Source organism: Zophobas morio, unplaced genomic scaffold (genome assembly GCF_036711695.1).
Source record: "Zophobas morio isolate AGI-343-1 ecotype UQ-CSIRO unplaced genomic scaffold, CSIRO_AGI_Zmor_V1 ptg000031l, whole genome shotgun sequence".
NCBI lineage: Eukaryota > Metazoa > Arthropoda > Insecta > Coleoptera > Tenebrionidae > Zophobas > Zophobas morio.
In genome coordinates, this window is record NW_026972136.1 from 2,760,712 (window position 1) to 2,902,081 (window position 141,370).

Below are 141,370 nucleotides of genomic sequence, written 5' to 3' on the forward strand. Positions count from 1 at the left end.
ACAGTTCGATTACAATTTTTGTGTTGTCTAATTTTTCGATTCGATTCGTTTTTTGTTCTTTCTAATTTTCCGATTCATCAATTTTTTCCGATATTTAAGTTTCTCAATTTTTATTTTTCGATTTTTCAATTTTCATTTATTCAATTTTTCACGTTCTTAATTTCCAATTTTTAGATTTTTCAAAGTTTTCATTTTTCACATACTTTTTCGTCATTTCATTTTTGATTTTTTAATTCGAAAAGGTAAAAATCAAAAAATTGAAAACTCGAATAAAAAATTGGAAAACTAAAAAATCGGAAATATTCAAAAATCAAAAAACTAAAAAATGAGAAATTGCAAAATCGAAAAACTGGAAAATCGAAGAACTAAAGAAGCGAAAAACTGGCATTGAAAAACCAAAAATCGAGAAACTTAAAAATAGAAAAAAATTAATGAATTGAAAATTGGAAAGAAGAAAAGACGAATTGAATCGAAAAATTGATACACTAAACATCGAGAAATTGAAAAATTAAAAATCGATAAATTGAATAATTGAATAAATGAAAAAGTTTTGACAAAATATAACTGAAAAAAATTTAAAATTTGGAAAACCAAAACAATTGAAAACCGAAAAAGTCCAAAAATTATTGAACCTTTTCACATTGAAAAAAAGAAAAACTGAAAAAGTGAAAATTGAAAACTCGTAAAACTGCAAATCCAAAAATTGCAAAACAAAACATGCAAAATTTGGAAAATTGAAAACTGAAAAATTTTAAAATGACAACTCGTAACACTGAAGGCAAAAAATGAAAAACTGTAAAACTGCAAAATCGAAAAATTGCAAAAATAAACAAAAATTTTCAAATCGAAAATTTGAAAAAATGAAAAATTACAGAATCGAAAAATTGAAGAATTAACACTGTTAACTTGTGAAATTTTAAATAGAAAAATTTTAAAATCAAAAATTGAAAAGTTCAAAAGTTGGAAAATTTAAAATTTTGAAAATCGAAAAATTGCAAGTCAAAAACGCCAGAGCAGTGTTATTTTCACCACTGGTTTTAACTTGGAAGAGTCTACCAAAAAACGAAAGTCGCAAAAAATGTTTTGTTGTTTCATTCCTCTTATCACAGTCGTCTTTTTTTCTCACATTCTTTGTGACTTTGTGATTGAGATTTTGTGTCTATTTTGCTGCATTTTTTGTCACTTTTTTAATCTTATTTTTTTGAGTTTTTTCTTAAACTTGTAAAATTATCACGAAAATAATGCACAATATTTTTCTTTATTTTGGCAAATAGTGATACTTTTTAATTTTAATCAATTATTAACTTATATGACAGATTTATATGAAATACATAAAAGAAAACCAACCAAAAAAAATAAATCAACACCTCTACATTATTATTTTGCATTTAACTATAAAAACAAATATTGTGGAACCAATTCTTCGAGTACAAAATTGTATTTTCTCTACGAAAAAACTATAATGAGTGACTCATCACATGCTTTAGTACCTAGTAATCGCCGATAATGCAAACAACAATTAAATTCAGAGGAAAACATAATCCAAATCAACCCATATCGGAGTCACATGTACTGTTATCTCCGATCGTCGCTTGGCATCTAGATGTCATTAACTAAATGCCTACAATAAAGTCTGAAAATTTAATTTTAGACGAACGTTTAAGATACCGATAGAGTGTGTCATAATTACACTGCAGCAAAATTTTCTGAATATCCGTAAATGTATATTCAAAGCATGAGGAAATTTTGACAAGCAAAATAGTCTAGAATTTTGATGAATGTTATCCGGTTGTTATCACTTATATCATATCATACAAAATAGTAATAGTTCACGTAAGTACTTAGTCTGTGTAGGTACTTCTAATTCTTTTATCTTAACTAACGCACTCCACACGAGTCATGGCCAGATTCCTGCGACAAAAACAGTAAAAAAATTCCAAAAATCACGCAAAACAGAGATAGTATAGAGAATTTGATGGTACCTCAAAGTACCACCCATGCTGCGTACCTTTGCTGGTAATTGTAACACAATACATCACATAACAACAGATTTGACGTTTCTAAATAATCTATCGCATGATTAAAAAACTATTATCCTTGAGACATCATCGCAAAAAAATCATACAAGCTATTGTAAAATGGTATCAAGAAAAATTTATTAAATACAATTGTAAAATATGTTATTTTTTAAACCTAACAATGTTCTTGCTGTGTTATGTTTATTTAAAACAAAAAAGACGGAAGTTCTGGTAAATGCGTAAATTTGTCTTTGATCAATTTACATGGCAACAAAGTTGCAAACAACGCTGATCATATTTTTTTTAAAACCTGTGGCAAATATCACGTGACTGAAAATGAAACATTGTTAACTAAAAAGGAAAACCCTATGACTTCAAGTGAAACGTGCTTAATAGTTTATGAGCATATTATTACAAATGTGCACGTAATTATACAGTTGGTCGATTAGTCAACGTAGATAAAAATGAAAACTTAAAATAAAATCGGTATATTTTTCTAGCAATGAAAGAAAATTACAATAATTACTAACGTCACTAGCTAGTATCCAGGTACGTCAGAGTGATGAACGTGAGCTACATGAAAGTGAGTCATGCAATGGCTTCTTTATTCTACTTTTTAGTCGTGGATTCACAAAAAAAGATCAAAATGAAAATGAATAAATCAATGACAAGCTAAAAATATCAACCTTTGTTTTCATTATGATAAACCCAGTCGCATGTGTTTTAATATACACAAAAAACAGACAAATGACAACCAAATCCTTGTCACAAAAATAAAAATACTAAAACTTTTGACTGACCATTATTTTTGATAATAAATAAAATTCAAATCGCTGCTGACTCAAGTCGGTTACCCAGAAATCGCATTTCTACACGTAAATAACTCAAAACAAAAAATAATGTTGAAAGATCTTAAATACTCACGTACTATTTTTTAGTCAAAACAGAACAAATATTGAATCAGTCGTGGACGTCTGTAGTGCTTAATTTTCGTCGGAATCCAGTTATTCAATTAGGTGAGTAAGAGAGTCGAAAATTTACGTAATAACTCTATCTTATCAACGAGACGCATTGTTATATATAGGTATCGAGTACTGGAGAATAAAGCATTAATTCGCCAGTCTCTAAAAGTGTGACTGGAAGTGTGGTCACGAATGGTGATTAACACAAACAAAAGGCACTACCAGAATTTTTAACGTGGCTGTTTATTTGTGAAAAATTTGGCACTGTATTTTGGTAAGTAGTATACAAAATTAGTTAGTTTAGACGAACTATGTTGGCGATTAATTGTCAAGTTCAATCGATTTTTTTATCACCAGATGAGCAGATTTTATCAACATATATACCAGTAATACATGTAACAGTAAATTTTGGATGGTGTTAATATCTGCTACTAAAGTAAGTTAATCACCACAAGCGAAAATTTTAATAGCTAGTGCTTGCACTAATATTCAGCGTAGTTGTATATTTTTTTGACAAACTTTTCAAAGTTTACGTAAATTTAGAAACATAATATTGATTTGTATCTCTTGTTACTTGACACAAATTTACAGAGACATTTTTCCGTTAATCGTTGCATTTTTCAGCAGACACTTCCAAGTAGCGTTTAAAACAACTGATAATTCCCTTATCTCAGTCGTCATAACTGAAATATTTTTGTACTAGATCTACTACTTTATTTCAGAAAAATGGGCAAACAAATGAACAAGTTTCTACTTTTGATGTGGAAGAACTGGACTCTGCTTAAAAGACGTCCGATTCACACCGCCTTCGAGATCATTTATCCTGTAATAATATGCATGATCCTGGTTTCTGTAAGGATCATGATCACAGTGACGGAAAAGGGGCCGAAATTTTATGACCCGTTCAGTGTAGTTAACACCACCCAAGAGTACCAAACCTTTTGCTCCAAGTTGCCTTCTACGGTACTTACTGCTGCCTATTCCCCCAGCAGCCCATTACTCAAAAAGGTTCTACAATCGGTTCTTACCAAAGGGTGCCCTAACTCTCCCAATGTAGTACAAGAATACGAATCGGCAGCTGATCTAAACGGTGCTATAGACGCTGACACAGAATACGCTAACAACCTCACTGTGGTGGTACTTTTCAATGATCAACTAAAAGGGATATCCAGCAGAGACGCCCTTTCCGATGTCGAAGTCACCATAAGGTAAACCCTGTCCCTAACGTCAATCTACGTTTCTTACCTGAACCTTCCAGACTACCCACTGTACAAGGCGACGACAAGAAGGAATGGTTCACGAATTTAATATTCCCGTTGTTCCAAACACCCGGACCCAGAGAGCCAGACACCTCGTTTGACATCGAACCAAGTACGACTTCTACCCACTTTTAACTATTTTTACACACTAAACCCTCTTCCTCTAGAGTATTTGAGCCGAGGATTTTTGTACTTTCAACAAGAAATTACTTTTGCTCTTTTGAATAATGGTGACCCTGGAAACCCAGAAATCGAGTTACAAATGAACAGATTCCCTTATCCGGAATGGTTAGACGATTTGTTCTACGCCAACCAGATGGAAACTATGGTAACCTTGATGATAATGATAAGCTTCATGTACAACTACGTTAACACCATCCGAGCCATAACAATAGAAAAAGAGAAGCAGCTAAAGGAGTCCATGAAAATTATGGGTCTGCCTGGGTGGCTCCACTGGGTCGCCTGGTTCCTACGCAGCTTCATCATCCTCCTTCTGGCGATCATCCTCATAATTATTGTTCTAACGGTTAAAATAGGAAACGCACCGGTTTTCACAAACACTGATCCAAGTGTCTTACTTATTTTCTTCCTTCTGTTTTCTGCTAGTACCATCACGTTTACTTTTTTCATTAGCGTATGGTTCTCTAAAGGTAAGATTAGATGGTAGTACCAATGTAGTACTAATGGAGATTTGTAGCCAACACGGCAACTGCAGTAGGCAGTCTTGTGTTCTTCCTAACCTATCTGCCGTACTCTCTCCAAACCCAGTCCAACTCGGTGTCTCTGAGGGCAGCTTTAGCCTCAAGCTTATTGGCCAACTCGGGACTCTCCTTTGGAATTTCCGCGATGCTTAAATTCGAAGCCGTCGGAGAAGGTAACTATCAAAGTCGTACCGAATTGTCTCCAAGTGGGTGTTGCAGGGTCGCAGTGGAGCAACATGTGGAGTACCACCTCTCCCGACGACCATTTGACTCTAGGTTCCATTTTCTTGATGCTCCTGCTCGACATTTTTCTATATTTGGGTTTGGCGCTCTATATTGAAGCGATTTTCCCGGGAGAATTCGGGGTACCACAACCTTGGTACTTTCCGTTTAAACGTTCCTACTGGTGCACCAAGTCCGTCCCTGTTGGTAACGAAGTCTTTTCGAAAAACAAGGGTGAATATTTTGAAGAGTTCACCGAGAATTTACCAATCGGGATACAGCTGCAGAATTTGTCGAAAACCTTCGGGGCTAATAAAGCTGTCAAGAAACTCAATCTGGATATGTATGAAGGCCACATTACGGTACTACTAGGGCACAACGGTGCTGGTAAAACCACCACGATGTCGATGATCACCGGAATGTTTCCACCGACGGGTGGTACCGCTATGGTCAGCGGGTACGACGTTCGTACCAACATACAAAGCGTGCGAGATAGTATGGGGTTGTGTCTACAACACAATGTTCTCTTCGACAACTTAACCGTCTACGAGCACTTGTACTTCTTCGGGAAACTGAAAGGGCTGCAGAACAACGAAATCCAGCAAGAGATTAACAACTACATTAAGCTTCTGGAGCTCGAAGACAAGCGACATGCCCGTTCGAGTACTTTGTCTGGTGGAATGAAGAGGAAATTGAGCATCGGTATGGCGATGTGTGGCAAATCCAAAGTGGTGATGCTAGACGAACCCACAGCTGGTATGGACCCTTCAGCAAGACGGGCTATTTGGAACTTGCTCCAGAAACAGAAAGAGGGACGAACGGTACTTCTAACCACCCACTTTATGGACGAAGCCGATTTGCTTGGCGACAGAATCGCGATCATGACCGGAGGGCAAATGCAATGTTGTGGTTCTAGTTTCTTTTTAAAACGGAAGTACGGTGCTGGGTACTACTTGATCATGGATATCACGCAGAACTGTCGACCTGACAATATTACTCAGTTGTTGAGGAAGTACATACCTGATGTGGAAGTGTTTTCACATGTAGGGTCTGAGCTGACGTACCAGTTGTCCGAACACGAATCAGGGAAGTTTGAAGAGATGTTGCACGATTTGGAAAACAATACTACTTCTTTAGGGGTTTTGAGTTACGGGGTGTCACTTACGACTCTAGAGGAAGTGTTTATGAAGTAAGTGGGTGTAGAGGTGTTTGATTGGAAGTAACGAGTGTTTGCAGGGTTGGAGCTGACCACGACAATAAGAGTTCGAAGAAGTACAACAAAAACCAGAACGGAAACGATACCTCGAGTGAGTTAATCTACGGTTTTACAAACCTTTCTTCAGTTTGATGTTACAGTTACGGTTGACGCTTTCAACTTCAATAACTTAGCAGCGTCTTATTTGAGTGGGTGGCCTTTAATGAAGAACCAGTTTGTAGCCATGTTTTTGAAACGGATTTTGTCGATACTTCGGTCGTGGTATTTGTTGATAATCCAGATTATTTTGCCTGTGGCCCTTTTGGTAATCACGGTTCTAAACGCTAGGAGTTTTGTTCCCTTGAGTACGTTCCCTTCGTTGGCGCTATCCTTGGACTCGTACGACGAACCGGTTACCCTTCTTCAAGGATCGTCTGGAGATAGTTACTATGACACCTACAAAGACATGCTTAAGGGATACACGGTGATGCCAACCGACAACCTCAACACGACCATTTATGACCAGACTGTGGATTCTCCGGCTAATGTTAAAATGCACTACCTCGTGGGAGCATCCTTTAACGACACGGTTGCAACGGCTTGGTTCAACGGAGATCCCTACCATTCGATTTCTCTGTCACTGGGTCTTGTCTTGAACACGTTCTACAAGAAGAGTTTAGGGGCAGACAAGTCCATCCGTTTCTACAACCATCCACTGCCTCTCAATATCGACGCTCAGGTTGGTACTCAAACATACTCCACCTGGTACTAACACAGCTATTGCAGCTCGACGATTTACAATTCAACATCATGGGATTCCAAATTGCCGTAGAAATTGGATATGGATTGGCTTTTGTGGCCAGTTTCTACATCCTATTTTACATTCGAGAGCGCGTCAGCAAATCTAAACACTTACAATTTGTGTCAGGAGTCAACGTGTTCATATTCTGGGGCACTTCCTTCATCTGTGACCTAATCACCTACTTGATAACCATGTGTGCCATTCTCATCACGTTCGCGGCACTCCAAGAAGACGGTTTCAAAACAGCAGACGAAATAGGTCGAATGACCCTCGTCTTGGTCTATTTTGGCTTCTTCGTCCTTCCTTTCGTCTATCTAACGTCATATTTGTTCAATATTCCATCCAGCGGCTTCTCTCGAATGATGCTACTAGGCGCCGTGGCAGGAATGATCGGAATCAGTGCCATGCAAGTATTGGAAATGGAGCCTCTAGGTTTGCTGGATGTAGCCCATGGACTAAACTGGGTCTTGCTATTCGTACCTTTCTACACGGTCGCTAAAGGTACCGCCGACCTTGGATCGATCTATCAGTTGCGAACTGTTTGTCTAAAACGAGCCCCCACCCTTGAAATCGCCTGTCAAGCTACCAGCCAGTGTTGCGGTAATTAATCAACAATTACACCTAACCCTATAACTCAACCCACTTTTTAGGTCTCGACGACTACTACGCCATGACCACCCCCGGAATAGGCCGCAACATCATCATCTCCTTCCTCATGTGCATCTTCCTCTTTGCCATCCTCCTCTTCAACGAGTACGGCTTCTTCAGTTTCCTCGTGAACAAACTAATCAACTACAACAAACCACCCTCGCGTGGGGTGCAACTCGAGGAAGACGTCCAAGAAGAAAACACCAAGATACAAAGCACCGACGAGATGGTACTCAACAACAACTACGCCCTAGTGCTGCGGGACGTCACCAAGTACTACAAGAACTTCCTCGCGGTGAACGGTTTGTGTCTTGGGGTGAAACCCTACGAGTGCTTTGGACTCCTAGGGGTGAACGGCGCCGGCAAAACCACCACGTTCAAAATGATGACCGGAGATGAGCAAATCTCCTACGGGGAGGCCTGGGTTAAAGGCCACGATATCAAAACCCAGCAAAAAAAGGTGCAGAAATTGATCGGGTACTGCCCGCAGTTCGACGCGCTTCTGGACGACCTCACGGCTAGGGAAACCTTCAAGATCTTCGCGCTGATTCGAGGAGTACCGATGGAGAATTGTCAACAATTGGGTGAACACTTGGCGCACGAGTTTGACTTCTTCAAGCACTTGGATAAGAAGGTCAAGGAGCTGAGTGGCGGGAATAAGAGGAAGTTGAGTACCGCGCTAGCACTGATTGGTGATCCTCCTGTGATTTATTTGGACGAACCGACGACTGGGATGGATCCTGCTACGAAGAGGTTTTTGTGGACGGCTCTGGGTAAATTGAGGGACAGCGGGAAGTGCATTATTTTGACGTCGCATAGCATGGAGGAGTGTGAAGCTCTGTGCACCAGAATCGCGATCATGGTCAACGGGAACTTCCAGTGTCTTGGGTCCACCCAAAGACTGAAAAACAAGTTCGCACAAGGGTTTGCCTTAACGATCAAAATGAAGAAGCTTGCTGACCATTTGGACCTGGAACGAGAAGTGACAGCTATTGATAATTTCATTCAAAGCAGTTTCCCTGGGGCGGTACTAAAGGAAAAGTACCAGGAACTCTTGTCGTATCAGTTGGTCAACAACGCGATTCCGTGGTCCAAGATGTTTGGGATTTTGGAACGAAGCAAGAACCAGCTGAACATTGAAGATTATTCGCTGGGGCAGTGTAGTTTGGAACAGGTATTTAACTAATTTCTTGTCGTTATTCAGTTTGTACTTACTTTCTTTGTTATAGGTGTTCCTAAGCTTTACGAAGTACCAAAACTAGTTTGTGCTCGACAAACCAATCTCTTCGTGTACTTTTTCCCCCGATGGAATGGAGTGTCAGTTATTTATTGCGCATGGACGAATTTTTTAATTAACTTATTTTAACTTAAAATTGTAAGGTTCATCGTCTGTGGTGATTTAAGTAAAAGTGTTTTCCACTTTCTGTAACAATAATAATAATAATAATAATAATAATAGTAAGTGCGGTATCATGACACCAACTCTGCGTGAACTTTTAATGGACACGTTTTTTGCCTAAAATTGTGTCCGGAAGTGGAAAAATGATATATACAAGTCGGGATGTGGTGTTGACCAGTCTCGGGCTGTTTTGCCAGGTTTTGTCATCGTTCTCGACTGGTAATGATCACCTCTCCCTTTTAACACAAATAACTTATTTGTTCTAGTCAATAACGCTTAATTTTTAATTGCACATAAGTTTCTGTAAGATGTATTTTGTGTTGCCTGCATTACAAATATATTAACATAGACTGTAACAATGATAATTATTTTTTTATGGAGCCGATGTGAATAAAATGGATTTATGGACAAAGTTGAGGCTATTGCTGGAAGTTTATTTACCTGTAGACGGATGTTCGGGTTTTTGTGGCATTGGGAATAATACGACTACAAAACATACGATATAAATAATAAAAAAATTCACTTAGCGTTTCCCCACATGGATTTATAAATTATTATTAAAGTTGTTTTCAACTTCGGTATTTTTCACAAAATTTAAATCAGAAATATTTTGTCAAATTATTCTCCCCATCTTTACTTGCCAATATCAGATATGAAATACTGTATACTCAGTCGACATGTACCTAGCTACTTAAAAACATATTTCAGATGGTAATTTCTTGTAGAGAAATATCGATTTTGCAATTAAACTCCCCCCCCATTGAGATGGCGGCCGGTGGACAGGGCTTAAATCTTGCCTTCATTTCTGAAAACACGTAATCTTCTTTTCCTGAAAAAATATATTTAAAACATGTTTAAAATAGTAAAGTTTTGTCGGGAAACATCGATTTTACAATTAAGCTCCGCCCCTCGGTCAGACAACGAATAAAAAGTTCATCACAATTGAGACTGGGACGGGTGGGTGGGGCTTATTTTTTGACTATTTTTTTCGTAACGTATGTGATTTTCTTTCAACAACATGATACTTAAAAACATGTTTCACATGGTAGGGAAATAGGCATTTTGCAATTAGGCTCCGCCCTTCGAGTCACAACCAATAAAAAAGTTATCACAACTGAGATGAGGGTGGGTGGGCGGTATTTGTAATTTTTTTTTGTTAGTGTATGTATGTAATTTTCTTTTCACGATAAGAAACTGAAACATGTTTAAAAGAGTAAATTGGTAGAGGAATGTAGGGGATAAAACTTACCACTTTAAACATGTTTTCAGTTTCTTGTTATGAAGGGATGACTATGTACATTAAGAAAAAAAAAGCCCCGCCTATCTCAGTCGTAACGATTTTTCTTTGTTCGTCGTGAGCCAAGAAGGGCGGAGCTTAATTACAGCATCCGTATTTTTCTACAAGAATTGCCATGTGAAACTTGTTTTTCGGTGATCTTCTTGTTCAAAGAAAACTGTATGTATTATCGTGACGAATTTTCTATTCGTTGTCAGACCGAGAGGCGGAGCGTAATTGCAAAATCCATATTTCCTCTTTTAAACATGTTTTAAGTTTCTTATTGTGAAAAGAAGACTAGGTATATTAAGAAAAAGTAAAACAGAAGCCCCGCCCACCCACCCCCGTCTCAATTATTCGCTGTGATCCCGGAGGCGGAGCTTAGTTGTAAAATCTTTTCTTTCTTTACAATAAATTACCACATGTGAAACATCTTTTATTGCTGTTGACATAATAGGGGAGAGAAGTTACAGTCACCTTCGTCTCAGAATGGTCCATTTTGAACAACATGATAATACTTAAAACACCATTATAAATTGACCTTAGACCAAAATCTCAGCTCGATGTGAGAATTTTGATTTTTTTCTCATTTTTTCTGCTGTCGGATTTTTTTTTCATATTTTGTCGGATTCTTTCGAATTCCGCGGATTTTTCCGGGTGCCCTCTTACTCTATCGAATTCTTCCGGTTTCTCTCGTGTTCTGTCGAATTATTTCGGAGTGTTTTCCGAATTTTTTGGAATTCTTTCAGTTTCCATCGGACCTCGAATGTTTCGGATATCTACTTTCGGATTGTTTCGGATTCATTCGGATCATTTCGGATTCTCCCGGATTCCTTCGGATCCTATCGGATTTTTTTTAATTGTCTCGAATTCTTTCGGATACAAATTTGTACATTCGGATTCTATCGGATTCTCCAGAATTCTATCGAATTTTCTTCACATTGTCTCGTATTTTTTGGATTCTTTCGAATTCTCCGGACTGGATCTCTCTTATTTTATAGCACTTTTTTCGATTTCTTTCGGATTCTTTTGGATCTCGAATTTTTCAGACTCTTTCGGATTCTCTTGAATTATTTTGAGATTCTCGCTCTTCCATCGGATTTTTTCGGATTCTCTTCGATCTTGGATTTTTCGAATTCTATCAGATTCTCTCTGTTTTCGAATTTTTTTATATTCTTTCGGATTCTACTCAGAATTTGTTCGGATTCTCTCGGAATGGTTCGAATTTACTAGAAATGTCTCAAATTCTTGCGGATTAGTTCAGATTCTATCGGATTTTCACGAATTACTTTTGAATTATCTCGGATCCTCTTGGATTCTTTTGGATTCTATCGGAAAAATATGAGAGACTATGAAAAAATCCGTGAGAGTATGAACAAATGTGAGATAATCAAGAGAATCCAAAATAATACAAGAGGATCCAAAAATTAGACAATTCAAAAATTTCCACAAAATCCGAAAGACTCCGCAAGAATCCAAGAGAATTCGAAAGAGTAAGGAAAATGTCCTAGAGAACCCGAAAGAATTTGAAAGAATCCGATAGGATCCAGGAATATACAAAACAATGAATTTCTGAGAGCTTCGGAACAATTCCAGAAGAATCTGAAAGAATCCGATCAAATTCTGAAAAGACCTGAGAGAATCCGTGAGAAGCTAAAAAAAATAATTGAAATAATCCAAAAGACTCCGGAAAAATATAAGAGTATACGAAAATCCGAGAGAATATGAAAAAATTTGATGGAATCTAACAGAAAATCATACAAGAGAATCCGAAGAAAATTCGAAAGGATCCAGGATAATCCGATCAAATTTCGAGAGAATTCGACTAAATTCTGAGGTGATATTCCGGAGAAATCCTAAAGAATATGAAAAAAACTGACAGAATCTAAGAGAATTCAAGGAAATGTTGGAAAATACGACAGAATACAAGATTATTCGACAAATATCCGAGAGGATCGAAAATAATCTGGAAGAATTCAAGGGAACACCAGAGAATTCGAGAAGATCCGCGATAACTCTGAAAAATTAGAAAATAAATCGAAGGAAACCGATAGAATTCGAAAGAATCCGAAGAATACGAAATAATAATCCAAAAATATTCCGAAAGGATTCGAACGCGAAATCTTAAGATTTTGAGAATTTTCTCAAAATGCACTGATCTTCTTGAAATTTGCTCTACTCAGTAATTCGAACATCCTGAACAAGAATCGGGCTCCAGATTTGTTCTCTGAGGCCGAAATAATTTTTTACGAGCTGACTTTGGCCAACTTTAAGAAAAATAACATAGTCTGATAAATTCATTTCTTACCACTAAAGGACAAGCCATCCTACTGCCAATTTTTTTTCTGATTCAAAAAAGTCTAATAAATTGAACAGTTTCTATTTCAGCTGCGTATCGTCAATGGTTCTCGAGTTCTGAATTTTCAAACTGAAAAAAAATTTTTGAGCATACGAAGAATGTGAAAGGAAGGTGGATTCTTCTTGAACCCTTAGAAATTTCCAACAACCAATTGTAAAAATCAATTTAGCAATATCGAGTTGTCCTTAGACCAAAATCTCAGCTCGATGAGAGAATTTTGATTTTTTTCTCATTTCGCGAAATCATCAGATTTTGAGAATTTTCGCAAAATGCACCGGTCTTCTTGAAATTTGCTCTACTTAGTAATTCGAACCTCCCGAACAAGAATCGGCCTTCAGATCGGGCTTCAGATTTGCTCTCTGAGGCCACAATAATTTTTTACGAGCTGATCTAGGCTAACTTTAATAAAAATTACATAGTCCGATAAATTCGTTTCTTGCCACTAAACGACTTGAGCCATCCTACTAGCAATTTTTTGTCTGATTCACAAAAGCCTGAGAAATGGAACAGTTTTTATTTCAGCTGCGTATCGTCAATGGTTCTCGAGTTCTAAATTTTCAAACTGAAAAAAATTTTTTGAGAATCCGAAAAATATGCAAGGAGGGTGGATTCTTCTTCAACCGTTAAAAATTCCCAACAACTGATTGCCAAAATCAATTTAGCAATATCGAGTTGTCCTTAGACCAAAATCTCAGCTCGATGAGAGAATTTTGATTTTTTTCTCATTTCGCGAAATCGTCAGATTTTGAGAATTTTCTCAAAATGCACCGGTCTTCTTGAAATTTGCTCTACTTGGTAATTCCAACCTCCCGAACAAGAATCGGCCTTCAGATCGGGCTTCAGATTTGCTCTCTGAGGCCGCAATAATTTTTTACGAGCTGATCTAAGCCAACTTTAATAAAACTTAAATAGTCCGATAAAATCATTTCTTGCCTCTAAACGACTTATGTCATCCTACTTGCAATTTTTTTTCTGAGCCAGAAAAGTCTGGAAAATCGAACAGTTTTTATTTCAGCTACGTGTCGTCAATGGTTCTCGAGTTCTGAATTTTCAAACTGAAAAAAAATTTTTGAGCATACGAAAAATATGAAAGAAGGTGGATTCTTCTTGAACCGTTAGAAATTTCCAACAACTAATTGTCAAAATCAATTTAGCAATATCGAGTTGTCCTTAGACCAACATCTCAGCTCGAAGTGAGAATTTTGATTTTTTTCTCATTTCGCGAAATCATCAGATTTTGAGAATTTTGTCAAAATGCACCGATCTTCTTGAAATTTGCTCTACTTAGTTATTCGAACCTCCCGAACAAGAATCGGCCTTCAGATCGGGCTTCAGATTTGCTCTCTGAGGCCACAATAATTTTTTACGAGCTGATCTAGGCTAACTTTAATAAAAATTACATAGTCCATTAAATTCGATTCTTACCACTAAACGACTTATGTCCTCCTACTTGTATTTTTTTTTCTGAGTCAAAGAAGTCTAGTAAATCGAACAATTTTTATTTAAGCTGCGTATCGTCAATGGTTCTCGAGTTCTGAATTTTCAAACTGAAAAAAACTTTTTGAGCCTACGAAAAATATGAAAGAAGATGGATTCTTCTTGAACCGTTAGAAATTTCCAACAACTAATTGCCAAAACCAATTTGGCAATATCGAGTTGTCCTTAGACCAAAATCTCAGCTCGAAGTGAGAATTTTGATTTTTTTCTCATTTCGCGAAATCATCAGATTTTGAGAATCTTCTCAAAATGCACCGATCTTCTTGAAATTTGCCCTACTTAGTAATTCGAACCTCCCGAACAAGAATCGTCCTTCAGATCGGGCTTCAGATTTGCTCTCTGAGGCCGCAATAATTTTTACGAGCTGATCTAGGCTTACTTTAATAAAAACTACATAGTCCGATAAATTCGTTTCTTGCCACTAAACCACTTAAGTTGTTCTACTGAAATTTTTTTTTCTGATTCACAAAAGTCTGAGGAATCGAACAGATTTGATTTCAACTGCCTAGCGTCAGTAGGTTTCGAGTTACAAATTTTTAAAGTGAAAAAAAAAATTGAGCATATGAAATATATGATATGAAGGCGGATTCTGTTTGAACCGTTAGAAATTCCCCACAACTGATTGCCAAAATGAAATCAGTGGCGTCGAATTGACCTTAGACCGAAATCTCAGTTCGATGTGAGAATTTTGATTTTTTTTTCTCATTTCGCGAAATCGTCAGAATTTGAGAATTTTTTCAAAACGCACCGATCTTCTTGAAATTTGTTCTACTCAGTAAGTCGAACCTCCTAAACAAGATTCAGGCTTCAGATTTGCTCTCTGAGGCCGCATTAATTTTTTGCGAGCTGACTTATGCCAACTTTAAGAAAAATTACGTCGTCCGATAAATTCGTTTCTTGCCACTAAACCACTTAAGTTGTTCTGCTGAAATTTTTTTTTCTGATTCACAAAAGTCTGAGGAATCGAACAGATTTCATTTCAACTGCTTAGCGTTAGTAGGTTTCGAGTTACAAATTTTTAAAATGAAAAAAAAAAATTTGGGCATATGAAACATATGATATGAAGGCGGATTCTGTTTGAACCGTTAGAAATTCCCAACAACTGATTGCTAAAATGAAATCAGTGGCGTCGAATTGACCTTAGATCGAAGTCTCAGTTCGATGTGAGAATTTTGATTTTTTTTCTCATTTCGCGAATCGTCAGATTTTGAGAATTTTTTCAAAACGCACCGATCTTCTTGAAATTTGCTCTACTCAGTAATTCGAACCTCCTGAACAAGACTCAGGTTTCAGATTTGCTCTCTGAGGCCACATTAATTTTTTGCGAGCTGACTTATGCCAACTTTAAGAAAAATTACATCGTCTGATAAATTCGTTTCTTGCCACTAAACCACTTAAGTCGTCCTGCTGAAGATTTTTTTTCTGATTCACAAAAGTCTGGGGAATCGAACAGATTTTATTTCAACTGCTTAGCGTCAGTGGGTTTCGAGTTACGAATTTTTAAAATGAAACAAAATTATTTGAGCATATGAAAAATATGATATGAAGGCGGATTTTGCGTGAACCGTTAGAAATTCCCAACAACTGATTGCCAAAATGAAATCAGTGGCGTCGAATTGACCTTAGACCGAAATCTCAGTTCGATGTGAGAATATTGATTTTCTTTCTCATTTCGCGAATCGTCAAATTTTGAGATTTTTTTCAAAACGCACCGATCTTCTTGAAATTTGCTCTACTCAGTAATTCGAACCTCCTGAATAAGACTCAGGCTTCATATTTGCTCTCTGAGGCCGCAATATTTTTTTGCGAGCGGACTTATGCCAACTTTAAGAAAAATTACATCGTCCGATAAATTCGTTTCTTATCACTAAATCACTTAAGTTGTCCTGCTGAAGATTTTTTTTCTGATTCACAAAAGTCTGGGGAATCGAACAGGTTCTATTTCAACTACTTAGCGTCAGTGGGTTTCGAGTTACGAATTTTTAAAATGAAAAAAAAATATTTGAGCATATGAAAAATATGATATGAAGGCGGATTCTGCTTGAACCGTTAGAAATTCCCAACAACTGATTGCCAAAATGAAATCAGTGGCGTCGAATTGACCTTAGACCGAAATTTCAGTTCGATGTGAGAATATTGATTTTCTTTCTCATTTCGCGAATCGTCAAATTTTGAGATTTTTTTCAAAACGCACCGATCTTCTTGAAATTTGCTCTACTCAGTAATTCGAACCTCCTGAATAAGACTCAGGCTTCATATTTGCTCTCTGAGGCCGCAATATTTTTTTGCGAGCGGACTTATGCCAACTTTAAGAAAAATTACATCGTCCGATAAATTCGTTTCTTATCACTAAATCACTTAAGTTGTCCTGCTGAAGATTTTTTTTCTGATTCACAAAAGTCTGGGGAATCGAACAGGTTCTATTTCAACTACTTAGCGTCAGTGGGTTTCGAGTTACGAATTTTTAAAATGAAAAAAAAATATTTGAGCATATGAAAAATATGATATGAAGGCGGATTCTGCTTGAACCGTTAGAAATTCCCAACAACTGATTGCCAAAATGAAATCAGTGGCGTCGAATTGGCCTTAGACCGAAATCTCAGTTCGATGTGAGAATTTTTATTTTTTTTCTCATTTCGCGAATCGTCAGATTTTAAGAATTTTTTCAAAACGCATCGATCTTCTTGAAATTTGCTCTACTCAGTAATTCGAACCTCCTGAACAAGACTCAGGTTTCAGATTTGCTCTCTGAGGCCACATTAATTTTTTGCGAGCTGACTTATGCCAACTTTAAGAAAAATTACATCGTCTGATAAATTCGTTTCTTGCCACTAAACCACTTAAGTCGTCCTGCTGAAGATTTTTTTTCTGATTCACAAAAGTCTGGGGAATCGAACAGATTTTATTTCAACTGCTTAGCGTCAGTGGGTTTCGAGTTACGAATTTTTAAAATGAAACAAAATTATTTGAGCATATGAAAAATATGATATGAAGGCGGATTTTGCGTGAACCGTTAGAAATTCCCAACAACTGATTGCCAAAATGAAATCAGTGGCGTCGAATTGACCTTAGACCGAAATCTCAGTTCGATGTGAGAATATTGATTTTCTTTCTCATTTCGCGAATCGTCAAATTTTGAGATTTTTTTCAAAACGCACCGATCTTCTTGAAATTTGCTCTACTCAGTAATTCGAACCTCCTGAATAAGACTCAGGCTTCATATTTGCTCTCTGAGGCCGCAATATTTTTTTGCGAGCGGACTTATGCCAACTTTAAGAAAAATTACATCGTCCGATAAATTCGTTTCTTATCACTAAATCACTTAAGTTGTCCTGCTGAAGATTTTTTTTCTGATTCACAAAAGTCTGGGGAATCGAACAGGTTCTATTTCAACTACTTAGCGTCAGTGGGTTTCGAGTTACGAATTTTTAAAATGAAAAAAAAATATTTGAGCATATGAAAAATATGATATGAAGGCGGATTCTGCTTGAACCGTTAGAAATTCCCAACAACTGATTGCCAAAATGAAATCAGTGGCGTCGAATTGACCTTAGACCGAAATCTCAGTTCGATGTGAGAATATTGATTTTCTTTCTCATTTCGCGAATCGTCAAATTTTGAGATTTTTTTCAAAACGCACCGATCTTCTTGAAATTTGCTCTACTCAGTAATTCGAACCTCCTGAATAAGACTCAGGCTTCATATTTGCTCTCTGAGGCCGCAATATTTTTTTGCGAGCGGACTTATGCCAACTTTAAGAAAAATTACATCATCCGACAAATTCGTTTCTTGCCACTAAATCACTTAAGTTGTCCTGCTGAAGTTTTTTTTTCTGATTCACCAAAGTCTGAGGAATCGAACAGATTTTATTTCAAGTACTTAGCGTCAGCGGGTTTCGAGTTACGAATTTTTAAAATGAAAAAAAAATATTTGAGCATTGAAAAATATGAAATGAAGGCGGATTCTGCTTGAACCGTTACAAATTCCCAACAACTGATTGCCAAAATGAAATCAGTAGCGTCGAATTGTCCTTAGACCAAAATCTCAGTTCGATGTAAGAATTTTGATTTGTTTCTCATTTCGCGAATCGCCAGATTTTGAGAATTTTTTCAGGATACACCGAACTTCTTGAAATTTACTCTACTCAGTAACTCGAACCTCCTGAACCAAAATCGGGCTTCAGATTTGTTCTTTGAGACCACAATGATTTTTTATGAGCTGACCTAGGCCAACAATAAGAAAAATTACATAGTCCGATAAATTCCTTTCTTGGGAGTAGATCACTTAGGCCGTCCTACTGGCGATTTTTTTTCTGGTTTAGAAAAGTCTGAGCAATCGCACAGATTTTATTTCAGCTACGTAGCGTCAGTAGTTCCTGAGTTATGAATTTTCAAAGTGGAAAACAAATTTTGAGAATACGAAAAATATGAAACGAAGGTGGATTTTTCTTGAACCGTTAGAAATTCTCAACAACTGATTGCCAAATTTAATTCAGCAGCATCGAGTTGACCTTAGACCAAAATCTCAGCTCGATGTGAGAATTTTAATTTTTGCACTAATTTTCTTGAAATTTTTTACTTGGTAATTCCTAGTCCAACTTTAAAAAAATGGCATCGTCTAAATTTGCTTTGACAATGTTCAAAAAAAGTTGTGATCTTTCATAGATGTAAGAAAAACATAAAAAAAATTTGGTCTATAAAACACTCACTATATTAAACTATTAATCTGTTTAGTAACTCACAAGGCGAACCAATTCTTAGAGTTGGTCACTGCCTAATTTCAGGTGATAACAAAGAATTATAAATAAAGGATTTGCACGAAAGATATATGATGACGACATTTTTAACAAATTGAAGCATCGTATCATCATTAGAGAGCGGATTTCTGTCGGGCTAGACAAGGCCAAACTCGGTACGGCTCGTACGGGATGGGAATTTATTGCAGTTACCGGCTGCACTTCGTTTATTTGAGATTAGAATAACGCTGCTTCGTTGCACTCTGCTGTTAATTCCAGTTCTCATTTACTTAGCCGTTTGATTAATAAATCGTTATTTGTATTTATGGAATCAAGTGAGAATTAAATTCAGTGATTACCTATCACCCGCTACTGAGTCCCGGCGATGCAGCGCGTCCCCACCTATATCGTGACGTAGCCCGACAGAAATCCGCTGTCTAATCATCATATAGAAATTAGAAGTACTTTCTGCGTATTTAAAAATAAAAATTACCACAATTCTAAATTTAAATAAATTACAAAACAGATCTTAAATAAACAGGAAAATGCTCAAGTGAAAAAGTGACTAATTAATTAGAGAAAACAATAAATCGTCCACCATAAATTCGGATAACATTTCTAAATACTGTCATGCACCTGTGTGAGAACGCGTATTTAAACTTCCCTATTTATCTCAAATGCACTATAAAACTGTACAAACCATCACAATTTATGATTCACGGAGTGTTAACTATGAGATCATAAATACTAAGAGGAGTTGCAAAATAAGATAAGCTAAAAGGTAAAACCTTAAATAAAAAGAGCGAATTCGTTTGTTTCAGTAGCTGTCACATTAGTATCGCAGCGGGTGCCTGTTCTTCATTTTTTTTATTAGTCGCAGTTTCGACCCCAAATTTTTTCCTGGTTTATTTTGTCGTAGAACATGGTTACCAAATTCGATAAATTCGCTCTATTAATGTGGAAAAACTGGATTCAGCTGAAACGACGTCCGTTCCACACAACGTTCGAAATCGTCTGTCCAGTGTTGATATGTTTGATACTAGTTGGTGTAAGAAATGTCATCGACACTGAGAAAATGGACCGTTCACACTTTCCACGATTTGTTACGGGCGATCACAACACCACTCTTTGTAAATCGTAAGTAATTTTCGTATTAATTTCCAAAATGATTTAGTTCGAGTAATTTAAATTTCCTGCTTGTTAATTTTTTCACGTGTTATATAATGTGCAGATTTTGTATGCTTATAGACTTAACCATGTTGTCTTATCTAACGTCAATTCCTTTTGTGATTTGGGGGTCACATTCGACAAACACTAGACCAACAATTTGATGAAATGCGACTTAAATTAAATAAAATAACACACTCCTGTAGCTGTGGTTTATGAATCCGCTTTGATTGTTTACCCGTGGCATCCCCATTTTCGCAATTTTTTTTTCATAATCCACCAACCAGTGGCTAATCTCCCACGTTGGAACTTGGCCCACCTGTTTATAATACAGCGTAAATATTTGTGCATTACCTAACAAACATCCATTTGAGGATTACACTACAATTTTTTTAATTTGTTTAAAGATTATAAAGTTATTATGCTTTGTTACTTGAATGTTTTCATCTCGTTAGCTTTATCTCGATTTTTTTTTTTCGTAGAAAAAAGTATGACCACAACGATAACACATTTTTCAACTTTATTATGTCCTTTGTATTTTCCTTATTTACAGAGACATGAATGTAGCATTTTCTCCCACTGACCCATTTCTGAAGACAATTGTCAATACGGTTGTCACTAACATGTGCAACACTTCTCCAAAGTTACTAGAATTTAAAAACAAAGCCCAACTCAACACCGAAATTGATACGAACCAATTCGTCAATTACACACTCGTGGTACAGTTCAACGACGATTTCACACAACAGCGCTTATCAAACATTGATATCACGTTTAGGTAAATTACACATTGATAACATTATAGAACACACTTGACACCATTGTGTAGATTACCTTCGGTCGAACGACACGAAAAAAGACAATGGTTTACGAATGTGCTATACCCGGTTTACCCTCGTGCGGGACCAAGACTCGACTCGAACGCCATCTATGGTGGAGAGCCAGGTAAATCTAGTTTTGGTTTTGAAGTCACTAATGAATTATTGTCACCTATCAAACAGCGTATCTCCAACGTGGATTTCTATACTTACAAGAACAAATCACTCTTGAACTGTTAAAAAATGCAGTTGAACATTCGGAGCTGCAGATTTTTTTGCTACGATTTCCTCACCCAGAATGGACTGAAGATCTGTTTTTTGCCGGCGAAATGGAGATTATGGTGGCGGTTATAACCATGTGCACTTTCATCTATAGCTACATCACGACGATTCGAAGCATAACGCTTGAAAAAGAAAAACAGCTAAAGGTACTACGAGTGTTTGGTGGGAAAGCGTAAACATTTTAGTGTTTCAGGAATGCATGAAAATCATGGGTTTGCCTGGGTGGTTGCACTGGGTGGCTTGGTTCCTCCGCAACTTCACGATTTTGCTAATATCAACTCTCCTAATGGTTTTTCTGTTGACAGTAAACGTACACAAAGTACCAGTGTTTACCCACACTGACAAGAGTGTCTTACTTTGTTTGTTTATTCTTTTCGCGTGTAGTACAATTACGTTTGCTTTCTTCCTTAGTGTTTTTTTCACTAAAGGTGAGATCATTTTTATTGTTATGACTATTACAAGAGATGATTGTTTTTAGCAAATACTGCTGCTGCTGCCGGAGGTCTTATTTTTTGTTTTTCGTTTCTACCATATATACTGCTAGAACAGTACCAGGAGAGTTCTTTTGTGGCTGCAATGACGTCAAGTTTGTTTACTAATTCTGCGGTGTGTTTTGGAGTATCGATGATTTTCAAGTTTGAAGCCATTGGAGGCGGTAAGAAAATTTCTGTCAGTTCTTTGATGATAAAGTTAAATGGTGTTAATGAAAATGCATAGGGCTTAAAAAAATATGGATGCTATAATTTTTTTTTCAACATTTTTAAATTTCAGCTGCTCTCTGTACATAGTTGAAAGAGTTTAAGGACAAATCTGAAAAGCTTCGGAGGCTTTTGGTGTTTAGTTTTTGGAAGAATAAAAAAAAATTTTGGGAATGCATTGAAAACGTTTGAAAAAATTTCTGAGACTTGTATCTGTTTTATTCTTTTTCTTTAATTTGCGAGAATCTGGAGTCTCTATGCGTACGAATTCAATTGAAAGAATCTGGGAAACCCCTACTGTTTCTTTTATAAACTTCAAAGATCCTGAGATCCTGGGGCCTATTCTGATCTTGGAAGAATTTGAAAGAATTTTGGAGGTTCCTGGTGTTTTGGTATAGAATGTATAGGAATCTAGCAGTGTTTTGTTTTAGGATGAAGCTACAAAAATTTTGGGAATGCCTGGTATTTTATTGTGGAAATTGTTTAAAATAATCTTGGGGTCCGACGTGATTTTTTCTTTTTTTGAAAGAATTTGAAAGATTTATGGGGCCAAATTTATTGTTTTAAATATCACACAGCTCAATTCAAAAGAGCCTGTTTTTTCGTCCTTTTCGTCCTTTTCTTCCTTCGTCCTTTTCGTCCTTCGTCCTTTTCGTCCTTCGTATTTTTTGTCCTTTTCGTCCTTCGTCCTTTTCTTCCTTCGTCCTTCGTTCTTTTTGTCCTTCGTCCTTTTCTTCCTTCGTCCTTTTTCTCCTTCGTTCTTTTCGTCCATTTCGTTTTTCGTCCTTTTCGTGCTTCGTCCATATCGTCCTTTTCGCCTTTTCATCCTTATCGTCCTTTTCGACCTTCGTCCTTCCCATCCTTCGTCCTTTTCGTCCTTCGTCCTTTTCGTTCTTCGTCATTTTCGTCTGTGTCTTCTTTAGTACTTTTCGTCCTTCGTCCTTTTCGTCCTTCGCCCTTTTTGTCCTTCGTCCTTTCCGTCCTTTTCATCCTTCGTCCTTTTCGTACTTTTCCTCCTTAACCTACTTTTCGTCCTTCGTCCTTTTTGTCCTTCGTCCTATTCGTCCTTCGTTCTCTTCGTCCTTTTCTTCCTTCGTCCTTTTCGTCCTTAGTCCTTTTCGTCTTTCGTCCTTTCCGTCCTTTTCGTCCTTCGTATTTTTTGTCCTTTTCGTCCTTCGTATTTTTTGTCCTTTTCGTCCTTCGTCCTTTTCTTCCTTCGTCTTTCGTTCTTTTTGTCCTTCGGCCCTTTCCTCCTTCGTCCCTTTTCTCCTTCGTTCTTTTCGTCCATTTCGTCCTTCGTCCTTTTCGTTCTTAGTCATTTTAGTCTGTGTCTTCCTTAGTACATTTCGTCGTTCGTCCTTTTCATCCTTCGCCTTTTTCGTCCTTCGCCCTTTTCGTCCTTCGTCCTTTCCGTCCTTTTCGTCCTTTCCGTCCTTTTCGTCCCTTTCATCCTTAACGTCCTTCTCGTCTTTCGTCCTTTTCGTCCTTTGTCCTTTTCATCCTTCGTCCTTTTCGTACTTTTCCTTCTTAACGTCCTTTTCGTCCTTCGTTCTCTTCGTCCTTCGTCCTTTTTGTCCTTTTCGTCCATCGTCCTTTTCTTCCTTCGTCCTTTTCGTCCTTTTCGTCTTTTTCGTTTGTCGTCCTTTTCGTGCTTCGTCCTTTTCGTCCTTCGTACTTTTCGTCCTTCGTCCTTTTCGTCCTTCATCCTTTTCGTCCTTCGTCTTTTTCGTTCATCATCCTCTTCTTCCTTCGTCCTTTGTCTTTTTCGTCTTTTCGTCCATTTCGTCCTTCGTCCTTTTCGTCCTTCGTCCTTCGTCCTTTTCGTCCTTCGTCCTTTTCGTCCTTCGTCCTTTTCGTCCCTCATCATTTTCGTCCTTTTCTTCCTTCGTCCTTCCTGGTATTTTATTCCTAAAAGATTTAAAAAAAAACTCTGGGTACATATTTTGGAAATTTTTTTTAAAATGTTAGGGGTCTCGGTCTTTTATTTTTTCAAAGAATCTTGAGACCTTTTGGGAACTTCTGGTATTTTCCTTAAATAATTTGAAAGAATCTCAAGGGTTTCAGGTGTATTTTTTTTTTTTGAAGAATTTGAAAAAATATTACAATTCTTGGTGCTGTATTTTTGAAAGAAATTTTTCTATTTTTAAAGGATCACATAGCTGTTCCATAACACTCAAGAGATTGCTTGTTTTTTTTAATTTGTCCTTTTCGTCCTTCGTCTTTTTCGTCTTTCGTCATTTTCGTCCTTTTCGTTCTTCGTCCTTTTCGTCCATTTCGTCTTTCGTCTTTTTCGCCCCTCGTCCTTTTCGTCCTTCGTCCTTTTCTTCCTTTGTCCTTTTCGTCCTTCGTACTTTTTGTCTTTCGTCATTTTCGTCATTTTCGTCTTTCGTCCTTTTCGTGCTTCTTCCTTTTCGCCCTTTTCTTCCTTCTCGTCCTTTTGGTCCTTCTTTTTGGTCCTTTTCCTCCTTCATCTTTGGTCCCTTTCGCCTTTCGTCTTTTGCGTCCTTTTCGTCCTTCGTCTTTTTCGTCCTTTGCCCTATTCGTTGTTTGGTCTTTTCGTAATTTTCTTCCTTCTTCCTTCTCCTCCTTCGTCCTTTTCGTCCTTCGTCCTTTTCGTCTTTCGTCATTTTCGTCCTTTTCGTCCTTCGTCATTTTCTTCCTTCGTCCTTTTCGTCCTTTTCTTGCTTCATCCTTTCGTCCTTCGTCCTTTTCCTCCATTTCGTCCTTCGTTCTTTTCGTCCTTCGTCCTTTTTATCCTTTTCTTCCTTCGTCCTTCGTCGTTTTCGCCTTTCGTCCTTTGCGTCCTTTTCGTCCTTTGTCATTTTCGTTCTTCGTCATTTTCGTCTGTGTCTTCCTTGGTACTTTTCGTCGTTCGTCCTTTTCATCCTTCGTCCTTTTCGTCCTTCGTCCTTTCCGTCCTCTTCGTCCTTCATCCTTTTCTTCCTTCGTCCTTTTCGTCCTTTTCTTCCTTCATCCTCTCGTCCTTCGTCCTTTTCGTCCATTTCGTCCTTCGTCCTTTTCGTCCTTCGTCCTTCGTCCTTTTCGTCCTTCGTCATTTTCTTCCTTCGTCCTTTTCGTCCTTTTCTTGCTTCATCCTTTCGTCCTTCGTCCTTTTCCTCCATTTCGTCCTTCGTTCTTTTCGTCCTTCGTCCTTTTTATCCTTTTCTTCCTTCGTCCTTCGTCGTTTTCGCCTTTCGTCCTTTGCGTCCTTTTCGTCCTTTGTCATTTTCGTTCTTCGTCATTTTCGTCTGTGTCTTCCTTGGTACTTTTCGTCGTTCGTCCTTTTCATCCTTCGTCCTTTTCGTCCTTCGTCCTTTCCGTCCTCTTCGTCCTTCATCCTTTTCGTCCTTCATCCTTTTCTTCCTTCGTCCTTTTCGTCCTTTTCTTCCTTCATCCTCTCGTCCTTCGTCCTTTTCGTCCATTTCGTCCTTCGTCCTTTTCGTCCTTCGTCCTTCGTCCTTTTCGTCCTTCGTCCTTTTCGTCCTTCATCCTTTTCGTCCTTTTCTTCCTTCTTCCTTCCTGGTATTTTATTCCTAAAAAATTTCAAAAAAACTCTGGGTACATATTTTGGAAAAATTTTTCTAAATGTTAGGGGTCTCGGTCTTTTATTTTTTTAAAGAATCTTGAGACCTTTTGGGAACTTCTGATATTTTCCTTAAATAATAATTTGAAAGAATCTCAAGGGTTTCAGGTGTTTTTTTTTTTGAAGAATTTGAAAAAATATTACAATTCTTGGTGCTGTATTTTTTAAAGAAATGTTTCTATTTTTAAAGGATCACATAGCTGTTTTTTTTTTAATTTGAAAGGTTCTTGGGGGCTATTGTTTTGTTTTTGAAAGGATTTGAAAAAATCTTGGAGATTCCTGCTATTTTGAATATGACAGAATTAAAAAAAAAAATTGAAGAATTCTGGTGTTCCATTTTTGAAAAATTGCAAAAAGTCGGAGGTGTCTGGTGTTTTTTTACGTGTGAAAAGCTCGGAGATTCCTGGTGTTTATTTTTTGTAAAGAATTTGAAAAATCTTCTTGTTCCGTATGGTTTGATTTTCCAAGAATTTAAAAGAATCTAGGGGCCTTTTTTATGGATGTGAAAGTATCTTGGGGACTCCTGATATTTTGGTTTTGAAAAAATTTGAAACAATCTCGGACGTTTCTGTTGTTTTGTTTTTGAAAGAATTTAGAAGAATTTTGGGAACTTCTCGTATTTCATTTCTGGTATTTTATCTTTGAAAAAATGTGAAAGAATCTCAGAGATCTCATTTTTCTATTGGAGCATTTGAAAGAAATTTAAAGGTTTTTGATATTTTATTTTTGAAAGACAATTAACTTTGCTTTTAAAAGAATCTCGAGAAATTAATAATTTGTAATTTTATTAATGCAAGATGATATAGTTCAATTTACTGGTTGAAAGAATCTCTAAGGCCCCTGAACTTTTGTTTTTGGAAACCTCCTAAAAAAATTGGGGAACCCTTGGAGTTTTTTGGAAAAATTTGAAAAAAATTTGAAAAACTGCTGGTATTTTATTTTTTAAATAATTTGAAAGAATCTCAAGGGTTTCGGGTGTTTTCTTTAAGAATTTGAAAGAATATTAGAATCTATTGTTGAAAAAAATTTTAAAAATCTGTGAGATAAGATTTTTCTATTTTTTAAAGATCATATAGCTCGTTCAAAAAAATAATCAAGAGATCCCCTGTTTTTTTTTTTTAATTTGAAAGGATCTTGGGGGCCTTCGGTATTGTTTTTGTTTTGGTTCCTTTGGGTTTTATTTTGCAAGAATTTCAAAAATCTGGGAACCCTCGGTGTCGGTTTTTGGGGGCTCTTGTTACCCAAGTTTTGAAATTTTTTTTAATAAGGGACCTTTAATGTTTTACTTTTGAAAGAATCTCTGCGGTCAACTTACAGTTCAATTTACTGGCTGAAAGAATCTAGTGTTTTTTTAGATCTTGGGTCCCCTATTTTTGGTTTTAAAAGATATGGAAGTACCTTCTTCTGAATTTAAAAGAACCTGTGGAAGCAATTTGTGTCCCGATTTAAAAGGCTAAAGGAATTTAGAAGGCTTCTGGTTCTTTTTTCAATATAAATTTAATATTTTTGAAAAAAAATGTAGAATCTCGAGAGACTTTAATGTTTTATTTTGGAGATTCTGGTAATTTCGTTTTGAATGATTTTTTTAAAGAATTTCGGAAACTTGTTTGTATTTTGTTTTTTGGGCCGCAAAAAACATATTCTAAGAAAATCTATGCATAATTTTTGATTTTTGACTACACAAAGCCCGCTTTTTAGAAATTACAAAATTTTCAATGGACACCACTATGTAAATTTTCTACAAATCTGGTTTTAATACTAGGCATTCATTGGAACACCCTTTGGTCTGCCATATCCCCAGACAACGACTTAACCCTCGGTGCCATCTTCATGATGCTCCTCTTCGACACATTCTTCTACCTAATCCTCGCCCTATACATCGAAGCAATATGTCCCGGAGACTTCGGAGTTCCAGAACACTGGTACTTCCCACTTACTTACTCCTACTGGTACAACAAAACCCTAGACACAAGTAAGCCACAACGAGACCACTTTATAACCTCCTTAGTACTTCTTTGAACTTCAGCCAACCAACCACCCACCAAAACCGAAGGCGACTACTTCGAAGAATTCACCGACAAGCTACCAATAGGAATCCAACTCCGAAACCTCTCAAAAACCTACGGTAGCACCGAAGCCGTCAAAAACCTAAACCTGGACATGTACGAAGGCCACATCACCATACTACTGGGCCACAACGGAGCCGGCAAAACCACCACGATGTCCATGATCACCGGTATGTTTCCACCCAGCAGCGGCACGGTTCTGGTAAACGGGTTCGACGTACGCACGAACACGGAGAACGTTCGTGATAGTATGGGTTTGTGTCTACAACACAACGTTCTCTTCGACAATTTAACAGTTTACGAACACTTGTTTTTCTTTGGGAAACTAAAAGGTCTGCCGTGTGACGAAATCAACCAAGAAATCGACGACTACATTAGGTTGCTGGAACTAGAAGAGAAAGTACTGAGTTTTATTGTTAGCTAGAATAACATGGTACTGATGTTGTAATTTTCAGCGACATTCGTGCGCCAGTTCGTTGTCTGGTGGCATGAAACGAAAATTGAATGTTGGAATTGCCATGTGTGGCAAATCTAAAGTGGTCATTCTAGACGAACCTACATCTGGTATGGATGTGACAGCAAGGAGGGCTGTTTGGAACCTTCTCCAGAAGCAAAAAAAGGGACGAACGGTACTTCTAACCACCCACTTTATGGACGAAGCCGATTTGCTGGGAGACAGAGTCGCTATCATGGTTGATGGTAAATTGCAGTGTTGTGGTTCCAGTTTTTTTCTAAAACGGAAGTACGACACTGGGTACTACTTGACCATGGAAGTTAATTCTTGGTGTCGAGTAGGAGACGTCACAGAAGTGTTGCGAAAGCACATACCACAATCAGAAGTGTGTTCCTATGTGGGTTCTGAGCTCAGTTATCAATTATCAGAAAGCGAAACTTGTAGGTTTGAAAATATGCTGAATGATTTAGACACGAAAACTAAACAACTGGGAATTGAAAGCTATGGCATCTCACTGGCCACTTTAGAGGAAGTTTTCATGAAGTAAGTCGCTCGAATTGTTAAAAGTTAATAAATTATCATTTGTAGAGCTGGTGACAAGTTTTCCAACATGAATAAATTGAAAGACAGCGAAAAGAGTAAAGGATTTTTTAAACTCTAGTGTATAAAATTTATTGATAAGATAATTCCAGTTACGATTCAGCCGTATCCGGCGAAAACTCTGGACTATTTGACCGGATTTTCGCTTCTGAAGAATCAGTTTCAGGCGATGTTGTACAAAAAAGCGCTTGTGATTTCACGGTCATGGCACTTGTTACTAATGCAAGTAACTTTACCCGCTATACTGATAATAATTACAGTTTTAGTAGGGCGGAGGAATGTCCCTCTTAGCAAATTTCCTTCCCTAAAACTGTCCCTAGATTCTTATGATAAACCGACAGTTCTGATAGAAGCTCCTGACGAAAATAAATATTATCAAATATATCAGGATATGTTACGAGGATATCAATTAACAAAAGTGCCGAACATAGAAGATACGGTTTATAATCTAGTAAGTAGAACGATTATATTTTCCAAAATATTGTTTTTTTTTTCATAGACAATAAAGTCACCACCTACTGTCAGACTAAAATATATCACGGCGGCTTCTTTCAAAGACAATACGGTTACGGCTTGGTTTAATGGTGACCCTTATCATTCAGCACCATTAACACTAACCCTGATTCTAAACACCCTCTACAAGAAACATCTAGGCCAAAACGCGACAATAAATTTCTTCAACCATCCTCTTCCACTCAATATTGAAGCACAGGTTTAAGCTCCACTAACCAGAAATCAGCTCACCAAAAGTACAATTTTAGATTGATAATTTACTCTTCAATATAATGGGTTTCCAAATTGCCATAGTACTCGGAAATGGAATGGCTTTGGTGGCCAGTTTCTACATACTTTTTTACATCAAAGAGCGCGTGACCAAAATAAAACATTTGCAATTTATGGCTGGCATGAACCGATTCGTATTTTGGCTCACTTGCTTCCTCTGCGATTTGGTTACGTACTCCATTACGGTTTGCGCTGTGTTGGTGACGTTTCTGGCGCTTCAGGAAGACGGATATAAAGAGGAAGACGAAATAGGTATAAATGTTGTTGTTGTCCAGTGAGCCAGAACCCCCATCACATATGATGGGGGTTCTGGTTCACTTTGACCTCACTTGACCTCGCCTAGAACCAGCACCAACTTTCTCGATGGTTACGTGCTCGCTCAAGGCCACTTTGACCTCAGCGATCTAGTAGTATACCCATTCTAACCCACTTTGATCTCAGCTGATCTGGCCTAGAATCGGTCTAATCTAGGGAAAGAGTGATCCCGATTCTAGATCAGGTTAAGTGAGTTTAGAGTGACCAAAACCTCCATCAGATAGCTACAATACCATCTGTACTCGTTTACTGCGAAATTCTGCGAAATTACACATATGATGGGGGTTCTAGCTCACTTTGACCTCACTTGACCTCGCCTAGAACCAGAACCACATTTTTCGATGGTTACGTGCTCGTTCAAGGCCACTTTGACCTCAGTGATCGAGTAGTATGCCGATTCTAACCAATTTTGGTCTCAGCTGATCTGGCCTAGAATTGGTCTAATCTAGGGAACAAGTGATGCCGATTCTAGATCAAGCCAACTTAGTTTGGAGTGACCAAAACCTCCATCAGATAGTTACAATACCATCTGTACCCGTTTACTGGGAAATTACACATATGGTGGGGGTGCTAGCTCACTTTGACCTCACTTGACCTCGCCTAGAACTAGCACCACATTTCTCCATAGTTAGGTGCTCGCTCAAGGCCACTTTGACCTCAGTGATCTGGTAGTAGTTACATGATGCCCATTCTAACCCTCTTTGATCTCAGCTAATCTGGCCTAGAATCGGTCTAATCGAGGGAAAAAGTGATGCCGATTCTAGATCAAGCCAACTGAGTTTAGAGTGACCAAAACCTCCATCAGATAGCTACAACACCATCTGTACTCGTTTACTGCGAAATTACACATATGATGGGGGTTCTGGATCACTTTGACCTCACTGGACCTCGCCTAGAACCAGCACCACATTTCTCGATGGTTAGGCGCTCGCTCAAGGCCACTTTGACCCCAGTAATCTGGTAGTAGTTAAATGATGCCCATTCTAACCCACTTTGATCTCAGCTGATCTGGCCTAGAATTGGTCTAATCTGAAAAAGTGATGCCGTTTCTAGACCAGGCCAACTGAGTTTAGAGTGACCAAAACCTCCACCAGATAGCTACAATACCATCTGTACCCGTTTACTGGGAAATTACACATATGATGGGGGTTCTGGCTCACTTTGACCTCACTTGACCTCGCCTAGAACCAGCACCACATTTCTCGATGGTTAGGCGCTCGCTCAAGGCCACTTTGACCTCAGTGATCTGGTAGTAGTTAAATGATGCCCATTCTAACCCACTTTGATCTCAGCTGATCTGGCCTAGAATTGGTCTAATCTAGGGAAAAAGTGATGCCGATTCTAGACCAGGCCAACTGAGTTTAGAGTGACCAAAACCTGAATCAGATGACTACAATACCATATGGGAAATTACACATTCTAGGTCGTATAGCGGTGTTATTGGTTTATTTCGGCTTCAGCATCCTACCTTTTACGTATTTAGCGTCCCATTGGTTCACCGCTCCTTCCACTGGATTCTCTATGACCATGGTTTTAGGAGCAGTTGCAGGTACGACCCCCTATAGACAAATTCTATGTATTCTATCTACATTCACACAGCGGTTGTCGGACTGACCACCATGCAGGTGCTAGAAATAGACCCTCTAGGTCTATCAGAAATCGCAGAAAGTGTCAACTGGATCCTACTCTTCGTCCCGTTCTACTCCATAGCGAAAGGCGCCTACGACGTCGGACTAATCTACTACCTCAAAGAACTGTGCACAGCAAGCGACGACTTCTGCGCCCGACACCCCAAATGTTGCAGTATGACACTCGAACAGATCTAGATTTATAACCGACGATTGTTTGTAGATGACAACGACTACTACTCTATGACAACGCCTGGAATCGGCCGCAACATAATCATATCATTTTCGATCTACATCGTCCTTTGTGTCATACTTCTATGTACCGAATTCTACAACTTCAGCTGGACTAAACACCAAGCACCAAACCGAGAAGTCCATGTAGACAGCGACGTCCAAGAAGAAATCAACAAAATCAGAAACACCCCGAACGCCATTTTGAATAACAACTACACTCTATTTCTGCGGGATGTCACCAAGTACTATCAGAATTTTCTAGCGGTGAATGGGGTTTGCTTGGGGGTAAAACCATACGAGTGTTTTGGTTTATTAGGGGTCAACGGTGCTGGGAAAACCACCACGTTTAAGATGATGGTTGGAGACGAAAGTATCTCATGGGGGGATGTATGGATCAACGGGTTGAATATCCAAACGCAACAGAAGAAAACTCAGAGGTTGATTGGGTATTGTCCTCAGTTTGACGCTCTTCTAGGGAATTTAACCGCTCGAGAAACCCTACAGATGTTTGCGTTGATTCGTGGAGTGCCAGCGGGGAGTTGTAACTCTTTGGGGGAACATCTAGCCGAAGAACTCGACTTTCTGAAGTACTTAGACAAGAAAATTAAAGAGCTTAGTGGTGGTAATAAAAGAAAACTTAGTACCGCTGTTGCTTTGGTTGGTGATCCGCCTATTCTGTTTCTGGATGAACCCACCACTGGAATGGATCCTGCTACGAAGCGCTTGGTCTGGAATGTTCTTTCTAGATTGAGAAATAGCGGAAAGTGTATTGTTTTGACTTCGCATAGCATGGAAGAGTGTGAAGCTTTGTGTACTAGATTGGCTATCATGGTCAACGGAAATTTCAAGTGTGTTGGGTCGCCTCAACGACTTAAAAATAAATTCGCTCAAGGGTTTGCGCTAACTATTAAAATGAAAAAGGGTGACTTGAAGAATGACCTTACTGATATTGATAGTTTTATCAGGCTGAATTTTCCTGGGGCGGAATTGAAAGAGAGGTATCAAGAATTGTTGTCTTATCATCTGGTGAACAATTTTATGTCATGGTCACAAATGTTCGGAATTTTGGAAAGGAGTAAGAAAGACTTGAATATTGAAGACTATTCTTTGGGACAATGCAGTCTGGAGCAGGTACATCTAAATATAATTGTTGTTTTAAATACAGAGGGTTTGATTTTCAGGTGTTCTTGAGCTTCACGAAACATCAAAAGTAAAATTTGCCAGGTTTAGACGTTTTCTTTTTACATTAATAAGACAAATAAATTTGTTGCAATGAATTTTATTATTTAGACAGAACTTCCCTCGCCTATCGCGAAACAAAATATTCTAAGCAATACAAAACTATGCACATTGATATTTAAATAATTAAAACTGCAAAACTGTTAACCCAGAAACATATCTGAATTAAATTTGCTAATTATGCAAAATTATTCACTCTTCCGCAATTCTTTCACAAAAGGCGGTCTTTACAGATAATTCGGCGCATTTACTGGAACAATGTGCGATAAATTTATTTTATTATCTATCAATAAATATCGTCTAATCTTGATAGCTTAATCGCAACTAAAAGTCAGTAAGTACCTGAATAAATGATAAGTCATCATTACGCGCTAGCTGATATCGAGTAGAGCAACCAACCCACAAAAAATTAACTACAATTGTAGATAAATTAATGAGGTAGACCTGAACAGTTGGAAATAGAGTATCCACTTCAGTTATTGACGAACTTCAAGCACGAGCTTTTCTGCTGTGCGGTCGTTAACGCCTGCGTTTCAGTCTGAACTATTTTCAGAATATAACCTAGAAATTGATTCGATGTTTCAGCGATAGTGCAATTTTTGTGCGAATCGGTGAAGTGGCCTTAGTTGTTAATGACTCCTGGGTAAGCTAACTCGGTGTTGGATTGACGTGTTTGTGGCCATCTGGTGCAGTGTGGCCTTGCCCTTGCACTATTTATCGTCACACATCAATATACACTTCCTACACACGCTCTGTTGACAAATTTGATTAAAATTTTACCGAAAAAATTATCAGCACGTTTTAGTGATCAATATTCACTGAATATTAACAAGAAGTTTCTAAGAAGCGGTAGAACAGCTCAGCGTTTTCGCGGAAAGTGGACGATCAATTCTGATCATTTCTTAGATCGATCGATGAAGGTGCGAGAAATTAATTGGTGTCATTGAAATATTTTTTTTTTTTCGTAAATTATTATTAACCCAATAAAAATATTTCGTTGTATGGTTTTCACACACGTACATAACTATAATGAGAGCAATTTTTTCATTATAGACACTAAAAAAACGTCCTTAAAAATGATTCTCCACAGCTTACTAAAATTCACAAAATTGTCGCTGGAAAGGTCACTTTATCAGTTTGAACAATGAGTTGTTGGTACCTGCGTACATGGCATGTCCCAACAAAATTTAAATTGAGCGTAAAACGTGCTTTACATTGCAAATAAGTTCTCTGTACTCGTAATGACTTCCATATTTCTAATTATAATCGGTTACTAAATTATGTATTATTAAAAGTGTTTGTGACAGTTGTCTAGATAAGAATGTTCGTGACAACAGGTGAGTTCGATCCAGTTAAGGATAATCGATTTCGAGATTTTTTTTATTATAAATATAGTACCTATAATTAAAATAAAAATCAGCACAATCGAGCGGATTATTCGATGCACAAACAATATTATCACATGTTCCAGTTGTGACTTATCAATTAAATCCGATTTAAATATAAGTACTTCATTGCTAAATTTAGAACACGAGGCTTGATCATCTGAATTAATTATCGTGCGAGTACGAAGATAACGAAGTTGGGTTCCTGTGTCCTTTTAAAACTGAAATCAAAATTCTCGAGTGTCAAAACATTGTGCAAAATATTTTCGCTGACTAAGTGACTATAAATGTTTATCTTTTTGGATATAAATTTTATCAGAAATTGCGTTCGTCGGCTTTTGTTGTAATAACATAACTTAGTTAATTTTTGCAATAATGAAAAAAAAAAAACTAATAAAGTAGTTATTACCGGTCTTATCGGTGAAACATCGCTGACAAAAGCTTTTAATTTTTTTTTAAATATGTTTACTTTCAAGCTATTCTAAATATTTTATGTGAAATTACATGTAAATGACACAATAAACGTCCTTTTGACGGAAGATTAAATTTCAGTGCAAGACAAAAACACTTATAATAGGTTATAATCGTTATCACGAGATAAGACACTAAGAATATTTGGGTTTAGTTTACAATGATTATCACTTTTTCTGTATCATAGTTTAGATAATCAGTGGTGCTATTGTGACTATCATCTATTACGGTGCGGAATTCTAGCCGAGCGCAATTATATAGGCGAATGTTAATAAATAAGTAAGTAAAGTTTTTCGTTTTCTTTTACCCCCGTTCACTTGATCGAATTCTGCAAAAAAATTTTTTTAAGTTTCGTTTTCTCATAAATTTTCTTCGTAAAATTTGATTGAGGTTATATCTCTTTTCATAAAATACTCGGTTTGTCTTACGTCATGAAAGTTTAACTAGGTCTATGTCGACTAAGTATACAGTAGTTCCTGATGTTTGTTTCGATTTCTCGATGTCTCAGTTTTTGAATTTTTCTAGGTTTCAATTTTTCGGTTTTTCCATTTTTCGACTTTTCGGCGTTCTGATTTTCCAATTTTTCTATGTTCCGATTCTCCAATTTTTCATCATTTAAGTTTTGGAATTTTTCAGTTTCTCGGTTTTTCTCTTTTTAGATTCTTTTCCGGTTTCTCAATTTTTATTTTTTTTTAAATTTGGATTTTCAATTTTTTCATGTTTCAATTTTACGATTTATCAATTTTTAAAGTTTCTTTTGAGTTTTTAAATTTTTCAATTTTTCAGTTTTTCGATTGTCAATTACTCGATTTTTCGATTTACCTTTTTTTAATTTTATTTTTGAATTTTTCAATGATTCGATCTTTCGATGTATCGATTTCTCGATTTTTAATTTTTCCATTCTACAGTTTTTCGATATTTCTAAATTTTAGATTTTTCGATTTCTCAATTTTTGGAAATTTCTATTTCTCGGTTTTTCAATTTTGGATTTCTCAATTTTTCGATATTTCAATTTTGGATTTTTTTCAGTTTTTGTTCTTTAGTTTTTCCATTTTCCATATTCTCGATCTTCTCGATTCTTCAAATTTCCAATTTCCCAATTTTTCATTTGGATTCTTCAATTATTATTATCCGCTGTTCAATTTTATGATTTTCCAATTTTTCGATATTTCAATTTCTTACGATCCTACGATTTTCCAACTTCTCGCTTTTGGATTTCAATTTTTCAATATTTTAATTTTGCAGTTTCTTAAATTTTAGATTTTTCGATTTCTCAATTTTTGGAATTTTTGTTTTTTCGATATTTTTAATTGGATTTTTCGATTTACGTTTTCTGTTGTTCGATTCTCCAATTTTCCGATGATTCACTTTTACGATTTTTCAATTTTTCGGTGTTTCAAATTGTTGATTTTTCAATTTCTCGAAATTTTGATTTTTCACTTTTTAAAATTGTAGATTTCTCATTTTTCGAGTTCTTAAATTTTCGATTTTGCGATCTTTCAATTTCATTTTGGGTTTTTATGTTTTTCAATTTTTGATTTTTCGATTTACTTTTTTTTAATTTAAAATTTTTGAATTTTTCATTTTATCGATTTCTCGATATTTCTCCTTTGATGTTTCAATTTCTCGATGTTCAATTTTTTTAATTGTTCGATATTCCGATTTTCCCATTTTCCAATTTTTCGATGGCTCAATTTTTTGATTTTTCAATTTTTCGAAATTTTGATTTTTCACTTTATAAAATTTTAGATCTCTCAATTTTCGAGTTTTTAAATTTGCGATTTTTCGGTCTTTTGAAGTTTCGATTTCTCGATCTCCCGATTTTTCGACTTCTCGCTTTTAGATTTTTCAGTTTTTCAATTTTTCGATTTTTAAAGTTTCATTTTGGGTTTTTAAATTTTTCAATGTTTCAGTTTTCCCATTGTTCAATTTCTCGATTTTTCGATTTACTTTTTTTTAATTTTAAATTTTTGAATTTTTCAATTTATCGATTTCTGAATGATTCTCTTTTGATGTTTCGAATTCTTTGTTTCATTTTTGAATTTTTCGATTTGATTTTACAATTTTTCAATTTTTCGGTTTCCTAGTTTTTCATAATTTCAATTTTGGGAATTTTCTGTTTTTCGATTCTTCGATTTTCCGATGTTTCAATTTTAGGATTTTTCAATTTTTCGATGTTTCAAATTCTTGTTTTTTCAATTTTTCAAAATTTTGATTTTTTATTTATCAACATTTTAGTTTTCGAATTTTGAGAGTTTTTAAATTTTCGATATTTCGATTTTAAAGTTTGGTTATGGGTTTTTGAATTTTTCAATTTTTCAGTTTTTCGTTTGTTCAATTTCTCGATTTTTCGATATATTTTAAAATTTTTTAATTTTTTAGTTTATCGATTTCTCGATGTTTAATTTTTTCAATTTTTCGATTTTCCAATTTTTCAATTTTTCGGTTTTCAAGTTTTTCGTCATTTCAATTTTAGGATTTTTCTGTTTTCGATTCTTTAATTTTCCGATGTTTTCATTTTACGATTTTTCAATTTTTCGATGTTTCAATTTCTTGATTTTTCAATTTTTCGAAATTTTGAATTTTCACTTATCAAAATTTTAGATTTCTCATTTTTCGAGTTTTTCAATTTTCGATTTTTCAGTCTTTCGAAGTTTCGATTGCTTGATCTCCCGATTTTCCGATTTTTTTTGGCTTTTAGATCTTTCCGTTTTTCAATTTCTCGATTTTTCGATTTACTTTTTTTTCTATTTTAAATTTTTCAGTTTTTCAATTTATCGATTTCTCGATGTTTCTCCTTTGATGTTTCGATTTCTCGATGTTTAATTTTTTAATGTTTCAATTTTCCAATTTTTCAATTTTTCGGTTTTCCAGGTTTTCGTCATTTCAGTTTTGGGATTTTTCTGTTTTTCGATTCTTCAGTTTTCCAATGATTCAATTTTACGATTTTTCAATTTTTCAGTGTTTCAATTTCTTGATTTTTCAATGAAATTTAAAATTTAAAATTTTAGATTTCTCATTTTTCTAGTTTTTCAATTTTCGATTTTTCGATATTTACAGTTTCATTTTGGGTTATTAAATTTTTCAATTTTTCAGTTTTCCTATTGTTCAATTTTCCTATTTTTCGATTAATTTTTTTTTTTATTATAATTTTTGAATTTTTCTGTTTATCGATTTCTCAATGTTTCATTTTTTCGATTTTCGAATTTTCAATTTTTCGGTTTCTCAGTTTTCCGTCATTTCAGTTTTTGGATTTTTCTGTTTTTCGATTCTTCACTTTTCCAATTCTTTAAATGTTGGATTTTCGATTCCTCGGATTCCTCGGTTTTTCGATTTTTCGATTTTTCAATTTTAGATTGCTGAATTTTTGTCTTCGGTTTTCTATTATTCAATTTTTCGAAATTTTGATTTTTCACTTCTTAAAAATTTAGATTTTCCAATTTTCGAGTTTTTAAATTTTTGATTTTCCGACATTTCGCTTTTACATTTTTCGATCTTTCAATTCCTCGATTTTTCAATGAAATTTAAAATTTAAAATTTTAGATTTTTCATTTTTCGATTTTTACAGTTTCATTTTGGGTTTTTAAATGTTTCAGTTTTTCAGTTTTCTCGATTTTTCGATTTACTTTTTTTTAATTTTAAATTCTTAAATTTTTCAGTTCATCGATTTCTCGATGTTTCCCTTTTTATGCTCGATTTCCCGATGTTTAATTTTTTGATATTCCAATTTTTACATTTTTCAATTTTTCGGTTTCCCAGTTTTTCGTCATTTCAGTTTTGGAATTTTTCTGTTTTTCGCTTCTTCAATTTTCTAATGATTCAATTTTACGATTTTTCAATTTTTCGATGTTTCAATTTCTCGATTATTCAATTTTTCGAAATTTTGATTTTTCACTTTAGAAAATTTTAGTTTTCGCATTTTTCGAGTTTTTAAATTTTCGATTTTTCGATTTTTAAAGTTTGGTTTTGGGTTTTTAGATTTTTCAATTTTTCAGTTTTCGATGTTTCACTTTTTGAATTTTTCGATTTCCAATTTTGCAATTTTTCGGTTTCCCAATTTTTCGTCATTTCAGTTTTAGGACTTTTCTGTTTTTCGATTCTTCAATTTCCCGATTCTTTAAATGTTGGATTTTTCGATTTCTCCGATTTCTCGAAATTTTGATTTTTCAATTTTTAAAATTTTAGGTTTCCCAATTATCGAGTTTTTAAATTTTCGTTTTCTCGATCTTCCGATTTTCCGACATTTCGCTTTTAGATTTTTCGATGTTTCAATTTCTTGATTTTTCAATGAAAGTTAAAATTTAAAATTGTAGATTTCTCATTTTTCGAGTTTTTCAATTTTCGATTTTTCGATTTTAACAGTTTCATTTTGGGTTTTTAAATGTTTCAATTTTTCAGTTTTCCGATTATTCAATTTCCCTGTTTGTCGATTTTTTTATTATAATTTTTGAATTTTTTAGTTTATCGATTTCTCGATGTTTCAATTTTTGAATTTTTCGATTTTTCAATTCTTCAATTTTCCAATTTTTTAAATGTTGGAGTTCCGATTTCTCCGATTTCTCGGTTTTTCTATTTTGCAACTTTTCGATTTTTAAATTTTAGATTTCTGAATATTTTTCTTCGGTTTTTCCATTATTCAATATTTCGAAATTTTGGTTTTTCAATTTTTAAAATTTTAGATTTCTCAATTTTCGGGTTTTAAGCGAGAAGTTTCGATTTCTCGATCTTCCGACTTCTCGCTTTTAGACTTTTCGGTTTTTTAATTTTTCGATTTACCTTTTTTCAGTTTTAAATTTTTCAATTTATCAATTTCTCGATGTTTCTCTTTTGATGTTTCGATTCCTCTATGTTTCATTTTTTGAATTTTTCGTTTTTTCGATTTTCCAATTTCTCGTTTTCGCAGTTTTTCCTTACTTCAGTTTAGGGATTTTTCTGTGTTTCAATCTTCAATTTTCCGAGTTTTTTTTCGATTTTTAAATTTTAGATTTCTGAATTTTTTTCTTCGCTTTTTCCATTATTCAATATTTCGAAATTTTGGTTTTTCAATTTTTAAAATTTTAGATTTCTCAATTTTCGGGTTTTTAAGTTTGCGATTTTCACGGTTTTGAAATTTCGATTTCTCGATCTTCCGACTTCTCGCTTTTAGATTTTTCGGTTTTTTAATTTTCCGATTTAACTTTTTTTTAATTTCAAATTTTTCAATTTATCGATTTCTCGATGTTTCTCTTTTGATGTTTCGATTCCTCTATGTTTCATTTTTTGAATTTTTCGTTTTTTCGATTTTCCAATTTCTCGTTTTCGCAGTTTTTCCTTATTTCAGTTTAGGGATTTTTCTGTGTTTCGATCTTTAATTTTCCGAGTTTTTTTTCGATTTTTAAATTTTAGATTTCTGAATTTTTTTCTTCGGTTTTTCCATTATTCAATATTTCGAAATTTTGGTTTTTCAATTTTTAAAATTTTAGATTTCTCAATTTTCGGGTTTTTAAGTTTGCGATTTTCACGGTTTTGAAATTTGGATTTCTCGATCTTCCGACTTCTCGCTTTTAGATTTTTCGGTTTTTTAATTTTCCGATTTAACTTTTTTTTAATTTCAAATTTTTCAATTTATCGATTTCTCGATGTTTCTCTTTTGATGTTTCGATTCCTCTATGTTTCATTTTTTGAATTTTTCGTCTTTTCGATTTTCCAATTTCTCGTTTTCGCAGTTTTTCCTTATTTCAGTTTAGGGATTTTTCTGTGTTTCAATCTTCAATTTTCCGAGTTTTTTTTCGATTTTTAAATTTTAGATTTCTGAATTTTTTTCTTCGGTTTTTCCATTATTCAATATTTCGAAATTTTGGTTTTTCAATTTTTAAAATTTTAGATTTCTCAATTTTCGGGTTTTTAAGTTTGCGATTTTCACGGTTTTGAAATTTCGATTTCTCGATCTTCCGACTTCTCGCTTTTAGATTTTTTTTTTTAATTTTCCGATTTAACTTTTTTATAATTTCAAATTTTTCAATTTATCGATTTCTCGATGTTTCTCTTTTGATGTTTCGATTCCTCTATGTTTCATTTTTTGAATTTTTCGTTTTTCGATTTTCCAATTTCTCGTTTTCGCAGTTTTTCCTTATTTCAGTTTAAGGATTTTTCTGTGTTTCGATCTTCAATTTCCCGAGTTTTTTTTCGATTTTTAAATTTTAGATTTCTGAATTTTTTTCTTCGGTTTTTCCATTATTCAATATTTCGAAATTTTGGTTTTTCAATTTTTAAAATTTTAGATTTCTCAATTTCCGGTTTTTTAAGTTTGCGATTTTCACGGTTTTGAAATTTCGGTTTCTCGATCTTCCGACTTCTCGCTTTTAGATTTTTTTTTAATTTTCCGATTTAACTTTCTTTTAATTTCAAATTTTTCAATTTATCGATTTCTCGATGTTTCTCTTTTGATGTTTCGATTCCTCTATGTTTCATTTTTTGAATTTTTCGTTTTTCGATTTTCCAATTTCTCGTTTTCGCAGTTTTTCCTCATTTCAGTTTAAGGATTTTTCTGTGTTTCGATCTTCAATTTCCCGAGTTTTTTTTCGATTTTAAATATTTTAGATTTCTGAATTTTTTTCTTTGGTTTTTCCATTATTCAATATTTCGAAATTTTAATTTTTCAATTTTTAAAATTTTATAATTCTCAATTTTCGGGTTGTTAAGTTTGCGATTTTTCACTCTTTTGAAGTTTCGATTTCTCGATCTTCCGACTTCTCGCTTTTAGATTTTTCGGTTTTTTAATTTTTCGATTTACCTTTTTTCGGTTTTGAATTTTTCAATTTATCGATTTCGCGATGTTTTTCTTTTGATGTTCCGATTCCTCGATGTTTCACTTTTTGAATTTTTCGATTTTTCGATTTTCCAATTTCTCGTTTTCGCAGTTTTTCCTTATTTCAATTTAGGGATTTTTCTGTGTTTCGATCTTCAATTTTCCGAGTTTTTTTCGATTTTTAAATTTCAGATTTTTGAATTTTTTTCTTCGGTTTTTCCATTATTCAATATTCCCAAATTTTGATTTTTCAATTTTTAAAATTTTAGAATTCTCAATTTTCGAGTTTTTAAGTTTGCGATTTTTCACTCTTTTGAAGTTTCGATTTCTCGATCTTCCGACTTCTCGCTTTTAGATTTTTCGGTTTTTTAATTTTTCGATTTACCTTTTTTTAATTTTAAATTTTTCAATTTATCGATTTTCCAATTTCTCGTTTTCGCAGTTTTTCCTTATTTCAGTTTAGGGATTTTTCTGTGTTTCGATCTTCAATTTTCCGAGTTTTTTTTCGATTTTTAAATTTTAGATTTTTGAATTTTTTCTTCGGTTTTTCCATTATTCAATATTTCCAAATTTTGATTTTTCAATTTTTAAAATTTTAGATTTCTCAATTTTCGGGTTTTTAAGTTTGCGATTTTTCACTCTTTTGAAGTTTCGATTTCTCGATCTTCCGATTTTCCGACTTCTCGCTTTTAGATTTTTCGGTTTTTTAATTTTTCGATTTACCTTTTTTTTAATTTAAAATTTTTCAGTTTGTCGATTTCTCGATGTTTCATTTTTTGAATTTTTCGATTTTCCAATTTCTCGTTTTCGCAGTTTTTCCTTATTTCAGTTTAGGGATTTTTCTGTTTTTCGATCTTCAATTTTCCGAGTTTTTTTCGATTTTTAAATTTTACACTTTATTTTTTTTTTTTTGGTTTTTGGATATTTCGATTTCTCGATTTTTACATTATTCAATTATTTTTCAAAGAAAAATGAACAGCCAGTATTTAATTGAGATTTATGTAAAGGGATAATTAGTGCCAATATTCCCCTTAAAAAAAAGCGAAAAAGTACGTAAACACACTTGTTTATATTTGGTCTGGAGTCCGTTTGTCTCAAGGAAACGACAAACCGATTAATAATTCCTTAAAAAATATGAAGGCAATGATAAAGGGCAAAGTTATGCCTATACTTCTATCAAGTTTTCCCATTTGGAAAATGTTCCGATCAACATTATTTCAGCAAGGACACTTATGTCAATTTGGACAGGTGCAATGTACTGCTAATAATAAAACATTATAATATATGTAGCTGTTTATAAATCTGACACGGTGATTTAATATTAATCCATCAACAAAATAAATTTTTATGATAAATAATAACAATAGTAATCATTATTATTGTGTGTAGTTCTCTCATATGCAACACTTTATTAACATACTTACTTATTTTAATGCGTTATATTGGTTATCTATGCTTTATCTTATCTTAAGAAACGCCCGGAAGCATACAACAAATCGGAAATACCCATACCAATATTCCCATCATAATTACAGCAAGCCTACATTAACCAAGTAATAATTCGCAGTACCGACAGCTCACGTCTACCACTCGCTTTTTAACCTTAAGTAAGCTGAGTTACATAAAACGTAACAGTGTAGTGTAGACCCCGATAGTGAAACAACTATGACGCATACAACTTAGTTTCCACTCTCTTGTACACGATACAAACGACATCATAATGCAAAAGCCGTCGACATCAAGAGAACATTGTTTGTACTCGCTAATCGGACATGAGAGAATCGACACTGCGGACAACAATGGCCCTTACGCAAATTTTCGCGGTAAGTTTGTGGCTTAGGACCGCAAGTTACAGTGTTATGAGTTATAAACTACGTATAATAATGCCGACAGCAAGGTCAGCGTCCGTTTACACGATCCATAATAAAAGACGCGCATGAGTAGGTTCGAATTATAGAAGAATGAAAATTTAGATAATTAAGATAAGGCTGCTATTAATTTAAAGTCATTGGGTAACCCGGGTTTTGAGACTGCCGCCGATTTATATCAGTGGTCGTAACAAGTAACCTTTTTAAGGCTGAAATTATAATACATATCAAATTAACTTGTATGCTATGAAAATTTGACGAGTTGAGGACGTTTTTCGTTGGTAAATCGACGTTAAAATTACAAATGTAAACATGCGGTGATAAACGTTAGAAAAACGTCACTCGTTCCGGTTGACGAATTTGTGAATAATGCGAATAGTACATAGTTGGATTCTCTCAATAATTTCGTAAAACACGAATTGTTCTTTGTATTATTTCGTAAGATCGTCGAGAACTTTGGACAGATTGTTTTATAAGATTTATTGTTTTGCAATATTAACTGATTCATTCCAAATTACATATTTTTAAGTTGACAATACTTGTCAGTGTCACCGATAACGTGAACAAACTTGTCTCCAAAATGATTTTTTTGACACAACTAAACCCAACTGTAACCAGACGTCATTTCTGTTGCCACTTTATTGAACCATGATTATCAACCCATTTTTTTCGTCTAGCAACCATGGGAAACCATATGGAGAAGTTCCTTCTCCTCATGTGGAAAAACTGGCTCCTCCAATACCGCAAACCGATCCAAACCGTAGTCGAAATCATAGCCCCGGTTCTCTTTTCCATACTCCTGGTCATTATACGAGGCCTCGTTGACCCTGAGAAAAACCCAGACAAAACCTACGAACCCTTTTGTCTGCTGCCCTTCTACTGTCCCATCAGTAGCAACGGATCCTCACCCGACCCAAATTTCAACATGACTGGTCTACAAAACATCTCTTTGGTGTATTCGCCGGCTACCAACACCGCTTTGAGGCGCTCCATGGGTATATTACAAGAGGTCTTCGGGAACATAATCGGGTACAACAACTCCGAGCAACTGGAAGCCCATTTCGTCACCACCAACGCCACTCTGACGTTCGCGGGTATCCAATTTGCCGACTCGCTCGCAAACAAGCAGGTGCTTCCTGACAACCTGGAGGTGTCCATTAGGTAACCCATTGGGTAATCACAAACCAAAATTCAGTGACGGGTTTCAGGTTTCCCAGCGAGCTGAGGAGCTTCACCGATCTCTTTGGTCAGAATAACTGGCACACTAATATTTTGTACCCGGTGTACCAAGTACCCGGACCTCGGGCGCCCGAAAACAACACCGGAGCCATGCCAGGTAGGTTTGTGTCTTAGAGAGTGTTTGTCCTTCGTACGAAATTTTAATAATGCCACCACTAGCTTGGAAGCTACGTAATGTATTTGTAAGAAAAACATGGAAAACAAATGTATTGTATCCGATTTATCAGACTCCGGGACCTAGATCTGCGAGATCTAAAACCGGTGGTATGCCAGGTAGGCTTGCGTAGAACTCGTGAAAACTAACAGACTAACGACTTGTTTAAACCCATAACATGCATGTTGCTGTTGTGTTTTTGTGTGATGACCCGACTACAGAAAGTGACTCTTGTAGGGTATTTTAGCGAAGGATTTTTAACGCTGCAGTTGGTTATGACTTACGTGCTGGCGATCAGTGGGTACTCGGAAGACGTGACTAATTTGGACGCAGTCAGAGACAAATTATTGAGTGTGCTCCCACCGATGATCCAGATGAAACGATTTCCGTATGCCAGTTGGATCGAGGACCCGTTACTACAAGCCCTGGAGAGCTTTGTAGGGATCCTGATCATGTTGAGCTTCGTCTATACTTGCATCAACACAGTTAAAGTGATTACAGCCGAAAAAGAAAAACAACTGAAGGTGAGTCCACTGGTTGTTAAACCTAACCCAACAATCCGATTTCAGGAAGCTATGAAAATCATGGGTTTACCAAACTGGTTGCACTGGACGGCGTGGTTCATCAAGACTTTCGTTTTTCTTCTAATTTCGATCGTTTTGATTATCTTGTTGCTGAAGATTTCGTGGAACCCGAATACGGATTATAGCGTTTTTACCTATTCCGACCCCACGGTTATGTTGGTGTTCATGATTTTGTACATGTGTGCTACGATTACGTTCTGTTTCGCCATTAGTGTGTTCTTTTCGAAAGCCAACACCGCTGCTACTGTTGCCGGTTTGCTATGGTTTCTGTCGTACGCTCCGTACCTCTTCCTGCAGCAACAGTACGACAGGTTGACTCTTTCAACCAAACTTTTAGCAAGTGTCGGGTCGAACACGGCCATGGCGTATGGGTTTCAGTTGATGTTGATGTATGAAGGCACCAGTGAAGGTAACAACTCAATTTAAGTACGTCGTGTGTGTTGAAGTACTTTTTCAGGCATCCAGTGGTCGAACATCGCACGACCCATCACCCCCGATGACAGTTTAACTCTTGGTCACATAATGATGATGATGATCATCGACACCTTCATCTACCTCATTATCGCGTTGTACGTAGAAGCCATTTTACCAGGCGACTATGGAGTTCCGCAACCTTGGTACTTCCCTTTCACTACCTCGTACTGGTGTGGACGCCCTCGCTACATCGGAGTCGAAGACTTTGCCAGTATCCCTACCAACGAAGGTGAATTTTTCGAAAAGGACCCATCCAACCTCTCCCCTGGTATTCAAATCCGAAACCTACGAAAAACGTTTGGTACTAAAGCGGCTGTGCGCAACCTCTCTCTAAACATGTACAACGACCAGATCACCGTCTTGTTGGGTCACAATGGTGCCGGGAAAACCACCACCATGTCTATGCTCACTGGGATGTTTCCTCCGACGAGTGGTACCGCGGTCATCAGCGGTCACGACATCACCACAGACATGGACGGAGTGAGAGCCAGTTTAGGTCTGTGTCCACAACACAACATCATCTTCGACGAGCTCACCGTCAAAGAGCACTTGTACTTCTTCAGTAAACTGAAAGGACTGAAAAAGGAAGCCATCAAGGAAGAAATTGACAAGTACGTGGAGCTGTTGGAACTACAACCAAAGGCGAACGCCAAATCGTCGACGTTGTCTGGGGGGATGAAGCGGAAGTTGTGTGTGGGGATGGCGTTGTGTGGGAATTCGAAGGTCGTGATGCTGGACGAACCCACAGCTGGGATGGACCCATCAGCTAGGAGAGCCCTGTGGGATTTGTTACAGAAGCAGAAACAAGGGAGGACGATGTTGTTGACGACGCACTTTATGGACGAAGCTGATCTTTTGGGTGACAGGATTGCCATAATGGCCGGTGGGGAGTTGCAATGTTGTGGGTCGAGTTTCTTCCTGAAGAAGAAGTACGGCGCTGGGTACCATCTCATCATGGATAAGTCTCCAGCGTGTCAGGCTGACAAGGTTACGCAAGTTTTGCAGAAACACATTCCTAACATACACGTACGTAGATCTAGATTGTCGTGGTCACTAATAACAATTCTGATCGTAGATCCATGGTAATGTGGGTTCCGAACTCACGTATTTACTGGCTGAAAACCAGTCGTCCGTTTTTGAGGAAATGTTGCAGGATTTGGAGCAACAAAGCGACAAGTTGGGTATTCGCAGCTACGGCATTTCATTGACAACGTTAGAAGAGGTCTTCATGAAGTAAGTTGTTTATCACCCGAGATTGTTACACTGACGCACTAAATTTTAGAGTAGGGGCAGATTTAGGTCAAGAAGAAAACTACAACGGAACTCATTCGGAGGATGAACCTTGCGAAAAACGGTTCTGGCAGAGGATTAAATCCAAGTTCAAATTGTTTGAAAATGTCGAAGCCAGCTCGGAGAATCAAGAAACTAAGTGTAATAACTCCACCCAATCCATGCTGAATTCTAATCTTGGAAATTTCAGTGACCATAGAAAACATCGTACTTCTAACAGGCTCCCAACTAATCAAAAACCAGTTTTTGGCAATGTTAATGAAAAAAACTTTGTCTGTGATTCGTACCTATGTTCTACAGTTCATTCAAATACTAATGCCAGTGGCTTTCCTCGTGGTGGCCATCATCGTCAGCAGAAATTCTAACCGACCAGGGGACTTACCAAGTCTTCCTATAACCTTAGATTCGTACGACAAACCCGTTACTCTAGTCGAAGAATTGGTAAGCAGCAAGTACTCGCAAATGTACTTAAACACACTGAAGGGATATGAGGTTCAAAAAGTCGACAATATCACCTCAACGATGCTACGCTTGGTACGTCAAAAGGACCCCAAAGGTCAAAATTGACTCTTTTTTTCAGACGGAAACAATCCCTGCAACGGTTAGAATGAGGTACATAGTTGGGGCTACGTTCGATTCTGCGTACGCAGGGTTCATTACAGTGATTACAGCATGGTTCAACAATAATCCATACCATTCCCCACCTTTGGCTCTAGGTCTTGTCCTAAACTTAATTTTTAAAGAAGTAGTAGGAAATCAGGGTAGCATCAGCTTTGTGAATAATCCCCTACCATACACAGCTGAATCAAAAGTACCTGGTTCACACTGAAGAAAAACAAATTCACGTTGTTGATATTTTAGGTACAACAGTTACTCCAAGGTAACAGTATGGGTTTCCAATTAGCGTTCAATATCGGGTTCAGCATGGCTTTCGTTTCTTCCTTCTATGTACTATTCTACGTAAAAGAACGTGTTTGCAAGTCAAAACATCTACAATTTGTATCCGGTGTCAAAGTTTACATTTTTTGGATAATGTCATTCTTGTGTGACCTCGTCACGTTCATTGTCACCATAATAGCAGTAATCATCACCCTAGTCTGTTTCCAAGAAGACGGCTTCAGATCTGCAAACGATTTAGGTACTTAGTCACTCTCCCAAAATTTTTCTAACTAAATAGTAACGTTTTAGCACGAATCTTCCTTCTTCTGTTTTATTTTGGCTGCTCGATGCTCCCTATGATGTACGTGTCATCCTACTTCTTCAACGTCCCTTCGACCGGCTACACCAGAATGACCCTCTTTAGTGTCTTCACAGGTACTTTGACCCAATTAAAGAGTCACCAATTAAAACGATTCTTTCAGGCGTTGCGGCTTTCCTAGTGGTGCAAGTTTTATCAACACCTGGGTTAGATTTGGAGTACGTTGCAGACACCCTCCATTGGATTTTCCTGGTGGTACCTCACTACTCCCTCGCTACAGGAATCCGGGACACTTTCACTACCTTCGCAACTAACAAAATGTGCAAATTCGTGGTACAAACCTGTGTCGAAAACATGCCTGGGATGACCGAAAATGCGTGTTGGAGCATGGCGTGCCACAATAACCAGACTGAAGCCCTCAAAGACTATTGTTGTGGTAAGAAAGTACTTTCACAAGATTAGCTTCCGGTACTAACGACATTTTCAGTACGCCAACCCGACTACTTCAAATGGGAAACCCCCGGAATAGGTCGCAACCTCACCTACTCGTTCCTCTTCGGTTTAATTCTCTTTGTGGCCATCATTCTCACCGACTATAAGCTCTTCTCGAAAATCACCGACAAAATCGTGGAAACGTACGACAACAAGGGTCCGGAAGAAGTACCAAACGAAGACACTGACGTCAAAGAAGAAAAACACATGATTCAAAGTACTTCGGAAAGGCAGCTGCAAAAAGACTACATTCTGGTCTTGAAGGACTTGACCAAGTACTACAACAAACTTTTGGCTGTGAATGGGCTGTGTTTAGGGGTGAAGCAGTTCGAATGCTTCGGGTTACTAGGGGTCAACGGTGCTGGGAAAACCACAACTTTCAAAATGATGACTGGGGATGTTAAAATCACGTACGGGGAGGCTTGGGTTAAAGGTTACAGTATCAAATCGCGGATTAAAGACGTGCAGAAACTGATAGGGTACTGCCCGCAGTTCGATGCTCTTCTTGACGATTTGACGGCGAAGGAGTCGTTGACGATGTTTGCGTTACTAAGAGGGGTACCAATGGACGATTGCAAGTACCTTGCTGATAAGTTGGCCCGAGATTTTGATTTTCAGCGACACTTGAATAAGAAAGTGAAGGAGTTGAGTGGTGGGAATAAGCGGAAGTTGAGTACTTCGATTTCGCTGATTGGCGATCCGCCTGTGATTTATTTGGACGAACCGACGACTGGGATGGATCCTGCGACGAAGCGGTACTTGTGGGATGCGCTCTGTAAAGTCCGGGATAACGGGAAGTGTGTGGTACTCACCTCGCATAGCATGGAAGAGTGTGAGGCTTTATGTACAAGACTAGCCATCATGGTGAATGGCAACTTTAAATGTTTAGGGTCGACGCAGCATTTAAAGAATAAATTCGCTGAAGGGTATACGTTAACTATTAAAATAAAGAAGTCTCCAGATAGTGTCGAACCTCACGCAGACACTACACAAATAGAAGATTTTGTAGCGCGGAATTTCCCGAAAGCGAAGCAGAGGGAGAAGCATCAGGAACTACTAACGTACTATATAGTAGATACGAGCATCCCGTGGTCTAGGATGTTTGGAATTTTAGAAAAAGGCAAAAAACAGTTAAATATAGAAGATTACTCTCTAGGACAATCAAGTTTAGAACAGGTACGTTTCAGAGGTGTTTGCTGGCAGGTGTAAAGTTGTGTGTTTCAGGTTTTCCTTACTTTCACGAAACTGCAACGTTGAAGTTAGCACTCGACAAATGACGTCTGAAGCAAAATAGGTTCAATGATTTTAGTTGTTTGTGCGTGCCTTTTCATGTCAACTAATAATTGTGATACGTATTTTCATCGTTGAAGTGTATACACAAATCAGTATTTATTTTAATCTTAAGTTATTACTAAAACACTCTGAATAAATTTTATTTTAATATACCGCCTTTGTGATTTCCTCAAAAGTGAAAAGTAGGAATAATATTGTTAACTCCCTATATCTGACATAAAAATCTGTGCCCCAAAAACACTTGGGAAATCAAAAATTACGAAGTTGACAATACCTGTCAGTGTCACGACAGTTTAAAACCTAAGATCGTCAACCCCATGGGAGTCTTGTTATCACTTTATTAAACCAAGCAATCACCCATGCTGACATTCCTTTGCGTCCAGCAACCAGAGGAAACAACATGGACAAGTTCCTTCTCCTCATGTGGAAAAACTGGCGCCTTCAGTACCGCAAACCCGTCCAAACCGTAGTCGAAATCATAGCCCCGGTTCTCTTCTCCATACTCTTAGTCCTGCTACGAGGCGTCCTGGACCCTAAGGAATACCCCGACACAACATTCGAACCTTTTTGCGTGCTGCCGTTCCACTGTCCCATAGGCAACAATGGATCAGTACCCGACCCAAATTTCACCTTGACGGGGTTAGAAAAGATCGAGTTGGTGTATTCGCCGGCTACCAACACCGCTCTGAAGCGCTCCATGGTCGTACTAAAAGGGATCTTTGGGGACGTAATCGGGTACGACAACTCCCAACAACTGGAAGCCCATTTTGTTGTCACCAACGCCACGATGACGTTGGCGGGCATCCAGTTTGCCGATTCGCTGGCAAATCAGGACGTGCTTCCTGATAACTTGGAGGTGTCGATTAGGTAACCCACTGAGTAAACACAAAGGAAAAATTCAAGGATGGGTTTTAGATTCCCCAGCGAGCTGAGGAGCTCCAGTCAGAATAGTTGGCGTACTAATACTTTGTACCCAGTTTATCAACCTCCCGAGGAACCAAACAACCACACCGGAGCTATACCACGTAGGTTTGTTTCTTAGAGAGAGTTAATTTGCGTCCGATTTATCAAACCAACGAACTACTTGTCCCTTTGTATGAAAATTTGTAGGGTATTTTGACGAAGGATTTTTAATGCTGCAGATGGTTTTGACTTACGTGCTGGCAATAAGTGGATACTCAGAAGTAGCTACTTTCGAAGAACTGAGCGGCAAATTATTGAGTCTGCTCCTACCGATGATCCAGATGAAACGTTTTCCATATGCCAGCTGGATCAACGACGTTTTACTAAAAACCCTGGAATACTTTGTAGGGATGATCATCCTGTTGAGCTTCGTCTACACTTGCATCAACACTGTTCAAGTCATTACAACCGAAAAAGAAAAACAACTCAAAGTGCGTCCACTGGTTGTTACACCTAACGCTAAAGTCCAATTTCAGGAAGCTATGAAAATCATGGGTTTGCCAAACTGGTTGCACTGGACGGCGTGGTTCGTCAAATCTTTTGTTTTTCTTCTAATTTCGGTAGTCTTGATTGTCATGGTGCTGAAGATACCGTGGAACCCGGATACGGATTATAGCGTTTTTACCTACTCCGACCCCACGGTTATCTTGGTGTTCATGATGTTATACATGTGTGCTACGATTACTTTCTGTTTCGCCGTCAGTGTGTTCTTTTCGAAAGCAAACACGGCTGCTGCGGTTGCTGGTTTAATATGGTTTGTTTCGTACAGTCCGTATCTTTACGTAGCGCCATGGTACGACACGTTGACGATTTCCACCAAATTGTTGTTAAGTTTTGCATCCAACACAGCTATGGCGCTTGGATTCCAATTGATGGTGATGTATGAAGGCACCAATGAAGGTAAACGCTCCATTTTAGCACTATTCGTGTGTCAAAGGACCGTTTTAGGCATCCAGTGGTCAAACATTGCATCACCTATCACCTCTGACGACAGTTTAACCCTTCAACACATAATGATGATGTTGATCGTCGATACCTTCCTCTACCTCATTATCGCATTGTACGTAGAAGGCGTTTTCCCTGGCGAATACGGAGTTCCTCTACCTTGGAACTTCCCTTTTACTGCGTCGTATTGGCGTGGACGGTCCCGGTACAACCGTAACGAAAATTTTTCCACCACTTCTACCAACGAAGGTGAATTCTTCGAAAAGGACCCATCAAACCTCGCCCCTGGTATCCAAATCAAAAATCTACGAAAAGTGTTCGGTACTAAAGCGGCCGTCCGCAACCTCTCTCTAAACATGTACAACGATGAAATCACCGTTCTGCTGGGTCCCAATGGTGCTGGGAAAACCACAACCATGTCTATGCTCACTGGGATGTTACCTCCGACGAGTGGTACCGCGATTATCAACGGTCACGACATCACCACAGACATGAACGCAGTAAGAGCTAGTTTGGGTCTATGTCCACAACGCAACATCCTCTTCGACGACCTCACCGTCACAGAGCACTTGTACTTCTTCAGCAGACTGAAAGGACTGAAAAAGCAAGCTATTAATAAAGAAATTGACAAGTACGTGGAGTTGCTGGAACTACAACCAAAGGCGAACACCAAATCGTCGACGCTGTCCGGGGGCATGAAGAGGAAGTTGTGTGTGGGGATGGCGTTGTGTGGGAAGTCGAAGGTGGTGATGCTGGACGAACCCACAGCCGGGATGGACCCATCGGCTAGGAGAGCACTGTGGGATTTGTTACAGAAGCAAAAGCACGGGAGGACTATATTGTTAATGACGCACTTTATGGACGAAGCTGATCTTTTGGCTGACAGAATTGCTATAATGGCTGCTGGGGAGTTGCAATGTTGTGGGTCGAGTTTCTTCCTGAAGAAGAAATACGGCGCTGGGTACCACCTTATCTTGGACAAGTCTCCTTCGTGTCAGGTTGAAGAGGTTACGCGACTTTTGCAAAAACACATTCCCAATATACACGTACGTAGATCGATTGTGGTGTACACTAATAGCGATTCTGATTGTAGATCCATGGTAATGTAGGTTCCGAGCTCACGTATTTGCTGGCTGAAAACCAGTCGTCCGTTTTCGAAAAAATGTTGCAGGATTTGGAGCAACAAAGCGACAAGTTGGGTATTCGCAGCTATGGTATTTCACTGACAACGTTAGAAGAGGTCTTCATGAAGTAAGTCGTTGGTAACCACAAACCTGTTAGCCTGACGTACTAAATCTCTAGAGTAGGAGCAGATTTAGGTCAAGAAGAAAACTACAACTTAAGTCACCCGGAGGATGTACCTGACGCGAAACGGTTTTGGCACAGGATTAAATACAAACTCAAATCGTTCAAAAACGTGAAAATCCACTCAGAGAGTCAAGAAACTGCAAGTGATAACTTCAATCACGCTGTGTTGAATTCTAAATCTGAAACTATACTTTCAGTAACCATGGAAAATATCGTGCTTCTAACAGGCCTCCAACTAATCAAAAACCAGTTTCTGGCAATGTTAATGAAAAAAACCACGTGTGTTATTCGGACCTACGTTCTACAGTTCGTCCAAATACTAATACCTGTGGTTTTCCTCGTGATGACCATTACAGTTGTCAGAAATTCCAATAGGTTAGGGGACTTACCAAGTCTTCCTATTACGTTAGATACGTACGACAATCCCGTTACTCTAGTGGAAGAACTGGCGAGCAGTAACTACTCCCAAATGTACTTAGCCACACTACAGGGACATGAGGTTCAAATAGTCGACAATATCACCTCAACAATGCTAAAATTGGTACGTCAAAGGACCCAAAAGGTCAAAATTGACTCTTTGTTTCAGACGGAAACAATTCCTGCAACGGTTGGAAGGAGGTACATAGTTGGGGCTACGTTTGATGCTACGCATGAAGGCTTGATTACAGTTATTACAGCATGGTTCAACAATAATCCATTCCATTCTCCACCTTTGGCTCTAGGTCTTGTGCTCAACCTCATTTTTAAAGAAATAGTAGGTGACCAGAGTAGCATCAGCTTTGTGAATCATCCCCTACCATATACAACCGAATCAAAAGTAACTACTTCACACTCAACGAGAACAAATCCCAGTTGTTGATATTTTAGATTCAACGGTTACAGGGCGGTAGTGGTATGGGTTTACAGGTAGCGGTCAATATGGGATTCAGCATGGCATTCGTTTCTTCCTTCTATGTCTTATTCTACGTAAAAGAACGTGTTTGCAAATCAAAACATCTACAATTTGTGTCCGGCGTCAAAATTTTTATTTTTTGGATGGTGTCGTTTTTGTGTGACCTCGTTACATTCATAGTGACCATAATAGCAATCATCATCATCCTAATCTGTTTCCAGGAAGAGGGCTTCAGATCAGCAGACGAATTAGGCACTTGGTACTTTCTTCCATCTTTTTAAACTAAGTAGTCATGTTTTAGGACGATTGTTTCTTATTCTGTTTTATTTCGGCTGTTGTATGCTCCCTGTGATGTACCTGTCATCCTATTTCTTCGATTTTCCGTCGACCGGCTACACGAGAATGACCCTCTTCAATGTCTTCACAGGTACCTTCACTCACCAAAGATTCACCAAGTCATACGAATCTTACAGGTGTTGGGGCTTTTTTTGTGATTAATATTTTATTATTACCTGTGTTCAACCTGGAGTACATTGGGAACAACCTCCACTGGATTTTGCTGGCGTTTCCCCACTACTCCCTCGTTAGAGGAATCCGAGACTCTTTCATAACCTTCGCTACTAACAAAATGTGCAAATTCCTTGTCAAAACTTGCATAGAGCACACGCCTGGTATGACCGAAAATGCATGTTGGGATAGGGCATGTCACCAAAACCAAATAGAAGCCATCAAGGATAATTGCTGTGGTTAGTAGTTTCAAAAAATTTATTTCCAGTACTAACGCGTTTTCAGTACGCGAACCGGACTACTTCAAATGGGAAACCCCCGGAATAGGTCGCAACTTCACTTACTCGTTCCTCGTCGGTTTGCTTCTTTTTGTGACCCTCATTCTCATAGACTACAAGCCCTTTTCGAAAATCATCAACCAACCCGTGAAAACTTACCACAAAAAAGGTCCTGAAAAAGTACCCAATGAAGACCATGACGTCAAGGCAGAAAAAGACATGATTCACAACACACCAGATGCGCAGCTCCAAAAAGACTACGTTCTGGTCTTGAAGGACTTGACCAAGTACTACAAGAGACTTTTGGCTGTGAATGGGCTGTGTTTAGGGGTGAAACAGTTCGAGTGCTTCGGGTTACTAGGGCTCAACGGTGCTGGGAAAACCACAACTTTCAAAATGATAACTGGAGATGTTAAAACATCGTTCGGGGAGGCTTGGGTTAAAGGTTACAGCATCAAAACACAGGTCAAAGAAGTGCAGAAATTGATAGGGTACTGCCCACAGTTTGATGCTCTTCTTGACGATTTGACGGCGAAGGAGACGTTGACGATGTTTGCTTTACTGAGAGGGGTTCCATTGAAAGATTGCAAGTACCTTGCTGATAAGTTGGCCCGGGATTTTGATTTTCACCAACACTTGGATAAGAAAGTGAAGGAGTTGAGTGGTGGGAACAAGAGGAAGTTGAGTACTTTGATTGCGCTGGTTGGTGATCCTGCCGTGATTTATTTAGACGAACCGACGGCTGGGGTGGACCCTGCGACGAAACGGTACTTGTGGGATGCGCTCTGTAAAGTGAGGGATGAAGGGAAATGTGTGGTACTCACGTCGCATAGCATGGAAGAGTGCGAAGCTTTGTGTACCCGAATAGCCATAATGGTGAACGGCAATTTTAAATGTTTAGGGTCCACGCAGCATTTAAAGAATATGTTTGCGGAAGGGTGTACGTTAACTATTAAAATAAAGAAGTATCCTCGTGGTTTTGAAGATGACGCAGACACCACAGAAATAGAAGATTTTGTAGCGCGGAATTTCCCGAAAGCGAAGCAGAGGGAAAAACATCAGGAACTACTGACGTACTATATAGTAGATACAAGCATCCCGTGGTCCAGGATGTTTGGAATTTTAGAAGAAGGTAAAAAACAGTTAAATATAGAAGATTACTCGTTAGGACAATCAAGTTTAGAACAGGTACGTTTAAGAAGTGTTCACTGGCAGATGAACAGGTTATGTCTGTTTCAGATTTTCCTTACTTTCACGAAACTACAGCGGTGAAGTACTTACATAAACCAGTATTTAGTTTAATCTTAGGTTAAATAAATTTTATTTTAATACACCGTTTTTGTAACTTCTTCGATATTCCGTTTCCATGGCTCGAAATATCAGTGACACAAACATCTTAATATTGACAACGTCACTTGAAACTCCTTCCCAAAACACACCATGGGCCCCAAAATGAACAAGTTTCTCCTCCTCATGTGGAAAAACTGGAAGCTCCAGTATCGCAAGCCGCTTCAAACGACAGTAGAAATAGCCGCCCCCGTTCTTTTTTCAGTCTTACTGGTTGTGCTAAGGAGTTTAGTAGACCCTCTGGAGACGCCAGCACAAGAATACGAACCTTTCAGCCCCATACCTTCACTTTTTTTCCCGGAACAAAAAAAGAACACCACGGAAGCGGAAGGTACCGAGACCTACATGCTTGTGTATTCGCCTACGTCTAACAGAGTTCTGGATCAAGCCATGCGTGTGCTCAAAGGGGTCTTCGCGAATATTAAAGGCTACCCGAATTCCAAGCAACTGGAACACCACTTTCTTACAGAAAGCTCGAGGTACACGTTGGCTGGAATCCAGTTCGATGATGATTTGTTCAATAAGAACGAGCTCCCGAAGAAGGTGGAGGTTTCGTTGAGGTAAAATATTGACTTAAATTGTCAGTTTTCTAAGTGAATAGTAGATTCCCCAGCGAACTGCGAAGTCCAGGTGGTCAGGTTATGAAAACTAGAAACCGAGGAGACTTTCGTGACAGGAATATAACCAATGGTGACACTGTTGTAGGTAAGATAATCAAATTTAAAACGGGAAGGTACTTTAAAACCCGCGGTACTTCCAGAGAAGCTGAATAAACTATTCGATATTCGGGACTGGAGAACCAACTTACTCTACCCGATTTTCGAGTCTCCGGGTCCCAGACTGTGGGACCGAAACACCGGGGCCACACCTGGTAAACCACCACAACAAACCCACCATTGTATAAACCTTGCCTTGTAGACTACTACTGGGAAGGGTTTTTAGCGCTACAAATAGTAGTAACGCAGCTTCTACTATTCATTCAAATGGATAATATCCAGATGAAGTTTCCACCAGAACCAAAAATTTTGATGCCGGTATTGCGCATGCAACGATTTCCATTTGCCAGCTGGAAAGAGGATCCTCTACTTCCAGCTTTGATAAGCTTCGTTGGAATGCTCGTAATGCTGAGTTTCGTCTACACGTGCATCAACACCGTCAAGATCATCACGTCAGAGAAAGAAAAGCAGCTGAAGGTACCACCATAACTTCATGATCTTCTAATACGAGTTACGCTTTCAGGAAGCTATGAAAATCATGGGTTTGCCCAATTGGCTTCACTGGATGGCTTGGTTTTTCAAGTGTTTGTCGTTCCTTCTCATCACTATAACGTGTATATCGGTTTTGTTGACAATGTCGTGGTACCCTCACACTTCATATAGCGTTTTCACTTACGCCAACCCTTTGATACTGTTTTTGTTCCTATTCTTGTACATCTGTGCCACTATCACGTTCTGCTTTTCCGTAACCGTGTTTTTCTCCAAAGCGAACACAGCTGCCACTGTTGCCGGCTTGTTGTGGTTCCTCTCCTACGCCCCTTTTTTATTCCTACAACGAAAATACGACGAGCTGAATTTGTTCACGAAATTGATTGTTAGTTTGGGGTCGAACACCGCAATGGCGTACGGTCTTCAAGTTTTTCTAATGTATGAAAGTACCAGTGAAGGTAAACCTCATGGTCGTATTTTCCCCAACTAATAGTCAGTTTAGGGATTCAGTGGGACAACATATGGAAACCCGTCACTTCCGACGACACCCTCACCCTCGGGCTCATCATGGTCATGCTAGTCATCGACGCAATCATCTACCTGTTCATAGCTCTTTACGTCGAAGCTGTGTATCCCGGAGAGTTCGGAACACCACAACCTTGGTACTTCCCGTGCACCTACTCCTACTGGTGCGGCCGCCCCAAGCAAGTCTTCATCATGGAAAACGTGGGCAATCCACCCCCCAAACGCAACGAATTTTCCGAAAACGACCCATCGGACTTAAACCTCGGAATCCAAATCCAGCGGTTGCGCAAAGTCTTCGACAAAAAAGTGGCCGTTGACAATCTCTCGTTGAACATCTACGAAAACCAAATCACCGCTTTGTTGGGACACAACGGTGCCGGCAAAACCACAACCATGTCCATCCTGACCGGAATCATCCCGCCGACCCAAGGTACCGCGTTAATCCAAGGTTTCGACATACGCACCAACATGAAGCACGTGCGGGCCAATCTGGGTCTGTGTCCCCAGAACAACATCCTCTTCGACGACCTCACAGTCAAAGAACATTTGTATTTCTTTAGTAAATTGAAGGGTCTGCACACAAGCCAAATCAAAAAGGAGATCGAGAAATACGCAGAGTTGTTGGAGCTTGAGGCCAAAATTGACAAGAAGTCGAATACTTTGTCGGGCGGAATGAAGCGCAAGTTGTGCGTCGGAATAGCGCTATGTGGGGGCTCCAAAGTTGTTTTGCTTGACGAACCTACAGCCGGAATGGACCCTTCGTCTAGACGGACCTTATGGGATTTACTCCAGACGCAGAAAATCGGGCGATGTATTTTGATGACGACGCACTACATGGACGAGGCGGATATTCTAGGTGACAGGATTGCGATAATGGCCAATGGGGCTGTCAAGTGTTGCGGGTCGAGCTTCTTCCTCAAGAAAAAATTCGGGACGGGGTACCACTTAATTTTGGATACTTTGTCAAGTTGCGACTCGAATTGCGTCACGCAGCTGCTACAAAAGTACATTCCTGACATAAAAGTAACTTGATGTTGTTTTCAAATTCCAGTTGGGTGATTCCCGTGTTTTAGGTTTTTAGAAATATAGGGTCCGAGCTTGTTTACTTGTTGGGCGAAGACCAAGTGGCAGTTTTCGAAAGCATGCTCGACGACTTGGAGAAAAACACCGGAAGTTTGGGGATTCGCAGCTACGGCATCTCACTAGCGACCCTAGAAGATGTCTTCATGAAGTAATTAGTTGCCAAAAACTCACACGTGCTAATATCGCAAAGTTTTTAGAGTTGGTAGTGACCTCGAATCAGCGAACGTGGAGTCGGTGAAGGAAACTAAATCTAGAACGAAATCTACAAACCTGGCTTTCCAAAGAAGTCGTAAGTAGCTGATTCGGTGGAACAATTTGATTGTGTTTCATTTTCAAGTATTGTCCAAAAAAGTGCGACCTCTGACTGGATTGGCATTGATCAAAAACCAATTTCTGGCAATGTTCATGAAAAAATGTTTATCGGTTGCACGCACGCGGTTGCTGCAGTTGATCCAGGTCCTGATTCCGGTTACTTTTCTCATCGTCGCACTAGTTGTTAGTAGGAATATGGATAAGAACAAAACGAGCGACTTACCGAAATTGCCGCTTACGTTAGAATCGTACAACGATCCGGTGGTACTAATCCAAAGCAACTTCAACGATTTTTATAGTAGGTCGTACCTTGAGAGTGTGAAAGGTCACCAAGTGAAAAACGTCACGAGTATTACCCAAACCATGCTAGATTTGGTACGTTCTTGACCCTTGCGAGCTAAACTGATTGTTGTGTTACAGTCAAGCGCTATTCCATCGACTGTCAAAAGGCGGTACCTCGTTGGTGCCTCTTTCACCCAAAACGAAAGAAACGAGACCATTTTGACAGCATGGTTCAACAACAACCCCTACCATACACCTCCTCTAGCTCTGGGGCTCATGTTAGACTGTGTTTACAAAGGGGTACTAGGAAAAAACCACAGTCTCAGTTTTGCCAACTACCCGCTGCCTTTTACGACGGACACAAAGGTAAAAATTTTCCCTAAGACCACACTACAAAGCACGATTTTAGCTGCAGCGACTCTTGAAAGGAAGCGGAATGGGTTTCCAGTTAGCTTTCAATATTGCCTTCAGTATGGCATTTGTGTCTTCGTTCTATATTTTATTCAGCGTCCGCGAAAGAGTCTGTAAGTCCAAACACCTGCAGTTTGCCTCGGGTGTGGAGAGCTACATCTTCTGGACGACTTCGTTTCTTTGTGACTTGGTGACTTTCATTGTAACGATTTTGATACTTCTGCTGACACTGTTGTTGTTCCAAGAGGATGGTTATACGGGGACTAGAGAACTGGGTACGTCGCTTCTGCCAGCGATTTGAAACAAATTTAACTACGTTTTATAGGAAGAATGTTCATCCTATTGTTGTGCTTTGGCGTCGCGATGCTCCCGTTCATGTATATTGCGTCATATTTGTTCGACATTCCTTCAACGGGGTACACTCGGATGACGCTATTTAGCGTTTTTAGCGGTAAGTGGAAGCCGAGTTGGTACTACCGCTAACGATTTTGTAGGGGTTACTGCCTTCCTGGTGATACAAATCCTCTTCGCTCCGAGCCTGTTTCTAAAGTACCTGGCAGAAGCTCTTCACTGGGGGTTTCTTATAATGCCGCACTACTCCCTCGCTACCAGTATAAGAGACCTCTACGTCACCTACGCCACCACTAAAATGTGCAACTTCTTCGTCACTAATTGTTTAGAGAACGAAGAAGGTGCCACCTTAGATGATTGTTGGTACTCGGCTTGCGTTAACAACGTTTCCGAAGCACTGACGCAGTTTTGTTGCGGTAAGTACCCTCGAGTGGAGTCAAAAATTTTGACCGGATTTCAGAACGCGAGCAGAGCTACTTCAAATGGGTGAGTCCCGGAGTTGGTAAAAACGTCCTATATTCACTATCACTAGGAGTACTACTTTTGCTTTCCCTCATTGCGTCCGAGTACAAAATCTGGGCGAACTTGAAGTACCACGTTTTTCGCAACTACGGGAAAGAACCTCCCGACAAGGAAATCTACGAAGACGACGACGTAGCAGAAGAGAAGAAAAAAATACGCGGTACTACTGAAGCTCAATTGTTGAAAGAGTACAATCTGGTCTTGAAAGACATGACCAAGTACTACCGGAAGTTCCTAGCGGTGAACGCGATATGTCTTGGTGTGGGCCAGTACGAGTGTTTTGGTCTTTTGGGGGTCAACGGAGCTGGGAAAACCTCCACTTTCAAGATGATCACGGGTGATACTAGCATGACGTACGGAAATGCGTGGGTGCACCATTTCAATGTGAAGACCCAACTGACCAAAGTCCAGAGAGTCATTGGTTATTGTCCACAGTTTGACGCTCTTCTCACTGACCTCACAGCCAAAGAAACCGTGATTATGTTCGCTCTTTTGCGGGGGATTCCCCTCAGTGAGTGCAAGTACGTCGCAGAGAAACTAGCACAAGAGTTTGACTTCGTCCAACACTTGAACAAGAGAATCAGGAAACTGAGTGGGGGGAACAAAAGGAAGATTAGTACTGCTATATCGTTAGTAGGAGATCCTCCGGTTATTTGTCTTGATGAACCATCAGCAGGTACTACAATTTCTATGCACTTCTATCTATGTATTATAAAAAATTATATATGTGTTTCAGGGATGGACCCTGTGACAAAACGAAATCTCTGGAACGCCATCTGCGGGATTCGGGACAGCGGCAAGTGCATTCTTTTCACTTCACATAGCATGGAAGAGTGTGAGGCTCTGTGTACAAGACTGGCCATAATGGTGAACGGGGACTTCAAGTGTATCGGGTCTTTGCAGCACCTGAAGAACAAATTCGCGGCTGGTTATACCCTCACTGTTAAAGTCAAAAGGGGAAGCGAAGCTGGTGAGACGTTACAGGGTTTCGAAGACGTGGAAAAATTTATAGCGGAGCATTTCCCGGCTGCCAAGCAACAAGAGAAGCATCAGGAACTAATCACTTATTATATTAGTGATAAGAATATTAGTTTGTCGAAAATGTTCGGGGTTTTGGAAAATGCTAAAAGCAGACTGAACATTGAGGATTATGCGTTGGGGCAAGCGACTCTGGAACAGGTGGGTTGCGAATGTTTTGCGCTACATTACGTTGTATTGTGTTTTTTTTAGATATTTTTAACTTTGACTAAGCTTCAGCGTTGATGGTCCATCCTATGAACTATGATATGAAAATTTTGCTTAGTTAATAAATATGTGTAAGTTGTTGTTGTATTTCTCCCTTTTTTGATGAACTACAGCAAAAATAAAGGAAGATTCGTGATCCTGACAAAAGTTGGGTCCAGATAGATTGTTTTCTGGAGGATCTGAGTATCTTTTAAATTTTAGGTAAAAATGGTGGAGGCGCCAGAATAAAAATTCGTTTTTTGCATACTTGACGACGTTTAAGAAAAATAAAGGCAGATTCGTAGAACCCGAGAAAATTTCGGTCCAGACAGATCGTCGCCTGAGAACTTGTTTGATCTGCAGACCAGAGAGCGCTCAGGCCAATATCGACTCTAAGCGATTTATCAATAAGCCTTTCGTTAGATTTTTCAACTGTAGATGTGTCAATTTTTGTCCACTTCAATTTTACGATTTTTAAATATTTCGAATCTTTAATTTTTCCCAATTTTGACGTTTCTAAATTTTCAGTTTTCAGGTTTGTGAACTCATCTTTTTTTTATATTCGCATTTCTCGACTTCCCAAAGTTTCGATTTTTCAATTCTTTAATTTTTCGATTTTTCGGGTTTTTCGATTTTTCAGTTTTCAATTTTGACGTTGCCAAATATTCAGTTTTCCCATTTCGCAATTAATCTGTTTTTATTTTCCCATTTCTCGACTTGCCGAAGTTTCGATTTTTCAGTTCTCCAATTCTTCGATTTTTCGACTTTGCTTTTTAATTTTTCGATTTTTCTCTTTTCGATTTTTGGACTCCTGGGTTTTCTGATTTCTAGGTTTTTTACTTTTTGGGTTTTCAATTTTTCGTTAAACCTTAGATTTTTCGATTTTTCGACTGTTTTATACTTCGAATTTTTCAACTTGACGATTTTTCCAATTTTTCTTTTTTAAAATTTTTCGATTTGACTTTTACGATTTCTCGATTTATCACTTTTTCAATTTTCAACTTTTCTTCGCGGCTTTCCACTCCTCGATTTTTCGATCCTCTGATTTTTCGATTTTTCTGTCCAGTTTTTTTAACTTTTGGATGTTTCGATGTTTGAATTCCTCGGTTTTTCGATTTTTTTACTTTTGAGCTTTTCAATTTTTCGATGTTTAGATTTTTCAGTTATCCGATTTTTCAATTTTTTAAATTCGGGAGTTTCGATTTTTCGATTTGTCGATGTTTCATTTTTTCGATTTTTAAATTTTAAATTTTAGAATTTTTATTTTTTGATTCATTGATGTTTGGAAAAATTTGGATCCATTTTTCAATTTTACGATATTTTAATTGTTCAATGTTTAAAATTATGGATTTTTCAGTTCTTCAGTATTTCTATTTTTCAGTTTTTCAAATTTTACGTTGCTAAATATTCAGTTTTCCGATGTCTCAATTAATCTATTTTTGATTTTCCAATTTCTTGATTTCTCGAAGTCTCGATTTTTCAGTTCTTCAATTTTTCGATTTTTCGATTTCACAATTTTCCATTTTTTTAATTTCTCAATATGTATTTGGATATTTTTTTCAGTTTTGGAATTTTCCAATATTTTGATTGTCCGACCTTTCGATGTTTCGACTTCTGGAATTTTCGATTTTCGATTTTTTATTTTTTGGATTTTCAGTTTTTCGTTTTTTAAATTTTCTCGAGTTTTCAGTTCTTCTACATTTTAATTTTTCAATTTTTGGAATTTTTCAATTTTCGATTTTTCAATTTTTTTAGACCTGGATTTATCGAAATTCATATGTTTCAATGTTTTGAATGTTCAATCTATCACTTTTAAAAATTTTAACTTTTCGATTTTTTTATTTCGGCCTATTTCGGTTTCTCAATTTTTCGATTTTTTGACTTCTCGAATTTTTAATTTTTCGAATTGTCGGTTCTTAGATTTTTTACTTTCGGGCTTTTCGATTTTTAAATTAATTATCCGATTTTTCAATTTCTCAATTTTTTTAATTTTCGATTTTTAAATTTTAGATTTTGGAATTTTTATTTTTTTGATTTTTTGATCTTTGGATTTCACCATTTTTCAATTTTACGATATTTTAATTTTTAAATGTTTTAAATTTTAGATTTTTAGATTTTTCGGTTTTTCAGTTCTTCAATAATTTTTAATTTTTCAAATTTTGACGTTTTTCCCATTTCTCGACTTTCCGAAGTTTCGATTTTTAATGCAGTTCGTCAATTCTTCGATTTTTTGACTTTGTTTTTTAATTTTTCGATTTTATACTTTTCCAATTTTTTAAATTTTCAATGTTTTAGATATTTCTTTCAGTTTTGGGATTTTTCAATATTTCGATTGTTGCACTCCTGGGTTTTTTGATTTCTAGATTTTTTACTTTTTTTATTTTCAATTTTTGGACTCTTTTATACTTCGAATTTTTCAAATTTTCGATATTTTAACTTTTTTAGGTCTTTCGATTTCTTCGAGTTTTCAGTTTTTCAATTTTCAATTTTTACAATTTTTCTTTTTTAAAATTTTTCGATTTGACATTTTTTGCTTTCTAAATTTTTTACTTTTTGATTTTCAATTTTTCGACTCTTTTACACTTCGAATTTTTCAACTTTTCGATATTTTAACTTTTCTAGGTTTTTCGATTTCTCAAGTTTTCAGTTTTTCAATTTTTCTTTTTTAAAATTTTTGGATTTGACTATTTTGATTTCTCGATTTATCGAATTTTGATATCTTGATTGTTCAATTTCTCGATTTATCAGCTTTCCACTCCTCGATTTCTCGATCCTCTGATTTTTCGATTTTTCTCTCTCAGTTTTTTGAATTTTTGGATGTTTCGATTTTTGGATTTCTTGGTTTTTCGATTTTTTTACTTTTGGGCTTTTAAATTCCTCGATTTTCCAATTCTTCGATGTTTCGATTTTTCAGTTAACCGATTTTTCAATTTTTCAATATTTTAAATTCTGGAGTTTCGATTTCTCGATTTTTCACTTTTTCGATTTTTACATTTTAAATTTTAAAATTTTTATTTGTTGATTTTTTGATGTTCGGAAAAATTTGGATCCATTTTTCAATTTTGCGATATTTCAATTATTCAGTGTTTTAAATTTTAGATTTTTAGATTTTTCGGTTTCTGAGTTCTCAATACTTTTTAATTTTTCAAATTTTGACGTTTCTGAATTTTCAGTTTTCCGATTTCTCAGTTAATCTATTTTCTGATTTTCGCATTTGTCGACAGTTTTCAGTTCTTCAATTTTTCAAGTTTTTGATTTTTCAATTTTTTAAGTTTGCGATTTTTCGACTTTGCTTTTTTGACTTTTTGAATTCCCAATTTTTCAATTTTCCAATTTTTGGATATTTCGTCGAATTTTGTGATTTTTCAGTGTTTCGATTCTTCAATTTTTGTATTTTTCATTTTTTCCATAATTCAGTTTTGGGATTTTTTAATATTTCGACTTTTCGATGTTTCGACTTCTGGATTTTTCGAGTTTTCGATTTTTAATTTTTTGGAATTTCAAGTTTGCGTGTTGTAAATTTTAGATTTTTCAGGTTTTTGAGTTTTCAATTTTTCAATTTTTTAAAGTTGCGGTTTTTCAACTTAGCTTTTTTGACTTTTTGATTTCCCAATTTTTCAATTTTTTAATTTTCCAATTTTTGGATATTTCGTCCAATTTTGTGATTTTTCAGTTTTTCGATTCTTTAATTATTATTATTCTTCTTCTATTTTTCAATTTTTCCATATTTCAGTTTTGGGATTTTTTAATATTTCGACTTTTCGATTTCTTGATTTTTCACTTTTCCGATTATGTAATAAATTTTAAATTTAAAATTTTTATTTTTTGATTTTTTGATGTTTGGAAAAATTTGGATCCATTTTTCAATTTTGCGATATTTCAATTATTCAATGCTTTAAATTTTAGATTTTTAGATTTTTTGGTTTTTGAGTTCTTCAATATTTTTTAATTTTTCAAATTTTGACGTTTCTGAATTTTCAGTTTTCCGATTTCTCAGTTAATCTATTTTCTGAATTTCGCATTTGTCGACAGTTTTCATTTCTTCAATTTTTCAAGCTTTTGATTTTTCAATTTTTTAAGTTTGCGATTTTTCGACTTTTTGAATTCCCAATTTTTCAATTTTCCAATTTTTGGATATTTCGTCCAATTTTGTGATTTTTCAGTGTTTCGATTATTCAATCTTTCTATTTTTCAATTTTTCCATAATTCAATTTTGGGATTTTTTAATATCTCGACTTTTCGATGTTTCGACTTCTGGATTTTTCGAGTTTTCGATTTTTAATTTTTTGGATTTTCAATTTTGCGTTCTGTAAATTTTAGATTTTTCAGTTTTTCAGTTGTTTAATATTTAGATTTCTCAATTTTTCGATGCTTTACTTTTTCAATTTTTGAAATTTTAGATTTTTCAATTTCTCGAGTTTTCAGTTCTTCTATATTTTAATTTTTAAATTAACCTATTTTCTGATTTTCTCATTTCTCGACTTCTCAAGTTTCGAGTTTTCAGTTCTTCAATTTTTCAAGTTTTTGGTTTTTCAATTTTTTAAGTTTGCGATTTTTCGATTTTGCTTTTTCGACTTTGATTTCCCAATTTTTCAATTTTCCAATTTTTTGGATATTTCGTCCAATTTTGTGATTTTTCAGTGTTTCGATTCTTTAATTTGTCTTGTATTTTTCAATTTTTCCATAATTCAGTTTTGGGATTTTTTAATATCCCGACTTTTCAATGTTTCGACTTCGGGATTTTTCGAGTTTTCGATTTTTTATTTTTTGGATTTTCAGTTTTGCGTTTTGTAAATTTTAGATTTTTCAATTTCTCGAGTTTTCAGTTCTTCTATATTTTAATTTTTCAATTTTCTGAATTTTTTAATTTTCTTAGAGCTGGATTTTTCGAAATTCGGATGTTTCAACGTTTTGTTCAGTCTATCAATTTTTCTATTTTTAACTTTTCGATTTTTTTATTTCGGCCTATTTCGGTTTCTCGATCTTTTGATTTTTCGATGTGTCAGTTCTTCAATATTTTTTAATTTTTTAAATTTTGACGTTCCTGAATTTTCAGTTTTCCGATTTTTCAATTAATCTATTTTCTGATATTTCGTCCAATTTTGTGACTTTTCAGTTTTTCGATTCTGTAATTATTCTTCTATATTTCAATTTTTCCATATTTCAGTTTTGGGATTTTTTAATATTTCGACTTTATGATTTTTCGATTTCTCGACTTTTTACGGTTTGGATTTTCAATTTTTCGTTTTTTAAACTTTAGGTTTTTCAATTTTTCGATTTTTCAGTTATCCGGTTCAATTTACAAGTAAAGAATTAATTCTTAGTTAAACAAAAAATTGTACGTCAAAATCGAGTGAAACATGTGATGTGATATTGTGTTTGCAAACAAAAGCATCTAAATAATAACTATTTCCCTCAGAAATTCTAAACGCTTAGAGGCGACATTGGCTTGAGCGCGCTCCGGTTTGTGGGTCAAACAAGTTCTCAGGCGCCAGAATAAAAATTCATTTCTTCCTTATTTGACGAAATATAAGAAAAATAAAAACAGATTGACAAGATTTCGGTTCATTCAGATGCCTTTTCGTACAGAACTGAGGTTTAAAATTAAAAAAAAAAAATGAAGCGCCAGTACAAAAATTAATTTCTCATTTGTCGCCCTAGGGGAAAAATAAAGGCAGACTCTGAAAAAATGGTGAGAGTTGCCAATAAAAAAATTTACTTCTCCCTTACTTCATGATTCTTGGAATGGAGAAAATTTTGATTCACAGATGGCTACTATTATTTTAATTATTATTATAATAACTAGCCACCTACTTTATTTTAACGCCTTGAAAATGAAAAAATGTGTACTCTTCGCGTGAAACGTCAGTGGTGAAAATAAACGAACCATAAGCAATAAAAGACCAAAATACTTTGTGATATATTTAATTAACTAATAACAACCACTACATCCTAACTACGTAAAATTTGCCAACAATTCCTTAACAGCGCCATCGCAAGCCACAGCTTCCGGACTCGACCCGTCATTATCCAAAACATCCCGCCTTGCCCCGCTCTCCAGGAGCACCCTAACGGAATCCAAATGGCCACAACTCGAAGCATAATGTAAGGCAGTTTGTCCGTCACAATCCTGAAGATCCACATCAGCTCCACCCTCAATCAAAACCTTCAGAATATCAACGGACCCTCGATCCGCAGCCCAGTGAATCAAACCCAACCCGTCTTCATCGACTTCATTAATAATTTTTTTCCCATCTGGAGACCCCAAAATATTCGTGACTTGCTCGCGGTCCTCCTCTTTCACGTAATCGACCAGGGTTTTTTCCCCAGTGTGACGCGAGCTTGGGTCATCCTGCAACGTAGACACGGACACCCAGCTCTCCTTCGTGGGTGAAGCGGTGGCGAAATTCGGGTCCAGTTTTTTGATGGTTTCAATATAGATGGTTTTCGCTTCGTTCTGCAGCATGTCTCCCAGTTTGCTCCAGGCTTCCCATTTGGATTTGGCCTTCAGGTCGTACCAGCTGGGTTTCGGGGTGGTGCAGGGGCCGTGCGAACCCTGCTTGTAGTAGCCGTACAGAGTCAACAGAGTTTGATTGTCTAGGTTTGATAGCAAATTTTGTAAATGATTGGCTGCTTGGTTGAACGTTTCTGTTAAAGAATCGTCTTCACAGTCGATTCCGAGCTCTTTAAGATCATTAAAACTATCTATAGACGTTGCCATGATTTAGTTGGCGTTAGTAGACGGGAAAACTTTTAAGACGTTTCCTTCTAATTTGTGTGGCTCGGTTTGAATAGCTTTGTCAAACTCGTCTTTGTTGCGGTAAAACACGAAACCGTAATTTCGGGATAAGTCGGTGTCTTTGTCGAAAACCACGGTAGCGACGGCGACGTTGCCGAATTTGTTGAAGTAGGTTTTGAGTTCTTGGTGGCCGACGGTCCACGGAATGTTTCTGAATTTTGAGTTTCCCGATTTCTCAATTAATCTATTTTCTGATTTTCCCATTTCTTGACTTTCCAAAGTTTCGAATTTTCAGTTCTTCGATTTTTCGGGTTTTTGATTTTTCAAAAGTTTGTTATTTTTCGACTTTGCTTTTTTGACTTTTGGATTTCCCAATTTTTCAATTTTTTAATTTTTCCATACTTCAGTTTTGGGATTTTTTAATGTTTCGACTTTTCGAGTACTGGATTTTTCAATTTCTTGACTTTTTACCGTTTGGATTTTCAATTTTTCGTTTTTTAACTTTTTAATTTTTAGGTTTTTGGATTTCTCTAATTTTCAGTTCTTCTATATTTCAATTTTTCAATTTTCGCAATTTTTAAATTTCCGATTTTCTAATTTTTCGATGTTTCGATTTTTCAGTTATCCAATTGTTCAATTTACAATTAAAGAATTAATTGTTAGTTAAACAAAAAAATTGTATTACGTAAATAACTAAAAGCATCTAAATAATAACTATTTCCCTCAGAAATTCTAAATGCGGTCTGTGGATGAAACATTTTTCAGTTCTTCAGTTATTCAATATTTCGATTTTTAGACTCCTGGATTTCTTGATTTCTAGATTTTTTCAATTTTTCGTTAAACTTTAGATTTTTCAATTTTTCGACTGTTTTATACTTCGAATTTTTCAACTTTTCCGTATTTCAACTTTTCTAGGTTTTTCGATTTCTCGAGCTTTCAGTTCTTCTATATTTCAATGTGCCAATTTTCCGAATTTTTAAATTTTAGATTTTTCAAAATTTTTCGATTTGCCTTTTTTGATTTCTCTATTTATCGAATTCAGACGTTTCGATATTTTGATCGTTCAATTTCACAATTTATCAATTTTTGGATTTTTCTGTCTCAGTTTTTTGAATTTTTGGAATTTTCGATTTTTGAATTTCTCGGTTTTTCGATTTTTTTACTTTTGGGCTTTTCAATTTTTCGATGTTTCGATTTTTCAGTTATCCGATTTTTCAATTTTTTAAATTCTGGAGTTTCGATTTCTCGATTTGTCGATTTTTCACTTTTTGTATTTTTAAATTGTATAATTTTTATTTTTTGATTTTTTGATGTTTGGAAAAATTCGGATCCATTTTTCAATTTTGTGATATTTTGTTTTAATTGTTCAATGTTTTAAATTTTAGATTTTTCGATTTCTCGATTTTTTTATTTTTCAGTTCTTCAGTATTTCTATTTTTCAGTTTTTCAAATTTTGATGTTGCTAAATATTCAGTTTTCCGATTTCTAAATTAATCTATTTTTGATTCTCCAATTTCTCGACTTCTCGAAGTTTCGATTTATCAGTTCTTCGATTCTTCGATTTTTCGACTTTGCTTTTTTGGTTTTTCGATTTCAAAATTTTCCAATTTTTTAATTTCTCAATATTTGGATATTTCTTGCAGTTTTAGTATTTTCCAATATTTTGACTGTCCGACTTTTCAATGGATTTTTCTAGTCTTCGATTTTTATTTTTTTGGATTTTCAATTTTTCCTTTTTTAAATTGTATATTTTTCAATTTTCGATTTTTCAAATTTTTCAAATCTGGATTTATCGAGATTCGGATATTTCAATGTTTTGATTGTTCAATCTCTTAATTTACCAATTTTTCCATTTTTAACTTTTCAATTTATTTGATTTCGGCCTAATTCGGTTTCTGTTTTTCGATTTTTCGACTTTTCGACTTTTCGACTCCTCGATTTCTCGATCTTTTGATTTTTCGATTTCTCGATGTCTCAGTTTATGAATTTTTCGATGTTTCGATTTTGCGATTTGCCGGTTTTTCGATTTTTTACTTTGCAACTTTTCGATTTTTAAATTATTGTTTTGTGATTTTTCAGGTTTTCGACTTTTTAATTATTCTTCTATTTCTCAACTTTTCCATATTGCAGTTTTGGGATTTTTTAATATATATTTCGATTTACAATTTTTCGAATTCTGGATTTTTCGATTTTCCGACTTTTCAGTTCTATATTACAATTTTTCAATTTTCGATTTTTCAATTTTTTCAGATCTGGATTTATAGAGATTCGGATGTTTCAATGTTTTGATTGTTCAATCTATCAATTTTTCCATTATTAACTTCTCGATTTTTTTATTTCAGCCTATTTCGGTTTCTCAGTTTTTCGATTTTTCGATGTCTGTTTTTGAATTTTTCGATGCTTCGATTTTCGATTTGTCGGTTTTTCAATTTTTTAGCTTCCGGTTTTTCGATTTTTAAATAAATTATCCGATTTTTCTTATTTCATTTTTTTCAATTTTATTTATTTTCGATTTTTAAATTTTACATTTTCGAATTTTAATTTTTTTGATTTTTTGATCTCTGGATTTCTCCATTTTTCAATTTTACGATATTTTAATATTTCAATTTTCCAATTTTTGGATATTTCATCCAATTTTGTGATTTTTCAGTTTTTCGATTCTTTAATTATTATTATTCTTCTATTTTTCAATTTTTCCATATTTCAGTTGTGGGATTTTTTAATATTTCGACTTTTCGATTTCTCGATTTTTCACTTTTCCGATTAATAAATTTTAAATTTTATAATATTTATTTTTTGATTTTTTGATGTTTGGAAAAATTTTGATCCATTTTTCAATTTTGCGATATTTTAATTATTCAATATTTTTTAATTTTTCAAATTTTGACGTTTCTGAATTTTCAGTTTTCCGATTTCTCAGTTAATCTATTTTCTGATTTTCGCATTTGTCGACAGTTTTCAGCTCTTCAATTTTTCAAGCTTTTGATTTTTCAATTTTTTAAGTTTGCGATTTTTCGTCTTTTTGAATTCCCAATTTTTCAATTTTCCAATTTTTGGATATTTCGTCCAATTTTGTGATTTTTCAGTGTTTCGATTATTCAATCGTTTTATTTTTCAATTTTTCCATAATTCAGTTTTGGGATTTTTTAATATTTCGACTTTTCGATGTTTCGACTTCTGGATTTTTAGAGTTTTCGATTTTTTATTTTTTGGATTTTCAATTTTGCGTTTTATAAATTTTAGATTTTTCAGTTTTTCAGTTGTTTTATATTTAGATTTCTCAATTTTTCTATGCTTTACTTTTTCAATTTTTGAAATTTTGGATTTTTCAATTTCTCGTGTTTTCAGTTCTTCTGTATTTTAATTTTTCAATTTTCTGAATTTTTCAATTTTTTTAGAGCTGGATTTTTCGAAATTAGGACGTTTCAATGTTTTGATTGTTCAGTCTATCAATTTTTCCATTTCTAACTTTTCGATTTTTTTATTTCGGCCTATTTCGGTCTCACGATCTTTTGATTTTTCGATGTCTCAGTTCTTCAATATTTTTAAATTTTTCAAATTTTGACGTTTCTGAATTTTCAGTTTTCCGATTTCTCAATTAATCTATTTTCTGATTTTCCCATTTCTCGACTTTCCAAAGTTTCGGGTTTTCAATTCTTCAATTTTTCGATATTTCAGGTTTTTGAGTTTTCAATTTTTTAAGTTTGCGATTTTTCAACTTCGCTTTTTTGACAAAGAAAATTTAGTTCTCAATTCAAATCGTTTGAAGAGGGTACAAACAAGCACAAGATACTTCGCTGTGAAATTTTTTAATGTGTTACCCGAAGAATTTCGTAGTAAGCCTATTAGTATATGTATTTAAAAAAAAAAACTCAAAACTTTTCTTATTATGAATTGTTTTTATAGTTTTGAGGATTATCTTCGGTGTAGAAATTTTAATAGTTTATTGATTTAATTTAATGTGTTTGACTTGTGTAAAACTGTATTTGTAGTTTTGAACACCAATAAAGTATTGATTATTGATTATTATTGATTGACTTTTTGATTTCCCAATTTTTCAACTTTTTAATTTTTCAATTTTTGGATATTTCGTTCAATTGTGTGATTTTTCAGTTTTTCGATTCTTTAATCATTATTATTCTTCTATTTTTCACTTTTTCCATATTTCAGTTGTGGAATTTTTTAATATTTCGACTTTTCGATTTCTCGATTTTTCACTTTTTCGATTAATAAATTTTAAATTTTATAATTTTTATTTTTTGATTTTTTGATGTTTGGAAAAATTTGGATGCATTTTTCAATTTTGCGATATTTTAATTATTCAATGTTTTAAATTTTAGGTTTTTAGATTTTTCCGTTTTTGAGTTCTTCAATATTTTTTAATTTTTCAAATTTTGACGTTTCTGAATTTTCAGTTTTCCGATTTCTCAGTTAATGTATTTTCTCATTTTCGCATTTGTCGACAGTTTTCAGTTCTTCAATTTTTCAAGCTTTTGATTTTTCAATTTTTTAAGTTTGCGATTTTTCGACTTATATATTTCGGTTTCTCGATCTTTTGATTTTTCGATGTGTCAGTTCTTCAATATTTTTTAATTTTTTAAATTTTGACGTTCCTGAATTTTCAGTTTTCCGATTTTTCAATTAATCTATTTTCTGATATTTCGTCCAATTTTGTGACTTTTCAGTTTTTCGATTCTTTAATTATTCTTCTATATTTCAATTTTTCCATATTTCAGTTTTGGGATTTTTTAATATTTCGACTTTACGATTTTTCGATTTCTCGACTTTTTACTGTTTGGATTTTCAAGTTCTCGTTTTTTAAACTTTAGGTTTTTCAATTCGGTTCAATTTACAACTAAAGAATTAATTCTTAGTTAAACAAAAAATTGTTGTACGTCAAAATCGAGTGAAACATGTGATGTGATATTGTGTTTGTGAACAAAAGCATCTAAATAATAACTATTTCCCTCAGAATTTCTAAACACTTAGAGTCGACATTGGCTTGAGCGCGCTCCGGTCTGTGAGTCAAACAAGTTCTCAGGCGCCAGGATAAAAATTCATTTCTTCCTTATTTGACGACATATAAGAAAAATAAAAACCGATTGACAAGATTTGTGTTCATTGAGATGCCTTTTCGTACAGAACTGAGGTTTCAAATTAAAAAAAAAATTATGAAGCGCCAGTATAAAAATTAATTTCTCATTTGTCACCCTAGGAGAAAAATAAAGGCAGACTCTGAAAAAATGGTAAAAGTTGCCAACACAAAAATTTACTATAAGCAATAAAAGACCAAAATACTTTATATGATATATTTAATTAACTAATAACAACCACTACATCCTAACTACGTAAAATTTGCCAACAATTCCTTAACAGCGCCATCGCAAGCCACGGCTTCCGGACTCGACCCGTCATTATCCAAAACATCCCGCCTTGCCCCGCTCTCCAGGAGCACCCTAACGGAATCCAAATGGCCACAACTCGAAGCATAATGTAAGGCAGTTTGTCCATCACAATCCTGAAGATCCACATCAGCTCCACCCTCAATCAAAACCTTCAGAATATCAACGGACCCTCGATCCGCAGCCCAGTGAATCAAACCCAACCCGTCTTCATCGACTTCATTAATAATTTTTTTTCCGTCTGGACACCCCAAAATATTCGTGACTTGCTCGCGGTCCTCCTCTTTCACGTAATCGACCAGGGTTTTCTCCCCAGTGTGACGCGTGCTTGGGTCATCCTGCAACGTAGACACGGACACCCAGCTCTCCTTCGTGGGTGAAGCGGTGGCGAAATTCGGGTCCAGTTTTTTGATAGTTTCAATATAGATGGTTTTCGCTTCGTTCTGCGGCATGTCTCCCAGTTTGCTCCAGGCTTCCCATTTGGATTTGGCCTTCATTTCGTACCAGCTGGGTTTCGGGGTGGTGCAGGGGCCGTGCGAACCCTGCTTGTAGTAGCCGTACAGAGTCAACAGAGTTTGATTGTCTAGATTTGGTAGCAAATTTTGTAAGTGATTGGCTGCTTGGTTGAATGTTTCTGTTAAAGAATCGTCTTCGCAGTCGATCCCGAGCTCTCTAAGATCATTAAAACTATCTATAGACGTTGCCATGATTTAGTGCGTTAGTAGACGGGAAAACTTTTAAGACGTTTCCTTCTAATTTGTGTGGCTCGGTTTGAATAGCTTTGTCGAACTCGTGTTTGTTGCGATAAAACACGAAACCGTAATTTCGGGACAATCCGGTGTCTTTGTCGAAAACCACGGTAGCGACGGCGACGTTGCCGAATTTGTTGAAGTAGGTTTTGAGTCCTTGGTGGCCGACGGTCCACGGAATGTTTCTGAATTTTAAGTTTTCCCATTTCTCAATTAATCTATTTTCTGATTTTCCCATTTCTCGACTTCCCAAAGTTTCGAATTTTCAGTTCTTCAATTTTTCGATTTTTCAGGTTTTTGATTTTTCAATTTTTCGATTTTTTAATTTTTCCATACTTCAGTTGAGGGATTTTTTAATGTTTCGACTTTTCGAGTTCTGGATTTTTCAATTTCTCGACTTTTTACCGTTTGGATTTTCAATTTTTCGTTTTTTAGCCTTTTTAATTTTTAGGGTTTTCTCGAATTTTCAGTTCTTCTATATTTCAATTTTTCAATTTTCGGAATTTTTAAATTTTCTATTTTCCAATTTTTCGATGTTTCGATTTTTCAGTTATCCGATTGTTCAGTTTACAATCAATGAATTAATTGTTAGTTAAACAAAAAAATTGATGTATGTCAAAATCGAGTGAAACATGTGGGATGTGATATCACGTAAATAACTAAAAGCATCTAAATAATAACTATTTCCCTCAGAAATTCTAAATGCGGTCTGTGGATGAAACATTTTTCAGTTCTTCAGTTATTCAATATTTCGATTTTTGGACTCGTGGATTTTTTGATTTCTAGATTATTTCAATTTTTCGTTAAAGTGTAGTTTTTTCACTTTTTCGACTGTTTTATACTTTGAATTTTTCAACTTTTCCATATTTTAACTTTTCTAGGTTTTTCGATTTCTCGAGTTTTCAGTTCTTCTATATTTCAATTTTTCAATTTTCCGAACTTTTAAATTTTCGATTTTTCGATTCTCTGATTTTTCTGTCTGTTTTTTGAATTTTTGGAATTTTCGATTTTTGGATTTCTCGGTTTTTCGATTTTTTACTTTTGGGCTCTTCAATTTTTCGATTTTCCAATTTTTCGATATTTCGATTTTTCGCTTTTTTGATTTTTAAATTTTAAATTATATAATTTTTATTTTTTGATGTTTGGAAAAATTCGGATCCATTGTTCAATTTTGTGATATTTTATTTTAATTGTTCAATGTTTTAAATTTCAGATTTTTCGATTTCTCGATTTTCTGATTTTTCAGTTATTCATTATTTCTATTTTTCAGTTTTTCAAATTTTGACGTTGCTAAATATTCAGTTTTCCGATTTCTCAATTAATCTATTTTTGATTTTCCAATTTCTCGACTTCTCGAATTTTAGATTTTTCAGTTCTCCAATTCTTCGATTTTTCGCCTTTGCTTTTTTGGTTTTTCGATTTCACAATTTACCAATTTTTTAATTTCTCAATATTTGGACATTTCTTTCAATTTTGGCATTTTCCAATATTTTGATTGTTCGACTTTTCGATGGATTTTTCTAGTTTTCGATTTTAATTTTTTGAAATTTCAGTTTTTCGATTTTTAAATTGTATATTTTTCCATTTTCCGAATTTTTCAATTTTCGATTTTTCAAAATTTTCAGATCTGGATTTATCGAGATTCGGATGTTTCAATGTTTTGATTGTTCAATCCCTTAATTTATCAATTTTTCCATTTTTAACTTTTCAGTTTATTTCATTTCGGCCTAATTCGGTTTCTTTCGCCTTTTCGACTGCTCGATTTCTCGATCTTTTGATTTTTCGATGTCTCAGCAAATTAATTATTGTTTTGTGATTTTTCAGTTTTTCGACTTTTTAATTATTCTTCTATTTCTCAATTTTTCCATATTTCAGTTTTTGGGATTTTTTAATACATATTTCGATTTACAATTTTTCGAATTCTGGATTTTTTGATTTTCCGACTTTTTACTGTTTGGATTTTCAATTTTTCGTTTTTAAACTTTAGGTTTTTCGATTGTTTTATACTTCGATTTCTCGAAATTTCAGTTCTATATTACAATTTTTCAATTTTCGATTTTTCAAATTTTTCAGATCTGGATTTATTGCGATTCGGATGTTTCAATGTTTTGATTGTTCAATCTATCAATTTTTCCATTATTAACTTCTCGATTTTTTTATTTCAGCCTATTTCGGTTTCTCAGTTTTTCAAATTTGTCGATGTCTGTTTTTGAATTTATTGATGCTTCGATTTTTCGGTTTTTCAATTTTTTACTTTTCGGCTTTTCGATTTTTAAAAAAATTATCCGATTTTTCGATTTCTCAATTTTTTTTATTTTCGATTTTTAAATTTTAGATTTTCGAATTTTTATTTTTTTGATTTTTTGATCTCTGGATTTCTCCATTTTTCAATTTTACGATATTTTAATTTTTCAATGTTTTAAATTTTAGATTTTTAGATTTTTCGGTTTTTCAGTTCTTCAATATTTTTAAATTTTATTTTCAGTTTTCCGATTTCTCAATTAATCTATTTTCTGATTTTCCCATTTCTCGACTTCCCAAAGTTTCGGGTTTTCAGTTCTTCAGTTTTTCAATTTTTCGATTTTTTAAGTTTGCGATTTTTCGACTTCGCCTTTTTGACTTTTTGACTTCCCAATTTTTCAATTTTTTAATTTTCTAATTTTTGGTATTTCGTCCAATTTTGTGATTTTTCAGTTTTTCGATTCTTTAATTTTTCTTCCATATTTCATTTTTGAGATTTTTTAATATTGCGACTTTCGATTTTCCGAATTCTGGATCTTTCGATTTCTCTACTTTTTACTGTTTGGATTTTCAATTTTTCGTTTTTTAACTTTTTAATTTTTAAAATTTTGACGTTTCTGAATTTTCAGTTTTCCGATTTCTCAATTAATCTATTTTGTAATTTTCCCATTTCTCGACTTCCCAAAATTTCGAGTTTTCAATTCTTCAATTTTTCGATTATTCAGGTTTTTGATTGTTCAATTTTTCGATTTTTTAAGTTTGCGGTTTTTCAACTGCGCTTTTTTGACTTTTTGATTTCCCAATTTTTCAATTTTACAATTTTTGGCTATTTCGTCCAATTTTGTGATTTTTCAGTTTTTCGATTCTTAAATTTTTCTTCTATTTTTCAATTTTTCCTTGGGATTTTTTAATATTTCGACTTTCCGAATTCTGGATTTTTCGATTTCTCGACTTTTTACTGTTTGGTTTTCAATTTTTCGTTCTTTAACTTTTTAATTTTTAAAATTTTAGGTTTTTCGATTTCTCGAATTTTCAGTTCTTCTGTTAGTCCAGTCAAATTAGCGATCAACCTCGGAATGAGAGATAATAAGCTGAATTTTCGTATATACCTTCATTTTAGCGTTATAAAAGTTGTCTCAAAAGTCTCATAAAATCTCGTGTCTGCGTCATAAGTTATTCAAGGTCAAAGGTGAAGAAAAACAGTTTTTTGCGATTATCTCGGTTTCTATTGCTCCAATGATGTTAACATCTATTATCGTAATTGTAGAACACAAAATTCGCGATAATTTTTATTTGAAACATTTTTTCATGCGCTTAATCGTTTTTGAGATAGAGGGCAGTGAGCGCGCAGCGCTCATCCATACGTACTGTAATGCAATCAACCGTGAATATCTGTGAATACTACCTTTAATTTTGAATAATTTGTATTATTTATCAGTTAATACATTGCATTTAATAACATTTTACATATTTTCAATACATTAATTTAATGATAATGATACTTACCTACTTTGTGGAATTAAAAACTCTTTAAATGAAATACTTATTGTATGTATATCTTAATTTATTGAAAGTAGATTTTAAGTAGAAAAATAACTAAGTACTTTATCTTTCAAATGTGTAAGTTTTTACAAATTAGATAATATATTATACTTGTTATATTATTATATATCTAAAAGTTATATTAATTTTTTCAAAGTAAAAATTTAAGGAAGTAAAACGAGTTAATGTATTTTAATTTTATCTTTGTTCAGTACCTGTACATTTCTTACGATTGAAATTGAATTGCAGTGAAAATCTAGAAACCTTTAATAATTTAAAGAACAAAAGTATTAATTTTCTTCTTCTTCACCGTCATCTTCTTGACGTTCGGGAATTTCTGTTTCATCGTCATCATCTTCGGTGCCCTGAATCGTTGTTTCCAGACCTTCCAGTTATAATCATGATAGAAAAATAAGTATTTAAAACCTTACACATTTTAAAGATATAAATAAATTGAGATATACAATAAATATTTCATTAAATGCGTTTTTAATTACACAAAGTAGGTAAGTATTATTCAATGAATATGTTGAAAATATGTAAAATGTTTAAATACAATGTATTAATTGATAAATAATACAAATTTTTCAAAATTCAAGGTAGTATTCATAGATATTCACGGTTGATTGCATTACAGTACGTATGGATGAGCGCTGCGCGCTCACTGCCCTCTATCTCAAAAACGATTGAGCGCATGAAAAAATGTTTCAAATAAAATTTGTCCCAAATTTTGTGCTCTACAATTATGATAATAAATGTTAACATCACTGGAGCAATAGAAACCGAGATAATCGCAAAAAACTGTTTTTCTTCATCTTTGACCTTGAATAACTTACGACGCAGACACGAGATTTTATGAGACTTTCGACTCAACTTTTAAAACGCCAAAATTAAGGTATATACAAAAATTCAGCTTATTATCTCTCATTCCGAGATTGATCCCTTTTTTATCCTAAAATGACTGGACTATGTCAATTTTTCAATTTTCGAAATTTTTAAATGTTCGATTTTCCAATTTTTGATATTTCAATTTGTCAGTTTTTCGATTTTTTACTTTTGGAATTTTCGATTTTTATATTAATTCTCCGATTTTTTCAATTTCTCAATTTTTTTAATTTTCGATTTTTAAATTTTAGATTCTCCAGTTTTTATTTTTTTGATTTTTTGATGTCTGGATTTCTCCATTTTTCAGTTTTACGATATTTTAATTTTTCAATGTTTTAAATTTTAGATTTTTCGGTTTTTCAGTTCTTCAATATTTTTTAATTTTTCAAATTTTGACGTTCCTGAATTTTCAGTTTTCAATTCTTCAATTTTTCGAATATTCAGGTTTTTGATTGTTCAATTTTTCGATTTTTTAAGTTTCCGATTTTTCAACTGCGCTTTTTTGACTTTTTGATTTCCCAGTTTTTCAATTTTCCAATTTTTGGATATTTCGTCCAATTTTGTGATTTTTCAGTTTTTCGATTCTTAAATTTTTCTTCTATTTTTCAAATTTTCCTTAGATTTTTTAATATTTCGACTTTTCGAATTCTGGATTTTTCGATTTGTCGACTTTTTACTGTTTGGATTTTCAATTTTTCGTTCTTTAATTTTTTAATTTTTAAAATTTTAGGTTTTTCGATTTCTCGAATTTTCAGTTCTTCTGTCAATTTTTCAATTTTCGAAATTTTTAAATTTTCGATTTTCCAATTTTTGATGTTTAAATTTGTCAGTTTTTCGATTATTTACTTTTGGAATTTTCGATTTTTAAATTAATTATCCGATTTTTTTCAATTTCTCATTTTTTTTAATTTTCGATTTTTAAATTTTAGATTTTCCAGTTTTTATTTTTTTGATTTTTTGATCTCCGGATTTCCCCATTTTTCAGTTTTACGATATTTTAATTTTTCAATGTTTTAAATTTTAGATTTTTCGGTTTTTCAGTTCAATATTTTTTAATTTTTCAAATTTTGACGTTCCTGAATTTTCAGTTTTCTGATTTCTCAATTAATCTATTTTCTGATTTTTCGACTTTGCTCTCTTGACTTTTTGATTTCTCAATTTTTCAATTTTTGGATATTTCGTCCAATTTTGTGATTTTTCAGTTTTGGATTTTTTAATATTTCGACTTTACAATTTTTCGAATTCTGGATTTTTCGATTTCTGGACTTTTTACTGTTTGGATTTTTAAACTTTCGGTTTTTCAATTTTTCGATTGTTTTATACAATTTTCGGAATTTTTAAATTTTCGATTTTCCAATTTTTCGATTTTTCACTTATCTGATTGTTCAATTTACAACTAAAGAATGAATTCTTAGTTAAACAAAAAAATTGTTGTACGTCAAAATCGAGTGAAACATGTGATGTGATATTGTGTTTGCAAACAAAAGCATCTAAATAATAACTATTTCCCTCAGAATTTCTAAACGCTTAGAGTCGACATTGGCTTGAGCGCGCTCCGGTCTGTGGGTCAAACAAGTTCTCAGGCGCCAGAATAAAAATTCATTTCTTCCTTATTTGACGAGATATAAGAAAAATAAAAACAGATTGACAATATTTCGGTTCATTCAGATGCCTTTTCGTACAGAACTGAGGTTTAAAATTAAAAAAAAAAAATGAAGCGCCAGTATAAAAATTAATTTCTCATTTGTCGCCCTAGGGGAAAAATAAAGGCAGACTCTGAAAAAATGGTGAGAGTTGCCAATAAAAAAATTTACTTCTCCCTTACTTCATGATTCTTGGAATGGAGAAAATTTTGATTCACAGATGGCTACTATTATTTTAATTATTATTATAATAACTAGCCACCTACTTTATTTTGACGCGTTTAAAATTAAAAAATGTGTACTCTTCGCGTGAAACGTCAGTGGTGAAAATAAACGAACCATAAGCAATAAAAGACCAAAATTCTTTGTGATATATTTAATTAACTAATAACAACCACTACATCCTAACTACGTAAAATTTGCCAACAATTCCTTAACAGCGCCATCGCAAGCCACGGCTTCCGGACTCGACCCGTCATTATCCAAAACATCCCGCCTTGCCCCGCTCTCCAGAAGCACCCTAACGGAATCCAAATGGCCACAACTCGAAGCATAATGTAAGGCAGTTTGTCCATCACAATCCTGAAGATCCACATCAGCTCCACCCTCAATCAAAACCTTCAGAATATCAACGGACCCTCGATCCGCAGCCCAGTGAATCAAACCCAACCCGTCTTCATCGACTTCATTAATAATTTTTTTTCCGTCTGGAGACCCCAAAATATTCGTGACTTGCTCGCGGTCTTCCTCTTTCACGTAATCGACCAGGGTTTTTTCCCCAGTGTGACGCGTGCTTGGGTCATCCTGCAACGTAGACACGGACACCCAGCTCTCCTTCGTGGGTGAAGCGGTGGCGAAATTCGGGTCCAGTTTTTTGATGGTTTCAATATAGATGGTTTTCGCTTCGTTTTGCGGCATGTCTCCCAGTTTGCTCCAGGCTTCCCATTTGGATTTGGCCTTCATGTCGTACCAGCTGGGTTTCGGGGTGGTGCAGGGGCCGTGCGAGCCCTGCTTGTAGTAGCCGTACAGAGTCAACAGAGTTTGATTGTCTAGATTTGGTAGCAAATTTTGTAAGTGATTGGCGGCTTGGTTGAATGTTTCTGTTAAAGAATCGTCTTCGCAGTCGATCCCGAGCTCTTTAAGATCATTAAAACTATCTATAGACGTTGCCATGATTTAGTTGGCGTTAGTAGACGGGAAAACTTTTAAGACGTTTCCTTCTAATTTGTGTGAGTCAGTTTGAATAGCTTTGTCAAACTCGTCTTTGTTGCGATAAAACACGAAACCGTAATTTCGGGACAATCCGGTGTCTTTGTCGAAAACCACGGTAGCGACGGCGACGTTGCCAAACTTGTTGAAGTAGGTTTTGAGTTCTTGGTGGCCGACGGTCCACGGAATGTTTCTCACATACAATTTGTACAAGTTTCTAGCGACATTACCAGCCATACTCAAACCTGACGCGAAATTTCCAACAAGTGTATACTGTGATCCCCAACCAGTTCGTGGATGTCTAAACCCGCTGTCGCCCCTAGATTACTAATATTGTGTACCTGACAGCGCAAGTTCCACTTGGCTAATAAATGCTCGATTGACCAATCAGAGCTGCGCTCCTGATACGTACACAGGAACTTAGCGTTCTGATTACCCTCTAGCAAATACGAAACCGACACAATTATATCCTCGAAGACCGCAGGCTCATAAAAACAGTCGGAACCTAGAATCAAGTCCAACTGACCCGCAAAATCGTGACTGTTCAAAAACAACCCCCACGTCAATCCAATTATGTGGATGTGCTCGTTCACCACCAAATTGTTTAATTGGCAGCTGCGCCGAGTGTGCGCTAGAGACTTCGGGAGAGTGGCGGAGTCGCTCAAAATTACCTTCGCGCCGCACTTGGCTGCCACTATTCCAGGAAGCGCGGTCCCCGAGCCGATTTCCAGAATCCGTTTACCGACCAACTCGTGCCGGTGCTCCCATAAAAACCACGCAAGCACGGGGGCGGAGGGCCACGTGTAGAACGAGTAACTGGGTAGAAGTAGCTGCAAAAATACACAATCTAGAACTGGACTTAGCAAGGGGGCGATGTACCTCAGGAATAATCACTTCTAGTTTTTCTTCCTGAGGTTCTCCTCTCAGGTTATATTTCGACGAAAACACGAATCGTTTTAACTGTTCCTGGGGGCCATCAGACATTTGGGTGAAGCGACTTATGCATTATTTGGACACACACAAGCTGGGTTTAACTGAATAAAAGCGGTTTTGCGGGTTTAACCTCTTACCTCACACGCTGCGATCTGGGGTTTTTTGGTGGATTGACACTAATGACAGACAGTGATGTAATTTCACCAAATCAGAGAACATAGAGAAGCGTCATAGTTTAAATTAAATGACGGCTGAGGCATGGTAGAAGGAGACATGGTATAGGCATACGCATCGGGTGTGACGTCAAGTGGGGTGAAATTAGCGCGAAATTTAAAATACAATTCGTTATCCGACAACTAATTGACGTATTGGACAGAGCCAAAGACTTCAAATATATATAGACTGGCTGTCACCCTAGATTCTATTGTATTTCGTGAAGCAGTTCTGTCAACAGAAATCGCCGCCATTGCTGGTCCCTTTCTGTCAATCCTGACCCAACTTAACCTTTAAACGGAACTATCGTTCTCAGTTTTCGAGTTTTCGTTAATAGAAGTAGGAAAGTCTGTTTGTTGGGTGCTGAGTGTGGCTGTTATTTGTTGTTTTTTTTTTGTTTATTGGACCTAGCTTCTGGTCAATGGTGTCGCGTTTGTTACGACAGTATTTAATAAATTAAGTGAACTTTGAACGAAAATGCCAGTAAGCTGCGGTGTACGGTGGTATCGTAATTCGAAACAAAAAAGTAGTGGTCAAAAAGGTATTTTATTTCATCGGCAACACCTTACTATTCCAAATAAACTTGTTAAGATCGTGTTTTAATAACTTTGAAATTGTTGACATTTTAAATTCGGCGCGATTTTGGGACTAAGCAATATGGCGACTGCCGGCTTCAAGTTTTAGGCCACATAGCCGGTCTATACATATTTAAAGTCTCTGGACAGAGCAATGACAACTCAAGCTGAAATTCCCTAGACTTCCCTAGCGAAGCTGCTCACAAGAGTCACAAGGTCGTTGATGCCACCTAACGTCACAAATGGATGCGCAGACCATTTTTAAATTGGTACATCGGATGCCTATACCATGTCTCCTTCTACCATGGGCTGAGGTTGTGGTTGAGGACTCCTAAATTAAATTTTAGATTTTTCAATCTTTTGATATTTTAATTTTTCAATATTTCTTAATCTTTCGATTTTTCGACTTCCTGGTTTTAGATGTTCTGTTTTTCAATTTTTCGATTTGTTAATTTTTCATTCCTGATTTATCGAGATTTGATTGTTCAGGTTTTCGATTTATCAGTTTTTCAATTTTTTATTTTGGCCTATTTCGGTTTCTCAGTTTTTCCTTTTTTCAATTTTTTCGTTTTTTGATTTTTCCGCTTTTCCAATTTTTCAACTTTTAACTTTCTGTTTATCGATGTCTCTATTTTTTGATTTTTCAACTTCACCACGTTTCGATTTCTCGTTCTTGTGATCTTTCAATCTCTCAATTTTCCAATTTTTCGAATTTTTAAGTTTTTTGATTTCTCGATTTATCGTGATTTGGATTTTTCGATATTTTGATTGTCAATTTCTCGATTTATAAATTGTTCAATTTTTAACTTTTCGGTTTTTCGATTTCTCGATTTTTCGTTCTTCGGTTTTTAAATTTTACATTTTTTCGATTTTCTGATGTTTCATTTTTCGATTTTCAGTTCTTCGATATTTCGATTTTTCAATGTTTCGGTTTTACGATTTTTTAAGGTTTCAATTTTTCGATTATTAGATTTCTCGATTTTTCGAATTTTCTATTATTTTAATTTTTCATTTTTTTCTCACTGTTACTATCATACAGTGTATCGAAAGCAACCACAAAAATTATCACTAAAAATATTTAAAAATTCATACAACATAGAACAGTGATTCTAAAATATTTTCCCGAAAAAAATCCACTGGGTTAATACGATTTCAACAATATTCTTAGTTTAAGACATTTTACTAGTATAAAACACAAATAAAGAATTAATTCTTAGTTAAACAAAATATGTAAAATCATCTAAATATGTACCAAAAGTATTCACTTAGCCGTTTTAAAAGCCGACCAAACATCGAAAATCTAAAACATTAAAAAATCGAAAAATTGAAAAATTAAAAAATCTAAAACTTAAAAATTGAAAAATCTATTTACTTTTTCAGTTTTTCAATTTTTCGATTTTTAAATTTTATATTTTTTAATTTTTCGATTTTTCGATTTCGATTTACTTTTTCGGTTTTTCATTTTTTGGATTTTTTAATTTTAGATTTTCTAATTTTTCAATTTTTGGGCCTTTGACTTTCTGATTATTCTATATTTCGATCCGGTTTTTCGATTTCTCAATTTTTTACCTTTTTGATTTTTCAATATTTCAATTTTTCAACTTTTCGGTTATTCAATTTTTTGAATACAAAAAAAATGGAAAAATTTGAAGCCAAATGGTGAAAAGTCCCAAAATTGAAATATCGAAATCTAAATCAAAACATCGAAAAATTGAAAAATTGAAAAATCCAAAACTCAAAAAATGAAAAATCGATTTACTTTTTCGATTTTTAATTTTTACATTTTTTAGCTTTTCGATTTTCGACTTCGACTTTTTGATTTTTCGAGTTTTCAATTTTCTTACATTTTTCAATTTTTCGAGACTAGAAATTCGGGATTTTTCAACATTTCCATTGGATTTTTCAATTTTTTACCTCTTTGATTTTTGATTATTTCGATTTTTCAACTTTTCTATTTTTCAATTTTTCGAATAAAAAACGGGAAAAATTGAAGTCAAATTGTGAAAAAACCCAAAACTGAAATATCGAAAAATTGAAAAATTAAAAAATCTGAAACGATTTAAATTTACGATTTTTCGATTTTTCAATTTTTTACCTTTTTCATTTTTCAATTTTTCGATTTTTCAATTTTTCGATTAAAAAAATTGAAAAATTGAAGCCAAATAGTGAAAAACTCCAAAACTGAAATATCGAAAATCAGAGCATCAAAAAATCGAAAAATTGAAAAATTAAAAATCTAAAACTCAAAAATTGAAAAACAGATTTACTTTTTCGATTTTTCATTTTTTGGATTTTGTAATTTTTCAATTTTTGGGTCTTTGACTTTCTGATTGTTCTATATTTCGATTCGGTTTTTCGATTTCTCAGTTTTTTACCATTTCGATTTTCCAATATATCAATTTTTCAATTTTTCGATTATTCAATTTTTTGAATAAAGAAAAAATGGAAAAATTGAAGTCAAATAGTGAAAAGTCCCAAAATTGAAACAGCGAAATCTAAAACATCAAAAAATAAAAAAATTGAAAAATTAAAAAATCCAAAACTCAAAAAATGAAAAATCGATTTACTTTTTCATTTTTTACATTTTTTAGCTTTTCGATTTTCGACTTCGACTTTTTGATTTTTCGAGTTTTCAATTTTCTTCTATTTTTCAATTTTCGTGTCTTGAGCTTCGGGGTTTTTCAACATTTCCATTGGATTTTTCAATTTTTTACCTCTTTGATTTTTCATTATTTCGATTTTTCAACTGTTCTATTTTTCAATTATGCGAATAAAAAACGGGAAAAATTGAAGCCAAATTGTGAAAAATCCCAAAACTGAAATATCGAAAAATTGAAAAATTAAAAAATCTGAAACTTCGAAAATTGAAAAACGATTTAAATTTACGATTTTTCGATTTTTCAATTTTTTACCTTTTTGATTTTTAAATATTTCGAATTTTCAATTTTTCGATTAAAAAACTGAAAAATTCAAGCCAAATAGTGAAAAACTCCAAAACTGAAATATCGAAATTCAGAAGCATCAAAAAATCGAAAAATTGAAAAATTAAAAATCTAAAACTGAAAAATTGAAAAACAGATTTACTTTCTGGATTTTTTAATTTTTCAATTTTTGGGCCTTTGACTTTCTGATTGTTCTATATTTCGATTCGGTTTTTCGATTTCTCAATTTTTTACCTTTTTGATTTTTCTATATTTCAATTTTTCAACTTTTTGATTATTCAGTTTTTTGAATAAAAAAAAAATGGAAAAATTGAAGCCAAATAGTGAAAAGTCCCAAAATTGAAATATCGAAATCAAAACATCAAAAAATCGAAAACTTAAAAAATTGAAAAATCCAAAACTCAAAAAATGAAAAATCGATTTACTTTTTCGATTTTCAATTTTTACATTTTTTAGCTTTTCGATTTTCGACTTCGAAAAATTAAAAAATCTAAAACCAAAATTGAAAAATTATAGATTTTTAAGTTTTTCCATTTTTTGACTTCGATTTTTGGATTTTTCGACTTTTGCTTTGGGATTTTTCAATATTTCCATTTTCCAATTTTTCGAATAAAAAAAATTGAAAAATTGAAATAGTGAAAAGTCCCAATATTGAAATATCGATAATCTAAAACATCAAAAAATTGAAAAATTAAAACCTGCAAAATCAATTTACTTTTTCGATTTTTCATTTTTCGCATTTTTAAATTTTATATGTTTTTGATTTTTTAATTTTTCGAAGTTAAAAAATCAAAACTTTTCGATTACTCGATTTTTCAATTGTTACCGATGTTTCAGTTTCGAGATGCCTCAATTTTCCGATTTTTCAATTTTTTGAATAAAAAAGTGCAAAAATTGCAAAATTGTAAAACTATTTGCACTGGCCCTTGGCGGTGGAGGACTCCAATTTCAATAAGGGTGGTTTTGCAAAATCAGTCTGTATGTCGCATCTACATTAATCTATGCTGACACGAGTGACAGCCAGTGATGTAATTTCACCAAATGCACTAACCGCATAACCTCACTTTTTTAAATACAAGCAAAATTAATAGAAAAATGATTACATACGAATTGTTGCTGCTGTTGCGAATTATGCCAAAGGTTTGCGAATATTTTGTTGTTGTTTTTAGTGAGTATTTCTTGTAGAATGAACTGGCTTCGGTGGTCAAAAGATCTGCAAATGCAATTTTCGACAAAGGGGGCTTTCTGCGAAAACTGGAAAACTTGGGGACTAGAGACATGCCTTATAAAACTAGTGCACACGGAATGGTCCATCGTAAAGCTAGGTACGTGTGTAAAACGTGAATGTGTGGATTTTTATGTTGTATTTTAGTTACTTTTTGATGGAATTTAATGCACCTCCTGTGTACATTGATCAGTTATTGGATGAGTATAGTCGAGACGTGGATATTGTAAGACGTCGTATTTATAAGAAAAAGGAGGCGGAGGCGTTTGAATGCACGTTACATGAAGATATGCTTCCCCCACCATACCGAAAGAGTGTCCAAAAGCTTATAGAGGAAGCGCGAAAGTCAGACAAACCTAGGTATAATTACAACACGGGCTTGGACTATTACCCGTTCCAAAAATAAGTCGCAACATTTCTAGTAGTTTGTAAATATAGGAGTAATTGATAAAGTTGGAGTGATTTATTTCGCGCACATTTTACAAATAAACACACAAATAAATAAATAAGTAAAAAAATACAAAAACACATTAATACTGACAAATTGAAATAAATTATTTTCTTTTCCATCTTCGGCTTTTTCGGCAGCCTTTTCCGAACCATCCCGCTTGAATTTTAATTTTTAGTTCCTTTTCGCTGCCTTGCTCTTTTCCGTCGTTCGGTTCGACGTCGTCTTCGTCCGTTGTGTAGTCACAACACACGCAAAGATTGGCCTTCTCTTTCTGTTCCATTTTGCTAAACCTATACCGCGGATTAATAAATACTGATTCAACCTTAGGATAAAACAAGCACGAAACGGAATTATAATATTTATCACAAAAGTCGCACGACGGCTCGAGTTTCGGACTTGTCTTTTCGGCTTTGTCTTCAGAAATGGCAAAATCGGGGGCAGGATTGATAATACTGTGCAAGCCCGAGTACAAAAAACTCGTCTGGTACGGATAATAAATGAAATCTGAGTAGGACCCCAAGATCTGACACTGCATGAGATTAGTGCTCAGACTATCGTAATTTAGAAGCGAGTAGCTCGAAGTCACGACGAACTTACTAGTTGGCGTGTGTTGTACGATCGAATTATCACGAACACGGTCGTTCAGGATTTCGTCTATCGAGAACGGGTAGCTGGCGGGTTCTTTCGCCGGAAGACTGGTTGGCGCAGTTTCAGAATGACTTGGTGACGATTTATTGCTACTACTACTATCACAGAACTCTGATTTTATCGAATTACTCGAACTGAGATCATTATCACGATTGGACTGACAGTCTTTAAAATCACTTTGTACTGTAAATTCTTTTTTAATCTCATCGTCGACCTTGAGCCAGGGCTGGGTCGTGGTGTGCAGCTCAGCCTCGCACAGCAGGGTCCCGTGGGCGAAAATGGGGTCTTTCAGCTTGTCGTAAGGGGGCACGGGGATGTCGAGCAGGTTCATGACGGCCTCCATGACTTGGTCGCACTTACCGTGGATTTTGACGTTGGCGACGTCGTCCTTGGGCGTCCACTGTAAATTGACTATGTACAAATTCGGCCTTTTCTTTGCGGGTTTGTCCATTCGCCACAACCACGGGTACTTTTTCAGGACTTTCAAGCTGGACCCGAGGCAGATTATGGTTGTGGCTGTTTCGGCGTTTTTGCAAGCGCCGGACCAGTTCAGGGGCCACTGGAGGCTCCCGCGTTCCCCGAAATGGACTATGGTGTCGACTAAGGGGTCGTTACAGATGTAACACTTTCGTGATGTTTTGTGGGAATACCGGGCGGTGTTTTCGGTTACGTCGAACAACCGCCAGTATTCTTTGTGAGGCTTACAGTTTTTACATACTTCTACGTACATGTTACCGTGGAGTTCCGATAAAGCTGTTCGTGGTAAACCGGAGCGAAGATGGAGCCCATCACAGTTTTGAGACACAACATATTTGAGAATTTTCTTTTTGTACAGTTCGGACAGTGCCATGTGCGTGTATGTGGGCTGGGCTAGCGATAAGTCATGGGCTCTGGAACAAAGTTCTTAGTAATTATACGTTATGTGATTCGCTACACAAATGATAAAAATGTTCTATTTGACAGTATGAAGCTCAGGACAGGTCAGATCAGATAAGTCAGGTTCTATTCAACAGAAGGAAGTCCACAAGTAATCTCTGCACTTGTGAAAGCACAGTAATGGTTTTTGAAAACTATTTGATATTCGTAAACATTAATGTACTAATTTCAAAAATTATGTTGGCAACATCAACGTGTTCCTGTTCAGTTTGATAATCACGGCATACCCTTATTGACATTGGAGTCCTCAACCGCCAAAGGCCAGCGCCAAATTTAAATGGTCGATGTCAATAAAAAAAAACTTGTTTCACTGCGACTCGTCGCCTGAGAACTTGTTTGTTCTACATACCAGAGCGCGCTCAAGCCAATGTCGACTCTAAGCGTTCAGAAGCGATTTGGTTGGTTTGGACTGTAATTTCTGCGGGAAATAGTTGTTTGGTCGGTTTTTATAACGACTAAGTGAATATTTTTGGTACATATTCAGATGATTTTACATATTTTGTTTAACTAGGAATTAATTCTTTATTTGTGTTTTATACTAGCAAAACGTCTTAAACTAAGAATACATATTGTTGAAATCGAGTTAACCCAATGGATTTTTTTCGGGAAAATGTTTTGGAAACACTGTGTTCTATTTTGTATGAATTTTTGAATGTTTTTAGTGATAGTTTTTGTGGTTGTTTTCGATACACTGTATGATATTAACAATGAGAAAAAAAAAAAGAAAAACAAAAATAATAGAAAATTTGAAAAATCGAGAAATGTAATAATCGAAAAATCGAAACTTTAAAAAATCGTAAAACCGAAACATTGAAAAGTTAAAAATCGAACAATTTATAAATCTCGATAAATCGATAAATCGAGAAATCAAAAAACTTAAAAATTCGAAAAATTGAAAAATTGTGAGATTGACAGACAAAAAGTTAAAAGTTGAAAAATTGGAAAAGCGGAAAAATCAAAAAACTGGAAAAAATGAGAAACCGAAATAAGCCAAAATAAAAAATTGAAAAACTTATAAATCGAAAACCTGAACGATCAAATCTCGATAAATCGGGAATGAAAAATTAACAAATTGAAAAATTGAAAAACAAAACAGCTAAAACCAGGAAGTCGAAAAATCGAAAGATTAAGAAATATTGAAAAATCAAAATATCAAAAGATTGAAAAATCTAAAATTTAAAAATCCAAAAATTGAAAAATCGAAAAAGTAAAAAGGTAGACACATCGAAAAATCCAGAAGTCAAAAATAGAAAAGCCGAAGAATTGAAATATTGAAAAATCCTAAAACTGAAATATCTAAAAACTGAAAAATCGAAAAATCAAAAAAGTGAAGTCGAAAAATAGAAATCTTGGAAAATCGAAAAATTGAAAAATCAAAAACCTGAAAAATGAAAAAATTAAAGAATTGAAGAACAGGAAAATCGAAACACTCGAAGGTCAAGAAATGGAAAAAAAAAACATCAATTAATTGAAAAATCGAAAAATTGAGAGTTTATAAAAGTCAAATTTGAAAAATTAAAAAATCGAAAATTCAAAAGATTAAGAAATCGAAACATTTGGAAAATTCGAAAACTTGAAAAATTGAAATATCGAAGACCTGAAATGAAAAATCGAGAAATCGAAAAATCTAAAATTTAAAATATTAAAAAATCTAAAATTTAAAAATCGAAAAAGTAAAAAAATCGACACATCGAAAAATCCACGGGTCAAAAATCGAAAAGTCGAAGAATCGAAAGATTGAAAAATCCCAAAACTGAAATTATCGAAAAACTGAAAAATGGAAAACCTGAAAAATCCGAAAACTGAAATATCCAAAAAGTGAAGTCGACAAATTGAAACCTTAAAAAAATTAAAAAATAAAAAATCAAAAACCTGAAAAATCAAAAAATTAAAAAATTGAAGAACAGGAATATCGAAACCCTCGAAAGTCAAGAAATGGGAAAATCAAAACATGGATTAATTGAAAAATCGAAAAATTGAGTTTATAAATTTCCTCAATTTTCCAATTCTTCAGTTTCTCAATTTTTAATTTTTAATTTTCCAATTTTTCATTTCCTCAATTCTTTTAGTTTTCGCTTGCATAATTTTTCATTTTTTCAATTTTTTGACCTTTCCATTTTTCTTTCCGTCAGTTCTTCGATTTTTTGGTTTTTCGACTTATTAGTTTTCCGTTTTTCAATTTTCCCTTTCTTCTGTTATTCGTTTTCGATTTTTAAATTTGTATTTTTTGTATTATCAAGTGTTCGATTTGCAGTTTTTCGAACTGACAATTTTCCGATTTTACGGTTTTTCGATTTTTCGTTTCTTCAATTCTCGATTCGCACTTTTTCGCTGCTTCAATTTTCCGATTATATATTGTTCAATTTTTCATTCACTTTCGCGATTTTCTGAATTTCTTTGATTTTTTTAATTTTCTGTATTTTGATTTTTTTTTAATTTTTTGGATTTTCTGTATTCTGTAGTTTGTTGGGTTTTTTGTTTGGTCTTTCTAGATTTTGTGGACCTTTTGGATATTCTGGATTTTCTGAATTTTTTGTTTTTTTTTTATTTTTGGGCTTTCTCGTCTTTCTGAATTTTCAGGACTTTCTGGACTTCTGGAATGTCTGGATATTCTGGATTTCTGGATTTCTTTGGAGTTTTGGATTTTCTCGATTTTCTTGATTTCCTAGACTTTCTGGATATTCTGGATTTTCCGAACTTTTTGTTTTTTTTACATTTTGGACTTTCTCGACATTCTGGATTTTCCGGACTTTTTGGACCTTCTAAGCTTTCTGGATTTCCTGATTTTCTGGGACTTTCTGGACTTCCTGGAGTTTCTATATTTTCTGGATTTTTGGAATCTTTTGGATTTTCTAGATTTTCCTGATTTTCTAGACTTTCCAGATTTTCTGGATTTTCCTGATTTTCTAGACTTTCCAGATTTTCTGGATTTTCTGGAATTATTGGATTTTCTGGAACTTTGGAACTTTCGAATTTTTTGGATTTTCTGAATTTTCTGATTTTCTGTTCTGATGTTTTAAGTTTTATGTAATACTGATTTCTTTACAAGATATTGAACAATTTTTTGACCTTTCCATTTTTCTTTTCGTCAGTTCTTCGATTTTTTGGTTTTTCGACTCATTAGTTTTCCGTTTTTCAATTTTTCCTTTCTCCTGTTATTCGTTTTCGATTTTTAAATTTGTATTTTTTGTATTTCCAAGTGTTCGGTTTGCAGTTCTTCGAACTTACAATTTTCCGATTTTACGGTTTTTCGATTTTTCAATTTTTTGTTTCTTCAATTTTCGATTCGCACTTTTTCGCTGCTTCAATTTTCCGATTTTCCGATTATATAATTTTTCAATTTTTCATTCACTTTCGCGATTTTCTGAATTTCTTGGATTTTTTGGATTTTCTGGATTTTGATTTTTTTTTAATTTTTTGGATTTTCTGTAGTTTGTTGGGTTTTTTACTATTTGGACTTTTTCGATTTTCTAGATTTTCTGGACCTTTTGGATATTCTGGATTTTCTGAATTTAAAGTTTTTTTTTATTTTTGGACTTTCTCGTCTTTCTGGATTTGATGGATTTTCTGGACTTTCTGGACTTCTGGAATTTCTGGATATTCTAGATTTTCTAAATTTCTCTGGGTTTTCTTGGATTTTTTGGACTTTCTCGATTTTCTGGATTTCTCAGACTTTTTGAATATCCTGAATTTTCTGAATTTTTTGTTTTTTTTTATTTCTTGGACTTTCTCGACATTCTGGATTTCTGGATTTTCTATATTTTCTGGATTTCTGGAATTTTTTGAATCTCCTGGATTTTTTGGACTTTCCTGATTTTCTGGACTTTCTAGATTGTCTGGATTTTCTGGAATTTTTTGATTTTCCGAATTTTCTGAATTTTCCTGATTTTCTGTATTTTCTGGACTTTTTTGTTTTTTGCATTTTTTAGACTTTTTGGATTTCCCAGATTTTCCGGATTTTCTAGACTTTCAAGACTTCTGGATTTTTTGAACTTTTTTGATTTTCTGGATTTTTTGGACTTTTTTGATATTCTGGAGTTTCTCGAATTTTTTGTTTTTTTTAATTTTTCGATTTTCTGGATTTTCCGTATTTTTTGGACTTTCTGAATTTCTAGACTTTTGGACTTTCTGGATTTTGTACATTTTCAGGATTTTATGGATTTATTGGATTTACCGGATTTTCTGGATTTTCCTGATTTTCTAAACTTTATAGATTTTCTGGATTTTTTGGAATATTTGTATTTTCTGGAACTTTCGAATTTTTTTAATTTTCCGGATTCTCCTGATTTTCTGGACTTTCTGAAGTTTCTGGAATATCTGGATTTTCTGGATTTTTTTGTTTTTTGGATTTTTTGAACTTTCTCGTTTTTCTGGACTTTTTATTTTTTGGACTTTCTTGACTTTCTGGATTTTCCGGATTTTTTTACTGTCTGGACTTTCTGGTCATCTGAATTTTCTGGACTTTCTGGACTTCCGGAATTTCTAGATTTTCTAGATTTTTTGGGTTTTTTTGATTTTTGGACATTCTCGATTTTCTGGATTTTTCGGATTTTTTGAACTGTCTGGACTTTCGGGACATTTGAATTTTCTGGACTTTCTGGACTTCTGGAATGTCTAGATTTTCTGGATTTTTTTTTACTTTTTGGACATTCTCGATTTTCTGGATTTTCTTGACTTTTTGGATATTCTGGATTTTTTGAATTTTTTGGTTTTTTATTCTTTAGACTTTCTCGACTTTCTGGACTTCTACACTTTCTGGATTTTCTATATTTTCGGGATTTTTGGAATCTTTTGGATTTTCTTGATTTTCTTGATTTTCGAGATTTTGTGGATTTTCTGGAATTTTTGGATTTTCTGGAACTTTCGAATTTTTTGGATTTTCTGATTTTCCTGATTTTCTGTTCTGATGTTTTAAGTTTTATGTTATGAAAAGAAGTCTACACATATTAAAACAACAAGGCAAAATGTAACCCCGCCCATCCGCCCTATCTCAATTGTGATGATTTTTTTTATTTGCCGTGAACCAAGGAGGCGGAGCTTAACAGCAAAATACTGATTTCCTTACAAGAAATTAAAAACATGTTTTTGAGTATCGTGTTGTTCACAGAAAACTATGTATATTAAGAAAAAAAAGAGAAAATATAATCCCCACCCACCCACCCTATCTCAATTGTGATGATTTTTTTATTCTTAGAAACTTAAAACACGTTTAAAATGGTAACGTATGCCAACGAATGAAAACTTCATTACTATTCGGATCAGGGCAAATATGGGTGGGGATTAATCTTTGGCTCAATTTTTTTCTTAATATACATAGTATTCTTTGAATAACACGATACCCAAAACATGTTTTTAATTTTTTGTAAAGAAATAAGTATTGTGCAGTTAAGCTCCGCCCCCTTGGTTCACAGCGAATAATAGCCCCGCCCACCCGTCCTCTATTTTCTTAGAGAATATGTTATTTGCCAAATTTAGTCTTATTTTAGCAAATACCAGGCCCGCCCACCCGCCCTCTGTTTTTTAAAGGCCATGTGATTTGCCAAAATTCGTCTTATCGTAGCAAGTACTAACAAAATCGAAAAATTACAACATCGAAAAATTTAGATAATTTAGTAAAAATTAAATTATATTAAAAAATTGTAATCCTAGATTTTATTTTGTATCACTATAAAATCCAACTTCCGTTCTTCAGAGCTAATAAGAATAAACTGTCAGAACGGAATAGGGGTGGGTGGGCGGGGCCACTTTTACTTTGTATTAAATCTTGGATTCTACAACTTGTAAAATAAGTCAACGAAGTAGAGAAAAAAGATGGGCAGGGCTAAGTTCAGCTTTTTTATAAAGAGTCTTGTGAGCAAGCAGTAGCCCCGCCCCCTCTTCATTTCAATAGCTACTTTTAATAATATTCAGTCTTATCTTAGCAAGTACTAGCTATACAACACGACACTGAAAAACATGTTTTTTATTTCTCGTAGAGATATAAGGATTTTGTAGTTAAGCTCCGCCTTCTTGGCTTTTTGTTTCAATATGTGTATATATGTGGATTTACTTTCAAAAATGTACTATTTTGAGCATATTTTAATTTTCTTGTTGTGAAAAGATGGCTATGTATATTAAGAAAAAAAAGGCAAAATATAAGCCCCGCCCACCCGCCCCAACTCTATTCCGATGATTTTTTTTTATTCGTCGTAAGCCGAGGGGAGCTTAATTGCAAAATCGACATTTTCCTACAAAAATTTGCCATAAAAAGAACAGCCAACTTAGAGTTCCATTTTGTTGACGATTAGAAACAGTTCAAGGCCATATTTTGAATTTTGTATATTTCAATATAGTTCGCAGTTTTATTTATAGTACTTTTTTAATTGTTTCATCAATTAATGTTAATAATATTATTGTTATATTAATAATAAAAATATGTAAGAGATCAGATTAGATGTACATATGGTATTAAAAGAAACGTTGGCAGAACGAGAAGTTATCCAAAAAATTTGTTCAACAAAGATTTCTTTTAGAAAATAAATTTGTTAGAAATAAAAAATGTTGAAAATAAAAATTTTTTTAGTTATTCGCAATGCAAGACAACTAAACATATTTTTCTATTTTAAAAAATATTTTACTAAATCAAATAAATACATATATGCAACCAACAATACATGTCATCATGAGGAAACAGTCTATGAACGAATTTTTTAAAGTTTTCGTTCTAGCACCTACATCATTTTTTGAAAGTATTCATATTGGCACTTTTTTCATACAATTTTCATTTTTTTTTTCTAAAAATGATTACGTCCTCGGTACCAACAAATTCTGTCGCCAAAGTGTCATATGATCGAAAAAGAAAAACACCTCTAGTAGGCCGTGCAATTTATTTTTAAAATATCGATTTTGGTATTACAACTATTTGACCATAACTGTCAAACTAAACAATGACTACTACAAGAGCTTTCGTATTTTATGCTCATTTTTAATAGAAAGAAATCAATGACTAAATGACAGTTGTCAAGGAAAATTGCCCAAGTTGAGGGATTTTACATTTACACAGTTGGCACCAATGGCGTCCTAAATTTCATCCATTTTATAAATTTAAACTCAGAGCAACGCCAACTCGACGCTTGCTCCACGATCATGCGCCTCCTGTGCACAACTTTTCTGGGTGTATAAATAACCTCTGTGCACAACTTTTCTGTGTGTATTGCGTATTATCAATTCCGTGTGTACTTTTTACACGTGCGAGTTGCACACGACACCGTTATTTACCGCGAATTAAGGCAGCTTTTATTAGCAGTTTGACGCATAACCGAGAAAATTTCGTCGTAGACAACTAAAAAAAACACTTTAATAACCACAAATCCACGAAATTTTCGCCAAAAAACCAGAAACCAAAAGTTATTGTTATGCATTTTGCTTTTTTATCACAATGAAGAACAGTTGTCAAAGTCCAGGATTGAGGTTATGTCATGGCACACGGTCCATTTAAAAGACCTTGATTTGCGCCACTCAGCACTCTTAAACAATGATAATGAAAATATAGACACACACGTGCCTCCACTTAGCGACGCTGGCTATATTCAGCCCATGACGGGTTTCGCCCACTTAAGGACTCACCCGATATCTTTCCCTTGCTGGAGCCTGGTCCAGATCCCGTTTGGTCCTCTATAGTCTGGAATTTTAGCCGCCGTGCTTATCCCCGCCCCCGTGTACACCACCAGATGCTGTGCCTGCGCTATCGCTTGCGCCAGAATGAGGCACTTCTGCCTGAGCACGTCCGGGGGCTCCTCGAACTCCTCCTGTCTCCGCTTGGCTTCGTCCCGTTTGCGCCACCGCAGCTGCACTTCTTCGACGGCTTCAGAGCATTCATTCAGTACCTGAGCTTCTTCAAATGTTCGATCAGTCTCGGATTTCTGGAGGATTACAGACACCTGCAGAAACACGTTATAGCGGTTATTGGGGGGTTTCGGGGTGGCCGGACCTTTTTTAGTGATGCGTTTCTTTCATCTTTGGCACAAAACTTCTTGGATTGCACTGTTTGCCTTCGAGGAAATCTACAACGTTTCATCATTCGGTCTTCCACGTCCATACTAACGCTGTCTAGGGACTCGTCGAGATTTAGCTCGGTTTCCATTGTCGGTTCCTTGTGTGTTAATGTTGTTGTGGACTTATTTTGGATAAACAAACGGCCATCCTCATGCACCTGTTTTACCGTTATCTGGTTGGCAGCGCGGAGTTTTACTACGTTTTTTTGACAGTTGCGCAATTGGCGGTTCTGATGGCGTGAAAGTAGGGCGCGGGTTTTGACGTGAACAAAGGGAATTCATCAGTTTTTTTCTTGTAAGGGGTACAAATTCACAAATTCAGTTTTTTGCTTAATAAAGTAAGAGATTTGAGTGGTGATCAACAAAAAATGGGTCCATTTTCTAGTATTTTTTATAAAGGGGCCGCAACAAGAAAGCGGCGGTGTTTAAAGTGTTGCCTATATTAAGTTATGTCAATGTTGTGAAACAGCAGAAAAGTGGAACGTTTATTATACGTTGGACGTATCCACCAATTACACCACGGTCCATAGGTTCTCATATGTTTACTTTACGTTATTTTTTAGTATTAGGTCATTAAGATCCACACTAATAAGAGTGAATTCTTGGCAACACATATCACACTTCAAAATTAATTTTATTTCCATTTATTTTACTTTAATGACATTAATTTTCGTAATTAATTGATTCTTGACAATAATAATTTACGAAAATAGGTACAATTAAGACAGTTAAATTATTCTAAAACGATATTGTTATTCACTTAACGCAAAAAAACTAAGCAAATAAAATTCAAAGAGAAATCAGTTTGAAATAAATCTTACAAAATGTTTATTAAAAACTGTGTACTAAAATGTTATATTTGGATATCTACGGTAAAAAAATCAAGGCGCATTCCTTAACGACAAATATATACAAGAGTATATTGTTTTATAAAATTGCTATTACAATTTCTCCATTATACAATTTTTATTTTTTTTTTGTTTTTAAATTTTCGATTTTTCACTTTTTCCATTTTGCCATTTTTCTTTTCTCATTTATTCCATTTTTCGTTTCTTGATTTTTTGATTTTTCAGTTTTTCATTTCTTCACTTTTTCGAATTTTAATTTTCCGTGTTTTCAATTTTTGGGTGTTTCGGTTGACAATTTTTCGATCTTGCAGTTTTTCCTTCTTCGATTTTTCAGTTTTTCAGTTTCTCAAATTTAATTTTCTGATTTCTCAATTTTTTGTTTCTTCAATTTTTCCATTTGGAATTTTTCGATCTTACAATTTTCCGATTATACAATTTTTCGATCTTTCACTTTTTCAGTTCTTTAGTTTTTCAATTTTTCAATTCTTCCATTTTTCGCTAGCACAATTTTTTATTTTGCCAATATTTGGATTTTTCAATTTTTCCATGTTTCGATTTACAGTTTTTCGTTTTTCGATTTTCCGATTTTTCAGTTTTTCGTTTCGTCAATTATTCGCGCTCTTATTGTTTTCCAATTTTTCATTTTTTCAATTTTTCAGCTTTTCCATTTTATGTAAATTTTCAATTTTTCGATTCTTCATTTCTTTAATTTTCCCATTTGCAATTTCTCGATCTTACAAATTTTCAATTTTTAGTTTTTCAAATTTTAATTTCCCGATTTTTTAGTTTTTTGTTTCCTCAATTTTTTGATTTGAAAATTTTCGGTCTTACAGTTTTCCGATTATACAATTTTTGGATTTTTCCATTTTACGATGTATTAATTTTAATTTTCCGGTTTTTCAGTTTTTCAATTCTTTAGTTTCTCAACTTTTAATTTTCCAATTTTTCATTACTTCAAATCTTCCATTTTTCGCTCGCACAATTATTCAATTTTTTGATCTTTCAATTTTTCTTTTCGTCAGTTTTTCGTTTTTTTTTGGTTTTTCGACTTAGTAGTTTTCCGTTTTTCAATTTTTCCTTTCTTCTGTTATTCGTTTTCGATTTTTAAATTAGTATTTTTTTGTATGTTCAAGTGTTCGATTTGCAATTTTTCAATCTTATAATTTTCCGTTTTTGCAGTTTTTCGATTTTTCAATTTTTCGTTTCTTCAGTTTTTGATTCACAGTTTTTCGCTGCTTCAATTTTTCGATTATATAATTTTTCAATTTTTCATTCACTCGATTTTCTGGACTTCTTGGATTTTTTGAATTTTTTGGATTTTTGGATTTTTGGATTTTTGGATTTCTAGATTTTCTGGATTTTCCGATTTTTTTTACTTTTTGGATTTTCTGGATTTTTTGAATTTTTTGGGTTTTTTTAGGACTTTCTCGATTTACTGGATTACTGGACTTTTCGGATTTTCTGGATTTTCTGAATTTTTGTTTTTTTTTGGACTTTCCCGACTTTCTGGATTTTCAGGATTTTCTGGATTTTCTGGACTTTCAAGACTTAGAGAATTTCTGGATATTCTGGATTGTTTTGGGTTTTTTGGATTTTTTGGACTTTCTCGACTTTCCGGATTTTCCGGATTTTCGGGACCTTCTGGACTTTCTGGACTTTTGAATTTTCTAGATTTTCTGAAATTTCTAGACTTTTTGATTTTTCTATATTTTCTGGATTTTTGGAATTTTCTGGATTTTCGTGATTTTTTGGACTTTCTAGATTTTCTGGATTTTCTGGATTTTCTTAATTTTCTGAACTTTTTGGATTTTCTAGAGTTCCTGGAATATCTGAGTTGCTGTGTTTTTTTGGAATTTTTGGACTTTCCCGATTTTCTGGATTTTCTCGACTTTTTGGATAATCTGGTTTTTCTGATTTTTTTTATTTTTTGAACTTTCTCAATTTCCTGGATTTTCCGTATTTTCAGGGTTTCTGGACTTCCTGGGCATCTAAATTTTCTAGACTTTCCAGACTTCTGGAATTTCTAAATATTTTGGATTTTCTGGTTTTTTTGGTATTTTTTGGACTTTGCCGATTTTCTGGATTTCCTAGACTTTCTGGATCTTCTGGATTTTCTGGATTTTCCTCATTTTCTGGAGTTTCTAGATTTTCTGGATTTTCCCGAATTTCTTAATTTCCTGGAATTTTTAAATTTTTTGCATTTTCAGGATTTTCTGGATTTTTCTGATATTCTAGACTTTCCGGATTTTTTGAGTTTTTTGGATTGTTTGGACTTTCTCGATTTTTTCGATTTCCTAGATTTTTTGGATATTCCGGATTTTCTGATTTTTTTTTATTTTTTGGACTTTCTCGATTTTTTGGATTTTCCAGATTGTCTGGACCTTCTGGACTTCTGGATTTTCTGGACTTGTGGACTTTCTGGATTTTCTATATTTTCTGAATTTTTGGAGTTTTCTGGATCTTCTGGATTTTCTGGATTTTCCTCATTTTCTGGAGTTTCTAGATTTTCTGGATTTTCCGGAATTTCTGAATTTTCTGGAATTTTTGAATTTTTTGTATTTTCAGGATTTTCTGGATTTTCTGGGCTTTCTGGATTTGCTGGAGTTTCTGGAATATCTGGATTTTCTGGATTTTCTGGACTTTTGTGTTTTGTGGATTTTCTGGTCTTTTTCGATTTTCTGGATTGTGTGGATTTTTTGGGTATTTTTGATTTTCTGAATTTTTTCCTTTTTTTTATTTTTTGGACTTCAAGACTTTTTGGATTTTCTGGACTTTCTGGATTTCTGGATTTTTCAAGCTTTACAGACTTCTGGATTTCTGAACTTTCTGAATTTTCTATATTTTCTGGATTTTCTGCATTTACTGGATTTACCGGATTCTCTTGATTTTTTGGATCATCTGAAATTTCTGGAATTTCTGGATTTTCAGACTTCTAGACTTTATGGACATTCTGGATTTTTTGGATTTTTTCGACTTTCTGGATTTTCCGGATTTTCTGAACTTTCTGGACTTTCTGGATTTCTGGAATTTATGGACTTCTCGACTTTCTGGAATTTATAGAGTTTCTGGACTTTCTGGAACTTCTGGATTTTCAGGATTTTCAGGATTTTTTGGAGTGTTTGGACTTTCTTGATTTTGTGGATTTTCTGTATTTTCTTTATTTTCTTGATTTTCTGAATTTTCTGAACTTTTTCGATTTTTCGATTTAATATTAATAATTTTTAGTTATTTTAATTCTTTGTGTTTTCAATATTTCGATTTGGAATTTCTCGTTCTTAACGATCTCTCATGTTTCAAATATTCGTTGCTCTAATTTTCGATTCACAGTTTTTCGCTGTTTCAATTTTCCGATTAAGTATATAATTTTTCAATTTTTCGTTCTGTCACTTTTCCATTTTTCAAATTTTCCTTTTTTCAATTTTTCAATATATCATTTTAATTTTTCCTGTTTTAAATATTTCAATTTAGAATGTCTCGTTCTTAGCGAACCCCCAATGTTTCATATTTTCATTTCATCCATTTTCAAGTTTTCACGTTTTCTATTACCTAATTTTAAAAATTGAGAAGACGAAAAATTAAAATAATTAAAATTGAAAAATCGAAAAATTAAATTTTACCAGTTTTCAGTTTTTCGGCAGCAAGCATTTTTCGATCGTACATTTTTCAATTTTTGTATCGGTTCGAGTCCCATTCTTAACGAATGTTTTTTTAAGTGTGACTGGTATTATCTATTTTTTACATATAGGGATTTTCATAAAATAAATAAAATTTTGCAAAATATTTAAATTTTTATAATTTTTTGAAAAACTGGATCTGTTCAGCTGTATTTAAGCGGCGAAGGAAGTTCCGTTCAAATAATCTGAGACCAATGATAAAAAATTTAGCAAATATTCAGATGGTAAAATGCCTACCAAAATTTGTCTATCACCTTCAAAAAATTGGTGACGTCGCCACAAAATAATACTGAATAAACCTCATTCAAAATATCTGATCACAAACTTTTGTGTTCACAACTCTGAATTATTGACAGCAATGCTAGTACGTCAGTTCACAACTGTCAATTTTGACAGGCGCGCGTTTAACAAACGTGTGAAGGAATGACAGCTACTGACTTGGTGTCACAAATGTCAATCCCATCACAAAATTTTAAAAATGTTGCCAACCTGACAAAAAATCACAAAACATTAATAGTCATCGGTATATTGTATGAATAAGAACAGTCAAAGTTATACTTCCAGTTTTGAATTAGTGAACACTACTTACATCACTTGCGATGGACGTTTCATTTTTGAGAGTCAAAAATTCAAAACTTTGGCTGGTTGATCACCGTTCATTATTTCATAACTAGAATTATATATTAAGTATATATTAAACAAAATATTATCAGTTTTTTTACAACAAATATTGTACCCTAAAAAATGCAATGAAGAAGAGTACAGTACATCACAAAAACACAGTTTTTTTTGAAAAGGAACGTTTCATTTTTCGATTTCTTTTTATGCTGCACATTTCATTAATAATAACTGGAATTTCGTTGAAAATACTAGTTGAATATTTTTTCGCAATGTTCATTGTATTGCTTATGGAATGTTCAATATATTTCTGAACAACACTGGCGAATTTCCACCTTGTGTGACATTTTATATTTAGTATATCAGCACCTGTACCGGCTAAACGAATGACCGCCGATCGTCTGAAACTATGTCCAGTGTAGTATTCGATCTATAACGTTTTATATCTTTCGCTAGAAGTTCAATTCATGTATAAGTCCTTTAAGTACATAAAAAAAAATAATCGTAGCCTTTGACCACATTTAGACCATTAGTTCTACATTTATTTAAACCTCCTTCCCGTCATCATTCAACTATGATTAATGAATACTACAACTTTCCCAGTTTAAAATTTCGCTACATAAACTCCAACCCTCCCCCGCCCCCCTCACAACAACCCGTCTCCAATAACCGGCAAACATCACTATGCATATCAATTCCTACCCTGACTAAAAAGGGTAAAAACTTGATGCCGGCATATGGGAAAAAACGCTATCTCAGCAGTCCGCGCGCTGATGGCCCCATTTGAGTCGCGGTGTCGTACTGATCGAGCGGCGGCGGCGGCCCGGGGGCGTGGCGTCGCGACGCCCGCCGCGGCTCCGCCCCCGCGTAGGGATGGCGGGAGTGCCGGAAAGCGTCGCTAGAGGGCCAGGCAATGCATGTGTAAGCTCGTGCCAAAGTACATGGCGGACCACTCATTCGATTGTTAAATACTTGATTAGCTCTAAATAAACATTTAGTTTGTGTTCACTTCTGATCGATTGTTTGGAACTTCCGGGTGACGGTTTTGACTGAATAATGGGTAAAGTTGTATGTGATGTTGGCTTTTTTCGTTGTGGTAGACGCTTTCAGGACTGTGCTTTGGCAGTTTTTGGGAATGTGCTGATGCGCTTTTTCAGATTTGGGGTCGCAGGTGAATCGGGGTGTGGTTAATTTTTGGAAAGTGGTGATTGGAATTTTGAAGATTAGAAAATTTCTCAGGTGATGATAAAACAACGGTCACTCGGTGGGCGAAAGCTGGTTTATGTTTTGAATTTTGGTCTTGATGTACGTAAGCTTGAAGGGGTTATCCTAAAAAGGTGATTTTTTTTCAGGTTTTGTGTTTTTTAAATATATTTAATGCTTTTTGAATAATTTTATTTTCATCTAAAGTTTTACTTAAACTATGCAGAAAGTACAAACAATAATTAAAAAAATTACTAGGTTCCTGTGCTCATAAATTTTTAAAAATAAAAAATTTAATAGTTTTCAAAAAACGTTAAAATTTCCGGATTTTTTGCTTCGTGAATTTTCCGTCGTATGAAGTTAATTATAATTATATCGTCTTTGTGTTGTTTTTTTTTTGTATTTGATTTTTAAAATTCTGCATTGTTGTGAAATGTATGCAATGATTATTTTTATAGTTCATATATAGTTTTCTTATAAATCTTTAATTTCGTATCTTTAATAAATCTTAACGTTTGAAAGCTCTTTGTTGTTATCAATATCGAAAAATTGAGCAATCAAACAATTTCATTCGTTTCTTAGACAAATTACAAAATATTCTTTTTCAAATTTTATTTTTCTTATGATAATAAGCTAAAAGTAAAATAGATGTGCATTATTAATTTTGTGTTGACGTCTTCATCAGCCTTCTATTAATTATTCTGTTCTATACCAAGTCCTGTTTTCTCAACATTTCGGAAAATTAGATAAACCGTTTTTGGTTTTAAATACTTAGTAAAATTTTAATTAGCAATTTTTTCCGATATTTCGTATAACCTTAGAAAGTTTGCAAGATTTCGGAGCAGTGTTCTGTAATTTCAAAGTTAAATTGTAAATGTTGTTTTATAATTTTGATTTTTTCTCAAATAGGATTAACTCAGCAAAATTTTTAATTGACGTCATGAAATTGTTGGTGGAAACGATCAGAAATACACTTCAGATTAGAAAAACAAACGGAAATATTCGGTAGTTTCGGAGATTATTAATCTATAATAACATCGCAAAAAGACAATAAAAGGCACAGACGGAAATGGTGAACCTACTTTTTCATACTTTAGAACTATTTACAAATGTACTCGAACTTATGCTCGGCAAGTAAAATTTTATAATAAATAAATAATTAATATTAGTTACAATAAATTCGATATGCAAAAATAATAATAAGTTGTTAGTATGTAGAAAATGGAAGCAACGTTGAAATTTCTCGTTCAGAAGTCAGATCTGAAAATTTTTAAATTTCGGGTTTAAATTTAAAAACTCGAATTTTAAAGGAGTTGCAAAAATATTCCAAGTTTCTTTTAAAATTTGAAATTGATGAGACAATAAAAACACAATTTTTTAAAAACCTGGAATGCGCTCCACAAAAACAGACTAATAATTCTGAATTATTCGTTCGATAGTGTCTAGGGTAAAAAGTAAAGTCAGATTAATAAACCACAAGTATCGGAACTTGTTATTTTATAACATTTGAGAATTACTTGGTAATACTTTGAGTTGACGTCATCAGATTGTCGGTAGGGGGGATCAGCTACATTTCTATTAGCGCTTTATTAACTCCAGGACATTCCTAAAACATCCTTTAAATAAAAAAAATCTGTCCAGTAGTTTCGGAGATTATTACCAGTAATAAAATCACAAAAGTATAACAAACGACGCAGACGGAAATGGTGGACCTACTTTTTCATACTTTAGGAGTTATGAACCGTTTTCAAATGCACCCAAACTTTATCTCTGGAAGTAAAATATAATAATAAAAAACAAATACTTATATAATATTATTTATGATAATTTCGATATATAAAAATAATGTATATAACGTGTTAAAGCCTTAAAAAGGAATAAAAGAAATTTTCATTATGTGGAAAATAAAAACAACGTTGAAATTTCGAGCTGAAAAGTAATAAACCTATAGAATTTTAAGATGTCATGTTTAAAAATTTTTAAATTTCGAGTTTAAATTTAAAAACTCAAAGTTTAATAGAGTTGCAAAAATATTCAAAGTTTCTTTTTAAATTCGAAATTGATTAAAAAATAAAAACACAATTTTTTAAAAACCTGGAATGTGTTCCACAGAAACAAACTAATAATTCTGAATTATTCGTTCAATAGTATCTAGGGTAAAAAGTAAAGTCAGATCAATAAACCACAAGTACCGGAACTCGTTATTTTATAACATTTGAGAATTACTTGGCAATATTTTGAGTTGACGTCATCAGATTGTCGGTAGGGGGGATCAGCTACATTTCAATTAGCGTTTTATTAACTACAGGACATTCCTAAAATATCCTTTAAATAAAAAAAAATCTGTCCAGTAATTTCGGAGATTATTACCAGTAATAAAATCACAAAAGGATAACAAACGACGCAGACGGAAATTGTGGACCTACTTTTTCATACTTTAGGAGTTATGAACCATTTTCAAATGCACCCAAACTTTATCTCTGGAAGTAAAATATAATAATAAAAAACAAATACTTATATAATATTATTTATGATAATTTCGATATATAAAAAGAATGTATATAACGTGTTAAAGCCTTAAAAAGGAATAAAAGAAATTTTCATTATGTGGAAAATAAAAACAACGTTGAAATTTCTAGCTGAAAAGTAATAAACCTAGAGAATTTTAAGATGTCATGTTTGAAAATTTTTAAATTTCGGGTTTAAATTTAAAAACTCAAATTTTAATAGAGTTGCAAAAATATTCCAAGTTTCTTTTTAAATTCGAAGTTGATTAAAAAATAAAAACACAATTTTTTAAAAACCTGGAATGTATTCCACAGAAACAAACTAATAATTCTGAAGTATTCGTTCAATAGTGTCTAGGGTAAAAAGTAAAGTCAGATTAATAAACCACAAGTATCGGAACTTGTTATTTAATAACATTTGAGAATTACTTGGCAATATTTTGAGTTGACGTCATCAGATTGTCGGTAGGGGGGATCAGCTACATTTCAATTAGCGCTTTATTAACTCCAGGACATTCCTAAAATATCCTTCAAATAAAAAAAAATCTGTCTAGTAGTTTCGGAGATTATTACCAGTAATAAAATCACAAAAGGATAACAAACGACGCAGACGGAAATGGTGGACCTACTTTTTCATACATTAGGAGTTATGAACCGTTTTCAAATGCACCCAAACTTTATCTCCGGAAGTAAAAAATAATAATAAAAAACAAATACTTATATAATATTATTTATGATAATTTCGATATATAAAAATAATGTATATAACGTGTTAAAGCCTTAAAAAGGAATAAAAGAAATTTTCATTATGTGGAAAATAAAAACAACGTTGAAATTTCGAGCTGAAAAGTAATAAACCTAGAGAATTTTAAGATGTCATGTTTGAAAATTTTTAAATTTCGAGTTTAAATTTAAAAACTCGAAGTTTAATAGAGTTGCAAAAATATTCCAAGTTTCTTTTTAAATTCGAAATTGATTAAAAAATAAAAACACAATTTTTTAAAAACCTGAATGTGTTCCACAGAAACAAACTAATAATTCTGAATTATTCGTTCAATAGTGTCCAGGGTAAAAAGTAAAGTCAGATTAATAAACCACAAGTACCAAAACTTGTTATTTTATAACATTTGAGAATTACTTGGTAATATTTTGAGTTGACGTCATCAGATTGTCGGTAAGGGGGATGAGCTACATTTCAATTAGCGCTTTATTAACTACAGGACATTCCTAAAATATCCTTTAAATAAAAAAAAATCTGTCCAGTAGTTTCGGAGATTATTACCAGTAATAAAATCACAAAAGGATAACAAACGACGCAGACGGAAATGGTGGACCTACTTTTTCATACTTTAGGAGTTATGAACCGTTTTCAAATGCACCCAAACTTTAATTCTGGAAGTAAAATATAATAATAAAAAACAAACACTTATATAATATTATTTATGATAATTTCGATATATAAAAATAATGTATATAACGTGTTAAAGCCTTAAAAAGGAATAAAAGAAATTTTCATTATGTGGAAAATAAAAACAACGTTGAAATTTCGAGCTGAAAAGTAATAAACCTATAGAATTTTAAGATGTCATGTTTAAAAATTTTTAAATTTCGAGTTTAAATTTAAAAACTCAAAGTTTAATAGAGTTGCAAAAATATTCAAAGTTTCTTTTTAAATTCGAAATTGATTAAAAAATAAAAACACAATTTTTTAAAAACCTGGAATGTGTTCCACAGAAACAAACTAATAATTCTGAATTATTCGTTCAATAGTATCTAGGGTAAAAAGTAAAGTCAGATCAATAAACCACAAGTACCGGAACTCGTTATTTTATAACATTTGAGAATTACTTGGCAATATTTTGAGTTGACGTCATCAGATTGTCGGTAGGGAGGATGAGCTACATTTCAATTAGCGCTTTATTAACTACAGGACATTCCTAAAATATCCTTTAAATAACAAAAAATCTGTCGAGTAGTTTCGGAAATTACCTTGTAATAAAATCACAAAAGTATAACAAACGACGCAGACGGAAATGGTGGACCTACTTTTGCATACTTTAGGAGTTATGAACCGTTTTCAAATGCACCCAAACTTTAATTCTGGAAGTAAAATATAATAATAAAAAACAAATATATAATATTATTTATGATAATTTCGATATATAAAAATAATGTATATAACGTCTTAGTCTTAAAAAGGAATAAAAGAAATTTTCATTATGTGGAAAATAAAAACAACGTTGAAATTTCGAGCTGAAAAGTAATAAACCTAGAGAATTTTAAGATGTCATGTTTGAAAATTTTTAAATTTCGAGTTTAAATTAAAAAACTCGAAGTTTAATAGAGTTGCAAAAATAGTCCAAGTTTCTTTTTAAATTCGAAATTGATTTAAAAATTAAAACACAATTTTTTAAAAACCTGGAATGTATTCCATAGAAACAAACTAATAATTCTGAATTATTCGTTCAATAGTGTCTAGGGTAAAAAGTAAAGTCAGATTAATAAACCACAAGTATCGGAACTTGTTATTTTATAACATTTGAGAATTACTTGGCAATATTTTCAGTTGACGTCATCAGATTGTCGGTAGGGGGGATCAGCTACATTTCAATTAGCGCTTTATTAACTCCAGGACATTCCTAAAATATCCTTTAAAGTACAGAAAATCTGTCCAGAAGTTTCGGAGATTATTACCAGTAATAAAATCACAAAAGGATAACAAACGACGCAGACGGAAATGGTGGCCCTACTTTTTCATCCTTTATCTTTGGAAGTAAAATATAATAATAAAAAACAAATACTTATGTAATATTATTTATGATAATTTCGATATATAAAAATAATGTATTTAACGTGTTAAAGCCTTAAAAAGGAATAAAAGAAATTTTTATTATGTGGAAAATAAAAACAACGCTGAAATTTCGAGCTGAAAAGTTATAAACCTAGAGAATTTTAAGATATCACATCTGAAAATTTTTAAATTTCGTATTTAAATTTAAAAGCTCAAATTTTAATAGAGTTGCAAAAATATTCCAAGTTTCTTTTTAAATTCGAAATTGATTAGAAAATAAAAACACAATTTTTGAAAAACCTGGAATGTGTTCCACAGAAACAAGCTAATAATTCTGAATTATTCGTTAAATAGTGTCTAGGGTAAAAACTAGTCAGATTAATAAATCACATTGTTAGTTTTTCCTAGAATCCAATTTAAACTAAAAAAATTCGGAGATTATTAGCTAAACCGATCTAACGCTAAACATGGAAGAAACAGTTTCCAGGTGCTCTTAGCTTTATTTCGGGTGTCATAAGGTCACACATCCACCGGTGTTGACATGTCTATTAAGGTTTTTCTGTTTGTAAGGCAATTAACGAATCAACACAGTGTCAAATATTTGACTTCTGTGTATTCAGACACGCGCCAGGTGACGATACATCAGACCCATTATTATATTTTTGGACGGAAGTGTGAAAATTCCACATTTCCAGCGACGTTTATCACATTCTTGCTTGTTCGCACCTTAGCTTAATTAGTTCTCGGTGATAACTGATAATTCAACATGATTTGGTTTCTTCATAGTTTTAAAAATGGTACGTATAGAAATATCCACTTTACCCCCAAAAGCTCTCTCCACCTGACTGTAATAAATTTTGTCACGCAAACTTTACGGAAATCTAGTGAAAGTTGACTGGATCACCTGTAAGCCATCCGAATTATTTACGCCCCGCAATAATAACAGTCCTGTCTGCTATATGAATCAATTAATCACGCTTCAGTTAAGCTCAATAATCCCCCTACGATCCGATTATTCGGCTCTTTGCCTATTAGCTCCCTCGCCCTTCCAGGTCCAGCATACTGCACTGTCTAATTGATAAAATATTCTGGGTATGCTTACACGCACACGCACAATTTTGCAATGAGGGGAAATTTTTTCTAAGTAGGTTCTCAAAACCCAACGCAATATTTCAACTTTTAAAGATTCAAAAGTCGCGAATTTTCGTGTTAGCTTAATAAATTTTATTTTTTATTTTATTTTAATTAATATGACAATGTCTGAATATTAACATTACATAGTATTGTCTTGTTAGATGTAGAGATGGACAACAACATTCGAAGAGGTGTTAAATATACAAAAAAAATCTCTAATTGATTATGTTATAATAAATACCGAAAGTTAAAATGAAAATAGAAGATAAGCAAACCCGAAATCAACAAGGAGATAGAAAGAGCATAAAGAAACTAGTTACAAAAATGTATAAGCTCAGATAAAAAAAAACTGCAGGAGAATGTACAGAAGAAACAGAAAAAGACAATAAAACCACGGTGGAATGAGGAAACAAAGGAAGAAATTAAATTATCGAAAGATAAGCGGAAAAATATTTACATAAATAATAAACACCTTACATATAATAAACAGAGGAAAAAAGTTAAGAAAATTGTGGAAAAAACAATAAAAAGCTTGTGAAATACTGAATATGACTGACATGAAAAGCAATTTTTATTGAAAAACATGTCATCTGCACAACTTATGTAATTTCTGAAACAAAAGTGAATACTTTGAAAATGCGTAAAATGAAAACAATTGTTAGTTAATCGTTGAAAATTGACCCAACTTCTATGCATGATCTCAACTAAACAAATTTTGAACATTTTTGAGTATATATAAAAGTCAAATTGTACATTCTTAATTAATTCTTGTATTTTATGAAACACAAATTAATAATAATTTCTCTTTTTATATACAAAAATTTAATGATCTGGACCCATCAACAGCCTAAATTTTTCGATTCAGCTTATCGAGATATACCTATATCCGAGAATTTTTTGTGTATTTTTAATTAACTTCGCAGAAAGCTCAATTTTTCAAAAACTTGAAATTTTTGACAATTTCTAAAATTATTGGAAATGATTCCTTGGTTAATACGGCCCCCAGGAGCGTTTTCGGCTGCATTTCTTCGAAAATTTCTACCATTTTCCCAGAATCGCCAAAATGAAATGTAGTAATAATAATTGAGATATTTTCAAAAACTGATTGAATGTGAATCTTTCGAAAATTTTTTATGAATTTTTAAGAAACTTGGCCAAAAGTTCAGTTTTTCAATATATGAAGACCATGACAGTTTTTACATTTTCCTGAGCAACTTTGAAAATTATTTAAAGAGTTTATTTTGTTGATTTCGATATTCTAAAGAGCTTTTCGACTTTAGATATTTCTTTGAAAATTCCTGCCAGTTTTCTAGAATCGCCAAAATGAAAAACGGCAATTTTTGAAATATTTAAAAAATTTTAAACTGAGACACACTTTTTCGAAAATCTTGGTCTGGAGCCACCTGTTTTCGCAAATTTTTCGATTGAGCTCGTCGAGATATAAATCTCAGACTTTTCATTGATTTTTATTTAACTTCGCTGAAAGCTCAATTCTGGAAAAGCTTGGACGTTTCAACAATTTCGTGAGCACTTGCGAAAATAATTAAAAAAATTTCTTTGCTTCATATCGACCTCCGGGAGTGTTTTTTTGGGTTAATTTCTTCGAAAATTTCTACCATTTTCCTGGAATCGCCAAAAGACATATTGTAATACATAACTGAGATATTTTCAAAAATTGACTGAATTTGAAAAATTTAATATTTCGAAAATTTTAGTCAGCGGTCATCAACAGGCTATATTTTTCGATTCAGAGTGTTTACATCTCAGAATTTTTTATAAATTCTTAACCAATTTCACCAAAAGCTCACTTTTCTAATAAATGAAAAATGATGAAAATTATTAAAGAATTTATTTTGTTGATTTCGATATTCTGGGGTGCTTTGCGGCTTTATTTCTTTGAAAATTTCTACCAATTTTCTAGAATCACCAAAATGAAAAACTGCAAATTTTGGGATGTTTTCAAAATTCGAATTTGAAACTTAATTTTTAAAAATCTTGGTGTGGAACCATCAACAGGCTAAATTGTGGATTCATTTTGTCGCGATGAGTATCCCAGGATTTTTTTATAGATTTTTAGGTAACTTCGCCGAAAGCTCAATTTTTCAAAAACTTGAAATTTTCAACAATTTCCTGAACACTTTCAAAAAATTATCTAAAGAGTTTCTTAACTTGGTATCGAACCCCGGGAATGTTTTTCGGGTTAATTTTTTCGGAAATTTCTACCATTTTCCAAAAATCGCCCAAAGACATCGTAATACATAATTGAGTTAGTTTCAAAAATTGACTGAATTTGAAAAATTTAATATTTCGACAATTTTGCTCAGCGATCATCAACAAGCTATCATTTTAGATTCATACTGTCGATACCCCAGAATTTTTAATGAATTTTTAACCAATTTCGCCAAAAGCTCAGTTTTTCTATACATGAAATCCATGAAATTTTTGACATTTTCCTGAGCACCATTCAAAATTATTTATTTAAAGAGTTTAGTTTGTTGATTTCGATACTCTGAGGTGCTTTTGGGCTTTATTTCTTTGAAAATTCTTCTTCATTTCTTTAGAATCACCAAAATGAAAAACTGCAAATTTTGGGATGTTTTCTAAATTCGAATTTGAAACTTAATTTTTAAAAATCTTGGTGTGGAGCCATCAAAAGAGTAAATTGTTGATTCAGCTTGTCGCGATGTGTATCGCAGGATTTTTTTTATTGATTTTTAGGTAACTTCGCCGAAAGCTCAATTTTTCAAAAACTTGAAATTTTCAACAATTTCATGAACATTTTCGAAAATTATCTAAAGAGTTTCTTAGCTTGATATCGACCCCCGGGAGTGTTTTTCGGGTTAATTTTTTCGAAAATTTCTACCATGTTCCAAAAATCGCCAAAAGACATCGTAATACATAATTGAGTTAGTTTCAAAAATTGACTGAATTTGAAAAATTTAATATTTCGACAATTTTGCTCAGCGATCATCAACAAGCTATCTTTTAAGATTCAGATTGTCGATATCCTAGAATTTTTAATGAATTTTTAACCAATTTCGCCAAAAGCTCAGTTTTTTAATGTATGAAATCCATGAAATTTTTGACATTTTCCTGAGCACCATTCAAAATTATTTATTTAAAGAGTTTAGTTTGTTGATTTCGATATCCTGAGGTGCTTTTGGGTTTTTTTTTGAAAATTGTTCTTCATTTTTGTAGAATCACCAAAATGAAAAACTGCAAATTTTGGAATGTTTTCAAAATTCAAATTTGAAATTTAATTTTTAAAAATCTTGGTGTGGAGCCATCAACAGGCTAAATTGTGGATTCAGCTTGTCGCGATGTGTTTTGCAGGATTTTTTTTATAGATTTTTAGGTAACTTCGCCGAAAGCTCAATTTTTCAAAAACTTGAAATTTTCAACAATTTCCTGAACACTTTCGAAAATTATCTGCATAGTTCCTTTGCTTAATATCGACTCTCGGGAGTGTTTTTCTGGTTAATTTTTTCGAAAATTTCTACCATTTTCGAAAAATCGCCCAAAGACATCGTAATACATAATTGAGTTAGTTTCAAAAATTGACTGAATTTGAAAAATTTAATATTTCGACAATTTTGCTCAGCGATCATCAACAAGCTATTTTTTTAGAATCAGATTGTCGCTATCCCAGAATTTTTAATGAATTTTTAACCAATTTCGCCAAAAGCTCATTTTTCTATATATGAAATCCATGAAATTTTTGACATTTTCCTGAGCACCATTCAAAATTATTTATTTAAAGAGTTTAGTTTGTTGATTTCGATATCCTGATGTGCTTTTGGGCTTTATTTCTTTGAAAATTCTTCTTCATTTTTCTAGAATCACCAAAATGAAAAACTGCAAATTTTGGGATGTTTTCAAAATTCGAATTTGAAACTTAATTTTTAAAAATCTGGGCGTGGAGCCATCAACAGGCTAAATTGTTGATTCAGCTTGATGCGATGTGTATCGCGGGATTTTTTTTATAGATTTTTAGGTAACTTCGCCGAAAGCTCAATTTTTCAAAAACTTGAAATTTTCAAGAATTTCCTGAACAATTTCGAAAATTTTCTAAAGAGTTTCTTAGCTTGATATCGACCCCCGGGGGTGTTTTTCGGGTTAATTTTTTCGAAAATTTCTCCGATGGTCCAAAAATCGCCCAAAGACATCGTAATACATAATTGAGTTAGTTTCAAAAATTGACTGAATTTGAAAAATTTAATATTTCGAACATTTTGCTCAGCGATCATCAACAAGCTACATTTTAGGTTCAGATTCTCGACATCCCAGAATTTTTAATGAATTTTTAACCAATTACGCCACAAGCTCAGTTTTTCAATATATGAAATCCATGAAATTTTTGACATTTTCCTGAGCACCATTCAAAATTATTTAAAGAGTTTATTTTGTTGATTTCGATATTCTGAAGTATTTTTCGGTTTAATTTCTTTGAAAATTCCTATCATTTTTCCTAGAATCACTAAAATGAAAAACTGCGATTTTTAGAATGTTTTAAAAATCCGAATTTGAAACTCAATTTTTGTAAATCTTGGTCTGGAGCGATCAACAGACTAAATTTTTCGTTTCAACTTGTCACGATCCGAAGATTTTTTCTGGATTTTTAAGTAACTTCGTCGAAAGCTCAATTTTTCAAAAGCTTGAAATTTTCGAAAATTTCCTGATCACTTTCGAAAATTATTTAAAGAGTTTCTTTGGTTGATATTAACCTCCGGGGGAGTTTTTTGGGGTTAATTTCTTCGAAAATTTCTACAATTTTCCTAGAATCGCCAAAATGACATATCATAATATTTGAGATATTTTCAAAAATTGACTGAATTTGAAAAATTATAATTTCAAAAATCTTGGTCAGCGACCAATAACTGGCTATATTTCTCAATCCAAATTGTCTACATTCCAGACTTTTTTATGAATTTTTAACCAATTTCGCCAAAAGCTCAGTTTTTCAATATATGAAATCCATGAAATTTTTGACATTTTCCTAAGCACTATTCAAAATTATATAAAGAATTTATTTTGTTGATTTCGATATTCTGTAGTGCTCTTCGGTTTTATTTCTTTGAAAATTCGTACCATTTCTCTAGAATCACTAAAATGAAAAACTGCAATTTTTGGAATGTTTAAAAATACGAATTTGAAACTCAATTTTTGTAAATCTTGGTCTGGAGCGATCAATAGACTAAACTTTTCGTTTCAACTTGTCACGATATATATATCCAAAGATTTTTTCTGGATTTTTAAGTAACTTCGTCGTAAGCTCAATTTTCAAAAGCTTGAAATTTTCGACAATTTCCTGAGCACTTTCGAAAATTATTTAAACAGTTTCTTTGGTTGATATTAACCTTCGGGAGTGTTTTTCGGGTTAATTTCTTCGAAAATTTCTACAATTTTCCTAGAATCGCCAAAATAACATATCATAATAATTGAGATATTTTCAAAAATTGACTGAATTTAAAAAATTATAATTTCGAAAAGCTTGGTCAGCGACCATTAACAGGCTATATTTTTCAATCCAAAGTGTCTACATTGAAGACTTTTTAATGAATTTTTAACCAATTTCGCCAAAAGCTCAGTTTTTCAATACATATATGAAATCCATGAAATTATTGACATTTTCGTGAGCACCATTCAAAATTATTTAAAGAGTTTATTTTGTTGATTTCGATATTCTGAAGTACTTTTCGGTTTAATTTCTTTGAAAATTCCTACCATTTTTCTAGAATCACTAAAATGAAAAACTGCAATTTTTGGAATTTTTTAAAAATCCGAATTTGAAACTCAATTTTTGTAAATCTTGGTCTGGAGCGATCAACAGACTAAATTTTTCGTTTCAACTTGTCACAATATATATATCCAAAGATTTTTTCTGGATTTTTAAGTAACTTTGTCGAAAGCTCAATTTTCAAAAGCTTGAAATTTTCGACAATTTCCTGAGCACTTTTGAAAATTATTTAAACAGTTTCTTTGCTTGAAATTAACCTCCGGGAGTGTTTTTCGGGTTAATTTCTTCGAAAATTTCTACAATTTTCCTAGAATCGCCAAAATGACATATCATAATAATTGAGATATTTTCAAAAAATGAGTGAATTTGAAAAATTAAAATTTCGAAAATCTTGGTCAGCGACCATTAGCAGGCTATATTTTTCAATCCAAAGTGTCTACATTGCAGACTTTTTTATGAATTTTTACCCAATTTCGCCAAAAGCTCAGGTTTTCAATATATGAAATCCATGAAATTTTTGACATTTTCCTGAGCACCATTCAAAATTATTTAAAGAGTTTATTTTGTTGATTTCGATATTCTGATGTGCTTTTCGGCTTTATTTCTTTGAAAATTCCTACCATTTTTTTAGAATCACTAAAATGAGAAACTTCGATTTTTAGAATGTTTTAAAAATCCGAATTTGAAATTCAATTTTTGTAAATCTTGGTCTGGAGCGATCAACAGACTAAATTATTCGTTTCAACTTGTCACGATATATATATCCAAAGATTTTTTCTGGATTTTTAAGTAACTTCGTCAAAAGCTCAATTTTTCAAAAGCTTGAAATTTTCGACAATTTCCTGAGCACTTTTGAAAATTATTTAAAGAGTTTCTTTGGTTGATATTAACCTCCGGGAGTGTTTTTTGGGTTAATTTCTTCGAAAATTTCTACAATTTTCCTAGAATCGCCAAAATGACATATCATAATATTTGAAATATTTTCAAAAATTGACCGGATTTGAAAAATTATAATTTCGAAAAGCTTGGTCAGCGACCATTAACAGGGTATATTTTTCAATCCAAATTGTCTACATTACAGACTTTTTTTATGAATTTTTAACCAATTTCGCCAAAAGCTCAGTTTTCCAATATATGAAATCCATGAAATTTTTACATTTTCCTGAGCACCATTCAAAATTATTTAAGGAGTTTATTTTGCTGATTTCGATATTCTGATGTGCTTTTCGGCTTTATTTCTTTGAAAATTCCTACCATTTTTCAAGAATCACTAAAATGAAAAACTGCGATTTTTAGACTGTTTTAAAAATCCGAATTTGAAACTCAATTTTTGTAAATCTTGGTCTGGAGCGATCAACAGACTAAATTTTTCGTTTCAACTTGTCACGATATATATATCCAAAGATTTTTTCTGGATTTTTAAGTAACTTCGTCGAAAGCTCAATTTCTCAAGTTTGAAATTTTCGACAATTTCCTGAGCACTTTTGAAAATTATTTAGAGAGTTTCTTTGGTTGATATCAAGCTCCGGGATTGTTTTTCGGGTTAATGTTTTGGAAAATTTCTACAATTTTTCTAGAATCGGCAAAATAACATATCATAACAATTGAGATATTTTCAAAAATTGACTGAATTTGAAAAATTTAATATTTTGAAAATCTTGGTCAGCGACCATTAACAGGCTATATTTTTCAATCCAAATTGTCTACATTGCAGACTTTTTTATGAACGTTTAACCAATTTCGCCAAAAGCTCAGTTTTTCAATATATGAAATCCATGAAATTTTTACATTTTCCTGAGCACCATTCAAAATTATTTAAAGAGTTTATTTTGTTGATTTCGATATTCTGAAGTGCTTTTCGGCTTTATTTCTTTGAAAATTCCTATCATTTTTCTAGAATCACTAAAATGAAAAACTGCAATTTTTGGTATTTTTTTAAAATCCGAATTTGAAACTCAATTTCTGTAAATCTTGGTCTGGAGCGATCAGCAGACTAAATTTTTCGTTTCACCTTGTCACGATATATATATCCAAAGATTTTTTCTGGATTTTTAAGTAACTTCGTCGAAAGCTCAATTTTTCAAAAGCTTGAAGTTTTCGACAATTTCCTGAGCACTTTTGAAAATTATTTAAAGAGTTTCTTTGGTTGATATTAACCTCCGGGAGTGTTTTTCGGGTTAACTTCTTCGAAAATTTCTACAATTTTTCTAGAATCGGCAAAATAACATATCATAACAATTGAGAGATTTTCAAAAATTGACTGAATTTGAAAAATTTAATATTTCGAAAATCTTGGTCAGCGGCCATTAACAGACTATATTTTTCAATCCAAATTGTCTACATTACAGACTTTTTTATGAATTTTTAACCAATTTCGCCGAAAGCCCAGTTTCTCAATACATGAAATCCATGAAATTTTTACATTTTCCTGAGCACCATTCAAAATTATTTAAAGAGTTTATTTTGCTGATTTCGATATTCTGAAGTACTTTTCGGTTTAATTTCTTTGAAAATTCCTACCATTTTTCTAGAATCACTAAAATGAAAAACTGCAATTTTTGGAATTTTTTAAAAATCCGAATTTGAAAGTCAATTTTTGTAAATCTTGGTCTGGAGCGATCAACGGACTAAATTTTTCGTTTCAACTTGTCACGATATATATATCCAAAGATTTTTTCTGGATTTTTAAGTAACTTCTTCGAAAGCTCAATTTTTCAAAAGCTTGAAATTTTCGACAATTTCCTGAGTACTTTCGAAAATTATTTAAAGAGTTTCTTTGGTTGATATTAACCACCGGGAGTGTTTTTCGGGTTAATTTCTTCGAAAATTTCTACAATTTTTCTAGAATCGCCAAAATGACATATAATAATTGAGATATTTTCAAAAATTGACTGAATTTGAAAAATTTAATATTTCGAAAATCTTGGTCAGCGACCATCAACAGGCTATATTTTTCGATTCAGATTGTCTACATCCCAGAGTTTTTTACGAATTTTTAACCAATTTCGTCAAAAACTCAATTTTTCAATGTATGAAATCCATATTTTTTTTTGTTTTCCTAAACACCTTTCAAAATTATTTAAAGAATTTATTTTGTATATGTCGATATTCTGGGTTGTTTTTCGGCTTTATTTTTTTGAAAATTCCCACCATATTTCTAGAATCGCCAAAATGAAAAAGTCAATTTTTGGAATGCTTTAAAAATTCGAATTTGAAACTCAATTTTTGAAAATCTGGGTCTGGTACGATCAACAGATTGAATTTTTCGATTCAGCTTGTCACGATATACATCACAGGATTTTTTGTGGATCACTTCGTCGAAAGCTCCATTTTTCAAAAGCTTGAAATTTTCAACAATCCTTGGAGCACTTTCGAAAATTATTTAAAAAGTTTCTTTGGTTGATATCGACTTCCATGACTGTTTTTCGGGTTAATTTCTTCGAAAATTTCTACAATTTTCCTAGAATCGCCAAAATGACATATCGTAATAATTGAGATATTTTCAAAAATTGACTGAATTTGAAAAATTTAATATTTCGAAAATTTAGGTCAGCGACCATCAACAGGCTATATTTTTCGATTCAGATTGTCTACATCCCAGAGTTTTTTACAAATTTTTAACCAATTTCGTCAAAAGCTCAATTTTTCAATACATAAAATCCATAAAATTTTTTGTTCTCCTAAACACCTTTAAAAATTATTTAAAGAATTTATTTTGTATATGTCGATATTCTGCGTTGTTTTTCGGCTTTATTTCTTTGAAAATTCCCACCATATTTCTAGAATCGCCAAAATGAAAAAGTCAATTTTTGGAATGCTTTAAAAATTCGAATTTGATACTCAATTTTTGAAAATCTTGGTCTGGAACGATCAACAAACTGAATTTTTCGATTCAGCTTGTCACGTATATATATCCCAGAATTTTTTGTGGATTTTTAGGTAACTTCGACGAAAGCTCCATTTTTCAAAAGCTTGAAATTTTCAACAATTCTTTGAGCACTTTCGAAAATTATTTAAAGAGTTTCTTTGGTTGATATCGACTTCCATGACTGTTTTTCGGATTAATTTCTTCGAAAATTTCTGCAATTTTCCTAGAATCGCCAAAATAACATATCGTAATAATTGAGATATTTTCAAAAATTGACTGAATTTGAAAAATTTAATATTTCGAAAATTTAGGTCAGCGACCATCAACAGGCTATATTTTTCGATTCAGATTGTCTACATCCCAGAGTTTTTTACAAATTTTTAACCAATTTCGTCAAAAGCTCAATTTTTCAATACATGAAATCCATAAAATTTTTTGTTTTCCTCAACACCTTTCAAAATCATTTAAAGAATTTATTTTGTATATGTCGATATTCTGGGTTGTTTTTCGGCTTTATTTTTTTGAAAATTCTTACAATATTTCTAGAATCGCCAAAATGAAAAAGTCAATTTTTGGGATGCTTTAAAAATTCGAATTTGAAACTCAATTTTTGAAAATCTTGGTCTGGAACGATCAACAGACTGAATTTTTCGATTCAGCTTGTCACGATATATATATCTCAGGATTTTTTGTGGATTTTTATGTAACGTTTCTTTGGTTGGTATTAATCTATAGGAGTGATTTCGTCTTAGTTTCTTCGAACATTTTTACCATTTTCCTAGAATCGCCAAAATGACATCGCAATAGCTGAAATATTAAAAAAAAATAAATTGAATGTGAATATTTCTTAAATCTTAATCCAAGACCATCAACAGGTTGTGTTTTTCATTTGAGCTTTTCTAATTGAAAACAATCGAAATATTAAAATAATAGCAGCATCTGTAGGCCTGGAAAAGGTCGAAACTAGAGGTGGACGGAAGCAGGGTGGAGTATTAAGACCAACGTTACTTAAAATAGTGTTGGATGATATATGTATATAACGAAGACAATAAAAATAAAAGCTAAAAATTACAATAGTATGAAAGACTGAACAAATTTTATTTATAGTTATAGTGTAGTTTACATTAACGCGTATTGGTAAACTTAGAATTGAAGTATAATAATAATAATAATAATATTTCACAGGACAATAAATTTATAGTGGCTACAAAATTAACGTCCTTGGATTATTATTAATACTTGTATTTATTTTCGAAAAAACTCATTAAAACCTTTTTTATTGGGGTCGCCCGAATTACACTATCCCTTTTATTTTCCTCATAAATTCACAACGATAATGTATTTTTTATATATAAATATAAAAACAGTCACCATTAAACGATAATCGGCTAATCGCAGTCCGGCTAGTCCAAAATTAAACCTCCGCCTGCACCGACTCCGCATCGCGAGGGTTCCCTAAACACTAATAAGCATGACATTGCATGAAATCGCGATTTAAAGAGTTAAATAGGCAACAAAGGATTTATGCTCCGGATTAACACCCCCAAATTTGCTAAATGTATTCAGAGGCCGACTTTAAAGCCGGAGATTGATGAAGTTTTACCGCAGGTGGCTCTTGTCTGCAGATTTGTACACAATTAGATGAATGCACTCCTGACAAATCTGTGTGTTCCTGCACCGAGTACCGTGTTTGTGCGAAAGATGATCGATTTTTCATTTCTTTTTTTGCAGCGGCGGGATTAGGTCCGTTGTGTGGCATGTGTTGCAGACCCATTAACGATCGATTTCTTCTAAGGATAATGGACGTTTCGTATCACGAGCACTGTGTGCAGTGTTGTGCCTGCGGAGACCGCCTGCACCACACATGTTTCGTGAAGGACTCGAAATTGTATTGTAGACTGGATTATGATAGGTAAGTTTCGCTGTGTGAGTTTAGTGCGGATAAAGGCGGTGGCGCCTCCCGGAGGACTCCATTATCCGGATCTTAATAAGATTCCGATATATCTCAATGAAGGTTTCCCTATGCATTTCTGCACGACGTCTGCGAATTTCCCCCTGCATATATGTGTGGCACGGGATTAGAACTATCGCTGAAGAACGGCAGGCAGCATATTGCCAACCTCCCCCGATGCAATATGTTCCCGAACCGTCGCGTGTCATGGTTTATATTATTTGAGCCCCCGGAGCAAACTCTTTCATACAATGCTCGTGGAACAAAGAGTCGGCATTCCTTTATTTATAGCAGAAACAACAATAACAATTTCAAGAGAACGTTTGAAGAATGACTTTTTCGCAACATTGTTGGAAGATATGAGTATGGCACGAATTTGATTGGGACGGCGGGGTTTAACGGTGTACCTGCGTTGTTTATTACATTGCAGGGCTGATTTGTAGGGACACAAGTTTGTTCAAATATTTTTTGTAATATTGGACGATTCATTCTTTGTCGGTATTCATCGTCATCCAGTCTTATTGGTTTCCATATTGTCATTAAATGTTTCCTTCTAATCTTCTTTTTTTTATCTCAAAATCGAAAGAAATTTTATTAAGGTGTAGTATTTTTTCAAACTAATTCTAGCCGACACTAGTCTACACTTAAATTCACTTGTGTAATTGTACGAATCTTGGAAATTATTTTTTACAAAAACTCGTTACACTATTTTTGGACACAATTTAATGATCAAGATTGACTAAAATCGATATTAAAATATAAGATTTTTCAACTGTAAACGTATCGCTTCAGTTCGATTCTTATTTCTTACCATTTTTTCCTCATAATAATTACGTGTGTAAGGTAATTATCATTGACGACTAACTACTTCGAAAAGAAACCATAATGGGTTTCCGAGGGTCTTCCAAAGTATTTCAAAACAAAACAAAATGGTCCATCTGGAATCCTTCAAACTACTTCAAAAACTTAACATAAGAAGTTCTCGAGAATCTTTCAAATTACTGCGAAAACCGGACATAAGTGGATCAAAAACAAGACAAGGGAACTCCGAAATTCTTTAAAACTACTTCAAAACCAAGCACGAGTGGTCCTCGAGAATCTTTCAAATTACTTCTGCAACTTCAAAAAACAAATACAAGGGATCCACGAGATTCTTTCATATTATTTAGAAAAACGACGTACATGGTCCCCGAGATTCTACTTCATTGACAAAACTAAAGGAGTACCAGAAATTTTTTCAAACTAGTTTAAAAAACAGCCACAAGGGGTCCAAAATTCCTACAAGGTACTTCAAAAACAAAACAAAAGGAGCCATCGAGATTCTTCCAAACTATTTCAAAAACTTGACATAAGAAGTCCCTGCGATTCTTTCTAATTACTTCAAAAATTGGATATAAGAAGTCAAATCACTTCTAAAACAAGATAAAAGGCAACCCCGAGATTCTTTCAAACTACTTCAAAATTATCCCCGAGATTTTTTCACAAACACACGCAATACGGGAGATTGTTTTCAAATTATATACTTCAAAAACCAAACACAATTACTTGAAAAACACGACACAAGTAGTTCCCGAGATTCTTTTAAATTACTTCAAAAACTGAACATAAGAAGTCCCTGAGATTCTTTCAGATTACTTCAAAACAAAACACAAGGGGTTTCCGAGACTATTTCAAATTATTTTAAAATCATACACAAGGAGTTTCCGAGATTTTTTCAAACTATTTCAGCAACAAAACATAGAAGTGTCTTCGAGATACTTTCAAATTTTTCGAAAACAAAACACATAAGAGGTCCCCCATATTCTTCCAAACTACTTCGAAATCCAAACATAAGGTAACTCTGAGATTTTCCCAAACTACTTTAAAAAGACGCACAAGAGGTTCCCGAGATTCTTTCAAACTACTTCAAAAACCGAACATACGAAGTCCCCGAGATTCTTTCAAACTATTTACTTCAAAAACCGGACATAAGTGCTTCCCGAGATTCTTTCAAAGTACTCCGAAAACCAAACACAAGGTTACTCTGAAATTCGCTTAAACTACTTCAAAAACAAAACAAAAGGGGCTTCCGAGATTTTATCAAACTACTTCAAAAACCAGACACAAGTGGTCCCCGACATTCTTTCCAATTACTTCAAAAACCGGACATAAATAGTCCCCGATATTCTTTCAAACAACTCCGAAACCGGACATAAATGGTCTCCGAGATTCTCTGAAAACTATGTACTTCGAAAACCAGACAGAAGGTAACTCTGAGATTCTCTCAAAGCATTTCAAGAACAAAACACAAGAGGTCCACCAGATTCTTCCAAATTGCTTAAAAAACCGGGCTTAAGAAGTTCGCGGGATCCTTTCAAATTAATTCAAAAACTGAAGACACGTGATCCGCGAAATACTTTCAAATTACTTAAAAAACCAGATATAAGAAGTCCGCTAAATTCTGTCAAATTACTTCTAAAACAAAACAGAAAATGTACCTGAGATTCTTTTAAATTACTTCAAAAACCAGATAAAATTTGTTCTCGAGATTCTTTCAAACTACTTCAATTTTGTCACAAACACAAGGGATACGGGAGATCTTTTTCAAATTATGTACTTCAAAAACCAAACACAATTACTTGAAAAACACGACACAAGTAGTTCCCGAGATTCTTTCAAACTACTTCAAAAACTGAACATAAGAAGTCCCTGAGATTCTTTCAAATTACTTCAAAACAAAACACAAGGGGTTTCCGAGACTATTACAAATTATTTCAAAACCATACACAAGGAGTCTCCGAGATTTTTTCAAACTACTTCAGCAACAAAACACAGAAGTGTCGTCGAGATACTTTCAAACTTTTTCGAAAACAAAGCAAAAGAGATCACCGAGATCCTCAAATTATTTCAAAAACAAAAAACAAGTGGTCCTCTAAATTCTTTCAAATAACTTCAAAAACTGCACTCCCCGATATTCTTCCAAACTACTTCGAAATCCAAAGATAGGGTAACTCTGAGATTCTCCCAAACTACTTTAAAAAGACACACACGAGATCCCCGAGATTCTTTCAAATTACTTCAAAAACCGAACATACGAGATTCTTTCAAACTACTTCAAAAACCGCACATAAGTGCTTCCCGAGATTCTTTCAAAGTACTCGGGAAACCAAACACAAGGTAACTCTGAAATTCGCTTAAACTATTTCAAAAACAAAACAAAAGGGGTTTCCGAGATTCTTTCAAACTACTTCAAAAACCAAACATAAGTGGTCCGTGGTCCCCGACATTCTTTCCAATTACTTCAAAAACCGGACATAATGGTCCCCGATATTTTTTCAAACAACTTCAAAACCGGACGCAAATGGTCTCCGAGATTCTCTCAAACTATTTTAAGAACAAAACACAAGAGGTCCGCCAGATTCTTCCACCCTGCTTAAAAACCGGACTTAAGAAGTTCGCGAGATCCTTTTCAAATTACTTCAAAAACTGAAGACATGTGATCCCCGAAATTCTTTCAAATTACTTCAAAAACCAGATATAAGAGGTCCGCTAGATTCTCTCAAATTACTTCTAAAACAAAACAGAAGATGTACCTGAGATTCTTTTAAATTGCTTCAAAAACCAGATAAAATTTGTTCTCGAGATTCTTTCAAACTACCTCAAAAACCAAACATAAGGGGTCCTCGAGCTTCTTTCAAACTACTTCAAAAACAAAAGACGGGATCCCCGAGATTCTTTCCAATTACTTCCAAAACAAATCACAAAGACCACCGAGATTTTCAGATTACTTCAAAAACAGAAGAAAAGTGATCCCCGAAATTCTTCAAAAACCGGACGTAAGACGTCGCCGAGATTCTTTCAAAGTACTCCGAAAACCAAACACAAGGTATCTCTGAGATTCTCTCAAACTACTTCAAAAACAAAACACAACAGGTCACCGAGATTCTTTCGAACTACTTCAATAATCGAATATAAGAGATCTCCTAGATTCTCTCAAATTACTTCTAAAACAAAACTAAAGGAGTACCCGAGATTCTTTCAAATTACTTCAAAACAAAGCACAAGGGGTTTCCGAGAATCTTTCAAACTACTTCAAAAACCAGACACAAGGGTTCTCCGAGATTCTTTCGAACTACTTCAGAAATAAAACAAAAGGGGTACTGGAGATTTTTTCAAACTACTTCACAAAAAACGCAGGGTGTCCTCGACATACTTCAACCTACTTCAAAAACAAAACACAAGACATAACCGAGATTCTGAAATTACTTCAAAAACAAAAGACAAATGGTCCCCGAAATTCTTTCAAATTACTTTGAAAACTGGATAGAAGACGTCTCCGAGATTCTTTCAAATTACTTCAGAAACCGGACATAAATGGTCATCGAGATTTTTTCAAACTACTTCAAAAACAAAAGGAAAGGTGCCAAGAAGATTTTTTATACTACTGCAAAAACAAAACACAGGGGGTCGTAGAGATTCAAATTACTTCGAGAACAAAACACAAGAGGTCGCCGAGATTATCAAATTACTTCAAAAACAAAAGATAAATGGTCCCCAAATTCTTCAAAAACCGGACGTAAGAGGTCCCCGAGATTCCTTCAAATTACTTCAAAAACCGGACATAAATGGCCTTCAAGATTCTCTCAAAACTACTTCGAAAACTAGACACAAGGTAACTCTGAGATTCAAATTACTCCAAAAAAAAAAAAAAACACAAGAGGTCTGCCAGATTCTTTCAAACTATGTACTTAAAAAACTGAGCATAAAAAGGTCGAGAGATTCTTTCAAAATACTTCAAAAACCGGATATAAGTGGTCCCTAGATTCTCTCAAATTACTTCAAAAACAAAACACAAGAGGTCCCCGAGATCCTTTCAAATTACTTCAAAAATCGGATATAAGAGGTCCCCTAGATTCTCTCAAATTATTTCTAAAACAAAACAAAAGATATACCCGAGGTTATTTCATACTAAATACTTCAAAAACAAAACACAGAGTTTCCTCGAGATTCTTTCAAACTACTTCAAAAACGAAACAAAAGGGGCCCCGAAAATTTTTTTAAACCACTTCAAAAACCAAACACAGGGGGTACTCGAGATTCTTTCAAATTACTTCGAAAACAAAACACAAGTGGTTACCGTGAATCTCAGATTACTTCAAACACAAAAGACAAGTGATGCCCGAAATTTTTCAAAAACCGGAAGTAAAACAACCCCGAGATTCTTTCAAATTACTTAAAAAACCGGACGTAAGAGGTCCCCGAGATTCTTTCAAATTAGTTCAAAAACCGGACATAAATGGCCTCCAAGATTCTCTCAAAACTACTTCGAAAACTACATAAGGTAACTCTGAGATTCAAATTACTCCAAAAAAAAAAAGAAACACAAGAGGTCTGCCAGATTCTTTCAAACTATGTACATAAAAAACTGAGCATAAAAAGGTCGAGAGATTCTTTCAAAATACTTTAAAAACCGGATATAAGTTGTCCCTAGATTCTCTCAAATTATTTTAAAAACAAAACACAAGAGGTACCCGAGATCCTTTCAAACTACTTCAAAGATCGGATATAAGAGGTCCCCTAGATTCTCTCAAATTACGTCTAAAAAAAAATACCCGAGATTCTTTTAGACTAATTCAAAAACCAAATAAAAAGTGTTCCCGAAATTTTTTTAAACTAAATACTTTCAAAAACAAAACACAAGCGGTCACCGTGATTCTCAGATTACTTTAAAAACAAAAGACAAGCGGTCCCCGAAATTCTTCAAAAACCGAGCGTAAGAGGTCCCCTAGATTTTTTCAAATTACTTCAAAAACTGGACATTAGAAGTCCCCGAGATTCTTTCAAATTACTTCAAAAACCGAACATAAACGGTCCCCGAAATTCTCTTAAACTACTTTGAAAACCAGACACAAGGTAACTCTGAGATTCAAACTACTCCAAAAAAAAAAACGCAAGAGGTCTGGTAGATTCTTTCAAACTATGTGTACTTAAAAAAATGGGCATACGAAGTTCGCGAGATTCTTTCAAATTACTTCAAAAATCGTATATAAGAGGTTCCCTAGATTCTCTCAAATTACTTCTAAAACAATACAAAAGATATACCCGAGGTTATTTCATACTAAATACTTCAAAAACAAAACACAGAGATTCCCCGAGATTCTTTCAAACTACTTCAAAAACGAAACAAAAGGGCTCCCGAAAAATTTTTTAACCACTTCAAAAACCAAACACAGGGGGTACCCGAGATTCTTTCAAATTACTTCGAAAACAAAACACAAGTGGTTACCGTGAATCTCAGATTACTTCAAACACAAAAGACAAGTGATCCCCGAAATTTTTCGAAAACCGGAAATAAAACATCCCCGAAATTCTTTCAAATTACTTCAAAAACTAAACATAAGAGGTCCCCGAGATGCTTTCAAATTACTTGAAAAATCGGACATAAATAGTCCCCAAGATTCTCGCAAAACTACTTCGAAAACCAGACACAAGAGACTCTTTCCAACTACTTCAACAAACGGGCATAAAAAGTCCCCAAGATTCGTTCAAATTGCTTCAAAAACCGGATATAAGAGATCTCCTAAGTTTTCTCAAATTACTTCTAAAACAAAACAAAGGAAGTACCCGAGATTCTTTCAAACTACTTGAAAAACCGGACACAACGATTCCCTGAGAGTCTTTCAAACTACATCAAAAACAAAACAAAAGGGATAATGGAGATTTTTTCAAACTACTTTAAAAACCAAACACAAGGGGTTCTCGAGATTCTCTCAAAACTACTTCTAAAACCAGACACAAGGTAGCTCTGAGATTCTCTCAAACTACTTCAAAAACAAAACATAAGTGATTCTTTCAATGTACCTCAAAAAGCAAGGGATTCATGTTATTACTTCAAGAGTCGAGTCCCAATCATAAGCAGGTCATAAAATTTTTCTTAACCTATTAAAACGGACAAATGCTCTTAGGCAAATATATTTGGATACGTCATTTGCACTCAACCCAATCTATAACTTTATATAATTTCGTCATAAAATTTTAGACTTAGTATAAACGGGACAGTACAACAGGAATAACACGAAAAAAGTCTGTGTTTTTGTTATAAGTAGATATACATCGAATACCAATGAAAAAAAAAGTAATCCATAATTTACAAAATATGTATATGTTACAGCTAATATCCGAAATCCGTTATTATGCATAATAACTAGACATTTTAGGAATTATGCGTAATAACTAAACTTATCAGTTATTATGCATAATAACCGGAAACATTAGGAATTATGCGTAATAACTGAAATTTTCAGTTATTATGCATAATAACGGAAACGTTTAGGTAATATTGATAATAACTAATAAAGGAACAGGAATTATGCATAATATTTTCCAAAAAGCTACCCACCCTGCCCCGCTTTCCCCTACACATAACATGTACAGTTGATTTAAAAAAAAAGCGACAAATTACAGTTATATAAACGTCATATTCCCTTTGCTTTTCATTGATTTATAAGAACCTGAATTGTCCCGTTTTCTTGAAATCAGCTGGACATATTATAGACCAGTGCCGAAGCCTTTGAAAATGGTAATAAGTGAAAAAAAATTAGAACAGGGTGATACCCATTGGAAAAGGAAGAAAATATAACAAAAATAAAGGAAAACATAATTTACGGGCGATCTGAGGTCCGAAAGCGGAAGAGGGTGAGCTTTTAAGGGTAGAAAACGGTTTATCACGATTTCCGGCAAAACTAAGTCCTGTCGCAAAAAGTTAAATGGCAAAGTTCTATGTAATGAAAAGATTTACAACTTTTGTATTTACACTTTCCTTACATAACCTCAAAATTTATGCGAAAAATGCAAATAACCGAGTTTTTGGTTTTTATTTTTGTCTCCCACAAAAAAAATTTTTTTAACTAAATTTGGTGAAAACTTACCTATTTATGTCCCAAACTCACTGTAATTTTTTTTATTCAAAATATTTATTTTTTTCCCTTATTTTGATTTAATATCGAAAAACCACTCTAATTTTCAATGGAAAATTCTCGCGTCAAAATATTTGCTTTTTTAAAAAATCGGTGTGCTTTTTGTTCGCTGAAATCTCTACTTTCTGAAGGTGTAAAAAAATTATACATTACTATGGCAAATTTTCACAGGAAATGCAAAAAAACGAAAAAACTCGAATTCAAAAATTTGTGTTTTAATTATTATGTAAAATTTGGAGCTATTTATTAAAATGTACACGTTAATTACTCGAAAAATGTAATATTCCATGTTACATTGATAAATAAAAAAATTGCAAATCGAAATATACTAGGAGTACTATAATTAACAACCAAATAAGTTAATACACTTAATACTTTATAAGACATCTACAATATTTTGTTAAAGTTGTAGGATAATTTTTAAATTATATCCATAGGTGCCTATTTTTTGCTATTTTAAGATAACTTACATACCTGAATGGCCTACGGAAAATTTTAGCCCATCAGAAGAATGAACACATCGTCTATAAAAATACACGTGCAGGCTGAGTTACTTGAAGAGAATCGTGACGAATTGACTTATTTAAAAAAAACTTTTGGAATCTACAGACATAATTAAAATCTCGATAGAAACTGCCAGAGATACTAATAAAATTGTCATAGTTGTGGGTCAAGATATTTTGGTCCTTTTGAATCAATTGAATTCAAATAATTATGACATTTATTTTCTCAAACCAAGTTCTGGAAATGTAAAAGATCTATTTTTCACGTTCAATAGTTTCAAATATGAATCTTTCAAAAATATCCTTGCATTTCTGTATTGTTTTTCTAGTTGCGATACAACGTCTGGGTTTGCCGGAAAAGGAAAGAAAAACATCGTAAATTCATTGTCTTCTAATATATAAAATTCTCGTGTCACAGTGTGTGTAACCAAACTCTTCCGAAACGGTTTGACTGATTTTTATGAAATTTTCTGTCTATATTCGGTAGGTCTGAGAATAGGTCGCAAACTATTTTTATAACCCTAGGTGATAAGGGTGGCCCACCCAAAATTTTTTTTTGTTATTTTTCGGACAAAATTTGTTATTTTTATTTTTCTAAGATTTGGCTTCAAAAAATACATATAACCCTAAATTTTCACCCTTCTACCACCAACCCCCATTTTGTAGTAACTATATTAGTACTAGTAATTTATACTTTAATTTAATTATAATTTATTTATTTATTTTGATTTAATTTTTTATTTAACTACAAAATTATTCACTAGAAATAATTTATATGGCAAAACAACATTTGTTGGGTCTGCTAGTTAGACGATAAAATTTTATCAAATTTGGCCAATATTTGTTATAACAAACATGCAAACGAAGAATATATCGCAAAAAATGTATTACAATTAATCAAATATATTTATAAATGTAAAAATGACAATATAACACTGAATCAATTAAGATGTCTGAAATCAATTGGCAAGAATTAAATCATCATTCATATTGACAAATCTCCCACCAACAGAAGGCGTTTGTTTCATGGATTTTAAATTTTTGAGTTTATCAGTGTAACATGGAATCTTACTTTTTTTGAGTAATTATAGTGTAAATTTTAATAAATAACTCAAAATTTTACATGATTAAAAAAAATTCGAGTTTTTCGTTTTTTTGGATTTCCTGTGAAAATTTGCCATAGTAATGTATACTTTTTTTTAGACCATCAGAAAGTAGAGATTTCAACGAACAAAAAGCACGCCGATTTTTTAAAAAAACAAACATTTTGACGTGAGAATTTTCGATTGAAAATTAGGGTGGTTTTTCGATATTAAATCAAAATAAGGGGGAAAAATAAATATTTTGAATCAAAAAAATTACAGTGAGTTTGGGACATAACTAGGTAAGTTTTCACCAAATTTCGTGAAAAAAAAACTTTTCTGTGAGAGATAAAAAGTAAAAAATCAAAAAATCGGTTATTTGCATTTTTCGCATAAATTTTGAGGTTATGTAAAAAAAGTCTAAATACGAAAGTTGTAGATCCTTTTATTACCTAGAACTTTGCTATTCAACTTTTTTCGATAGGACTTGTAGTTTTGCCGGAAATCGTGATAAACCGTTTTCTACCCTTAAAAGCTCACCCTCTTCCACTTCCCGACCGCAGATCGCCCGTAAATTATTTTTCCTTTTATTTTTGTTATATTTTCTTCCTTTTCCAATGGGTATGATCCTGTTCTATTTTTTTTTTGTTCTCAAAATATCGGCCCTGGCCTATTAGGCAATATGCTTAATGACTAGTGTTTCAGGTATTATGCATAATTCCTGTTCCTCTCTTAGTTATTATCAATATTACCTAAACGTTTTCGTTATTGTGCATAATAACTGAAAAATTCAGTTATTACGCATAATTCCTAATATTTCCAGTTATTATGCATAATAACTGACAAGTTTAGTTATTACGCATAATTCCTAAAATATCTAGTTATTATGCATAATAACGTATTTCGGATATTAGCTGTAACATATATACCAAAGAAATTTTCAAATACTAAATAAATAAAATAAATAAAAGTACAGATACGTAAAAGAGTTATGGATTAAAAAAAATGTAGGACGGATGTCTAATTTTGATAAAAGTGGTATATCAGACTTACATAAATAGTAAGGGTAAGATCACCCCTAAATTTCATGAAATTTTCGCTGCTACTACGAATTTTTATGTAGGTTTCTGTTTGAATATTCTTCAGTATGTTGACAAATGTCGAATAAAAACTTTCATTGAAATGACTGTGGAAAAATTTAGAACTATTTGTTGTTCTCGATGGACTTGTAGAATTTTCCACGAAATTCTTTAAAAAAAAAAATAAAAAAAAAACCATACACAAGGTGTTCTTGAGATTCTATCAAACTACTACTTCAAAAACAAAACAAGAGTTTCCGCAGATTCTTTCATAATATTTCATCCAGTGTCCCTTTCACTTTTTTAATTTCTGTGTATTTCTGTTATTTTTGATAATGATTATATTCCACGATAGAGGGAATACAGATGTGCCCAGTATGTGATCTAACTTGGAACAATTTCGACACAGTTAACTTCGCTACTAAGTAAGTGTAATTACTAGTTGTTTTTTTCGAAGAAAAATATTACATGAAATGTACCGTTTCTCCTATTGGTACGCCACTGGGTATGTTAAATTTGCTCGACCCCGCACACACATCCCGGTTAAAAAGCCGCCAGGGCGTGTCCTCCCGGGTGTCATGTGTGCATTTCTGAATATCTCACTCTCCCATCCCCACGCCTACAGGTGTTCGGAAATATTCGCGCAACAGAAAAAACCAATCATCCCCAAAATCTAAATAACAAAGGAGGGCAGGCAGCCGACTTTAATTTCGCCCTCCGCGTCGATCTTGAACGCAAGAAAAGTAATTAGAGAATTCACACGCCATTGATCAAAAGTTTAAGAGCAAAAGTTAAACAGAGCGGGACGTCGTCGTGTCTTTGACAAAAACTCATTTCTGGAACTTTCTAACTTGCCGTCGAACTCTCCAAATATTTGCGTTCGGGCGAAGGTTGTCTGAATGACATAGATATATATTCGAGGGCGATCGAGACGCACTCGCTCACCTGCTGATGAGGAATAATTAAACTCTTCGGCGTAATAATGACGAGAAACCGCAAGTTTTGCAGACGAACGAACGCCAGCAAACACGGGGGCTGGGAGAGGGTGGCCGATATCAAAACTGAGAATCTCACGGTCTGGTGGAGGCTGAAACGGAGCAATATTTACACAAGAACGACACACTGGCGCTGTTGACCAGCCAGGGCTTTAATATCCTGGCCCGAGGCGACACGTGACCGACCTTGAGGACGGGGCGAGATTGTATTGGTTCTTCGGCGAGTCATAAAGCGGGTGTTTTTGTAGAGAGATTAACACCGGCTGAGTGAGCTGCGAAAGGAGCTAAATACAACTTCATTATGGAAGGGATTGATAAAATATATATACGTATACACAATTAGTCGAGGAAGTACTACGAAGTTCAGCCAACCATGATCAAGACTGCAAAACTACTTCACTGAAGTAATTCTGATCAATACTGGAGCTTCCTGAGTTTCATTATTACTCTTTTTTGTAGAAGATTACCTAAGAGGGAACCATTTGTACATATTCCAACATAGGGAAATACATATAAACAAACATTGCGCTTTGCAGAAATCAAATATCTTAATAAATAACTGAGTAAACAGGGGCAGAATATTTAAAATTTGTGGTCAAACAAACATTAGCCATTTTTCTGGTCCACTCAAATCGATAATAGGTAGCCGATAGAACCCGTGCAGAATTCTATTGTATTCTAGCTTTCTAGTCTTTCTACCATTCGGAATTGTTTGTTGTCTGTGTGTTTGTGATTTAGCGCACGCCACTGCCCCGCTGACACGGCACCACTGACATCGCACGTGTGGCCACAATAATTAATATATGCAACGCGTCTGGGCTGTGCTATGATTCAGCCCCCGAATCCCGAATCCGCCATCGATTTCTAATCACATTGTCGTAATTCATCCTCAGGCTGTTCATAAAGAAATGCCTGGCATGTTCCGAGCGGATAGCTCCCGAGGAGCTGGTGATGAGGGCCAGCGAGAATATTTTCCATCTGCGCTGCTTCGTCTGCGTGGTGTGCGGAATTAGGCTGCAGAAAGGAGATTTGTATGTCATCAAGCAGGGACAGCTTTTCTGCAGGATCGACTACGAGAAGGAGGTGGAGATGATGCAAGGGTTCGGACACGGTAAGACGGATTTATTGGTTTAGGAACGGGATTTTATTTTTTTTTTGCAACAATAGTATCAAAAGTATTTTAAAGTAAAATTTGTTCATATTGTTGCTGTTTTACACAATTCCTAAAAATTTTCTTCCTGATGAATTTTCTAGCCGATGAAACTCAACCCTCAAGGCGTCAAAATTCCTCAAAATTTTCTCGAATTTGGTCTCAGGTACCTTGAAATTGTTTGAATATTCAAAATTTGTTAGTTTTTGTAGTAAATGAGCGTCAAGTTTGATAATTTTTCGTATTTTGGGCTTTAAGTATTTTCCAAAATTTGATAAAATTGCTCTTATTGCAACCGATTCTGAAACTTTTTTCAAAATATCAAAGTTTTGGAAATGTCTTTTTACAAATTCAGCTTTCTGGGTGTCAGAATTCCCCGAAACTTGCGTTTATTTTTAATATTCTTCGTCCAAATTTTACCAAAATTTTGGAAAATTTGTTATATTTTTTGATTCATAAGCGTCAAGTTTGATAATTTTGTATTCCTCGGGCTTTAAGTTAACAGTGTTTCGGTTTTAATTCGCTAAAATTTGCTCAAATGGCTCTTATTTAACGAGATTTCTCAAAAATTTTTCCAAATATCAAAAGTTTGGAAATCTCTTACTAATTCGCAAAATCAAATTTTATAAGCTTTCGAAATTACGTAAGTATGTTTTATTGTACTTCAAGAACGAGGGAATAATAATGAGAGAGAGGAAATAATGGATAATAAAATCCCTTTTTACTTTATTTTACATATAATTTAATGAAACGTTTAAAATAGATTGTAAACAGAATCAAGCACTAAATAAAACGGTCTATAAACAGCTAACAATATATGATTTAAATATTCTTGGAAAAAAAATTGATAAAAAAATAAAATAAGACAAAATCACCGATCAAAATAGCCTTCAAAAAAAGATAAAAAATTTTTACTTCAAGCAAAATGTTACATTTACATTACGCGATTCTAGGTGAAGATGAAACGAAAAAAATCCGTATAACAGACTCAAAATACACTGAAAGAGTTTCGGAAAACATTGAATTTGCTTAAAAATTAGCTAATAAACAGATAGACGGAAACGGAAAATCAATATTTTCAATCCGTCAAGTGGAGAATTTCCAGAAAATAAGAAATGAATTTTTAATAAAAATAATATAATTTCTAGATTTTTTTGCTTTCTCGATTTTTTGATTTTTCAGTTCTTCAGTATTTCTATTTTTCAATTTTTAAGATTTTGATGCTCCTAAATTTTCAGTTTTCCGATTTCTGGATAATTACCTAATCTATTTTTGATTTTCCCATTTCTAGACTTCTCAAAGTTTCGATTTTTCAGTTCTTCAATTCTTCGATATTTCGACTTTGCTTTTTTGGTTTTTCGATTTCTCAATTTTCCAGTTTTTTTATTTCTCAAATTTTGGATATTTTTTCAGTTTTGGGATTTTCGAGTAAATTAATTCTTCGACTTTTTCGATTTTTCTACTTCTGGATTTTTCGATTTTTTGATTTTTCGATTTTTTATTTTTTGTATTTTCAGTTTTTCGTATTAAAGTTTAGATTTTTCAATTTTTCGACTATTTTATATTTAGATTTTTCAATTTGTCCACTTTTGGATATTTTAATGTTTCAGTTTTTAAAATTCTAGATTTTTAATTTTTCAATTTTTCAATCTCTTGAGACCTCGATTTATCAGTTTTTGAATTTTTCAATGTTTCGATTTGTGGGTTTTTCGATTTTTTACTTTTCGACTTTTGGATTTTTCGATGTTTCGATTTTTGAATTATCCGGTTTTTTAATTTTCCAGTTTTTTAAATTTTCGAGTTTCGATTTGTTGATTTTTCAGTTTTTCGATTTTTAGATTGTAGAATTTCGAATTTTTAATTTTTAGATTTTTCAGTTCTTCAATATTTTTTAATTTTGCAAGTTTTGACGTTTCTGAATTTTCAGCTTTCCGGTTTCTCAATTAATCTATTTTTCGATTTTCCTATTTCTCGACTTCCCAAAGTTTCGACTTTTCAGTTCTCGAGTTCAATTTTTCAGATTTTGATGTTGCTAAATTTTTAGTTTTCTATTTTTATTTTCCCATTTTTAGACTTCTCAAAGTTTCGATTTTTCAGTTCTTCAATTCTTCGATTATTCGACTTTGCTTTTATGGTTTTTCGATTTCTCAATTTTACCAATTTTTTTATTTCTTATTTTTTGGATATTTCCTTCAGTTTTGGGATTTTCTAGTAATTTGATTCTTCGACTTTTTCGATTTTTCTACTTATGATATTTCTTCGTTTATTAAAGTTTAGATTTTTCAATTTTTCGACTATTTTATATTTCGAATTTTCAATTTCTCAAATTTTCGATATTTTAATGTTTCAGTTTTTAAAATTCTAGATTTTTCAATTTGTGGAGTTTTCAGTTCGTTTATATTTTAGTTTGTCAAATTTCCGAATATTTAAATTTTCAATTTTTCAATCTCTTCTCAGTTTTGTCGATTTTTCGACTTCTCGACTTTTCGACTCCCCGATTTCTCGATTTTTTGATTTTGCGAGATCTCAATGTCTCAGTTTTTGAATTTTTCGATGTTTCGATTTTTCGATTTGTGAGTTTTTCGATTTTTTACTTTTCGATTTTTCGATTTTTCGATGTTTCGATTTTTGAATTATCCGACTTTTCAATTTTCCAATTTTTAAAATTTTCGAGTTTTAATTTTTCGATTTGTTGATTTTTCAGTTTTTCGATTTTGAAATTGTAGGCTTTCGAATTTTTAATTTTTAGATTTTTCGCTTTTTCAGTTCTTCAATATTTTTTTGATTTTTCAAGTTTTGACGTTTCTGAATTTTCAGCTGTCCGATTTCTTAATTAATCTATTTTTCGATTTTCCCATTTCTCGAGTTCCCAAAGTTTCGATTTTTTTCAATTCTTTAGTTTTTCGATTTTTCAGGTTTTTTGATTTTTCAATTTTTTGATTTTTTAAGCTTCCGATTTTTCGCTTTTGCTTTTATAGTTTTTCGATTTCTCTCTTCCAATTTTTTAATTGCTCAATTTTTTGGATATTTCTTTCAGTTTTGGGATTTATCAATATTTCGATTTTTCGACTTTTCGCTTTTTGGCCTCCTGGGTTTTATATTTCTCGATTTTTTACTTTTTGGATTTTCCATTTTTCGTTAATCTTTAGATTTTTCAATTTTTCGACTGTTTTATACTACGATATCTCAATTTTTCAACATTTCGATGTTTTAATTTATCAGTTTCTAAAATTCTAGGTTTTTCTATATGTCAAGTTTTCAGTTTTTCAATTTTTCTGTTTTTCAATTTTCCGAATATTTAAATTTTCGATTTTTCAATTTTTTGATTTCTCGATTTATCGAATTCCGATGTTTCCATTTCTCAATCCTCTGATTTTTTGATTTCTCGATATCTCAATTTTTTAATTTTTCGATGTTTCGATTTTTTACTTTCGGATTGTTCAATTTTTCGATGTTTCGATTTTTCAGTTATCCGATTTTTCAATTATTCAATTTTTTAACTCTGGAGTGTCGATTTCTTGATTTGTCGAGTTTTCAGTTTTTCATTTTTTAAATTAAATCAATTTTTGATGTTTGGATTTCTCGATTTCCCAATTTTGTGATATTTTAAATGTTCGATGTCGTAAATTTTAGTTTTTTTGATTTCTCGATTTTTTGATTTTTCAATTCTTCAGTATTTCTATTTCTCAATTTTTCAGATTTTGATGTTGCTAAATTTTCAGTTTTCTATTTTTGAATTTCCCATTTCTTGACTTCTCAAAGTTTCGATTTTTCAGTTCTTCAATTCTTCAATTTTTCGTCTTTGTTTTTTGGTTTTTCGATTTCCAATTTTCCATTTTTTTTATTTTTCAATTTTTGGTTATTTCAATTTTGGGCTTTTTCAATTTTTCCATTCTTCAAATTTTCAATTATTCTATTCTTTTATTTTTCGATTTCTCAATTTTCCGATGTTTCAATGATACGATTTCTCAATTTTTATCCTCTTCAATTTAAGGATTTTTAAATATTTTTCAATTTTTCAAATTTTGACGTTTCTAAATTTTCAGTTTTTCGATTTCTGAACTATTTTTTTTATTTTCCCATTTCTCGACTTCCCAAAGTTTCGATTTTTTAAGTCTTCAATTTTTCGATTTATCAGGTTTTTTGATTTTTCAATTTTTTTATTTTTTAAGCTTACGATTTTTTGCTTTTTCTTTTAGTTTTTCGATTTCTCGCTTCTAATTTTTTAATTTCTCAATTTTTCGGATATTGCTTTCAATTTTGGGATTCATCAATATTTCGTTTCTGAATTTTCAGTTTTCCGATTTCTCAATTAATCTATTTTTCGATTTTCAAATTTTTCGACTTCCCAAAGTTTTAATTTCAGTTCTACAGTTCAATATTTCGATTTTCAGGTTTTTGAGTTCTCATTTTTTTCAATTTTGCTTTTTTGACTTTTCGGTTTTCCCATTTTTCGATATTTTAATTTCCCAATTTGTGGATATTTCGTTTAATTTTCTGCTTTTTCAGTTTTTCAATTCTTCATTTTCGTTCAACTTTTCGATTTTTCGAGTTGTGGATTTTTCGATTTCTCGACTTTTTCTTTTTGGAATTTCAATTTTTCGATTGCTTTTACTTCGATTTCTCAATTTTTCAACTTTTCGATACATCTTTTGACTTTCCAATTTTTAAAATTTAAAATTTTTAGATTTTTTGATTTCTCGAGTCTTCAGTTCCTATATATTTCAAGTTTTCAATTTTCGGAATTTATAAATTTTCGATTTTTCAATTATCCGATTGTTCAATTTACAATTAAAAAATGTCAAAGTCGAGTATAACATGTGAGATGTGATACTATGTTTGTAAATAAAAGCATCTAAATAATAACTAATTCCCGCAGAAATTCTAAACGCTTAGAGTCGACATTGGCCTGAGCGCGCTTCGGTCTGTGGATCAAACAAGTTCTCAGGCCACAATATGGAGAAGTTACTGGACGTAGGGCTTTTTTAAAACACCTGCTTTCTGGGATAAGTAGTAGATACACTTAGCTGCTTATATTCACGACCCCTTTAAGAAAACATGAAAGTGGCTATTCGTCTGAATTTTAATAACCAAAAATCATTTTTTTTCACAAAAAAGTTTGATTAAAAAATTTAACTTAAACCATCGTTTACAAGTGATTTAAGTTGAACTTTATGGTTTCCGAAACATTTTTTGACAGCGTTTTTTCTCCGAGATTTGAAACAAATTTTTTCACTTTTTTATGATTTTTCGCTTAGGCGAATTCATCTGTGACGAGCTGCTGCCCTCCAGCCGCGCCCACGACGGCAGAAGAGGCCCGAAAAGACCCCGAACAATTCTCACGACCCAGCAGCGGCGGGCATTCAAAGCTTCTTTTGAAGTTAGTCCAAAGCCTTGCAGGAAAGTTCGAGAGGCCCTCGCCAAAGATACCGGACTCAGCGTCCGAATAGTTCAAGTAAGGCGCCCCGAACTATTCGTTAAGAATGCTTTTTTTGCGGGACATCGCTCGGAAGTAATCGCATTGTTTCCAACAGGTTTGGTTCCAGAATCAGCGCGCCAAGATGAAAAAGATGCAGAAG

The 141,370-nt window shown here is 34.0% G+C and overlaps 12 protein-coding genes across 16 annotated transcripts in view; 7 read left to right on the plus strand and 5 right to left on the minus strand.

The window, feature by feature from the left end:
- The first annotated feature begins 3,132 nt into the window (after positions 1-3,132).
- Positions 3,133-9,618, plus strand: LOC135139243 (phospholipid-transporting ATPase ABCA3-like). The gene is made up of 11 exons (XM_064069400.1): positions 3,133-3,254; positions 3,703-4,188; positions 4,239-4,351; positions 4,407-4,889; positions 4,937-5,113; positions 5,160-6,351; positions 6,399-6,469; positions 6,519-7,096; positions 7,144-7,759; positions 7,810-8,981; positions 9,037-9,618. The coding sequence occupies exons 2-11, from the start codon at positions 3,707-3,709 to the stop codon at positions 9,067-9,069; spliced, it is 4,917 nt and encodes a 1,638-aa protein (XP_063925470.1). The 5' UTR covers positions 3,133-3,254; positions 3,703-3,706; the 3' UTR covers positions 9,070-9,618.
- A 10,264-nt stretch (positions 9,619-19,882) lies between these two features.
- On the plus strand, positions 19,883-32,978 carry LOC135139480 (phospholipid-transporting ATPase ABCA3-like). Its single transcript, XM_064069726.1, has 17 exons — positions 19,883-20,210; positions 20,794-21,018; positions 21,070-21,185; positions 21,242-21,486; positions 21,534-21,768; positions 21,819-21,995; positions 27,384-27,593; positions 27,648-28,087; positions 28,143-28,684; positions 28,730-28,779; positions 28,834-29,192; positions 29,241-29,453; positions 29,503-29,776; positions 31,263-31,388; positions 31,439-31,642; positions 31,691-32,832; positions 32,883-32,978. The coding sequence occupies exons 1-17, from the start codon at positions 19,996-19,998 to the stop codon at positions 32,913-32,915; spliced, it is 4,806 nt and encodes a 1,601-aa protein (XP_063925796.1). The 5' UTR covers positions 19,883-19,995; the 3' UTR covers positions 32,916-32,978.
- A 65-nt stretch (positions 32,979-33,043) lies between these two features.
- LOC135139479 (phospholipid-transporting ATPase ABCA3-like) lies at positions 33,044-50,325 on the plus strand. 5 transcript variants are annotated; one of them, XM_064069723.1, is made up of 16 exons: positions 33,044-33,583; positions 44,129-44,612; positions 44,660-44,787; positions 44,850-44,963; positions 45,082-45,368; positions 45,414-45,837; positions 45,886-46,928; positions 46,978-47,135; positions 47,185-47,333; positions 47,383-47,726; positions 47,773-48,003; positions 48,054-48,330; positions 48,381-48,506; positions 48,554-48,826; positions 48,878-50,058; positions 50,107-50,325. In XM_064069723.1, exons 2-16 carry the CDS (start codon positions 44,134-44,136, stop codon positions 50,137-50,139), a joined length of 5,247 nt encoding a protein of 1,748 aa, XP_063925793.1. In that variant the 5' UTR covers positions 33,044-33,583; positions 44,129-44,133; the 3' UTR covers positions 50,140-50,325. The 5 variants fall into 5 exon arrangements, with proteins under 5 accessions (XP_063925793.1, XP_063925792.1, XP_063925794.1 ...); XM_064069722.1 differs by lacking the exon at positions 33,044-33,583 and adding an exon at positions 33,596-34,277; XM_064069724.1 differs by lacking the exon at positions 33,044-33,583 and adding an exon at positions 34,784-35,075.
- A 174-nt stretch (positions 50,326-50,499) lies between these two features.
- LOC135139407 (phospholipid-transporting ATPase ABCA3-like) lies at positions 50,500-56,464 on the plus strand. Its single transcript, XM_064069625.1, has 14 exons — positions 50,500-51,042; positions 51,091-51,200; positions 51,286-51,569; positions 51,615-52,038; positions 52,087-53,129; positions 53,177-53,334; positions 53,386-53,534; positions 53,589-53,932; positions 53,978-54,208; positions 54,259-54,535; positions 54,585-54,710; positions 54,757-55,029; positions 55,076-56,256; positions 56,308-56,464. The coding sequence occupies exons 1-14, from the start codon at positions 50,576-50,578 to the stop codon at positions 56,338-56,340; spliced, it is 5,100 nt and encodes a 1,699-aa protein (XP_063925695.1). The 5' UTR covers positions 50,500-50,575; the 3' UTR covers positions 56,341-56,464.
- A 6-nt stretch (positions 56,465-56,470) lies between these two features.
- Positions 56,471-62,423, plus strand: LOC135139406 (phospholipid-transporting ATPase ABCA3-like). Its single transcript, XM_064069623.1, has 16 exons — positions 56,471-56,975; positions 57,020-57,120; positions 57,176-57,286; positions 57,334-57,608; positions 57,655-58,078; positions 58,123-59,168; positions 59,219-59,376; positions 59,426-59,517; positions 59,566-59,915; positions 59,961-60,188; positions 60,232-60,508; positions 60,559-60,684; positions 60,728-61,000; positions 61,045-61,782; positions 61,843-62,285; positions 62,337-62,423. The coding sequence occupies exons 1-16, from the start codon at positions 56,509-56,511 to the stop codon at positions 62,367-62,369; spliced, it is 5,142 nt and encodes a 1,713-aa protein (XP_063925693.1). The 5' UTR covers positions 56,471-56,508; the 3' UTR covers positions 62,370-62,423.
- A 5,816-nt stretch (positions 62,424-68,239) lies between these two features.
- On the minus strand, positions 68,240-69,147 carry LOC135139412 (acyl-CoA-binding domain-containing protein 6-like). Its single transcript, XM_064069629.1, has one exon. It carries the CDS (start codon positions 69,049-69,051, stop codon positions 68,287-68,289), a length of 765 nt encoding a protein of 254 aa, XP_063925699.1. The 5' UTR covers positions 69,052-69,147; the 3' UTR covers positions 68,240-68,286.
- Positions 69,148-74,380: 5,233 nt separating this feature from the next.
- On the minus strand, positions 74,381-75,204 carry LOC135139385 (acyl-CoA-binding domain-containing protein 6-like). The gene has a single exon (XM_064069596.1). The coding sequence runs from the start codon at positions 75,176-75,178 to the stop codon at positions 74,414-74,416; it is 765 nt and encodes a 254-aa protein (XP_063925666.1). The 5' UTR covers positions 75,179-75,204; the 3' UTR covers positions 74,381-74,413.
- A 6,690-nt stretch (positions 75,205-81,894) lies between these two features.
- LOC135139410 (acyl-CoA-binding domain-containing protein 6-like) lies at positions 81,895-82,797 on the minus strand. Its single transcript, XM_064069627.1, has one exon. The coding sequence runs from the start codon at positions 82,702-82,704 to the stop codon at positions 81,940-81,942; it is 765 nt and encodes a 254-aa protein (XP_063925697.1). The 5' UTR covers positions 82,705-82,797; the 3' UTR covers positions 81,895-81,939.
- Positions 82,798-82,880: 83 nt separating this feature from the next.
- Positions 82,881-83,804, minus strand: LOC135139411 (histone-arginine methyltransferase METTL23). The gene is made up of 2 exons (XM_064069628.1): positions 83,620-83,804; positions 82,881-83,570 (listed from the first exon to the last, which is right to left on the minus strand). The coding sequence occupies exons 1-2, from the start codon at positions 83,722-83,724 to the stop codon at positions 82,980-82,982; spliced, it is 696 nt and encodes a 231-aa protein (XP_063925698.1). The 5' UTR covers positions 83,725-83,804; the 3' UTR covers positions 82,881-82,979.
- A 4,631-nt stretch (positions 83,805-88,435) lies between these two features.
- LOC135139324 (small ribosomal subunit protein bS6m) lies at positions 88,436-89,080 on the plus strand. Its single transcript, XM_064069521.1, has 3 exons — positions 88,436-88,543; positions 88,589-88,728; positions 88,776-89,080. Exons 1-3 carry the CDS (start codon positions 88,499-88,501, stop codon positions 89,032-89,034), a joined length of 444 nt encoding a protein of 147 aa, XP_063925591.1. The 5' UTR covers positions 88,436-88,498; the 3' UTR covers positions 89,035-89,080.
- Positions 89,077-98,890, minus strand: LOC135139323 (NAD-dependent protein deacetylase sirtuin-7). The gene is made up of 3 exons (XM_064069520.1): positions 98,633-98,890; positions 98,269-98,582; positions 89,077-90,617 (listed from the first exon to the last, which is right to left on the minus strand). Exons 1-3 carry the CDS (start codon positions 98,783-98,785, stop codon positions 89,183-89,185), a joined length of 1,902 nt encoding a protein of 633 aa, XP_063925590.1. The 5' UTR covers positions 98,786-98,890; the 3' UTR covers positions 89,077-89,182.
- Positions 98,891-104,785: 5,895 nt separating this feature from the next.
- Positions 104,786-141,370, plus strand: part of LOC135139476 (LIM homeobox transcription factor 1-alpha) — a 45,037-nt gene continuing 8,452 nt past the window's right edge. The window contains exons 1-5 of the mRNA XM_064069716.1: positions 104,786-104,896; positions 122,808-122,988; positions 135,535-135,752; positions 141,050-141,246; positions 141,326-141,370. The exon at positions 141,326-141,370 is cut by the window's right edge and continues 79 nt beyond it. Of these exons, the coding sequence (XP_063925786.1) occupies positions 104,893-104,896; positions 122,808-122,988; positions 135,535-135,752; positions 141,050-141,246; positions 141,326-141,370 (645 nt within the window). The 5' untranslated portion in view covers positions 104,786-104,892. The remainder of the gene's footprint in view (positions 104,897-122,807; positions 122,989-135,534; positions 135,753-141,049; positions 141,247-141,325) is intronic.

Bases quoted from the DNA above. Each gene is read 5' to 3' on its own strand.
- LOC135139410 (XM_064069627.1), bottom strand. From the start codon at position 82,704: ATGGCAACGTCTATAGATAGTTTTAATGATCTTAAAGAGCTCGGGATC.
- LOC135139385 (XM_064069596.1), bottom strand. From the start codon at position 75,178: ATGGCAACGTCTATAGATAGTTTTAATGATCTTAGAGAGCTCGGGATC.
- LOC135139412 (XM_064069629.1), bottom strand. From the start codon at position 69,051: ATGGCAACGTCTATAGATAGTTTTAATGATCTTAAAGAGCTCGGAATC.
- LOC135139406 (XM_064069623.1), top strand. From the start codon at position 56,509: ATGGGCCCCAAAATGAACAAGTTTCTCCTCCTCATGTGGAAAAACTGG. The intron at 57,287-57,333 runs GTAAACCACCAC...CTTGCCTTGTAG, and splicing joins AAACACCGGGGCCACACCTG to ACTACTACTGGGAAGGGTTT. The intron at 58,079-58,122 runs GTAAACCTCATG...TAGTCAGTTTAG, and splicing joins GTATGAAAGTACCAGTGAAG to GGATTCAGTGGGACAACATA.
- LOC135139324 (XM_064069521.1), top strand. From the start codon at position 88,499: ATGATTACATACGAATTGTTGCTGCTGTTGCGAATTATGCCAAAG. The intron at 88,544-88,588 runs GTTTGCGAATAT...TATTTCTTGTAG, and splicing joins TGTTGCGAATTATGCCAAAG to AATGAACTGGCTTCGGTGGT. The intron at 88,729-88,775 runs GTACGTGTGTAA...GTTGTATTTTAG, and splicing joins ATGGTCCATCGTAAAGCTAG to TTACTTTTTGATGGAATTTA.
- LOC135139407 (XM_064069625.1), top strand. From the start codon at position 50,576: ATGGACAAGTTCCTTCTCCTCATGTGGAAAAACTGGCGCCTTCAGTAC. The intron at 53,130-53,176 runs GTACGTAGATCG...TTCTGATTGTAG, and splicing joins AACACATTCCCAATATACAC to ATCCATGGTAATGTAGGTTC. The intron at 54,711-54,756 runs GTACCTTCACTC...CGAATCTTACAG, and splicing joins CCTCTTCAATGTCTTCACAG to GTGTTGGGGCTTTTTTTGTG.
- LOC135139323 (XM_064069520.1), bottom strand. From the start codon at position 98,785: ATGGAAACCGAGCTAAATCTCGACGAGTCCCTAGACAGCGTTAGTATG. The intron at 98,583-98,632 runs GTCCGGCCACCC...GTGTTTCTGCAG, and splicing joins GAAACGCATCACTAAAAAAG to GTGTCTGTAATCCTCCAGAA. The intron at 90,618-98,268 runs GTGAGTCCTTAA...ACTTTGTTCCAG, and splicing joins CAGCAAGGGAAAGATATCGG to AGCCCATGACTTATCGCTAG.
- LOC135139411 (XM_064069628.1), bottom strand. From the start codon at position 83,724: ATGTCTGATGGCCCCCAGGAACAGTTAAAACGATTCGTGTTTTCGTCG. The intron at 83,571-83,619 runs GTACATCGCCCC...GTATTTTTGCAG, and splicing joins TAGAAGTGATTATTCCTGAG to CTACTTCTACCCAGTTACTC.
- LOC135139243 (XM_064069400.1), top strand. From the start codon at position 3,707: ATGGGCAAACAAATGAACAAGTTTCTACTTTTGATGTGGAAGAACTGG. The intron at 6,470-6,518 runs GTGAGTTAATCT...TTGATGTTACAG, and splicing joins GAACGGAAACGATACCTCGA to TTACGGTTGACGCTTTCAAC. The intron at 7,097-7,143 runs GTTGGTACTCAA...CAGCTATTGCAG, and splicing joins CTCTCAATATCGACGCTCAG to CTCGACGATTTACAATTCAA.
- LOC135139480 (XM_064069726.1), top strand. From the start codon at position 19,996: ATGGTTACCAAATTCGATAAATTCGCTCTATTAATGTGGAAAAACTGG. The intron at 21,769-21,818 runs GTGAGATCATTT...GATTGTTTTTAG, and splicing joins TAGTGTTTTTTTCACTAAAG to CAAATACTGCTGCTGCTGCC. The intron at 31,389-31,438 runs GTACGACCCCCT...ACATTCACACAG, and splicing joins GGTTTTAGGAGCAGTTGCAG to CGGTTGTCGGACTGACCACC.
- LOC135139479 (XM_064069721.1), top strand. From the start codon at position 43,304: ATGCAAAAGCCGTCGACATCAAGAGAACATTGTTTGTACTCGCTAATC. The intron at 44,964-45,081 runs GTAGGCTTGCGT...TGACTCTTGTAG, and splicing joins TAAAACCGGTGGTATGCCAG to GGTATTTTAGCGAAGGATTT. The intron at 48,004-48,053 runs GTACCTGGTTCA...TTGATATTTTAG, and splicing joins CATACACAGCTGAATCAAAA to GTACAACAGTTACTCCAAGG.